Here is a 144179-nt window from a genome sequence, read left to right on the forward strand (position 1 = left end):
AGCACAGCGGCCATGCCAATCAGGCTCATGTCCCAGGCAAATCTGGGCTGAGTCCGACGGCAATCTTTGCCACGGCTGTTGAATACTCTTCAACAGAGAAACCAGCATCAAACACTGTCAGCAACATCGCATAGTGCTGGTGAAGCAGGACACCTAAAAGGTACGGCAGCAATGTACCCAGTACCCACTCATTAATTAATTTTCTTTTTCTGCCGTGGCTCCACCTTGAAAACAATTATATGATGTAGAACAATTAAAATGCTAATTCTCCTTCCAGTATCATGCATTTTTTAAATACTTAAAAAAAGAAATGGAAATCATAACTGACTTTTTAAACATGTTACCAGAAATCAAGAGGAATATAGTATAGAAGTTATACAGACTGACAAGCAATTCAGTTATTGGACAGCTTTAGTGATGTTCGTTATATCCTGTATCATTAGTGTATCATCAGGACCCACGTGAGGAAATCAAATGCAGGTGACTGACAGCACGTCATGTAGCACTTTAATGCTTCTAATGTGTATATTTACGTCGTCCTGTGTCACGAAGAGCTAATGAAGAAATAACTGATTATAAGCATTATTTGTATTATAGACTGCAAATCAGCCACATGCATCGAGGGAGATATACATTCAAATCCCTTACAAGTATTTATAGTAGATCTCATCTTGTTTTCCCTTGGCATTGGAGAGGCTTCATGTCTAATATGTTTGTGCAAGCAAGAGGTCGTTTGTACTTTAAAGTGCAACACTGTAATGCAGATTTGTTCTTGCTGTTAAGTATTCATCCCTCAGAAGGTCTGTTCTTTCACCTTCTACTGCAGCAGACTGAGAAAATAAGGTAGACGGAGAAACTGGAGGCAGAGTTTCATCCTGGTGGTGGTGAGAGCTTCTGTGTTTACTCTGACAACCTCATGTTGTCTCTTAATTAGGTCCTCAGCTTGAGCACCGTGAAGAGGGACAAGAAAAAAAAGGGAGTAAAAACAGGTGTTATTCACTTTACCTGATTTCTTTGTCATGCTTTGAGGCGAGCAGTTACGCTTGCTGCACCATGCTTTAACTCGCCTCGAGGAGCAGCAGCAGCACAGTTAAATTAAACTGTGCTGCAGCATTTAGTGTTTCGGTGGGAACAGATTACTTTCAGAATTGCTTTTTTGGGATAGGTGTGGCTTTAGGAATCCCTTATGATTCATATATAATTTAATTGCAAAATAATTACACATAAAACCTATAAATAAAGCCTGAAACCATTTCGAACTGTGTTAAACTGAGATAACACCACCAGTCACATTCAGACTTAAGATGGAGAAATGCCAGTCAATAGCACATTGAATGAAACTGAATGATTTATGTTGACATTTCCCATAATTGTCTTTGATATGCTCTACAGTACATCGATTTTTGTTTTTCATCATGAATATCACTCCTAGCCAGATGAAAATATCCATTTTACCATGAATTATGTAGAACTTAATCACTCAAACTGAAATGAAATAATGTTTTACTTTTTGTAATAACTTTATTAGAAGTATGGTGGAAAATGGGATATTACGATAATTAATTTACCCAAATGAGCCGGATGAGCCTCAAAAGCTTTTGGGGCTATTCTTTTTATCTGTGTTTTAATCAAAACTAAACTTTGTACAAATTAAAATGGGAACTGTTGGGCTTCTGTAAATGGCATCATAGAGTACGGTCTATTATGAAAAGCGCTGTGAGATAACTGTTGTTGTGATTTGGCGCTATATAAATAAAATTGAATAGAAAATGTTATGCTGGAAAAAAGCTATGAACAGCCTCTCAGAGGACTTTGGCATACTTTTAATCTTCTGTCTTGATATCTTGCTTATGATGTGATGATTGAATCGATTCATGTTAGTGTGAGTTTAAGTTGTTTTGTATGCGTTTGCTTTTCCAGAGCCCCAGGGCTTGCTTTTTCAGTTGGAGGTAATGGAGATGCGGTCGCACCATTTACACTTTAACAATGTTTTATAGTTCCTGAAAAATAATTGAGATTTAAAAATCAACTAAACCGTTTTTAATACAGGCTTGATCTACTGTATAAAGTGAACATTGTTGGATCTTCAAATAGTGCAGTGGTATGAATATAATAAGTTTTATATGAAGCTTGCTGAATGATTCATTGGGCCTGTATTGGGAAGTAAATGTATGATTAGCAAAACCTGTGTCAGCATCACTTGTCCTCCCTCACTGTACCTCCTGCCTGTCTTTCTGAGTGCCACTGTCACTGGTGATAAATAGACACCCCATTCCTAATCACTACCATCGTAGTGCCATTACTGAATGGGCCACTCATTTCAGTGTTGGCAAGACAGCTCAGCTCAGCTGCCCTGCCAGAGGCATCGGTGCTTTGTCTCAAGAAATGTCACCAGTGTGCTGACTTCAGGGAGGAAGCCAGCACCTTGGTTGTACAACAGCCCTGCTCCTGTTACCTGATTTATACAGTTACATAACAGATGACAAGGACAATGAATGCTAAAGGAATAGTTACTTTAGTTCATTTTGGGAAATATGCTTATTCGCTTTCTTGCCAGGTGTTACGTAAGAAGATTGAGGCCACTTTTACTTCTGTATGGTAAATATGAGGCTGTAGCCAGCAGATGGTTAGTTTAGCTTAGCTTAAAGACTAAAAAAAGGGGGAAAAGGCAAGCCTGGCTCTGTCCAAAGATAACAAAGTCCACCTACCAGCATGATAAAACTCACTAATTAACATGTTAAATCCAAACAGGTTTTATCCAAAGACTGAATGGAGTAAACTAAGCTAAGGGGCTGCTGGCTGCAGCTTAATATTTTCTGACCAGACATGAGAGAGGTATTGATTTTCTCATTAAACGCTTAAACTATTCCTAACACAATTTATCTTTAATTTATTTGCCAAGTTGGTCACACACGGAGAAATCTTTGTAGTAATATTTTGCTGACAGCATTGAATATGTAAATTAACACCCAAACACATTTGATGATTATTGATGCCAAGTATTGATTTATATTAAGTATAATACTACAAAATAGAATTAAGTATATACATTTTTAAAGACAAGAGATGTATATGGAGATAAATGATACCACTGAACAGATGCCAGTGACTCTCCATCTCTATGCTATTCCTCAGAGTGGAGCTAAATGCCCTCTCTGGCACCCAATTACAGTTTCCTTATCATCCACACTTGAGATAGCAATTTCCTTCTCAATGTGTCTCCAAGTCATTGAGTACCAGTCTGCTTCAACCTCCAGCTAGCGTAAGAGGTAATAATTATGGTAACATATTGAGACGCATGCATATTTCATTTAGAAAAGAAGTAGACCACCTGTATTTAATGTTGGCAAACAGAACAGCAACTTGTTCCTCTCCTCATAAGTTTTATAGTTGCAGCATGAAAATATTAGACATTTCTGTAAAATTTTAAAAACTACAGTTAATTAACTATTTATATAATTTGATGTAAGTGCAGGGCTCTCAATTAATACAAGTATTATGTGCATGTTTTTGCCTTTATTTGTATATGCACCCATGGACAACAAGTTGAGACCATTTTTATTGAAAAGGCCTGCTCTGTAATTAAATAAAATCATACAGTAAATGGAAAGCCCTAGTAGTTTAACAAAAGGTTAAGAAACTTGCGGTGAGGCTGGGTTAAAATCAATGAGGGTGGGTTAAAATGACCTGTGCTCTAGTAAATTCAGCATCATGTCAGATTCTTACCAATTAGCCATTTGACCAGAAAATTGGTAAGAGAAAATTGCTGTTTCCATCTACTGCTGTTAAGTGAATATCAGGAGTTGGCTGCATCAAGATAAAGAGTTGCTGGAATTACTGTCAGTCATTTATGTTTGTTTCAGTTATTAATTTGTTGATAACTTGTGCTTCATGTACGTCATGAAGTTCAGTAAGAACAGGTCTGAATGCAGAAGCACAACTCGGAGACCTGACTTCTCAGTAACATTTCATGGTTACTCAGAAGTCAGGGAAAGCAAAAAATATAATATATATATATATATATATATATATATATATATATAAACAGGCAGACAGAGAAGAACAGGCAAACCCAAAAGGTTAGGCAGAGGAGCAGAAGTCATAGGCAGGCAGGGGGTTTAACAGGCAGCTTGCAGGCAGATGGTAACAAAAGGCTAGACCGCTAAGGCCAAAGCACAATGGGTGAAAATGGGCCAATATATATACTGCAGGGATAATGGGGGAACAGGTGTGCATGTAGACGGAGAAGGTCAGGTGGTGGGGGAACGCCGGGAACAGGGGTTAGTGGATGACAGGAGACGGTAGTGCATGGCAGGAAAACAGTTGTCTGGCATTTTGTTTCTAAAGCTGTTTCTATTGCACTTAATTGCATTTCGTTATATTGATGCACCTCAGCCAAGCCCAATCATGCAACATGCATTTATTTTTAAGAATTTCTGGCATTTTTCCTCTGTTTATTCCTAAATTAAATATGCGCATAAAAACTGATGGATGGAAACACACACACATACCCACGAATCTGCTAATTTCAATTGTTCTTTTCAAGAGAATATGATTTTGTTCAGTTATTTCCAATTGTTTCTAATTGCAGTTTTTTCCATCATTGTTAAGCTACTGAGTTGTATAAGGCAATACTGGTCCAGCTCTCAACAGTTCAGATAAAGGTCTCAGCCACTAGTCATTTGAGATTTTATGAAATAAAAATCTGTCAAATTATTACTCTGTATACTGTATTAATAACAATGGATTTCACTGTAATCAGTCCAAACTAATCTTGGCCCTGTCTGATAGGGGACATTATTCAGTTTCAAATTCTAAATGACAAAAAGAAGAGGAGCAACAGATGACATTTAAAAAACGTACAGCAAAGGACGCTGAATAAAATTCTACTTGAGCCACTAATCGATATTGCCCTTCAGTAGTAGGAGACCCTCAGACTAAAGAGGAAACAAAGCACTGCGGAGCATTATAACATGACTTTGCGGCCTGACTCTTTGAGATTGGCCTGGCTCTAATTTCTTTGGAGAGAGAATCTCCATTAGGGCGAGCATCATGGGAGCTTGGTGGTTAGTAAGACTGCCTCATAAGCTCAGGTTCACCAGTCTTATTCTGACACTAATAAATAAATAAATAAAATAAAACTAATGAAAAGAGTAAAATGAGAGCAATTATGACTGTGGAATTTATACTGTATTGTAGTGATTTGGCAGTGAGGATGATGCTAATACATTAATATTGATGTTTTGATGTTGGCAATTAATGCTAATGCTAAACTTGCACTACTTTATTGACTTGTCATCATTCTTTTATTATATTGTCACAGACTTATGAATACACCACAATTTGCTAATGAGGGATAATAAGGTTAATCAGTCAGTCAATCAGCAGATGTTTGTAGTTCTGTCACATCCTCATCCAGTAACCACATCTGCTGTTGTCATGGGGATTCATACTGTAAAGTAAAAGTATGTAGAGAGTTGTCTGATCCCCCCTCAAAATTAGGTTGCTTAACACAGTTAAAAGATAAGTCTGGTGATATTCTATATTTTACTTACTGTCAACAAATCCTATGAAAAGACTAAAACAAACAAAGAAATCGATCCTACTGACGAGTATTGTCTGTAACCATTTAAGTATGATAAAGAATATTCACCTGTGCCACAATGAGCTACACTGGGTGACATGTTCATTCATAACGATGAACACAATATCAAAAACACCGTTATGCTCATTAGCACACCAAACTTGTGAATGGAGTCGCCAATAAATGCACTTTTTAATCCTGGGTGAAGAAAACCACAACCACCGGCTGTTAAAGGACATAATGCACTGTTTCTGCAATCTGTCTTTCTCTGTGCTCCACAATGAACAAAATTATTTTCCATATAACCACAAAAGTCATAGCATAATCATGTTACTTACTGTTTTATAAAACTTGAAGCTAACTGCCCCTGGACACCAAAAACACAACTTCTGTGTTGACTAGAAATCATGCTGAATGAAGAAATACATCAGTCGCACTGATCAGGTCAGGCCACAGTATTCCCCCAAACAGAAAGCAGCTAACAGGAAGTCAGTGTCAGGCTAGTCATGGTGTCTCAAATGTGTCACCTCTTACATTTATAAAATCTTTTAAACAAACATTCAAATCGGTACACTGGAATGTGTGGCCTGACTTTTTGAGATTGGTCTGGCTCTAGTTGATTTCTTTGGAGAGGGAATCTCCATAAGGGCAAGCATCATGGGAGTTTGATGGTTAGACAACAGCCAGACAACATATCATTGAATTTAAATTAAATAAACTGTCAGCTACAACATTCATATCGGCACACTGGGATGTGTGACATGTTCCACAGAGACTTCACAGCTTACTGTGTGCATTATGCCCAAAGGATTTCAAAGGGAATCAATCTACCAGCTATGCCAGTTATTATATATGTTACTATATTCACACTAAAAAAAAACCACAGCCTAAGTAAAAACACATGTTTCTGATGACTACAGTGCATTATTACTTTACATAAACACCACTGTGCTGCTTTACTGCTGACTGAGGCTTTTGCTGAATGTGACATTTGACAATTTGATCTCTTTCTCTTCAACAGAACGGTGAGGCATCACTCTTTGAGGTGAACATCCGTTACGTTGGCGGGTTGCTGTCGGCGTACTATTTGACAGGACAGGAGGTAAGATTAATAGATGTCTGTTGTCCCTCTACTCTAGCGAGATCTGCCGCTTCCTTTATCCCCAACCAGCCCTGCAGTTTGAATGATGAATAAGCTGCCTCTGAGCGTGACTGCATTTGTGTATATCTGTGTGTATTGTGTCACCACATTTCACATCACTGGTTTTCCAACCAAAACAATATTGCTTGCTTATACAGTATACATAAGGCTCATTGTTTTTGTACTTATTTTCACTTTTTAAAGGAGAAGTTGTTGTCTTTACTGCAGTTAACGGCAAACAAAACCTTGTTTTGACAACCAGATACGTTGCTGAATTCGTAATGTACAGTATAGTGTATAATATTTTATTTAGATTTCAGCATCTTAATCAGTGCTGCACAGTTTCAATAGAATTTCACATTTAAACAGTTTGTCTTTATCCAGTTGCCAGCTCCCTTAATTTTTTCAACCATATTAGCAAAACATATATAATACATCAAATAAAAATATTTTTTTTTAAGTAACCTTATGAGCTAAATTCTGTTACATGCTCTGCTAAATGCAGATGGAAATGGAAGATTACACTGTTGAAAACACAGATTACAATCTGCTGCTTAAATCTATTAACTTTTTGATTCTGGTATTTTAACTGCGATTTGATTTGTTGTTGCAATAACAAAGCATTGTTGAAATGCTCCACCGCTCTGATTCGGGTCTCTGACAGGATTTCTCTCCATAGCACTGGTGGCAATGGCTCAATGGTATAATAGTATTTTGAGCCATCCGCCCATGCCAAAATGACATTCCTCAGAAATGAAGTTAAAATAATTAAAACTAGTTCTCATAACGTGAAACTACAGGAAAGTTAAATTATCCGGGAGAGTCCTGTGTTTCTATAATAGGTAACATTAGGATATTAGTTAAACAAAACATTTGAAATGGGTATACATCATTTTGAAAAACACTCCCGGAACCAGCGACTCCTCCCACTTACGGCAACTCTATATGTAGCTAAAGAGATAAGAAGAGAGTCGGTTAAGTACGTCATGTAAGTAATTTAAGAGAGTATAGCATGGGTTTAATAACCTTATTGCATTAACATTGTCATTACAGGACTCCACTCTTTATAAATGTGGGCTTTTTCGGCCGCATGCTATTTGCTCCATCTTGTAGAAGTATTCTTTTAAAAAAATTCATACCGATCAGAACGGGAAGGTTAAATTTAGGAGGCAAAGCGAATGAGAATTGCTTTTCTCTGCTTGAAGGACTACCACAGTTCTGTCCTTGAAGAAGCCGCAGTCGCTCCAGTGAAGCTGCACAGTGTAAAGGCCTGTGGTTACGATGGACAGCTACCAGGTGTGAAGCTGTGAAACTTTATGAGTGTGTGAAGCACGGCCTTGCCAGAAAAGAAGTATGAGTTCTCTGTAAACCTTGGCTGGATAAATAAAGGTTTGAAAATTGCTTGTGACAACCACACAGCACAAATGGTCCAGTTCATTATCATTGCATAGTGAAGTCACTGGAGGTCAGCATGTCACCGTAATGAGCATCTGCCTGTAGCAGCCTCCTGGAGCGTACACTCACCATACACAGCAGTTATACTGTTTTGAACGCCGCTCTATCGAAGAGGCTAGAAGCCTGTGTGCAGAAGCTGCATTAATGGAGAGAGGATCCAGTGATATATGACATATGAACATTCAAGTCTGTTGAATAGACATTGATTTGCAGGCCGAGCGAGTTGAGGGGAGACCAGTATAAAATTGTCCACCACTACTGTATGAGTGAAATATGAATACATTCCTGGAGCAGGATATATTGTTGAATCCATTATTCCACATTTGTGTGCCATTGATGCCATGCAGAAAATGTTCTTCTATTTTATCCGCTGGTGACATATGGAAATTTCTATATATGACATTGATAATGACATTTTCTAATTGGAGTGTGTGTGCGAGTGTGCAAAGAGTGTATTATCTTTGAAGTTTGCTCTTGTCTCTCCATGTCACATAAGGACATAAGCCCCAACTAGTCTGGGTGGAGGAAAACCCTGTAAAATGAAAGAGACAACATACAGCAGCTAGCTTTTCAACACTTTTATATCTTTTTAGTGTGCCTTTAAGTTCTGGTCTGGCTCGTGTTCATACTGATTTACTCCAAACCAACCAAGAGGAGTAAAGTCATATGAACAGACAGGTAATTCATTCATTGGACGGCTTTGGGTGGAAGTCATCCTGCATCGTCATGCACAGGGCAATCTAATGAGTCTGACAGTAAGTCATTAAGGTCTTTGTGACACCTTATGAATGTGTGCATGATCGTTGGCGTTCAAAAAATGGTCATTAAGAAATAACTGATTATGAGCATTGTTAATCGTGACTGGATGGTGACAAACGGGTATCAAGAGGATGAAAAAGAGGCATTTTGTATTTTAATATCACAGGGATAGTTGTGTGGTTACAGATAGGGAGATAGCTTTCATAAGAGTGCACAATTACAGGATGGGGTTTATAGTAGTTTAGTATTTGAATTCATACCAGAGTTTGATTGACAGCTTTCACACCAATCCTAAATAAAACCAATGCACCAGCAGCTTCTTTTATTGCCCAAATTTCTTCCTCTCACCGCACTGAAGACATGATTGTCTTTGTGATTAGTGTATCCATCCATCTCTTGTTCAGGTTTTCCCCCACATGCTTTTCTTTGGTTTGGACGTTCTTGCTGTTTACAATACCCAATAGTCTTTCTTATGAGATGGAGCACACCATCTAAGTTTCCTGACGGACGTATCAATACCCTTTATGCCAGCAGCGTTATCCATCACATGGATCACTTGTGTGCTTTCTGTGAAGGGTCCCTGAGAGCGAGATTTATAGCTACCTGATCCCCCCTCCCCTCAGTTCCTCCATTAGGGACTTTTTCTAGGAGTCTGCTGTTCCATCCGAATGGTAAAACCGACAGATTGAAGGTCTGTCGCTGCTACAGAGCCTTAAATCACCTGCGATACAGTGTGGGACACTATTACGATATTGTGGGTCCAGCTTGACCAGAGGACATTGGGCAGCTGGCGCCGTTGTAAATGATTGCTGGGGAGCGGGTGATGGTTATGGCTCCTTGCAGGATGCAGTTTGCTGGTGAAGTGCTTGGGGCAAAACAGAAGCAACATCTGACCATTAATAACCTCCTGTTGTTTTGACTGCGTGTGTGTACTGTTTGTGTGTTTTCTTGGGGCCCCAGAAGTATTCTTGTTCGCCGTTATGGAAGGAGTCCCCAGGTTAAACATCTTGCTCAAATAGGTCCGGCCACGGCCGCCCCTGCTCTTTTTGCTGCTCTTTCATCATTCACGGTCACATACTCCTGGTCAGGCCAAATGGTTCCCACAGAAGTAGCAGTTATAGCACTGCAGGTGTTAGATGTGCGCGTCCTTCTGTGATGAGCCTACCTGCGTGGCCATTTGTCTATACCTTAGGGATGCATTACCAGTAATTCAACTCAATAATTTTTTGATAAATTGGATAAATGTTAAGTCTATAAAAAGGCAGGAAATGATAAAACATTTACAAGTTTCCCAGACCCCCACAACATAATCATTCTGCCTCCAGCAGTTGGTTTTATTTTGTAGTAGCAACCACTATTTGTACAGTTCAATAGCAGTTGCTGTTTAAAGATGCATTCAGAGAGTGAACATTTGTTGCGGCAGCAGGGCACAATACCATCACTGCAGCTCCCACTTTCCTCCAATCCTACCATCCTCACCACAGGCTGCTCCTATCCACCAACTGCAATCTCCTCACACAGCTAAAGAGTCAATTGTAGCTAAATAGAGGAAACAGATTGCAATATAATACTATTAATATATAAGTTTTGTGAAGGTTGTTTATTGTCTCAAATCACATAATTTCTCTTCATTGCTCTGTCTGCTGGTGAAGAGATAAGAGGTGTGTAGTTCACCTGGTGAGCTGCAGCGGTAAATTGAAAGAGATTATAAACTCCAAATGCATATAATTATGCATGTCCATGAGGATGGCTGCCACCCTCCTACTCCTTGCCGCTGATGCCGACTATTGAAAGCAATGGAAGCTGCAGATAGTCAGGTTTACTGGGTGAGAAACAGGATTTTGGGGCCCAAAATCAGGACACAGATGCAGGGCAGGATCAGTGCGTCAGAATTTATTAAACAAACACAAAGTGTACAACTTACGGTTGTAAAGTCCCAAAACCAACATGGTAATTCCGCAAAGCAGGGTATCCAAAAAACGACTGGAATATTACAAAACCCACAGGCAGGAAGCAATGATAATCCAACGTTCCAGGTAACAATATAAATCCAAAACCACACAGAAAGAACCAAACAGGCGAGAAGGCATGCAGACATACAGGAACTGATGACACACAGCACATACAAGACTGCACTGACGGAGAACAGAATCACAAGCAATAAATGCAATGGCAAAGGAGCAGGGCGGGACGCAAACAGGTGTAACACATTAGGATACTTAGACTAACTGGAAGAAAAACTAGACAGTGATAACAGACGCAGAGAACTTCAAACTAAAACCGGAAATAGGAACAACATGCAGAAACAAGGACTGGACAGAAAACTGTAAACGGACAAGAACACCACGAGACAAACCTCCAAACAGACTGTAATAAAAATAACCAGAGAACTGACAAGCACATGGACAGAACTGACAGACATGCAGACTAAAACCTAAACAAGCACACCTGACAGACTGTTTCAAAATAAAACAGGAAAATGGACGAACTGAAAGACAGATAAACCAGGATGTATTACTGTGTTGTACTTCTTATGGGAACATATTTCTTCACTGTTGATACTTTGTTTTTAAACAGTTAGTATACACTCGGGTGAATCCAATTTCCTTGTTACTGTACAAATTGTATTACTACTGCAGCTGCAGAGCTAAGCGCTAACAGGCCACCCAGCTGGGAACAGGCTAGCAAAGGTCAGTCACAATAGCTCTCCGGTGCTAACTGACTGTGAGTTCTTGCTTGTATGATTAAATAAGAATGTGATTGGCCAATTACAGAAAAATGATCAAAAATTAAAGACTATACTAATAGTGCTATTAGTAATTACTAATATTAGCTATTGTGATATTGTGTTTGTATCATAGGAACATCTGTTACATTTGAATCAGTTTGTGTGCAGTTCTGTGTCCCATATAATACATGTGGTGTCATACTGGTGTTTCTTTTTCAGAATCAGAAATACTTTATTGATCCCCGAGGGGAAATTCTTGTGTCACAGTTGCACACATTGCACGTCAAGGCATAAGGAATAGAAATAATAATAGATAGTAGGTAGTTAAAGAAATATATAAATATAAGAATATAAATATAAAATATAGAAAAAATATATATAAATGAGTGTGGATATGGATAATATTTACATCATTAAGAATTGTAATGTGAACAGTAATAGTGAATAAATAGCAGCAGAATTGCAGCAGAGAATATTGCACATTAATTATTAAACAGATAATATTGCACAAAAAGAGATAATAAGGTCCAGTTTAATAACTAAGGGCCCGTGTGTCAGACACTTAGAGGGAGGAGTTATAGAGTTTGATGGCCACAGGCCAGAATGACTTCCTCGGTGCATTTTAGGGGGAAGAGTCTTGCACTGGACTGGTTCTTGTGCATATTCTGTGTGCCCCTTTCTTCATCTCCATAACATGCATGCTTGTATGTCGGCTCAACCTCAATTTCTCCACTGCATGCCGACAAGCAGTCCTGTGCATACGTGGAGTGTGTTTTCATTTTTCATGTGTCCATCTATATGAATATAAATGTGTGTGGTGGGGAGACCTTGTTGCCTCACCCTCTTCTCTTAGCAAGGACAGAGAAGAGCGAAGGGGGTCTGGGAGGAAGGAATTCAATCAGCCTTGTGTGAAAATTGCCGGTGGGGCAGAGCTGAAGCAGCAGGTAGAGAGAGCAGCTGAGAGAAAGACAGAAAGAAAGTGTTCGTATGCTCATCAGCAGAGTGAAAGAGGAGATGAAGAGGGGATCAGGAGAGGTGAGGAAGAGAGAAGAGGTATATTTATGTGCTGATCAGCAAATGTGAGAGTGCATGAGAAGGTGATACAAGAGAGGCAGGAGGAGTGGATGGAGGGGAGAGGGGGGAGGACATACAGGCAGAGTTAGAGAGATTATAAAAGACAGAAAGAATAGGAAGATGCTATGAGTAGGATTCCTAGAAAAGGGACAAAGTGTTAACAAAACTAACTCATCCCCTTTTAATAATGTGCTATGTACTCCTACAATATAATTAGTGTGATAATCTAAGGTTAGTGTTTTACAGGGTACTATTGGAGATAGAGATGTTGAAAGTTTTGTGATATGACACCCAATAAAATGTTAATTTACCTAATTTTGTCATTGAATGCAATGGAAAGTGAAACAATCTATATTATCATATACTTGATATACACTTTTTGTTGTAGTTAAAGATGAGCCAAACATTTCAAGATTAACAGTAATACATTTTGCTGACTGTTCTTAACAGCTTGACTTCATAGTCCTCATAAAAGAGGGAATCCTCCTGACGAGACATCCTTTAGCCAGTCGGGACTGTATTTGTATGACAGAGCTGTAAAGATGCCACTCAACCTGCAAACTGTCGTTGAAAATTTGAGGGTCAGGGCCTCTTGCTTCCTCTTTGCTTCCCTTCACCCCAAAATCATGTTCCATCACATGGCCTGTCAACCATGGTTGGCAATTTCTAATATGATTGAACACCTGTGAGATTTTTCCTCAGTTTCATGATTATGATTTCTTAGGCGTTGGTATGATCAACAGTACCATGACGTGACGATGTTTAAAAAATATCTGAATGGAAGTCGACAAACTTAACACAAAGCTATTTTACATGAACACAACTGTGATTTGATAATGGATGGATTTATTTATTTATTTATTGTTAGAAAATACAACAATATAATTGCACAGTTCAACTATTCATCTGTGTTTCAGCAATGGGACTGCGCATTTACATGCTGGTCTTCCTGCACTAGCTGTACCACCTCCCCAATCCATTGTGCTTGTTCTCTAAAAAGAAGTTACTTTTGTCAATTGCTTGATCTTACAGTATAGTACAGACATGTCATCTACTAAAATGTAGCAAGGAACGAATAATATTTGCAGCTGGTAGAGCAGGTTATCCATTAATCGCTGGATCAACGGTTCGATCCTTGGGCAAAACTCTAAACTTCAGTTCCCTGCATGGTAGCTTTATTGTGTGTGTGAATGAGAGGCAAAATTGTAAAGCACTTTCGAAGACTGAATGTCCATTTAATAAAAGTGCAAGATAAGACTGCAAATACTGGATTTATAGTAAAAGTTGGTGATTGGTCTTTTTATAGTGGCAGAGTTTCCAGGTTCTGACTGCTCCCAGTGACATTCAGCCTGGTACAATTTTGAATATATTTTTCTCTACATCTCCTGGAGTTTTCAACTGCAGTTCTCCTGTTGTTTAGAGGAGTAGGATCCTGCAGCAGGCGATGATAGACAGCTGTCAGTCCCCCCGATTACAGCAGACAGGTGGGTGTACATGCACATGTTTTATTTATACATATAAACAGCCTGAGACTGACTCCAGCTGAAGAAGTTGACAGAATATGTAGCAAAAGTTAGTCTGTTGTTGGGTTATTTAGGATCATAGTTATATTTTAAATAAACACGTTCCATTAAGCTGTTAAAGTAAACAGCCTAAAACAAAATAGCTCGATAATATAGACACTAAACATGAAAAGTGACTTAGTCGCTTATATGTAACTAAAAATCCTACTGCAACAGTATGCTTGCATTGTTTAGACTGTCATCTGAGCCTAGAGGAAATGATAATTTTAGAATTTATATTTTTGTGGTCAAAAGAACAACAATGCCATGGCATATTAAATGCAATTGGGGGAATTATGTTTTTAAAACTCCAATTTGTCTGTGGAAGGGCTCCTGGACTCCCCATGTAATTGGTCCTCTCCCATGTGTGACGGACTATTTCTGCCCATGAAAGATGCACAGAGGCAGAGAAAAAGAAAGACAGACAGATGGGATGGAGAGTCAAGAGAAGAGAGGCAAATAGGCCGAGGGGGGGAAAGCAAGCAAGACAAAGTAAGGAGAAGAAAGAAAATGCAAAGCCAGAGAGGGAAGCAGGGGGGGAAATTATAGCATTAGCATGAAGGAAGTAGAGAGAGGGAGAGAAGGAGAGAGCGATGCATACAGAGAGATATATTTTCCTGCTGTAGACAGGTAAGGATTAAGAGTCATCATTACAATCCCTGGTAACAGCCATGTTATGAACCTCATTTTACTCTGCAAAATCTTATCAAGCCAACAAATAAAGCAAAGGTCATTCTAAAAATACAATTTCTGCTAGATTATACAAAGCTACCTGTCAAGGCATATGTTTTTTGAGAATTGAAATTCTGCTGTGGTTCTCCTTGGGTGGAAATAAACACTTTATTCTGTTACCTGCTTATTTCCATTCTGTTCACACAGTCACATTCATGCCTATAACCAGTCTGTGGGTTTCAACCTCTTCTACATCCCTCTGGGATGAGGGACGAACTGTTTGTGAACGTTGTGAGAAAAACCAAGGGCCACGAATCTAACCTTTTCTACCTTGGAGAACTAGAGCCGAACACTAAAGTACTGTGACATTCCAGGTTTGTTTGTTTTTTCTCCACTAAAGTTCATAAACTTTAATTTTTGTTTATGGCCTGTGGGTCTCTTTTTGTTTTTTTTGTTTTTTTATAAACCTGGTGGCATCATATTTTTAGATGCTTCTTTGTGAGGGAGTGCACTGGGTGAGGGGTATAGTGTTTGCACCAGGCCATGTTGTTTTCCTTCTAATTTGGGTGACCCACTTCTGTTTCCAAATATGGTTTTATTTTGGGTCAAAACACAGTAGAGCGCTCACACACAGACAACATGAATATCACACAAATCACACTGAAAAAAATGCAGTAAATTCCTCTGAGAAGTGACAGTTTCTTTATTTGTCTTTATTTGAATGTTTATTCTCTCTGTTGCAGCATCCTAAGTGCAGAGGGAAACTCAGTCGTCATGTTAGTTCGCAGTGTGTGCTGCATGCATTAACCCCCTCAAAGTTTGTTCTTAGACTGAATCATTTGACCTTTATTCGCCTGCTTAAGAAGATCATGCAGAGCAAATTGATATTCATAACACAGCCAGTGTCGACTAGTATGTCTTAAGACTCAATCACAACCTGATACGCAGGAAGAATATGAAAATGATCTGCCTGTGTACATGTGCCTGCACGTCTATTTTTCTCTCTGCGTCTCTCATTTCTCCAGAAGCGCCTCCAGAAACATTTCTGCAATGATAGAGCTGAATTCAAAATGTGTTATTCTGAGATTTTTCTGTCTCTAATTTATATGTTTATATTATGATAAATGCAACATGTTGTTGTACCCTAAAAAATATGAAATTGAAATTCATTTAAACATTCAACCTTCTGGGCTACATTTCATTATAGTGCATGGTGGGGCTTGTGTACCAGTGAAGTTGCATTTCTGTTGGGTGTACCCAAGCTTTTTTCATGGCTACACTGAAGTGGGAGGCGTGTCTCAGAGAGGCTGCAGTGGTGTTTTGATATTGACTATAACTATGTGTGCTTTTGCTGCCCACCTGCGATGGCACATTCATGGATCCAATTTTCAAAGATTAAGCAAAGAGTGTGTGCATGAGCAGCTTATGTCAAGAGTTCACAAACTGTTTGTTGAGGATATGTTGGCCAATTTGCATGCACATGTTGTGGTTTCGGTATGCACCATGATATACACCAAGAATTGTGTACCTGTTCTATGAATGTTTAACATGTCCTGTAGCCAACTAGCCCTGTGGTTGGTTGTGTGGTTGGAGTCTTTGCCTGAAGTCACTAAACTGTTTCTTTAAGGGGGCTTTCACACCTACCTCGTTTGGTCCGGACTTTCTGACTTTTCAGTTTGATCCGAACCAAAAGAATAGGTGTGAAACCTCCCCCGGAACAAGGTCCGGAGCAAACAGACGAAATTTGGTCCGACGAAAAGAGGTAGTCTCAGTCCGGATCAAACTAAACCATGGTCCGGTTTGTTTCTAGTGTGAAAGCATTTTTTGGATGGTTCAGACTTTCAGACTATTTACAGGAATCAAACACCGTTAATCCATTACCAGTACCAGCTCAATTCGCCTCTACTTGCCTCGGTTTTGGCCCGCTGTCCTCTGTTTTGGACCCAGAGATAGTAGCCCTAAATGTAACTGGTCATCATAGCAACGCCACACACAACTGCCACAACGTAATTTTCAATGGAACACACACACCAGCAACCAACATACAGCTGTCTCTTGATTTAAGTTAAAAAGTTGAGTGTAAAGACAGATAAGCGGTATGAAAACCTTACAGCTCTGTTTTCCTCTGCCGTTGTTGCTGCAGCGGTCTGTGTGACTATGGGAGTGGAGGGCTCTGTGAGCGGGCAGCTGGCCGGCCTCACGAGCTCCTCCCGCTGTTTGGCTCAGGCTTCCCCCACCGCCACCTGCACAGTTCCTCAACTTCGAAAATTTTCAAGCACATTTTTGTTCCGCCATCATTTTGTGTAAAACTGTCAATATTCTAAATCTACACAGTTGATTTCTCACCTCAAAACTTCTCAGAAGTGGATAATGAAATAACATATGAAAATTGTAAAATATAAAACTTCTGTTGCTGGCCTCTGTCTGGCGCATGCTATTATGATGCAGTGAATAGTGACGATTGTCTCTGACCAATCAGTAGACTGCTGTGTTTTCACATCACATTTTGGTATCGCCTCAGCTCGCTTGGAACCTCGACGGAGGTGATAAGAATAAAAAGTACCTGGTAGCAAGTACAGGTACAACTTTTCCCAAATGGAAAACCAAAAAAGTCGAGGCGAGCTGGTACCATGCAGTGGAAAAGGGGCTATCAAATATGCATCAAAACATGAACTTTGGTTCAGACCTTGGTGCAGACTTTCAGGTGTGAAAGCTCCCTAACATTTTACTGCCAGAACAACATCGGACATCTCCTATAAGCCAATTTAATTTATGGTACTCAGTGGTGATTCTGCACCTTGCTCTCAGGGACATCAGAGTGCTGTGAGACAAAGCACTCTGCTTTTAAAGAAACAGAAAGCTGGTAATTTGCTTAGTCATGACTCATGCCAGGCCCTGCCACACCTTATGGTAATATTGCCTCCTAATTTGACCTAATTTCCCACTGCGCTGCAGTTCCACCATCCGCCCCCGGCCTCAATATTATTCAAATGTCAGTTGCCAGGCCATATGCACCTGCATCATGCAGCACTGACTGTGTACTTTTTACTGTGTGCCACTGACTCAAAAACATAATGTGATCTGAATAAATTATTTGCAGAAGCACCTGGGTGCAGTTGCATCTTTTTCATCTGTTTTTACCAGCTTGGGGGAACTGTATTTTAAGATTTTTGCCTGTTCTTTCTTGCAGATTTATAGGTATCTCTTTGACTTTTTCTATAAAAACATTGTTCAAAATCATTAAAACTTTTTTTAAAATCTGGCCCATAAGTGAGCCTGCACAAGTTGTGGTTAACTTTCCCTGTGTTTGTGCAGCAAATGACGGCCCTTTGTGTCTGCCCGCTGCTACTCATCCCTCTCCCATCACCCAATGCAGCAGCCAGCAACAGAGAAATGAGAAATGCTGTGATCGTGTGTCCCAGTAGAAAGAGTTAGGCTGTAGTGGAGATAAATTTATGCCAGGTGGTGATTTTTTTTTTTTCTTCCACAGTACAATCCGTTACTGTATACGGGGAGCCAATTGAATAAATCTGATCCTCAGTGGTTCAGTGGGTGCTGATATTCATCAGTGTGTGCAAGGAGAGGATCGCTTTTCAGCCATCCTTTAGGGAGAGACAGGGATATACTCTCCTGCCAGTTGAAGGGTACAGTGCCTCTTCTGACACCCAATCCCCTATCACACTGGATGCCTCTTACATAAGCCGTGCAGAGAGGCAAAGAATAATGTGAATATGAAGTCTGGTTGCAGTGGGAGATATATGGTTAGCTGGTGCAGGTGAGGAAAATTGTAGATGGACATACTATGTTGTGTAAAGGATGCTAAGTGTGTCTGTATGGTGATTATGTAGAAGAAGAGTAGTGCTTATTGTAATTTAAAGGAATGTGAAACAACTGAGTTTACGGAAATAAAAACATCTACTAATTTGTGCTTGACCATGATCTTTGATATCATCGGAAAAACATAATAGCTTTACTTTAAATATTTAAAAGCTTTGTGTTTTATGTTAATTCACAAATGTTAGCATACTAAACTAAGATGCTGAACATGGAAAACATACCTGCTAATCATCAGCACATTAGCATTGTCATTGTGAGCATGCTAGCACACTGACATAAGTTTTTAGCTCAAAGTACAGCTGTGTCAGCCTCAAAGAGTGGCTAAAATGGCTGCAGTGTACACTCAGAGCTGGTTACTACAAGGTAAAATATGCGGTCTAGCATTTCCATTCAATTGCAACACCAGTTCATTTCATGTATACTCATGTTTCTTTTAATACCATGTAGCTACCCTTCTGCATGTGTTGGCTAATTAAGGCATTTTCTGCTTTCCAAAATGAAAACTGGAATTCATTTACACAAAGCCTGGTGCTTCATACTGTTATTCTGGCATCACAATAGCTTTAGCACTGGAGTTGGGGAAAATAAATTAGTACAGTAAGTGTAAATGAGCCTAAACTCTCTTGTGTGTTCTGCTGCCTCTGTGTGCGCAGTGGCTGCCTGTGTATTTTATCTGTTTTGTCTCTTTTTGCTGAAGAGCCGAAAAGTAGTCTTGGAAGAAATTTCATTTCTTCAGATCAAACTCGATCATCATAATCGCACAGTAACCTGCCGTACACCGTAGTCCCCACTGCAGGCTTAGCCATGAAAGCAAAGCTCCCTATCCCAAACCCTCATTCTGCTCTGTGTACAAACACCTAATCCCATTTGTGCAGAGTTAAAATAACTGTGCTCAGCTCCACTCTTACACCTTTCAGTTTTATTATGGAATTAAGAGGCACTGGGTAAGAACAACATCCCGTAACCAGCAGCTCACACATCTTGCATTATAGCTTGTTCAAATGTTGTTTGCATCAGAGCGTGCAGCTTATTTAATATTTGTTTGGGTCTTGTACAGTCTGTTAATAATAGCTCACTCACTGAATAAATCTGTCACTCAACAATAAACGAGGAGCTTGTTTGCCAGAGCTCCAGCCATGCCGGGCTTCTATGGATATGTTTCTGTGAGTGACATGATTAAGAACGTGTTTTCATACTGCGAGAAAAACACAGGTGCTTTTCTTTTCTGTATGTTGTCGCCCTTGATGTGTCCCTACATTCTCTTGATCAGTCTGTTAGTTCTTCCTGTAAAAATCTTTCGATTAGTTTTTTGTTTTGTTTTTTAAGCGGTACATAACAATTTTGCAGAAGTAATTGCTCTCAGCATGGAAGAGCTTTGGCACAAACCTCAGTAGAAGCTCTATTGAGAGACTGATGGAATTTGTGTGCTTCACAAGTCATGCCAGTCAGTGAGGACGCGACACAGACCAAACAAATCAAATCCAGGGGATCATTAGGCTCTTCTTAATGATGTCAGCCTTGTGGCATCCAGGCCTTTTCATTCAGGCTTTGCATAGCCTACAGCCTTATTTATAAGCTTCAGTGCTCCACTCTGTCCATCAGCAATTAAAGGAGAGAAAGAGCCTTTTCATGCTTCTGCGGATGAACGGAAGACATTTAAACAAAATAGAAGTATTCAGTATATACTTTTGATAGACAGCAGATGCAAAGATCTGTAGAGTAAAAATGCAATCATCTGAGGCAAGAAGTGCTTTTGGATGTTTCATCCCTGAAATAAGACAGTACAGCATTTGATTTAGTAAAAGAGGCACCATTATTGCCTCGGGACACTATACAACATTATTTAAGAGGTCAGCGAGCTGGCTTTTAACCGTGAAAGTATTGATCTGGATGGCTTTGGCTGCGATCAATGCCTTCCTGGAAATAGTCTGTGTGTGGTGAGACTGGTGGCTGATTTGTCACTGGAGAGGTTGAAAGACATAGTATTGTATACAAATCATGTAGTTCTGCAGTCACCGTAAAAGAAAAAACAAAAACTCCTTTGTTAGCAACCACAGTTTACATAGCAAAAGGCTACAGCATTTAAATGCATTCATCCCTACACCTCTTGTTTCCTTTGATTTGTATTTTTTCCAAAATGTCTGTATTGTTTAATTCAGAGTGGATTGATGAGTTGTGTAGAAGCCAGTATAATATCATGTGGGAAGTGATAGGATGTCAAAAGAGCCCACAGCCAAAATGAGAGTCAATTACAGTTTTGCCAGGAGTCTTGCCTATTTTTCTGTTGAAGCTGAAAAAAAGAACAAAAACATGGAAATTTGAATTGATAGTATTTGTTTTTCACACCGAAACACACACCATGGCTCATACTGCCAAGAGGGTATTTTGAATTCAGACAGTGTTTGCCATAACCACTCTTTATTCAAAACAAGACCCCATGGAATTGGTCTGGGTGGCGGCCTCTCTAAACATGAGCAAGAGAGATAAACGAGTGTGCTAGTGTGAGTCTGTACATCTTTGCATGTGTGTGTGTGTATGCGTGCGTGCATGCGCATGTATTGTTTGTATACAAAACAATAACTCTTCACCAAATATGAAAGGTGCAGCACATTGAATATGATGTCCCACTCTCCCGAAAAACATCAGTACAGTGTCACAAAGAGGAGGCAAGATGGTCGCAGCCTCAGAACAAACAAGCCGTAGCAGAACAGCTGAGATTGTTGACAGCTAAGTTGATTCAAAGTGAATTTGTCGGTCAAGAGGAAAACTTAAGCTGCGATATTGCCACTGAGGCAGCATGACAACAATATGAAAAATAGTCCAATTTGGTCTAGAAGACTAAGTCTGTCTTACTGAATTCCATTTTGGCTGATAAATGTCTCTGTGCCGTCCCCAGCTCAGCCATACAGCGCAAACTGCTGCCACTTTTCAAGTCCAGATGTAATTGAGTGTGTGTTTTTCATGGAGCTGCAGTGGCCATTAATTAAGCACATAAAAAGCAGTGCATTAATTGTGGGACAGGTTAGAAAGCCAACTTGCACTAATCAATTAGATGATAAATAATGAATGAAAGCTACCCATTCACCGCCTGAGGAAATTCAATTATTTATCATCCTCACTTTTTCCCTGGAGGAACCTCCACATCTGTGTAACAGCTCAGGTAAATTATTGGCTTAACATCTTCACCACAGGCGACTGCAGGTTTGTGTGTTGAACAGCAAACCACCAGCCACAAAGCAGACATTAACACATACATAGGTACATAATAGGGCTGAAAGATTTTGGGAAAAAATGTAATTGCGATTTTTCTGCCAGATATTACGATTCGATTTGCGATTTATTTATTTTTTATTTAGCTTAAGTTCAATATTCACTGCAGTGGTGGCCCAAAGGTTAGAGAAGCGAGCTTCAGACAGGCAGGATAAAATCTGGGTGTGGAAAGTAAACCAACCAGTGCCTCCCTCATTTACCACCACTGAGGTGCCCTTGAGCAAGGCCCATAACCCCATCATCTCCAGTGGAGCTGCTTAGTTGCCAGCAGACCAGGCTGCGGTTCAATCACTACTGGGCAGCTTCCAGGTGTGAATGCAAAAAAAAAAAAAAAAAGTATTTTTTGACAGAAGCAGCGTCAGAAGATGAGCAGATGAACCGGGCAGGAAGTCGGACACAGAAGGGCATAGAGAATCAAGTCGATTTTCAAAATAAAACACCCTGTGCAGACTCCCGATCGTATATATCAACAATAAACACAGTTAAAACAGACAAAAAAGAAACAATTTAACTATGTAGCCTACTTAACCATGGCAGAAGCAAAAAAATCAAGGACAGCTGAACAAATTTAAAAAATCTGAACAAGTCAGCAAAATTAGGCAGGCAAAACGCTCTTATTCTGAAATTCCCCATGTGTAATATGTAGCCTGCACAGAGTGGAACGGGACGGACTCACAGCTCTCTGTTAGCCATAGTTGAAGCACACAAAATGACAAATTAATAACACGTCAACAACAGTTGGGCAGGCTAAACGCTCCGATGCTGAAACACTTCATTGTGAGTTCACATTGGACAAAATCGCAGCACAGTCGCTGCCTGTTTTGTTTCGCCTGATGCCATTATCCCATGTTTTCCTTCAGTTTCGTTTGTTGTTGTAAAATGTTCACGCTCTGATTGGTGAGTAGGACCGTAACAGGAGAAGCATGGCGCTTGTGATTGGTGAGCAGGTCTGTCACAGAAGGATGACAACGGAATGAATTTATAACTACATGACTGTTTAAAACAGGTTAGATGCGCTGCATAATTAACCTACATTTTAATCTAGCGGTCTTCACGATTAGCTAATCGCAATTTCGATGTGAAAACGATTAATCGTTTAGCCCTAGTACATAAAGACAAAACCCCTTGCACACATTATCTTTGATCATAGGCAGAGGAGGTAATTGTTCCGTTTCTTCACATTTAGTGTAACACAACTAGCCAGTGGGCCGGCCCTTAGTAATGCGAGCAGAGATTTGGAAGCACTCCCCTCAGAGCTGATGATTGGGGAGGATGCACGGCTATCAGGGCCAGGCCAACTGCTCCTCGCTCTTCCTCACCAACAAATAGCCCCTACCTGACTTAAATGTATCATTACGGCTGCAGTGCATGTCCTTTTGCTCACTGTGTGGGTAATGGAGACCAGTCTCACTGCTGCTGACACGTCCTTCAGCTGTCGATCAAAAGGACATGTCCAGACACGGTTCCTGAGAGATGCAATGATGATATACTGGCTGGTGTAAAAAGTTATATTGAGTTTGTTCCAAAGTTGCAGTCATAACTTGCAACATTAAGTCATCTTTGCTCACTCTATTTTTACCTCCTTCTCCCCTTTTTCTGTCCCTTTTCTCTCTTCAGCATTATCTTCTTTATCTCGGTTGTAGCATTACTCCATGTCCCTGCCAGCTGGATGCACGGCTTCTTTCTTTTCCCCTCTTCTTTGTATTCTCCTGGAATGGTGCAACTCGAAGCTGCACACAAAGTCAGGTCACCCTGGGATAAAGGAGTCAGCTCACAGACTCCACCTGAGGTAGTTATGCTTCAGTGTGTGTCTGAGGAAAGAGGGGACGCAAACAGAGTGTCCCCTCGGGCCTGTGGGGGAGAGACTGTGTTCACAGCAGGCCTTCGGCTTGGGGACTTCATACATCTTAGTGTTGTGGTGACAGAGTTTGTTCTCTTGGTCTCTCACTCTTTTCTCTGTCTTTTTGTAGCCAATTGCAAACCACATACAGTACACCACTGATTAAAACTGTCTGGCGAACCGAGCAGCACAAATTTCTGCCCTCTTATATTTTTTTGAGCCCCTTTAGTCTTTTCAAGGACCTTTTTGTTCCCGTATGTCTTGAATTCGAGTTCATGATCCCTCGTGGCTACATGAGGCAGAACTGTCCACACACAAACTTTGCAAGGCTTTTTCAAAGAAAACTTCCATCTATACCCTGATGATAAATTATAATCCTGTTTACAGTATGTAAATGAAATATTGTTTCTTTCCAACTCTTGTTTTATCTGCTGTTTTGAATATCATTGGTATTTGTTTTTCACCTCAGTTAACTCCTGCAGTCCATTGGTATTAAGGGATGAGATTAAATATAGAGATTTCTACTGCGATTTCCTATTGTTGATTGCTCTCAGGCGAGTGGCAGTTAGAAATATGATTTCTACTGTGAATTCAAGGCTGAGTATGGCCATCTGTTGACTGATGGCTTGCTGCTGCTGTGGACATGCAGCTTGTGTCAAACAGCTCAAGCTCTACAGTCTGTACCACCACTGTGGGTGGTCTGATTGAAGTCCGAGGACACATTTAGTTATGGCAAGCACAGATCACACTTTGATGGTTGAAAAAAATAAAAAAAACCTCCCTAGGAAAAGCAAACGTTTGAAAAAAATCAATCCTGAGTGTTTTACAACTGTGCCTTGCAACAGTCAGTGCTGGGGTTTTGAAAGCTATTCGCCTATCAGTCACTACCCACGGTCTGGGCTTACAGTCTGCCTAGTCATGCAGGAAATACAATATCTGTGCGGTCACACTGTGCTTTATAATTCCAGGGAAAGTCTGTAGTGTACAGTACACAGGTTCTTTTAAAGCAATTTGCAGCTTCACAGTTAGAGTAACACACTCACAGAAGCTACAGCTTGTGGTGTTACACATGCTGCACATGTGAATAAGGCGTGAATAAGATCAAAACAACATCTGTACAGCGTGTTGAAGTCAGTATAAAAAACACATGGATTGTGAGACACAATGCTTCTAATATCAGAGGTTTTGATGCAACTTTCTGAATATATTTAAGGTAACGCTAAAACAATAAATGCATCATTTTCAATGTAATCTGCAGCTATTTATAGATGCAGCTGATTTGTTTAAGTCATTTATTTCTTGCAAAAAGTCCAAACACCAGTTTCAGCTTCTCAAGTGTGAAGATTTACTACATATCTTTGTAAACAAAATAGGTTTTAGGTTTTAGAGTGTAAGTCAGACAAAAGAAGTAATTTGGAGAAGTCACCTTAGGCTTAAGGAAACTGAAAGTTAGTTAGCTAGTTAAGCTTTTAAATTCCCATAGGAACATAGGCCATCGACGAAAGGAAACTGAAAGGCTTTTTAAAATTATTTTCTGATATTTTATAGATGACTTACATCAATTAATCCAGAAAATAATTGGCAGATTAATCAACAACGACGACAATAGTTTATTGCAGCTCTAATATATGGTACAGTGTCCCTGTTGTTAGTCCATACAGGAGATGGGTGTGTGTGTTGTTGAGCAGGAGGGCCTCCCCACAACATAATGCCACCCAATACGTAACCCAACATACAGCCTCAAAAGTTGAATCACCACCCCTCTGACACAATCTCAGCCAAAATCGAACAATGCAGGCTTACTTACAATGCTTACTAAGCTATTATTTGTTCCAGGGCTGTCCCGTTGAATTTCATCACCTTGTAACTGCTACTGCTGCTTTTGCACCTATACAAACATTTATCATACTCACCTTAATAGTTTTCGCCCAGTAAAGCAGTCCTTTCCTGTCCATGCTCAGACTATTTTAAGGCTGGTTTGGAAACCTTCCTGTTCATGCTTTCAAGAAAAGTGCTGCTGTATGTGCATGACATTCATATTAGGCTATGTTCTGCTTCCTTCTGTCCGCTGTAATGTACAGGTGAAGATGAACGCTGACTTTACAAAAAGGATTTTGTATTCACACTCTCCGGTGGCTCTGGGATAGTGAACCCATCACTCTGAGTAGGTTAGAAATAGGATTATAACGCATTCTGACAGTCGGGGGTGAAAGGAGTTTGATATATTGGTTAATATGCATGCAGGCTTAAGCCAACACTTCTGGGCCTGTTCCCAAGTGGAGAGGTGTGGAGATCAGGTATTAACTCTGCTGAAAGCCCAGGAATGGTCTTTTCTGGAAAGTAGGACAACTGCCATCTTTACGGGAAGGTATTTTATCACTAGGTGACAGTGGCCAGGTGGTAGACACCACACTGAGTGGGTACAAATACGGTACAAATGAATGGAACCCCAATGTGTGAGGGCTCAGATTTTGGAAACATAGATGTGCACAGTGGGTGTATATACAGTGTATATATAAACTAAAGACATACTGACAGAAGTACACAAAGCATACACACACACAAGCCCAGAAAAAGATGTGGATATGGAATACGGAAGACGAGCTACTGCATAAAAGTGCAGCTAAAATTTCACAATAAATTCAAATGTAATTGTTTTTCTATACAACAAAATAGTAAAAACTGCTTTCCTGTGTTACCTGTTTTGTGCAATTGTGTGCCTGTCATGAGCAGCCGGCCTTTTTTTTCAATTCCTCCCTGCGCAATTTCACACTTAACTGGTGCTTAAAAAAGTTCTTCTTCTCGTGTCAGTTCTTCTATAGCTGCTTCACAAACTTGACGTGTATTGAGACAGAACACAATTTTTGAGAATTGACACGATTTCATTGGAAACACGAGAAGGAAGAGGATGCAAATTTGTCTAGGCTGCACGAAATTTTAGAAGGCATGTACATGCACCTTAAAAATATTACACACACAAAAAGGAGAATAATGCAAGTAGAAAATTTGCTGCACATTCTGTCTGTACGCGATATGGTTTGCCGGTGGAAAGAGCAGAAAGGATGAGAAAACAGTTTGTTTCCCTTTTAATTCTGCCTGAATGGATAGCAATTAGTGGGGTCAAGATTTGTAAGGTGAAACACTAATCATAGATTATCGCTTCATCTATGACTGCTAAGAGAATAAACCCAAGAGAATAAAGTTAGTTTTTTCCATAACCATGTATTTTCTTCTTTTCTTCCTCCAATGATCTGAAACATATTAGAACCAGGAATGAATGAGAATCAAAATCGATAAGTAGAATAGGAATCGATCCAAACAATAATCAGTCCACTGGGCAGATTGTGCATGGCTTTGGTTTCCAGCTGGTGTGGGTCTGATTAACACAGGGAGATGATCCCTCTATTAGAGGCAGACAGAAGGCTGCTGAACGCAGCCACTCAGCCATTACATGCCGTCATAAGATTCCATTTTGCCCATTTTCTGCATCCCGTCGCCCCTCTACCCCAAATCACTTTCTTGTGGAGATGCAGTTGACTGGTCTGGCAGAAGCTTTCACCATCCTGCACTGTCTTGCTGTCTCTCCTTTACAGGAAAACACGTACAGAGCTACAGCTAATGCTTATTTTTAGTGCTGACCGATAAACCATATTTTCATCGTCATCGCAATATGAACATGTGCGATAAACATATGTTGCAAAAGACTGCCTGAAATGTGATGAATCCAAAAGTGTTTTTTATGGATGGGAACCGAAATGCGGTATTTTTGCGGGCCCCAGGGCTATAGACTGTCGGATTTATGATCAGTCTGCAGCCTCTTCCTGCTCTCTGTGTTGGCTCAAATACACAAACACACCGGCCAGCAGAGCAAAGCAGCCGTGGTGGAGACAGTGAAGTGAAGGTGAAGTCAACTCCAAGTTTGCGTCAGGAATATGATGTATTTTGACATTTTAGATGTGTTTCCACTGAGATATTATTGACCTTATATAGTGGCTTTGCTGTTGTAAACTTTACTGTTGCTGCTCTGGAAACAACAATTAGTTATATTTAAAATATTAAATTCTTATCATGTAGTGAATTAAAAAACAACCAGGTAGGTAATATGCATACTTCAATATTTGTGTATTTAGTCATATAATCGTTGCAGTATTGAACAATGTTTTCACACATTGCAGATTTTCCTCATATTGTGCAGGCCTACTTAAAAAATCAGGGAATGGATAAAACGATAGTATAAAAAGTCAGTCAGTGTGATGCAACCATTATAAGCAATTATCTTCTAAGGTAATTTAAAAGAAAAATACAAGATATGTTCACATTCCAGCTTCTAAATTGTGAGAATTTGCTTCTTTTATTCATTTCTTGTAATAATAAACTTAATGTCTTGAAGAGTTGGTCTGACAAAACAAGCAATCTGATGTCATCATCAGTGCTACTTTTTTTTGTACTATTTTTGAAGATTTTATGATCCAAACGATTAATGGAGAAAATCTGGATAATCATGAAGGTTTTCTTTCCTATCTCAGTCCATAACATCAGATACGTGTCTTGTGATTTGTGATAATGACTATCATTATTGCAAATTAACTTCATGCGGTTCATATAACGATTAATTGACCTACATACACGCTTAGTTGTTTACCCAGACACAAAGTTTGCACTCCTTTCCATCATCTTTCTCTGCCTCTTACAGACACACACACACACACACACACTCTGAAATGAACGCTGTGGTGCTTTCTGACATGAGCCAGCAACTCGAGATGGCAGCTGTCAGTCAAATGTTCCCATTAAGATGGAAATGATGAATTCACTAAACAGGAAGAAGTGTTTGACAGGTCAGAAGCTGGGTCAACTGCTAAACTCGGTCTAACGCTGACATTTTCAATCAGTAAACAACCCACATCATTCCACAGCGAACACCTGATTCATCTTTCAGTTGGAGATGCAGCCCGGCGCAGTAAGATGAGTAGATATATTTCTGTAATTTCTCTGCTTTGAGGCCATTATTGGACAATTTGCTTGTGCAGCTGTAGTAAAAAATAATTGAGAGTGTAGTCATTGTGACTGCATTTTCATAATTACTGCTGAAAAATAATTTTTTCATAATGGTCAGTGCTATTCCCAAAGTTACTGTACTTGTCTTAGAAACTTAAAATTACCTGATAATCAAAGTGGTAAAACATAAGTCCATGGTCGAGCCCCATTCCTCGCTTGGTAAAGCCCGTGTGCTCTACCTGTATCCATGGCAACCTGAAGGCAGAGCATCATACTAGATTAAGGGAACTGGAAGCCGAAAGACGGGGCATATTTTTTTTGAAGTCTTCACTTTGCATAAAAGAAGTTGGCAGCCATCGAATGTGTCTTACCATGATGCTGTGGGGCAGCTCTCTACCAGCGGCTACATTACTTTCCCTTCTCTCTCCCGCATCATGACATTTCAAAAAGCATCAGACAGCCCAAACGCGAATGCATCTGCTTCATCTTAGTACACCTCATTCAAGATCAGATTCTTCAAGCTCTTTTTTTTTTTCGTTTTTGTTTTTTTATTCCCTGAAATATGAGACTTGCTAGCTTCTTTAAAAGAAGATGTGTATGACCTTAATTCGCTCCAGGCAGTTATAGTTGGATCCAGTCAGCAGAATCTCACTGTGATATGTTCAAAAACAGTAGTTCCTGTTTCCTCTAAGGTGCTGCGAGATGGTTTCCTCGATAGGAAATAAATAAAACCAATGTCCTGCTGTAGGAACAAATATGTTCATTTTTTCTTTCTATCTTCTTTTTTTCCTTCTTGTGAAACAGTAGATAGATTTAAGGCTCTAGGAAGGGAAAAAAAATCAGAGGCCTGAAAGGAAAATCACTCTTTTGTGAAACTACTCCCAACCCCCACAAGAGGTCACAGATAAATCTGAGGGGGTGTGGGATGATGAATAGCTCATGAATGCTTCATAAAGTTAAGCTTTTCTTACTTTCCTCTTTATTATTTGTGAATTATAGGACTGGAAAAAAAAAATCTAATTAAGCAAGTACAGTCTTTCATACCAGTCTTTCATTGAACTGATCACAACCAGTGGGCATACTGTATGCAATGTTTGCCAAGGGGTTGCAAGTAGATTTTGCTTCATTTTCAGAGATTAAAATGAAGCTAACTTGTAACTCCTCATCACAGCTTAGGTGACACAGTTCTTTTCCTTCTCAAGATGTTGTTTTTATCATTTGTGGCCTGAGGAGGTTAAAGTATTCCGTATTTCACAAGATAAAACTTCAGTTGAACCAGTTCAGTTGATCATGGTACAACCATGAACTTCTACTGGTATTAAAGTATATGAGATAAACAGTATGTGGGATTCTTTGGTTCAGTCAAGGGTACTGCTGCAAGTAATAGTTTTTTTAGATTACTCTCCTGATTATTTTCTAAATTAATCATTTTGTAAATGCCCATCACAATGTCCCAGAACGCGAATTGAGCTTCAATTTGGGGATCTGTCCAACCACCAGTCAAGGATGGTACACAATTATTGTAAACCAAAAGACATATGGTTTACTATCATTGAAAATGATTAAATCTTAGCAATTAATATCAAGATTGGAAAAGTCAGAAAAAATAAACATAATTATTTGTAACAGGGATATTTTTTTTCTTTCTTATCCCTTCAGTCATCTTATCACCTCCCACATCCACCCCCCAGTGTCTGTCTGTTTGCGTGAGCATTGGATAATTATCAAAAGTCATGCTCAAAATTAAGTGTGAAATGGATGAGCATCACCTCAGACATGATCTTTTCATCAACCTGTAATTACATCCCAGGAGCCAACAGGAAGCATCACTGCTGTTCTGCCTGACTCCACCTGCTTCCTCCACATCATTGCCTCAAAGTAAATCCAGAACACGTCAGTTCTCCGCAACCATTTCCACCACTGTTTCTGCTCCCCTGGGGCATTTGAAACCATTTGGGCCAATTCCTGCTAGTACGATGTTCCCATATCAGGTCATGGCTTCCTTTCTCTTCCTGAGGAAGATTTCTGTTATTTTAAGTCTAAGAACTGTGGTTGCACAGTCAACACTCTGGCTCTGATTGATATCATTATCAATCAGGATGCTCCATTTTGAAGTTGCATGCTAATCTGGGCCTTAGTGAACCCCATCTTAGTATGATTTTGTGGCCAGCTCTGTGATTGCATTGATCAGGTTAACCTGTGTTGTAACTCAGTGGGGGAGGGATGTCTTGATTTGCCTGTCAGAAATTCATGGAGAGAAAATTGTACCCGGAGCTTCAAAGTGGAGAAGCTGGCTAAAACTGGCAAAGGCTAGCAGTAACTGGGCAGAGTGCCAGTGCAGTGGGGCTGGGAAGTGCTTTCTTTTTGTGCCAAACAGTGTTTTGGCACTGTCCATATCCTCACATTCTGCCAAAGGAGCACGGACATGGAGTCTGGCACTCGCTCAAGGTATCGCACCCTGTGGGGGAAAAAAACAAAAAAGCTCTCTCTCATGCTTCTCTAAGTCCCAAACTTTTGACCCCGCCCCTCAGTACTTCTGCAGCTTTTCTCAGGTGTGGTGAGCTGGCAGCAGTGATGAAAAAAGTGTGATCATTCACTCAAATAAAAGTAGCTGAGCCACAGTATAACAATACCACAACAGAAATCCTGCAGTCAGGATTTTACTGAAGTAAAAGTATATATGTATTATAATGTATAAAACATACAGGTAGTCATGTGCATGATGGCATCTTTTAGAGTGTTATATTATTACCTATGTTATACTATTGAATTAATATTATCTATGCATCAAAGTGTAGGTATTTTGCAGAAGTCTCACCCGCTCCCTTCTGGCCTCCCTCCAAAGCCACTCCCCCAAAACACATTTTCATGCACAATGAGTGTGCACAGGTAGGTAGGCCAGCTGTGCTTATTTCATTCCTGCGACAGCCACAGATACCAGATTTTGTTCTTTTTTGTATCAGAGCATTTGATTTATTGATTACGGTCGGGTTATAAAGACAATTTCAACATATGTAGCAAAAAATGCTTCTGAAATAAATTGCCTGCCCTATCTTTAAGATGTATTTTTAAAGCTGTGGCTGACAGACACTCTGGCCAATTTAATTGACATCCACTGGTGAAAACAGCCTTTCCTCTACACAAGACTGAATCCACACGTCTAATGGCCTCTCAGCTGTTAAGTTGTTTCAGTGTCTGTCTGCTAATTGGGATGGTTGAGGTGATGGCAAATTGGTGGATCAGTGGTCTAAGAAGTTGAACTGAAAGGGAAAAACAAAGAGAGAACGAGAAGGCAAGTGACATACAGAGAGGGGTAGTGAGACAGTTTGCAGCTGCCAAGCAGGTAGTTGCCCCTTACAATGTGACACATCTGCCACCTCAAACTGGGTGCACACAGGAGCTGCCAACTACCAGCGCTCCTGCTTTTTTCTCTCACACATACTGTACTCCTACAAAGACAGGTGAGCTCTTCTCATATGGCACTGCTGTTTGAAATAAGCCGTAGCAGTGCCAGGTGCTGCTGAAAAGAAAAGGGGAAAAAAAGAAATGTTAAGCCTTCTGCATGGACATTACTGTGGCAGGAGTGACAGCATGCCTTCCCAGGAGACACCTTGGCTCTGTTATTGTCACCACTATGGACACCGCAAGTCCCTGCAGCCCTCTGAAATTAATACAAGCTGACCAGCAGCCTGCTCTCTCAGCCTCAATGGGGACAGGACCTGTGACTTGTCCCAACAAAGCCTGGGTGTCCTCACACATTAACAAATGTCACTCTGCATGAAGCGCTCTCTTGATTACTGCTGATTTAGGCTTGAATAGGTGAAATAACCACACCAAGGTGACTTTCACAAAGCACTGACTTGTTCATATAAGTCACTTGGTGACGAATATACGCACATCTATTTTTTCCATTTATTACCCAGGCACTTTAAAGCATGGCCCACTTAGAGGGTGGCCTCACCAACACACATTTACACTGTTCTGTGTAGGATTTGCTCTGTTGTTACAGAAAGACAAATAATTGGTTATATGGCGCTGCGTTAAGCTGATTGTTCTCTACGCATCGATAAACATTTAAACAACTGACTCCCAAATCAAGGGCCAACCACTGATTCACATAACAGCACTGGCACTCATGTGACAAATCCAACCAAAGCACACACACAAGCAAACAAAAGCGCACACATACTTTTAAGAATACCAAAGTCAGAGCCCTTTTGCAGCTCAGATCGATTGAGGACCTCCTGGTGCGATCAGCAGCTGTCTCTCAGCCGAGTGGTGAGCTGATGGTGGCCTCAGTGTTGCCTGTCGGGATCAGCCCCCATCACAATCCCTCTTTATTGTGGACATTTCTGCACCAAGCTGAGTGACAGTAATGTTGCTCACAGACGGTGGTCTGCCTGTGAAAGGTAGCATGCTGGTGGGGGGTGTTAGCCAGGTAGCTATGAGTCCATGGCCTCTCTGTGCCAGTCCCAGGGACCTCAGTTCACATACTGTGTTGATTTTAAGTTTTTATTTTTAGTCAGCTCACCTTCAGAGAGAAAATGCATACTTGTATAATTTTATCTGCCCAGACTGACAATTATGTTCTTTTCTTGGTATGATATTGATTTAGTGCATCACACTCAAATATGGCTTTCTGAACAACTTGTCTGCCTTGCATTTGTTATGTCGAGCCACCCCACCCCTCTTCTCTCTGCGTCCTTTTCTGCTCTTCCTCTTTCTTTTAAAACCTGGGGCCTGATGCATACAACTATGTGCAACCACAATTAAAACTCATGACACAGCAATAAGAATTCCCATTCTTTACATCAGATTTACAAAGGTATGCATAAGCAAGGTTCAGTTTTCTAAATCTCATTCATAGTGGAACTCGTACTTCAGCCTCACCATTATGTCTACAAGACAAGGTTAGGCAAGGTTCTCCAACAATATCTGCTTTCGTTATGCATGGCTGTGGCTACATTAGCCTCGTTATTACCATTTATTATTATTACCAACACAGACTGCTTCACAATAGTGGATAAATTGAAAAGAACGTTAACACAGGGAAATAAAATCACACAAAAAAATCACACAAACTGTGAAATTGGCTAACAATCTAAATAAACATTTTTTTAAATTATTTTGATTCCATTTCTGAACTTATTTTTCATATCCATAGTAGCGTGCCACTACAGCTGGCCTGAGAAAGCCTTGTGTACGCATGGTTTTAAGTAGGTGTGAGGTGCACACACTGTCACTACATGTTCTTTTTAAAAAATCAGTTTTTGTTTGGGCAATGGTGTATGCATGGTTTCTGTGATTAATTTATACATCTGGTCTTTTCTCTTTATCATGCAAACATTTCCTCTCTACATTTTCCTTTTCCCTCCCTTCCTCCATCTTTGCTTGCTCACTGCCTTTCCTCTTTTCTCATGGCACTTGGTGAGCAGTAACATTTAATTAGCATCAAAAGGCCAAGTCCCATGCAATATCTATGAGTTGTGACATTTATGGCAAGACAAGGATCCCCCAGATGACCCCGGGGGCCTCGCACTTTGAGGGGCCCGGGGAATATCAGACACCATTACTCACCATCTTGTAAGAATATTGAGCCCTGCGACTTCAGCCCAAAGATATTCCAGTTCTTGTAATAGGTCAAAACTCCAAGCACTCCTCTTGTGAAGAAATGTGTCAGAATGATTCATGGTTATTTATGTTGTTGGTCATGCCAGTTGCCATCTTTTTTTCAGCTGGTGCGAGCAATTTCTTTTTCTAGTTAGTGGTCTGAGTACAGCTTCCTAGGCGTGTCTATTTTTCTTGGTATGTCCAAAATGTGAATTCCCATGCAACACAAGTTTGTACAAAATCAACAACACCGAAAGGAAACACCGAGGAAAAACTGAATTGGGCCGAACCTTATTGGTATGTTCCAGGAGAAATGGCTAAGGGCCAGTAACCACAGTTTCACTGGTGCTAATCTCAGGTGGAAAAGCTACAAGCCAGATGCCCTCAAGCATGGCTCTGCTCTGGCATTGCCTCAGTGGGCACACAGTCAATACTGCACCATTGTTACCAGGGCGGTCCATGTTGCCCCCTGCTATTTTCTGATATAGTCAAATTTATAAGATTCAGACACAGACTTCCCAATTTTCCCTATGAAAAGATGTAGAATGTATGTAGGGATGGAAGAATATTGGGGATTTGCATGTGGATAAAAGAAAACTGGGAGATAGATTATGAAATACAGTAGCTTTGCATAGTATTAAATTATGAAACTGAAGCCGGTTTAACGTTTGCTAATATGAGGCCATGACATTTTTCTCTTTGGGCTCAGAATAGCTCTACTGTATTTGTTTGTGTTTCTCACTCCCAGTGCTTGAATCCTGCACCTGGGTCTTTTGGCATGATTAAAGCAAATCTGTCCAGCTTTCCTTACATTACTTTGCCTTCAAAGTGATGAAGCATGTCTGACCCCAAAACAACAATCCTCTTTACTGTGGAGCCGTGTGTCTGAACTTGAGGCGGGAAGTGTGCTGATGGTGTTGCCAGCGTGGAGACACCGGAGTGGCAGCAGGATGGATGCCACCCCCCTGGTGAGAAAATGAGTGGAATCACAGCATTTTCCACCCAGCTGACACCAAGACAGATGGAGCTAACGAACACTGCCCAGCCAAAACCATGGCAACAGCGTGTACGCAGCAACAGGAAGCTGCCAGGCCAATCAGAGAGGAGAACGCATTGCCATCTAAGTAGGTCCCAGAGGTAGGCTCAGAGAGGATGGTAGCCTAACGGATGGAGGTTGGTGCTCATAGAATCAAGAGGATCCATCATAACGTGTATAACCATATGCTTCATATCCCAAGGGGATGATTTGATATACTGTAGGCTGAAACAGCTAGCATTTGAGAAATGCCTCTGTATCGCTGTTAAACAGAAGCTTACTAAAGCCTCAAGGCATGTCTATGGTTGATGTGGTTTTAGAGAGTTTACATAGTGTGTTGTGTGAAAGGGCTGCCTCTCTAGAATCTGAATTCATTTACCCTTCTACGGTGTGTAATGTTTTTTATTTTTACTGTTGCCTGCAGGGAATTTGTCATTGCACTCAGAGATCAGTTGTACAACAGTAACCTTACAGCTGCTAGAGATTCAGAATCTTTATCAAGGGCACTTGAGTGCGCTTGACCTCAGGCCCTGTAGCAGAGTGAAAGTTCCCTGCACTCAGTAAACCACCTTGTTGACCAAGCAGCTTGTTGTGAAAGGTGATTTTATGGTAAGGGATTTATCTCAGATCACTAAAAGATTCTCCATCTAGAAATGTACCTGCTAGCAGGTTTGCAGTAGGCAGTTGTCACATTTTATCTGCTGTGGTGAAAACCAAACACTCACAGGATTATCACACCATGGATGTCAGATGGAAAGTGGTTTAATATGAGAAGTCAAGGTAAATAAAACATGTTCTCATTGCACAGCACATTTACTAGAGTGGACGTCAAAACGGCTATTTGAAAAAATGGAATTTGTGTTTATTGAAAACTCCTGTCAATTCAAGTCTTACATCATTCCTGTCTGCGACACTTTCTGAAACTCCTGCCTTGTCTGCAAGAGTGCAGGAAGTGCTTCATTTGCGTGTGCACCACTGTCAAACAACCATCTCTGCATTTCCAGATGAGCTCGGCAGCACTGTAACACCTTTTGTTATGAATCCCACTCTTAGATTTAGCAGTATATGTGACAGCTAAAATGTGCATTGACAAAGGTACCGTATAATTATATATATTACCATCTCGACTAATCTTTCCACTTCATCATATCCCAATTTTTAAATTAAGCATCCTGTTTGATCTTGTATGAAAGTTCATTCTTTTAAAATATGACATTGACTGATGAAATGTCTATCATTATAACAAGTGTGCTGCTGCCTTCGCTCTCACCCCTTTTGAAGAACTTGTGAAATGGAGTTTTTGGAGTGTCTTACTCGTTTCAATTTTCTAGGAAAAGCAGTGAAATGCTGTGGGTCTGAATGGCGGTTATCTACGCTACGCAGCCTGTGCACTGGGTTAAGCTGAATTGCCTTTTCTTCACAGACTCTATGGACGCTTGGTGATTATGTAGACTTTTTTATTTTTTTTAAGGAGGATAGATTACATAGAGTTAGTCACTCATGGGCAGCAACTTCACTCCAACGACTGCATCTGCTGCTTCGGCTGACATGCATTACAGCATCTCAAGCTTCCCAAGTGCACTCTGCCTACACCGCTATACCTCTTACCACCTTCCTATTCATTGTCAGCCACTCTAACCTCCCTCAGCAGCACCAATGAAGGATTCATATCATGAACATAATAATAAAAATCTCTGAAAGCACATTATCTGGCGTCTTAATTAACAGTGGACGCAAACACATTCTCACGCAAACATTGGTCTGTCTCACTTCCACACACTCACAGTCGCTCCCCCACGTACATGGCATCTCAGTGGCCGTTGAGTGTGCGATGAGGCAGCCAATGCTTTGAAGCCTGACTCTGCCATCAGGAGCTTTTAAAGAAGCCCCACTTCTTTCTCGCTATCTCACTCTCTTACTTCTCTTTCACTCCACAAACACACAAGCTCCTATCACCAACTGAGCCGCAGATACACACTAGGCCACACCGATAACCCAAATCTGATCTTCCTCATCTTGCCTTGCCTCCTCTCATCCCAGTCAAAGATTCAAACGCTAACCACCCCCATCCTCTCCCTGCGAGGCTGTGACTGCTTTATCTTATACACTTCATCCTCACCCCCTCATCGCATTGTGTTCCTCCAATCTTATTACCACCCTTGAGCAATCCACTGACTCTTTTCTCGCAAATTATTTATTTATGTTTTGGAGAAGGAACAACAAGGTATTTTGCAGTATTGTCCAGATATATTGGAGGAGGGAAGTATAAAACAAGATATTCATTCAAAGACATTCCTTTTCTGTGCACTTCTGTTTGTACCAAGACCATTTGCACTAAGAAATGGTATTGATACATTTGTGATTGATTGATTTTTTTCTCTGCTACAAGCATCTTGAGAATGATTATGTTGGTTGGCCTGTCTTTGATCCAGAGCAACATATCTTACATCTTAATTTTTAGCACGGCTCCGAGGATGACAATGTCAGTCTGTTGTTTGGTCCACCACTTTGACTGAGACTGAAATATCTCGACAAGTAAGACCCCCCACCCCAAAGGTTCCTAATGAATTTAATCTTCTGACTTTTCGTCCAGCACCACCAGCAGATCCAGTACTTCAGTTATTCAGTAATATATCTCAACATCTACTGGATCAATTGGCAGAATATTTTGGGCAGGATTTCAGGATGAAGATAAACATTGGTAAACATTATACCTGCTAAACATCACCATATTAGCATTGTCATTGAAAGCATGTTAGCATGCTGATGTTAGCATTAAGGTGAAAGCACTTCTGTCCAAGTATATTCATGTATAGCCTCACAGAGTCGGAAGCAGGGCTGTAGTAGCAAAGATCCCAGGCTAAAATCAAACCAGGGATGTTGTGGGTCTGTGCCATGTGCCTTAACCATGAGGCTACCATGGTGCCCCTGGTGTACATCTTAATTTTTTGACGAAATTCGCTGTACCCATTCCAAGACAACCAAGAATCGAGCCGGGCCGAAACAAAAATCTAAATCTTAACAGGCAAATATACCATAACATTTACTACATTTTTCCATTTCAGACACTCCATTGAGATGGGGCCACTCTAAAGCTAAAATCTCTGTATTGCACAAAAGATATCTTCGGATTCCCATGAATTTTGTTATGTACTGTCATGGTCTCAATGGTGGCTTAGATTTTAATGACCACTTGGCCTGCCCTCTACTTCCCTAAGGACAAACTTAATGCACTACTAGTACAGTACCTCTGTATAGAGGAGTATAATGAACAGTGCAGCCTCTGGGTAAATCTAGCAGGGCTTTAAAGTTTTAGATTTTGTTGCTGATTGCAAGTTGCTGACAGTACATAAAAGAAATATGTGTGAAAACTTTAATCCATCACCCACACAGTCTTGCAGTGTCTCTGCCAAACTGACAGACAGTCTCAGACAGTTTTTCTCTCTTACACTTTAACAAGATCTCTCAGATTTCCTGCAGTTTCTCCAGGTGTATTGTTTGTCATTGCCCACACAGGCAGGTACCTGTTAGCTCTTCTGTCTGGCTGAGTGGGCCAATAGGTGAAATGTTGTCTTTCTACACCAGGCCTGGGAAACTGTCATGGCCCTAATGAGAAGTGGACCTGACATCCTCTCCAACCACTGCTCCCCTCTGCATCCCATCAGCCCTGACTTCTTCCTGTTCTTTTCCCCCAGTAATGATGGCAGAGAGGTTGTGGCACCAGGCAAATTGTAGGTTGAATTATTGATGGGTCACTGGGTCTGTGTGGTCTGTTGCTACGAGGAGGTCTGATCTTGTATGACATCCATCAATGCGTAAACAGGTATGAAAGTGTTGCTATGTGACAGGAAATCTTTTTATTTTTCCTGTGTGTGGCACAAGGGGTAGCTGATGAGGTCCGGTGTGCCAACATTGTTATCTCTCAAGGTGTGAAGACAATGGCTCACAGTGATGTGCTATGACAGGTAGCTCAGCAATGGCTCCACAAACAGGATTTCCGGGAGTCTCCATATATTTATGTTAACAGTGGAACATGGGTGGGATTAACTCCTCCCCTTTGGATTTCTCCCTCTGTCATTTCATGCAGGCATTGTATTGCAATAACATTGCACACAACAATCTGCTTTAGATGAAAAGCAGCACTGTCAGAAAAACTGAAGCATGCAGTGCCACTCAGTGGCTACCCTTTAATATAGAAAGATTATCTCGAAGTGGAAACATCCCAATAATGACCAGTTATGTTTACTACAGTCAATCAACCACATTTTCATCAGCACCCGTAATCCTGTGCAGCAGGAATTTTTTTTTCTTCTTAGAATTCACACAACACAGGCAGATATAATGGTGTGCTTTCATACTCCTAGTAATTAGTCTGTTTAACGTCAAGAGTTGAAGTACAAGGCAGAGTATATCTGCACAGTAATTGCATCATTGAATTGAGAGAAATAAGTGTAACTGTGACTGCTGCTACTGTATAATACAACAGTTAACAAACTGAATGATTTGTATAAGCCCAGTTTAGTGGGTCAAAGAGAGGGGTAGAAAGTAGGTGGGTGGCTCATGTACTTAAGAGAAGAACATTTAAGCTGATGAACATTGCTTAACAATATAGCCATAATGTGGACTAATTTAGAGCTGCTCCTTTCCAGCGGGGGCTTGATTGAGCAGCCGCCACTTGTTTGTTTTCCAATTTGGGCTTTGGTGGTTACTTCCGTTGTACGGCTGCGTTTGTTTTCTGAGAAGTCCTCATGTCTAATTTATTGGATCTGCTTTAACATGTTCGCCTACTCGCTCTCAGGCGATGCCGTGCTGCATAAATTATCCAGAGTACTTTTTGTTTTTTGACAAAAGGGGTGAGTGGCTAATGTGGGACTGCATGCTGTCAGTTAACAGTTTTTAAGACATGTTTTATCAGCTTTGCCAACCGAGACGTTTAGACTTGTTTTGCAGGCACAAAAGTAAAGCTTTGTGGAATGAAATAGAATAGATTTGCAAAGAAATCACTGGTGTGGCTGTAATAAAATGTAGGTTTTTAAAAAATGACCCGTCACTAGCCTTCCTTTGGTAATGCTGAGGGTTTGCAGAGAGCCTTCAGTACATAGACACCACAGGCTTTTTTGCTATCCTGCACCTGTTAACCTTGAATATTAAATCATACTGAGATTTAGACTTCTCAAACCATAGTCGAGTGAAGGTGCTGCGACCTGTGGACTCCTCTGCTTCACAGTCAGCTGGCACAAGCAGCTTGTGAAATGAAGAACAAAATCAATGTGCAAGAAAAGGTCTCCCCCTGTCAGTCTTGTCAGATCCAGCTGAAAGGGTAGAAATGTTGGGGGAAGATGATTGAAGCCGGGACTTGTAATATTCCTTTCAATCAGTGATGAGTACACTCAGTGACTGAGATACCTGTATCTATTTCTTTAGGAATATTCCCCGTGTTCCTCCACCATGCCCGTGAAGATACAGAGAAAACAAAAGGATTCTAATAATGATCAGTGCCGCTGGGAGAGAAACTAAACAAACCAGGTGCTGCTGATAAAGAATCGACTTTTTGTTTCAGTCACCGCGCACTGAGAAAATGAGCGTCTCATTACGGCCTCAGCAGAATTAAATCTCAGATATCTTTCAGCCAGCAACAGTCATTGAACCATGTTTTGATCTAAATGTGTGTGTTCGTGGGTGTGGGCACAGATTTCTAACTACCAACTATTTAAAATTATATTTTGTAGAAATAACAATGTCGTTACTCTCTCTCACTCACTCACTCACACAGCAGACATACACCCACAGGTTTACAGTTTATTTCATTTCCATTTGGAAGTTTGAAGAGCGAGCTTCTTTTTAGTATGAGTTTCTACACTGCGTTTCTTACTTAAGGCCATTCTATGATTGATCGAGTCTGACAACGTTGAATTTTTCCCTCACTTGAGCACCAGTTATTCATCAGACAGACATCACTAGATGTGTGGAATAGGAACATGCTTCCTGACTTAATACCCTGATCATGTTCAGACTACTGTTCAAACGGTGTGCTCACAATAAGGCACTTGTTCATTGCTTGTGAATGAATTATCGTATTTGTTGAATTGTTTTAGAGTTCTAGGATGCATGTGTAGAGGAAGAAGGGAGAAAAGAGAGTGAAATTAAATGGCTTGCAGTTTAAAGAACAATGTCTTGTCACTTTTTAAAACTAAAAAAACAATGTAACACTTCAGCTTTGACTTGTAAATTAGTATTTGTTCTCACCTCTTATTGTGATTGAAATAGATTTGAGTTTGAAAGGTTTACCACATCTAAGTAGAGCTGTAGCAACTAATCAACTGACAGAAAATGAATGCAACTCTTGATTATGTATTAGCTGTTGAAGTGATTTTCCATCGTCTTTGTCTTGTAAACTGGTATTTCTGGCTTTTGCGACAAACAAGACATTTGAAGACGTCACCTTGAGCGTTTATTTCCACTGTTTTCTGACATTTTATAGAACAAAGGAGAAAAAAGAGTTTGCAGATTAATCATTAATTGTTATGCTAAAGTTGCAAATGTGACCCTCTGTCCACAGAGTACAGAGTGATGGCACAAATATAAATGACGCCAACATAGCCCCCATGAGACACTCATTATTTTTCGTCTTTTTCTCTGACTCATCCACAGGTGATCACTGTTGTCACAAGTTTTCTAAGGGCCATTAGGTGCAGCTCAGTGTTAGTCATAAGATGTTTTTTTCCCTTTGTGGACTGACAGACTCTGCTGCCTTTTAGCTGCTTTATAGATTTGTTTTTGATCAAGAGTAAAAGCTTTCCTCTGACATTCAGGACAAAGGGAAGAAGATGATGAGAAAAATTACTGTGGACTTGCATGTCAGCGTGAGATCGGAAGGGAGGCAGAAGAGGTTAGTTTGCAGATCTATGTTCATAAGCTGCCAAATAGGACTTATTTATCTGTGGCCTAAAGAAAATGCCTTTTTTTTCTCAGCCACGCGACATCAGAAGATTCTCAAAATGTCACCCACTGTGTTTTTAGATGTAGTCCTTATTTCTGGAGCACAGGAAACCTGAAGTGATATCAAACCAAGCGGTTGCATGAAAATAACTGTCTGTGCCGGACTTGTATCAAGACAACATTATGCATGCTCTCTGCATGCGCTTTGGACGGGACAGAATCAAGGAAACCACAAGCAGTCCTCTGAAGCAGAGATGAAATTTGCTTTCAAACTGCAGATTTGTCTTTTCCATGACACACACATCATTCATTTCTCATCTTCAGCAGATCAGGTTTTTGGCCTGCTTTGTCTCCTACATCTCAGTAACATGAATAAAGAGGAGGTGCAAAAACGACAGGGCTTTGTTCTCGCATTAAAGGCCCACATTTTTTATCAGAATCAGTGGCACTGTGAGTAAGGGACTTGTGTGGCAGATGTAGCTCTTTGCTGGCTGCTTAAACACGTTAGCAACCAGTCACAGTTACTCATTTTATTTTTACATAATATATTTACCCTGTCCATCACCTGTCTAATCAGACTTAAGAATGTGTCCCAAATGTGAAGAAGAAAGGAAAACATCTCTTTGGTTTTAGTCTTCTTATTGTTCCTCTGTGCCTTAGACCTCCATTGTTGTCCAAAAACAAATAAAAACAAACCAAAGAGCCACACTATTGCAGTGGGTCACGTGTTTCTTCATTGTCATTATCATATTTTGTGTTGATACCATTTACGTCATCCTGGTGCCGTAAATACTCACTCGAACACCATATCTGCAGCCACTTCCCAAAAATTGCACTGTTTATGCCTGTTTGAGTAACGGTTAGTGCCAGTATACTGATGGTAACAACACTGTCAACAAATTACTATTTCCACCATGATTACTGTAAATTTTACCGATGCATAAAATTAACAGACGCTGTACTGCATTTAATGTAGCCCACAGTCAATTGTCCTAAACCTTTAACAGCCAACCTGCTCATGTTTGTGGTGTTTTAAAGTGTATTTTATATCAATACTTTTGCAGAGACCAACAAAGTTGCATATACAGTTAACATGGTGTTTGTTAGGTTTGAAAAATCCCAGCTATGGTGCTAAGTGATTTCATTACATTTCTGCTCCAGTAGAAGTATTTCATGAAAGCTTGAGGCACCCCCGTAATGATACTGTGCCACATAAGTTATAGCATGAAAATGTCACCGTTACCTCCCTAGTGAAGCTAAAAACCACAGTGCACAGCTGTATGTATTTGCTACCTCTTTTTAAAGATTTATGTGTTCTATAGGAACCAGTGGGCTGCGGGCTGAGAGCAACAGGCAGGGCAGGATAGAATATTGCCAGTCTTATCATTTAAAAGTAGGCTCAGCGATTCTGGAGAAATCCAATACCATGACAAATACCATATTATAGAACGAACAACAACACAGCAAGTAATGTAACAAGCTTTAGCTAGGTTTTTGGTTAGCAAACTGTGGCTACAATTGCTGCTGCAAAGCTAACATGCAGAGAGGATGAGAAGGTCCCAGAGCCAGCACACCAGCTCCAGTCAGCAATACTCACAACTCTCCTGCTACTATAGCTAACATCACGACAACAGCATATGTTGGTGAAGTAGAAAGTAAGCTGAATGTTAATTCAGAAGAGCAGCTCCTCAAAGAACACAAACTATTTACCCTACAAGCATTTTACCCTGCTTAACACAGTAAGTCTTTTTCAACGTTATTTTACGCAGTCATCAGTTGGACGAATGGAGAGCAGGAAATGGTAACACACACAGTAGCTGGTATGGAAAAGTGCATAGGCCTATTTTTAGTGTCTTTTGTTCCCGAGGGGGAGATGGAGAGGTTTTACTAGTAAACAGAAGTGGCAGACCTAGAAATATTGCTTGAAGTGTCTGTCCACTGGGCTCTGACAATGTTTGCTGTGGGAGAGATAGCTGCATGGCTGATGCGTGTTTTCAGCGGTTAAGAGCTGATAGAAAAGCCTTTTGCGTCCAGCCTCCTCTCCGACAATCCTACAGGGAATTCCAACTGAAAGGGAAGAAAGCGACCTGTCGGCTGTCACATCGGATCAATGTTGGTCTTTGCTGAGTTCCACAATTCTGCCATCTTATCAGAGAGGCAGGGGAAAATTTAAATTGTGAACATAACAGAGTTTGTTGTTAGCTTTGTATTTTTGGATGGATGTGAAGGCCGTGCAAAGTAGCACTTCAGTAATGAAGTTCACGTGCTGGCGGAGGCTGTCTGTGTGGCACATGAGACCAGCAGTGTGTCAGGGAAGACAAATTTATGAACACGGCCCATAATTTAGCTTGTGTTCTGCGTACAGTAAATCACAGGGCAGATGCCAGCCAATGGGGTTTTACTGTAATTAATCAAGTAATCTATAAACAAGCAAACAAGAATAAATGACTGCTGTATAATCAGCTGCCCCTGCTTCTTGCCAGTTACTTGAGTGTGTGTACATGTGTTTACTGTGCATGACTACACGAACAAAAGTATATTTCTGTAGTGAAATTCAAAAATGATGCAAGCGCAACACACAAATGAGAAAGAAGTTTGTGGGTGTGGGTGTGCGCCTGATGGCTTCTGTTTTGCTCGAGCTGCAGTGGTGGTATAAAGGGCCAATGAGGAAAGATGGCACCAGGCGGAGGGTCATTAGTGCTCTCTTTGATAAAATAGAGAGCCTTGGGACTGGAGAGGGAGCGTAGCACACACAAACACAGACTAGGCAGAGACTGTTCTGTATTATTCTGCCAGAATTAACAAGTAACAAAGCCCCTCTGGTCCCATCCCATTACTTTTTGAAATACAGAGTACATAGCGTCAGTACTAGAGCTCTAGATAGACGGGAAAAAAATGTATTGTCATTTTCTCAAATTTCACAAAACAAATACCTAATACCCAAGTTTCAATACAATACATTTTCACCACCTTACATTATTTAAGAACCTGTTGTTTTTTGGCCCTGAAATTAGAATAGTGTAAATTTTTTCAATTGAAAGATTCCTGTATTTTTCTCTGTGCTCTTCTTATTGGTTTAAAAGGGGCGGCAGTCAGTTGGAAAAAGGTGGTGTCACATATTTTCGTGCCCCAATCAGGATTTTAGTATAATTTTAGTATTTTTTAATGAGTATCTGATGACAATTGGAGTGTTTTTCCATGTTTCTAGGTGTGTCAGTCATTCATTCACTGCTCCCAATATTTTATATATATATATATATATATATATACTCAGTAGATTTCTGACACTTGTTGATTATCATCATCATTTCACTGGCAGGTGTATTATTTTGTGGGGTTGTGAGCAGAGAGCAGCACATCTGCCACAGGCACTGTGGGAGCCAAGTTACGTTCATATGTTTAAGTTTGATAAATAAGCGCAGCCTGTTCTTTAATAGTTTATGTGGTTTGAGGTTAATAAGTGAATTGAATACATAAATTGATTGTATTTTGTGAAAAGTCAGCGAATCATTTGATTTAATTCATGTTGATGTAAGCTGATTTAAAATTATATTTTGTAACTATTCAGTGTGCTGGTCTTAGCCTTGATCTGGACCTGACGTACCAGCCCAAACTTGCCTGGATTGGTGCTGGGTCGTCAACAATCAACATAATGTCTCTACTGGCGAAGCTGTGAGATTGATGGGATCCCTTGGGAGTTGGGACCGCACAAAACACACCCGTAAAGTCCTGATAAAGCAGAGTGGCTTTTCTGATAAATAGCTGGATGTGTTTTCCAAACTTTGATTTTTGCATATGTAGTATTTGCTGCTTTAATGCATTAACTGCTTTAACATTTGAATGCAATGAATGATCTCGTTCTGCTTTATTAGTGGGTCAAGCGTTCGGCATGTACAGCAGAAAACATCTTCTTACAGCATCTGTAAGAATATCGTATTTACCATTCAATTCAATATGTAGTCTGTTTGTTCACTGATTCAGTCATGTATGTATTACTTTATTTACTTTCTGACTATTTTGTGAGGCCGTTAAACAGTGTTTTTGTAAAGATCCCACGGGTGGGTCGCTCGGAACACCAATAACATGCATGAGTGAGTAATGCAAAGGCTCGTGGGTAGGTTTTAAGAGGACACTGCAGCTGCTGTGAAACTGGTGCATTGAGACCAATAGTGGGTGCGCTAGACTTCTGAATATATATATATATATATGGCTGAGATGTATGTAGATTTGTTTTGAGGTACAAAAATATGGGAAATAGATGATAAATTCTAAAAAGCTGTGTAATACTGCGAACAGTGGGCAGTAATATTCACAAAGTGAAAGTAGGGCAGCAATTGCTTTATTTAGTTTCATTTAATACATTTAGTTGCAAGAGTCCATGATGCGCCTCATGCTCATCCACCTCATGCCACTCATGCCCATGTCCCTGAAGCTCCTGTACTCTCCGGGCCTCATGTACATCATCCTGCCTCTGTAGTGGGCCTGCTCATACATCAGCCAGTGACCGTCCATCACGTTGCAGGACATGCAGTCAGACATACGGTAGCGGTCCATGATGTTGTCGCAGTCATCCATCAGCTCATGCATCTGACCACCAAAGTTCTCCCTCTCGTAGATCCTCATCCTGAACTGGCCTCTGTGCTGTAAATTGAAAAGCAGAGAGCTTAAAGCAACAGTCTTGTATAATATTAGAGGTCAGTGTAGCTTGAACGCAAGAAAAATCCCAATATTATGCTTACCAGTGGGATCATACGGCAAGACCTGATGCAGTCTCTCATTCCCATCATGCTCATGTAGTCAGCGTACTCGCCCCTCTTCATGAAGTACTGGTTGCCCATGTAGTTGGGGCGGTCGTAGACCATGAAGCAGCCACTCTCCACCCTGCAGGAGTGGCACCTGTTCAGGTAGGAGGTCATGTCAGAGCAGTCGCTCATGCACTCATAGGAGCGACCCTGGAAGTTCCTCTCCTCATATAAGATGATCTGGAAAAAAAGGTGAATGGTTGTGGGGGGGTGAATATGGGGATCTCATTTTATGAACAGTAATTTCTAGTTTGATTTTTAAAGTACCTTGCCCTTCATGTTCATGTTGCTCATGTTGACTGCAGATGTGTTGTCGCTCTTGCTCTTGCTCTTGAATTGCCTTGCTATCTGGTTTAACCCTTTCCTTTTATACTTGACTAAACATAAAGAATCAGTGCCCCCCCCGAGAGAATCCCTTACTCAGCAACGGACTATTGAAGCCTATAGAATGCAGATGTCTATTTTTCCAGCGACTGGGTATGTCACAGTATTTAAAAAGGCCTTTTCTCTCATAACAGAAAGCATTCCTAACAGCGCTCGTCACATGTAGATATGTTGGCCCATGTGACTGTTAAAAACAGTGTAGACCTGTACTGTGCACATCTATTCTGTATCTGGTTATTTGAGCTTTGGTGTAATGATGCTGTGACACAACACATGGCTCTGTTAAGTGTTAAATTGATGGTAGTGACAGATTGAAGAAAAAATTAATGTAGCTCCACACATGAAATCCAGTATCTTATTTCTATTTTCTATCTTTTAATAGTATTTAAATGTCTTTTTATATTGCCCTATGTTGCTTTTATGTAAAGCACTTTGATTCAACTTGTTCTTGAAATGCGCTACACAAATAAATTTCCCTTGCCTTTGTTTTTTAATGAGAAATTCAGAGGCAGAACAAACACCTTGGACTTCACAATGTACATTTTGAGATTTGTAAGCCTTTGTCTGTTGGCTTTAACAGTAATGTTGTTACTTACACAACGTCAATAAGATATTCTAACAGTAAATATTTAATTCACTTTGCTAATGTAAAAGCCAATTATTATTTTTCAGACTACAAAGACTACTTATACAATAATAATAATGCTGAAAGTGAAGGCCACCGGTTTTGTTTTCCTCTTCCTAAATATTTCTGCTGAGTCACTGCTTCACATCTCTTTCTGACGGTCTCATGTGTCTAGAATCTGTTTTCCCTCCATATATCATGTCTGTCTCTTCTCAATCACTTTCTCTACTCTCTCCTGTCCTCCTCTCCTCTCACCTCTGCTCTGCTATCTTGACCCTTTTTACCTCGTCAGGCGCCTCTCTCCGTCAGGACTTCAATATCTTACTCCACGGTCTTCATTTTTTCTTTCCAAACATTGTTCCCACTAGCTAATGGAGATATAGTGACTGATGATCCATTAACTTTGGCCTCAGAGAGTCTGGTTGGTGGAGATTGGGAGGACATGTGGTTTTAAATGGACTGTTTTAGATTACATGGATGAGATTGCTTTTAATCTTGCTGGAGTTCTGTTGTAGTAGGCCTTATGTTTCACATAATTAGCTTCAGAGGAAGAACTGAAGGGAAATGTGTGCATGCCTGTGATTCCGGGAAGTTTTTCTTTTTGTAGAATATATATTTCTAATTATCTTTATAAACAGACAAAAAGAACGATAAAGCATGCACGCACATGATGTATGTGTATTGTTTGTCTATTTACTTAAGTTGCCTTCTTTTCTTTCCAGTTGTTCAAGAATAAAGTACTGGAGCTGGGAGAGAAGCTGCTGCCTGCCTTCAACACGCCAACAGGAATCCCCCGAGGAGTCATCAACCTGGGGAGGTGAGTCTCAGCACAGCCTTCACCTCCAACTGTCCTTCTTCCCTGATAAAAGACCATATCCAGTTGTCATGCTGGCTGGCATTAATCAGCGCTCATGCGGTTTGTTCATCTCGGCAACCGGAGGCAGAGGATTCAAAATCGTGAGCCAACATGCAAGTTGTCAACAAATAGGAAATATGCTAATGTTGTATTGAACCCTCCTCTAATCCACAGTTAGCTTACAACACTGAATTTTAACTTTCAGATGCCTCGGGACTGCTTGGCACATACAAATAAATGTTCTAAATGTCCTACAGAACCCATGAATAGGAAAGTAGATACAAATATGTAATTGATATAGTAGCAATACTTAGGTCTGTGTGAATTTGCAGAAACGAAGAAAATAGTTTAAACAGACGGACCCACAGTCTCTGTTTATTGACAGTGGAGCAGGCTGAGCTTTACAATGAAGATGACATTTGGATAAGAATTAATCTGTGTTCATAAACACTTTGGAAGATCATATGAATAATATTTGCATGTTTTTAAATGAGTTGTGTTAATTTTTAATCAGTTCTGAACCATTACCTTTCTAATCTAAAATCTTTATTGACACGATCTTGTTAATGCCACGGTCACGCCACACAAATTCCAGCCATTTTTATTTTCAGAGCAATTTCACAATGAAATTCAACTTCTCTGTGCATGTTTGGATTTGGGTTCAAGGGGGGTGGGGGGTAAAGAGTGTGCCTCTTGTTTTTTTTATTTAACAATTTCTAAAAAAAAATAGTTGGAAAAGATGAGTGGAAAAATAGGTCTGACCAACTGATGAGTGCTGATAGCGGAGTCAGTCAAATTTTCATCGCTAGCCTACATACCCACTAGTATTTTAATCGAGACCAAGTCAAGATCAAGACCAGAGTTTATCAAGGCCGAGACAAGACCAAGACTATTAGGGGCTGAGACCAATCGAGACCAAGACCGACATGACACACAATAAAATGTGGATCGAGATCATTGGTACTTCTCAAATTGATCTCAAAGATCCACATTTCCATTAAAACATCCACATACAAACACGAAGAGCTGAAATCAACATAAGCATCTTTTTTCAGCTCTCCTTTTCCATGCTTACCATCACGGGGAGGGGGGGCAGTCGTTAACAGTAACAGCAGATATTTAATTAGGGTTAATAAGTTTTACATCCAATCAAAGTTAAGATGTCAAATAAATCAGACAATTCAGTGGATCGAAAATATGACGATCACACAACCATATTTGATCATTGGAAGTTATTTAGCCAAATGTTAATTATCAAACTCCCCATTTTTAAGATTTTGGTAAATACACTACTCCTTCCTCTCACTTCCTAATCTTATTTTATAAGACACTTCCTGGCACTTCTGTTATCTGCCTTCTACCAATTAACCCACCAGCCAAGCTGGACAGCTGCTGGCAGATTTAATTACCTTTTTCTACAGTTAATTTCTGCTACATCACCAACATGGGTCTGGAGTACAGATGGACAGGAGGAACCAGGCTGCCTATAGTGTGGTCATGTGGGGTGTGTGAAGGCACACAAACAAGCGTACCCACACGTCATTTTAGAAGAGAACATATGCATTGTGTAACAGAACACAAACAGGCAGTCAGCAATCTGCACACAGCGTAGTTCAGTCCTGCGGCAGCACAGCCTCTGGCTCCGACAGTGTGTAGGAAGTATTTTCTCATATGCTATATGTGAATTACTGTCGTGCATTACTTGGTGTCCTTTCCTGAATGTTTAGTGTTATTTTGATCTGCCAAACAGTTGTTAGCTCAAAGCTAACTCTGGTGCACCTCAAATGTCAACATTTAGGGAGATCTCAAACATGATTTTTTAACATACATTGGGAGGTCACACAGTTTTATTCATGTGTGTATGTGTTCCTCGTCAATCAGAAATACTTTATTGATCCAAGGGGAAATTGTTGTGGTACAGTTACACACATTACACAACAAAGAGAAGAAATAATAATCGAAGTTGGTAGGTAAAGAAATATATAAATATTAAATATAAAGAAAAAAATATTTACAATATTTCCATTTTTAACAGAATTGTGATGAACAGTGAGTAAACAGAACAAGAATTGCAACAGACAATATAGCACAGAATCATCAATCAGAATCAACATCAAAGACGAGAGTCATTTTAGTCCCTCTGTTAAAATGCCCACATGTGATTTTTGCTTTTTTTTTTTTTATCACTTTTTCCAACTGATTATATTTCTGTGGACAAGAGTGAGGCAGGGTTTGTTGTTGAATGGCGTGGAAAGATTAATGAATGAGTGCCAGTGTTGTTGCTTACCAGGCAGCAGTAATGTCCCTTACCTCTCTCCAAACCCGTCAGCTGCCACCTTGCACCTCTGCTTTGATTCTTAGATTGATTCTCCTTAAAGGAGGAATCAAATGTGACTCGAGCCAGAGCTTCTAATGATGTAGCCCCCAAACTTTTAATGGATGCATTCATCAGAGCAGCAAACTCTCCGAGTTCTCTCTGTCCTCACACACCAGATCCCCTCCTCCATTTTCTTCCCTTCTGACAAATTCTATTCAGTTCATTACTGGCATCTATTAGAGGATATGTTAAGTCCTTTCGGTAGTAAATTCTGCCTCAAATATTCACAGGCCTGTATTCAAGCACCGTCTCTGAATCTAAAGATATAGAGAGATGATAATAAGCCCACACTGACTTGGATGAAATAAAACTGAAGGGTGTCATGTGTTTCTAGGTAACTTTTTCATGGTCATTACACAGTGAAAACACAAAATCACAACAGGCAACAATAAATGTACTTAATTGTATATGATGGAAACAACTGTCAGATTAACTCTATATGTTACTGTTTAACTAATCAGTTTAAAACATCCGCACACTTAGTTCCATTGCAAACACCAAATTTCTTATCTTGGCTTTCACCCAGCATGCACTTAGCTGCAGAAAGTTAAAGCTGTTTCAACTTAATTCAGCTTCTGAAGCCTTTGGTAGTGCTGCAACCGAAGACTATTTTCATTAAATTGATGATTATTTTCCTGATTCATTTATTAATTGTTTAGTTGTTTAGTTGATGAAATGATGAATGAATTGTTGCAAATTTTCTGTCAAATGATATATATATAGATATATATATATATATATATATATATATTTATTATTGATTACCGTAAAACTTCAATTAATAGCTGAGTCCCAAACAGCCGCCTACCTCCTTTACTGGCCTGGTGTGGGAACACATTTTGACCAATAAATGCCTGGTCTGGTTTTTATAAGTTCTTTGGATGTATAAAACCTCTTAAATCCCGCGGGGTCGCCCGCTTTAGCTGCTTCTAAGCTGCTCGTATGATCAATATGTCAATATGGACATGCTGAACATCATTAGATTGGTTACATTCTCCACAATACCACTGTTAAGTTCATTTAACGGAAACAACAAGATCCAAAGTCTAATTCTTCTAGATTTACCGGTGTAACCTGCATGACTACAAGAGAGGAAAAAAGTGCTTACTCACGTTAACTTTGAAGCGCTCGTTAAGTCCGAATGTGTCCGTTCCTTGATTATTTATATTCCTTTAGTCTGTAAGGGTCCACCGATCAAAAGAATCAAAACAAGCTTTTCAGAAAATTTTATCCAAGTTGTAAATCCTGTCATGTGAAGTCCATCGCTCTCTGTCTGCTAACTTCTCTCATCCTGCACAGTGTTGTTGTTGTTTTCATTAGGTTGCTGCCTTCAAAATAAAAGTGCATAAGCCGTCTGTCGGAGCTAGATCGAATGAATGACGTGTATTTAATATTATTTGATAATTTTTACATACAAGTAGTATTCTGTTTTGTGCAAAAATAATTAAAGGCCTGTACCGTATGGTCACCTGTCCCAAATATAGGCAGGGTCAATTCAGTGATTTTAGCAAATAAAAGCCCGGGCTATTATTCAAAGTTTTACGGTAATTGACTAATTGCTTCAGCTCTGGTGTTGCTTCATAGTTAAGAAAGAGTGAGCATTGTGCAAAACCACAAATAAAAGCTAAATGTTCTAAATAGAAAGTCTGGATGGAATGCATCGTTACAGATCTCTGGAGACAAACAGTAGATGTTTATTGATTTAGATTGTATTGATTGATCTGAAAAGGGAATAAAAAGTAAGACAAGTCCATCTGTTATGATGCATTAAACACAGTCTGGGTACAGAAGGCCAAGAGGTCCACTAGGCACTCAGTTACTTTCAATTACTTTGTTCAGCTGCAGCATGTGAAATATTGACAGAGAATCTGGAGTTTTTAGTAATGCTGCTGCTGATACAGGAGGATAATATGATGCCGGAATTGCCTGTAAAACTTTTATCTCACTAGAACTTTACATCGAAACAGGATGAAATTCAGAAGATTGTGCTGTAATCTATGGACCCGTATTCATCTACCACTGTTACTTTTATTCAAAGTTTTACTTTGTTTTTTGTCATCAGTTGTTGATGAAAAAAACAAACAACATTCTTGTTGTTTGTTTGTTTTTTGCTTAAACTTCAGTAAATTTATATCTACTTACGATCACGTCACTCTTCTGATTTTCAACTCAACAACAGCCCAATGGATTGTTTATTTTTAAGTTGAAATTGTAGTGATAAATCAGTTTAAAATACATACAGGAAACGCATTGACATGTAACAGTTTCAATGGGTTAACACATTTGGAAGAAGAGACAGTGTTGTATTAATCAGTAATAAACAAAACAAAAGCAGAGCAGCTGTGTTCAGTCCGGCTGTGCATTTTACTCTTGAAATGAATATACTCCTGCTTATTTGTAGGGATGAAACGGTATGAAAATTTCATATCACGATTACAGTGACCAAAATTATCACGGTTATCAGTATCATCACGGTATTGTAAAAATGTGCCAATAGATTAAAATGTACTGATACACACACTGAAACCTTTTCAACAAGTTTTATATTGAAAACTACAAATACAATTGCCATTATGTTTGCATAAAAAATAAAATAACAGCTGTTTTATAAACGTGAATCATCAGTGTGCATTATCAAGATTTAATATTTTATAGTATATAGGTAATACAATGACCCCGTGGACAATTACATGAAAACAAATAAGTCTTTAGAAGACGGTGATAGTAACTGCAATGAGCCCAACAACCAACATAAATACAGAGGAGTCTGTAGCGTTTCTAGATATGCTGGTTGGTTGACTAAACTGCGTAACGTGTTATCATGTGCAGTGGGCGAATAGACTCTGCCGACACACGATGCACACAGCAACAGAACAACGTGTAGCGTTTTTTTCAAGAGCAGCAACACTGAGAGCTTCAGTTTACAAGCTGTTAGCAAGTCAGAGTGACAAACCAAAGCTAAAAGTTCACCCTGCGTTCACTATTAGGTTATTTTCAAGTTCCCCTCAGCACTCTCATAAAAACTAAAATACGACCGGACTTCAGAGTGACTGAAATCTCCGCAGCGCTGTCTTCCGCCGTGTTGTCATTGACCCAAACAAACCCATGTTGCCGTCTTCTGGGAGACGCTGGACAGTGTTTGCTGTGAGATTATAATAGCGTACCCGGTTACAATGGTAATTAAAATGTGTACGGTAATAATAATAACTGTGGGTAATTTTACCATGGTTTACCGTTAAACCGGTAATCTTTCATCCCTACTTATTTGTTGATTGTACTTTTCACAATCACTTACACCTACAGAGTGAAAAGAAAGATTTTTTTCAAACTAATATATAACTATGAAATGTTAGAGGGGTCATGCTTTGAGAAGTTTAAGTAATATGAAATTGTAGTAGAAACTCATAGTAGCAGTAGTAGACCTACTTCTACAATGAAATATCAAAACCTAACATTCTTTTAAATGTTGTTTTTATGATTATGCATATATATTTATGTACTGTATATGTAAACATGTATTAATGTGTGGATATATACTAGGATCAGTAACATCTATACTGTTAATGTTTATGTATGCACTGTGTTTCCTGAGTGAAGGATAACAAAAAGGTCCAAAATTATGTCAAGAGGTTTACACAGGAAATGAAATTTTACGCTGTATATACAGTGAAATAATGAAAGTGTTTAGACGTGTAGATGACTGTGTGTAACAGCCATGATACTTAGTCTTCTTGTTTGGATGTTGTCTCTGTTGCAGTGGCACCAGTTGGAGCTGGGGGTGGGCCTCAGCCGGGAGCAGCATCCTGGCTGAGTTCGGGACCCTTCACTTGGAATTTGTCCATCTGACAGAGCTCTCTAACAATCCCATCTACACAGAGAAGGTGCGATATTTAGATCACAGTTCCAGTTCTACTTTACAGGAAGATTTTACTACTTTGTTACCAACGTTTTGAAAATGTGTGGGATGTATCATGAGCATGGATTTCTGAAGACGCTTTCACCCTTGAAGCAATATTACAGTACAAGTTGGATGTGTGAAACCATGGCAGTGCAGTATTCTGATGTCTTTGCAGGTGATGAACATCAGAAAACTACTGAACAAGATTGAAAAACCCCATGGCCTGTACCCTAACTTCCTCAGTCCAGTCAGCGGCAACTGGGTCCAACGTAAGTACTGTGTTATTTTGCTTAATCATGAAATCACTGTGCAATTATTATGGGCGTGACGAGATTTTGCGCCACTAGATCTTGCGAGATTGAATTGTGACAATATTTCATCAGGCAAAAAGCTGTCTCAAATGGTATTTTTCACATGCTGTCAAGCCACACATTAATTTTCTCACGCAGTGAAATACAAATGTAGTATAACTTATAAGATGGACTCGCAGAGCTAATCAACTCCGTCCAGCTGATTGCCACCGGTGCACACCCTGATAGTAATCAGCTGGCGTTATGGTCCAGACAGCTGTGATGAGTGGTAACGAATAGCTGGTAGAGTTTTGAAACAAAAATCTAAAAACTGAAGCGCAACTTGCTCTGTTTGTGAGCTGCACTTTATCTGAGCTGCCGAAGTTAACGTGTGTGCGGATTTGTGGTGAGATTTCTGCCTTATTAAAAGTGTTTCATTTACTTTCGGTTTCACATGCAACATGCAGTCCCAAGCGGTGTCGGTCAAACGGTCTGAAGGGATGACATTACTACCAGCTTTTCAATCACGTAATGCACAGCAGAGTAAAGGGCAGGTTGACTTCTAACCAAATGACGGCGTTATTCTGGTAATATTATGACTTTATTCTAGACATGTCAGAGAACACAGATATGTGAGAGATTCTGAATGTGCAGAAGGTTTTGACCACAAGCAGAAAATCTGCTGAAAAACAGGAGCTATTAAAGTCCAGAGGCTATAGCCTAGATTTTGAATCATCACCCGCCACCTGCATTCTCTCTCTCTCTCTCACCATAAACTGGAAATTAATCATAATTTTCATATAATTCAGCATTAAAGATTTCTTAAAAATAGTGAAAAAAATCTGGTCTCGTAGGTTAAGTGTCACACTCCTAGCAATTATGGTCAACTTTGGGTTATACAGAAACATGTTGAACAGCGGGGTGAATGGCTGTCAACATTACAAGAATCAAATCATAAAAAAATCGTATGTTTTACACGAGACCTGGGTGACACATCCATCTCTGAGTTGCCCCGGGAATGCCATTCTGGTTACCTACGAAGTGTTACAGTAATTGTGTTTTCCCAGTGTAGATCAAGATTATAGGAGTTCATTGACGGTCATTTCACATTTTTACCTTCCCTGCCACTGACAGACCTTGAGTCACCTCACGTGTCAAAGCTCTTTCAGCCGCTCGTCTGCAACATCCACGCATCCGTCTACTTTCCTTTCATTTTTAATATCAGCCTCGTAGCAATAGCAATATGACTCCCATTGCTCTAGGTTATTAAAATGATAATGAATTCAATTACTTCAGGAAATTGGATCTTTCCGATTTACCTGAAAGGAAGTGGAGGGAAAAAGTATGGGATAAACGATGATGGGGCTAAAAAGGTGGTAATCTGGATGATTACAAAGGCTAATTGTTGTGGGTGAGCATGTAGAGAAGCAAAACTGTATATATTTATTGCCACAAAGGAGCACCCACAGCTCCCTCTCATCTGTCTGTGTCAAGGACAAACAGCAGCAGCACTGTGATAACCTTGCGAGGGACTCAGAAAATGTGTGTGTGCATGCAATGAGCATGAGTGGATAGATTTAGACTCATGCACTGCAATATCATCTTCATGAATTTGAATGTGGACTTAGAGAGGGCATGAGGAAAATCAACAGCCACTTGTTTCAATTTCCACTGAGAAGCCTGAAGTGTGTTACATAATTTAGGTTATAACTTTTAAATAAACTATTTTCTCTAATCAGTGAGCAGAGAGCGTGTGGGTTCGCAGTACATGAACATGCATACCAGGAATTACCCAGAAAAGAATGTAGTTGAATATTTTTGGTGTTCTACCACAAGACTCAAAAGCTTTTGTAACACTGTGATTCCAGCACACCAGACAAGAGGTGAAAATACATATATGGTGGCCTGTAAGACTTGAACTGTAACGGAATAAGGGTTTCTACAAGTGTGATGGCAGACTAGAAATTATATTTAAGACTTTTGTAAATTAATATAAGACTTTTTTTCATGACACTGGTTTCTTTTCAAGACTTGCATATACCCTGAATAAAGACCTGTATGTGTGTGTGTGAGACCCTACTCGATATTATCATACAACCCTGTTTCCCTCCTATTCCCCTTCTTAGATCATGTTTCCATCGGTGGCCTCGGGGATAGCTTCTACGAGTATCTGATCAAATCATTTCTGATGTCAGACAAGACAGACGACGATGCGAAGAAGATGTACTACAGCGCGCTGGAGGTATGGAAATTATAATCTTACATTCATACAGAGCGATGGGTCCACTGCATAAGCCCTTGATCAAAATAAGTATACAAAATGCACCCAAGACACACAAAAGACAAACAGACAGTATTCCACAAAACAGTGAGGGGACAGCAGGTACGTTGCTGAAAGTTTTAGGAGACAGTTGAAGGCTTTTTTCAGACAAATTCAGACATAGGCATCTTTTACGTAAATGTTCCTTAATGACTTTATTCAGACATGACGGCAGTTTTATGGAAAGAGCCACAATGCTCGCATGATCTTTGGCACAGAGAGGGAGCGTTGAGTAAAAAAAAGAAATGGAGTGTTCTGTCTTTACACAGGCTCCATAAGAGATGGCATTTTGCCGCTGAAGCCTTAATGATTTTCATCATTTAAGGTACACTGAACAAAATTATAAACGTGACACTTTTGTTTTTGCCCCCATTAATAATGAGCTGAACTCAAAGATCTAAGACTTTCTCTATGTACACAAAAGGCCTATTTCTCTCAAATATTGTTCCCAAATCTGTCAAAATCTATGTTAGTGAGCACTTCTCCTTTGCCGAGATAATCCATCCACCTCACAGGTGTGGCATATCAAGATGCTGATCAGACAGCATGGGGATTGCACAGGTGTGCCTTAGGCTGGCCACAATAAAAGGCCACTCGAAAATTAATCGTGCATTAATCTCGTGCTGCTGTGGACTACGTTCATCTGCCATGTTGGAGGTTTTACAGAAATCTCAAACCTAGTATTATTGCTGAAATTCCTTTTTAAGTGAAAGTGACTTAGGCACTTACTTGGACATTAGACTGATAGGTTAAATTGCCATCACATTTACATAACAAGGTGCATGTCAGAAAGTGGCTATACTGTAGGAAAAAAAATGGAGCGCAAAACCAGGGCTCTTATGCATAGAGGTTTCTTGCTCCTATTTAAATTCAGTGGATCATTTTCAGAAGCTGGTGTAGAGCTGTAATGGATGCTTTTATTCAAAGCACCAGACAGATGTTCTCAGTGAAATGGTCATAGGGGAGGGGAAGGAAGATAATACCGAAAAGGAAAGATTCCTGGTATTGAGTAATGTGATTAAATGGAACTGACTTTTGTGTAAATTTACGCTGTAATGTAAAATATGAGCACTCCCACTATCTGCAGAAAAATGTTTGTGCATATGAACCTGCTGCACAGTATACACATGCAAAGCTGTCTGTTTTCCTCTTTAATGGAGATAATGTCAGAGTAAAGTATATTTCCTCTGGCTACAATTACAGTATCACAGACAATAACTTAAGATTGCCATTGAGATTTCCTTGGTTCTCATCAGAGGGTCGAGCCAGAGGCACAACTACTAATAACAGACTCTCCTTCTCCCCTGTGACTTTGTGACTCCCCTGTATTTAAATGGCCACCGGACCCCTGCGCTATCAGATTAAGTTAAATATTGTACGTGCATACAGAGATCTAAGGTGAAGGCGCAGAACAACTCATTATGTTTAGCATTCAAATTAAAGTAGATAACTAATTAAAACAGTGTTGAATGAGAAAACATTTTCCAATTAAACTATACCGTGATTACTGCTAACAACATCTAATTAGCTGGAAAATCACCAGTTTCAACCCTCAAGAAAAATGTTTCTTCGGAGAACATGGTCTTTTTAAGCTTTCATATTATACACATTACTTTGTTTTGTCCTGTTCCAGCAGGTTGCATGAAAGGTTTCTCAGACAGTATACAGCAATGATTGGAGGGTTTTATTATATGAAGGGAAAATGTACTAACTGCAGTACTGGTTGTCTCCGTCTCTAAGTAATTTGGAATTAAAATAACCCATCCCACAAACCAAATGTTCTTCACATTTCCCATTAATTTCCTGTTCTTTTTTTTTCAAGTTCATTCTGAAAGGGCTGTTAAAAATTTTATGAATGATTGGACCTGAGATTGAAGAGGGAGTTTACACTTTTAATTATCAGCACTTTGCTGATAATGCTGAATATCACGGACCTGTATTCAAATGTAAAATGAGCAGCAAGCCTGACAGAATGGGTGAAAGATGTCCTTCTAACTGTTCTATTCTGTCTTATAAAACATAAAGCACTGACAAGAAACCCAGTTGCAAAGAGGCAGAAATGCACAAAAGCTCGATTTGCAGAGTTCACTGAAAAAGAAAAGCTGAGATTTCTTTCTTTATTAAAGTCTTTCTTAGATAAAGAAATCTCCCTCTCCTTTTCTCTGCTTCTTCACTGTCCTCTGATCATTTAGTAGAGGATTTGTACTGGATGTCTTTTTCACAGGGTATCAGATGGAATCCCTGATAGGTTTGCCTTCCTGTTAGACAATACATACATAATTTAATAGATGAACACTAGGGATCGACCGATATGTTTTTTTTTCCCGGGCCAATCCCGATACTGATTATTAGTAACCAATTAGACTGATGACTGATACGTGGAACCGACATACATTTGCTGTAAAAAATTCCTTGTCAAAATTTTGAATAAAACATACTCCAACACAAGTTAATTGTTATGTTTAATCTTTATAAATAGTAAATTAAATGAATTAGAGATCCATCCCAGAGATGATCATAAACTTTGTCTTTACCTGCTGACATTTATATTGTATTTATTTTATAATGTTAGGATTTTATTGATACATTTTTTGGTTCTGTTCTTTATCTATACTACTACTTTTCTTTATTAGTAAAGTAACTATGAAATCAGTATCACACTGGAAACAAATGTAAGACACCAGTCAGTTTGAGTCCTCCTCCTCGTCCCCCCGTTGCTGCTGCGTTTTCAAGGATTTGATAAATTTTAAGGTACGTGGTATCTTAGCTAAATGGGTTACAGACAGAGAGATTTAGCTTGTTTATAACTAGCTATTAGCCAAGCTAGCACATGTGTTTGTGTAAAACCAAAACACATCTGCGGTGGATGAGAGAGCAGATTAAAATATCACTTGGTGCATGTTCCTGCTTGTTGTACTTATGCAGTATCAGCCTTGTACTAGTATTGCCGTTTTTGCTGCACTTACTTACAGTAACGGGCGTAGTTATGGTCAACTTGTGTAATCTACACTCCGCTACGCTGCTCCACGTGTGTGTGCATGGCGAGCTCTGCTGAGAGAGGAGGAGCTGCAGTGTGGTGGCTCATTTGTTCTATTGGCTACTTCTGCACAATAGTCAGTGTTAATAGGCTTGTGACTTGTAACCAATCAGCTAGTACTGTGGGCGGGACATTCTACTCAACACTCTGTGGGGTCGTGCAGACCGAGAGGCGGCTATATCAGAGCCAAAGGAGCACTTTTTTATTAATTATACCAGCTACCTGTTTTTAAAATGACCGGTGCAGATTATTGGAAAAATCCTGAATACCGGCGCCAATAATCGGCCAGACCGATTATTGGTCGACCCCTAGTGAGCACAGACATTTACAGTGTAGCAGCCATGTTCGACTCATCCATTATGTGTGTAAGATTGTCCTCTTAGACAGGCATTAACAGAAAACAAGGTGTATACTGTAGATACCCTAATTGGGAATTTAGGAAGTTAAGTCTTTGGTGGTTCAACCTCCAATTATACCTGAATGCTCGAGCTATTTTCTTACATTGACAACTTACAGATTGAGATGTTACATCTCAGTCTGGTTTGTATGTTACCTGGCTTCATTGCAGCATATTTAGGTTTTGGTAGGTGGTGGTCATAGTTTTCAGTCACGTGACATGCGTGGTGACCTGGAGGGCAAAACAACAGACCAACATAGCGGCTCACACAGCGACTCCCCTACAGAGACGCCACAAAAGCAGTCAAATTTTATTTGGATCACCTTTCAACTCAAGAAAAAGAAAGATATGAACCAAACTGCTAGTGTTGGGCATATCCGATCCATATAACGTTACAGCATCCACTGCAGCATTTCTACCGTTAAAAACCGCCAAGTCCCTGCCGCTGCTCAACTGTGGTAATATTTGTTTACCTTCTGGGGAATCCCTCACCTAAGACAGCCCAGGCTTGTCTCCTCCTCGATTAGTGTATCCGGAAGCACAACAACCATCCAGCATTTTGGCAACGCAAAAGTAACAAATTCAAAGTAACAGTGTATAACTTTCTTCCTGGTTGGCAGGCAGCGAAAAATAACGTCTTTTTGCCCTCCAAGGGAGCGTTTTCTTTGGAATGTGATGTCACCTGAAAACTGAGTAGCCCAAATACGGTAGCCCTCAGAAACTCCATGTTGCTATGGTTATTTTAATTTGTGTATGATACATAGTGATCTCAAGAGTGACACTAAAGAGCTCGTTTTAAGTAGTTTTGAGAGCACCATGACTACACTGACCTTGAACAAAACTAATTTGTGTATTATTACCTAGCCAAGTCTTGATTATCTCTTTGGATACAGCTGTGATGTAACAATGTGTTGTCATTGTGACACAAGTTTGGAGACAGCTGTAGATTGCATAGCGGATGAGGGCATCAAAACATTATCTGCAAATAGTGGCCTTAACAGAGAAGATCTGTACAGATAGTATATATGGACTTCTCAGGGAGCAATTTACTTAAACACAAAAAATTAAGTACAAAACAATCAATGTTTGAGTGCTGAGATTTACTGATTTTCCTTTTCCCTTTTAATATGTTTGGGTACATCAAGGCCTGGAGAGATTTGTAAACATATTAATGGACAATACATATAATCAGGTTTAAATATTCCTGACCGTGTGTGTTGCTTCAGGCAATTGAAGCTAACCTGGTCCAGAAGTCACCTGGTGGTCTTACCTACATGGCCGAGTGGAGGGGAGGGATCCTGGATCACAAGATGGGCCACCTGGCCTGCTTCTCTGGGGGAATGATTGGCATCGGGGCTGATGATGGAGCGCCGGAGAAGAGGCAACACTACCTGGACCTGGCTGCTGAGATCACGCACACATGCCACGAGAGCTACACTCGCTCAGGTGAGTGGAAATGTCAGGGCTGAAGAGTGTGCAAAGACTATTTGCTTTGGGAGGTCTGTTCAGGAGGCTCGATGACATGCAGGCGGAGAGCTCCTGCTCATTTAGTTCAGAATATAAATGTATCATGTCAAATTGAAAGAACCATTTTTTTACTCTTTCACATGAACAGGCCCTTTTTGCCCAAGGTTTGCTAGGTCAGGAATTTTTTAGCACTAGAGGCTGAGTTTCAGGACTTGAACCCAGTGCCTTTCATACCCAACCCGACTTTGTTATTTCTTCTTCAAAGTCAAAGTGCTAGCTATAGAAAGCAGTGTTTCCCATACATAGGCTTTACTTGGGCGGGCCGCCCAGGTAGATTAACAGCCGCCCAAGTAAATTTGGCGACCCATTTTAAAATTGTTCTTGATTGCTGCGCAGCGCATATTCACTCGGCACATCGTCTCTCTCTCTCTGCAAACACGGACAACATAAACACCGCTGCACAAATCTGTCCAACACAACGCTGTCAGTGTCGGAGACCCTTCTTCAAAACAGTTATTAGCAAGCATGTAAGGAGCGCTATGTTAACTTTGGAAAACAGCTGTCGAAGTTAGCCCGCTGTGTAACTGGTAGTCAACAGGTGCGTTCGAGATAACTGGCTGACTTTCGCTGACTTAATTGATAGGGGAATAATAACAGCGCCGTCAAGTCAGACACAATCTGCCTCCGGTAGACTTTGTGAGGCAGATTGCAGGCGTCTTATCCATTGCACCATCACCACCTCAATGCACACATTGCAGTCAATCAGTAGCATATAACACTATAACATCTCAAAATATAAAATTATCTCCCTTACCGGTTAGAAGATTTGCTTCGCCAGGTGAGCTGGTAAACTCAGAAGTTTGTATCTGTTGTCACAACCAGGTCATAATGTTTTCACAATGAAACGGCATTCCCCAAATGAATGGGGATTTTAAGAAGCTCTCCTTTTGCAAGTTTTTGCTAAATTCCTCCAGTACTGACCGCTAGCTCACCAGGCTAATGCCATGCCTTGGTTATGCGGTCTGTCTTCCCACCTCACAGTTGGCATTGCATATCCATTTGCAACACATGAAACCCATTGACGCAGACTTGGCAGTCAGAAGAGAGAATAGAAATAGAATTTGCAGTAAATGATTGTTTAATTAGATTATGCCATTTTACAGTTTTTTATTTTATAAAACTAGTCTTGCTTGCCGTCATCCAAAATCTGAATTCATAAGTCGTCTCTCTTGGGTGTTCATAGTCTTTGGATCCAAATAATTCAGTATTTTCTTCTCAAAAAGCCAGTGAAATTTTATGGTTCCATTACTGTTGTGGTACATTATATCTGTCTTAAGAGAGGTTATGATGGCCTTCAAAGCAAGAAAATTAAGAGTCTAGCCGCGCCATATTTTAAATTAAGAGCCTCGGGCGTTTTAATTTTGCTCCGACTCAAAAAGGGAATCGCTCTTGGTGGCTACACCTCAACAGAAAGACGACAGGCCTAATAAGGAGCAGCGAGGATTTAACATCCCGATTATTCTCACAGCGGTAGGCAACAGACATGGAGGTGCCTCTAAGTGTGTTCAATACTGATAATCACACTTTGTTGTAATTCAAGAGAAAGAATGAAGAGAAAATTGACATGGACAGGAAATGGACGCCAAGTATGGAAGAGTAAACACTGTGATTGAGTCCACAGGCAAATTCACTCCGGCTCAAATCTAAAATGAGGGAGAGTAGAAGAGTTCTGACATGGTCACATTCACAGACTTAACATGTGCCCAGGAGAAAAATGCAAGGAGGAGTTGCCAGCAACAAGCCTGCCCACATTTCAGAAAGACCCTTATTTGATTTCTTCTGTTCCCTGGCATCTGTCTGGGCCCTGACAATAATCTCCTCAGCTAATTTCAAGCTTTTTTGCCCCCTCCAATGTTGGGTGGGCTGCTCAGATTCATGAAGTGTTCATTCGCCTTTGCTTCTCCAGTAAGCTAATGTGACTCATCATATAACAGGTTCCTTGATACGCTTGGAATACTTTTGATCTGCAGGCCCAAAAGGCTTCTCTGGCTTTCTCTTTCATAGTCATCCACCAGGTTCTCTTCACTCATTAAAGGAAATGGATGGTGCTTAGCAGCTCTTGGATTAGCTGTCTGCAGCAAAGAGAGTGTGTGTGAGATTTGCTCTTGCATGTGCGTAAAGTGGCTGCAATTTAGCTGTCTTAAATACGATACCATGAAGACTCTCCTTCTGCTGCTCCTCTGGATCGCTGCCACCTTCACAGCAACAGACTGATGCTGGAAAATGTGGAAGCAGCAGGAAGAGGACAAGGTTATTGGCTTAAGAGAAAGAGTGGTAATAGACTTTTAATGCTTAGCTTTGTGCATTTTAACTATTAAAATGTATGAACTGATGTACAATAGAGCAACTTGAAACTGACTGCATGTTTCACTTAGGGCTGTCACTTCTTATTCTAACTACAGTTCAAATTAGAGCTGGCCAATAAAACAATAACGATCGCAATATATTTTTCCTCCGTAACAAATGTTCAAATAATTGTCAATAAATGTTTGATTTAATTAATTTGAATCACAAACTAATTAGCACTTCTATTTATATTAAGGTAATTATTTTGTTGATGAAAGGGGACTTGAAAAAAGATTTGATTTTAATTGTTTTGAATGCTGTTCTTCAGATTGCTGAAGCAAGTGTTTATCATGTTCTGACCATAAAGAAAAGTTTAACCACACAATTAACCATCTGGTTTATTCAGTTTTCACTCAGGAGCAAGATTCAGCCTTTATACTTGAAAGAAATAATGATTTGACATTTATCGTGATAGTTATCGATATTGAATGGTATTAACTTCTTTAACATTTTTGGCCATATCGCCTAGCCCTAGTTCAAATGTAGGGGAAAAATTCATTTGATCTGTAACTTTAATTTTCAACTGGGAATTAACAGAAAACAGTACGACCAGATTCTGCCTGACAAAATTTACTGGGGCAGGAAAAAAACATGGTCATTACCATAAACTGAGGTAGAAACCGTGGCTACCGAGCTAGCAACAGCACTTTATCCAAAACATCATTTCCCTAATGCACTCAATGCAGGCAAGTAGCTTCCCATTCAATATTGAACTCTGTGTGAAGCAAACATGCTGGGCTCAACCAGTAACGCATAACCTGCCCCACTTGTCATAGAAATTAACAGGAGGAGCATCCGGTGTGACCACAGCCACGTCTTTCAGGATAGGCTACATCAGTCCCTTTTAAAATTAATTACATGTTAGTTCCAATTCATTCTTGAACTTGGTTTCTTTTTAAAAGTGATGGCCATATGATACCACCACCAAGAAAAAATATGCGGTATTATCTTGGGAGCGAGACCTGTCTGAAGCTCACAGGTCAGTTTCTGGAAAGGTGCACATTAACCTTGCAGCCAATCAGGCCTTATTATCCGAATGTTTTATCTAATTTCTTCTACACCTCTTTGAACTTGATGACATTGAGGCTTATGCATAATTACTGTTAATAAGCCCAGGTTGTTAAAAAGACAAGATAGTTGAGACCAAAATGTATAAAAGCTTGCTATTCAATTTCCAAAGTAAGTAAAAAACAATCCTAGGACTAACTTCTAAATTGTGTTTGACACAGGCATGCTATTCATCTGATGAACTTGTGGAAAAATCAATTGTGTTGTCTGCGCCGTGAGTTACTGATGATTCTCTGTTGAATTAGCATTCTAATCACAAGCATCAACAGCCCTGAGAATTACTTAGTTCAAAACAGGCAGTTGAAAGCAGGAAACAGAGAGCGGAACGAGCTCAGTAGTGGTTTAAGAATGAGACAGATGTAATGAGAAGTGTTTCAGTGGGAGAGCTGTGGTGTGACACGGTTATGTTGGTGCTATGGAGGTGTAAACTGTGCTGAATTTGTTAAGACAATAGTTAAAAAGGTACGCTGTGGAGTGTTTGACCTCTAGTAGCTCTATGGAGCAGTTATTTTGTGTGGGTCACTGTTTTGCTGTCAATGCACTACGCATTCCTGCAAATGGTTTCACACTACTGTATTCCACTGACGTGAAAGTAATTCGCCCACAAAGGCAGAGAAGAAGAATGAAAGCAAGTGAACATGGATGTAACCAATGCAGGATTTAAAAATGTAAACTAATCATAACTAAACTAGGAATATCATGATATATGAACAAACCCATCTGTAAAAACCTTTAGGATATACATAGGAATAACACTGGAAAATATATATGCAAGTTCTGCTGATGTGGAGATTTCTGGCTAAAAAAAATTATTTTGCAAAAATGGCCTTTAAAGACACTACAGGTGAATAGGGTAACATTTCACCATTGAACTTTCCCAGTTGATCACTTACATTAAGACAATAATTTTTTGTACTTCAAGTTTTCTGGAATTGCATGTTTAAACATGCAAAACAGGCATTACCTACTGGGAACTTTTGGTGAATTTAAGAGAAATCTACAGACTCAAATAGACCAAATTTACCAGTACATAAAAAAATTATGTTGTTGCCTGTAGTGTATCACTAAAGTACTAAAACAGGTTTTGCAGGTTTATAATGGACTTGCAAATGTTTTATGAGGAAGGAAAAGCATTCAACATCTTCAAACATGGAGGACATTTTGAGTACCCTTTAACTGCTGACGGCATCAACACCACATTGAAATAGGAGCAGGTCTGAAAAACAAGCGCGCTTCTTACTAAAATATGATGAAATGTACTTACAACAAAGGGGAAATTATAAATAAAGGTATGTCTTTAGATAGGCATATTTGAAATGAAGGCTTGTTTTTTTATGCAGTTCAGGTACTGTAAATAAATAGGTACCAGGAACTGTTTTAGAATTTACAGCATGAAAAACCATAGGCTCCATACTTTAATTTTGCTACTGCTGCTTTTGTCTCCTCTGCATAACGCCTACATATTGTAGGTCTGGAAGAGGGATTCCTACTCTTTTGCTTTTCTTTTAATTTCTTAACCTTTTCCCCCAGTTTTTCCCTATCCTGTGTCTAAGCAGGATTGGTGCCCTATGTTGGACAGATTGTAAAGCCCCCTTTTTTTAGCTATGAATAAAATGTATTTAAAGCCACTGGCCCACTTAATCCATCTTCCTGTCTTAATGGTTTTTCAGCCACAATACACTAACTGGTGGTGACGTATTTCTCCTAATTTCCTCCCAGTCTTTGCACAGTGATGTGTGTGTATAGTAAAGTCTGTGGGTGTGTGTTGAACTGTAAACACTTTGTTTCCATGTTTCCTCTTGTCTTGCTTGCACACCATCACTCACTCACTCACACACACTCTATAATGGACTAGCTGACCGGGTGGCCCTGCTGTCTATCACACTGGCTTTTTGTTTCGAGATGATTGTCAGGTCCAATCAGATGCAGCTAACTCGTAAACCCTCAGTGACCTTAACGAACCTGCTTCCTCTAAACATGGTCCAATTTTCCAAGCAGCTACACAGTGGGTGGCTAAAATCAGAGGATGAGCCAAATAGAAAAAGAAATGTAAAAACTAGATTTTATAATCATAATAATAACTTCCACTCCAAGCATGTTCCTAAATTCAAGATGTTGCTATGCCGATGCTCCTGTCCTGACCTTGGCAAAAATAGATTGCTTTGTGCATTACCATGAAAAGAATCTATTTGCTGTGCAGTGTTGAATCGTGGTAGAAAAATAATGGAGGGAAGGAGAAGAATAAGGACAATGACAGAAAAAGAGAAGCCCACAGACCATCTGGGCAGCCGGGAGGTCTTAATTGTTTCACTTTTGCTTCTAGCCTTTTTTATTAAAAACCACCAGCAATTGGATGGCTTCTGTACACTGATAGATCAGATCTGTTGGAAAAAGTGCTTGTGTCTATGGCCCAAAATAAAATATGTTATATGTTGTGTCTTTTATATTTCTCTCTCTCAGCCACCAAGCTGGGACCTGAGGCGTTCAGATTTGACGGCGGAAGTGAAGCCACAGCTACCAGGCTGAGCGACAGATATTACATCCTACGACCAGAAGTAATCGAGAGCTACATGTACATGTGGAGACTGACCCATGACCCCAAGTACAGAGAGTGGGGCTGGGAGGCTGTTGAGGTGAGATATGCCAATACAGTGTTAACATTTACTGTACTAGCCCAAATATAAGAGGACCCAGCTTTTTCCAAGACCTGTCTTTGGGAAAAGAAAATCTGTAAAAGCATTTGTCTTTTCTACACTATAACATTTTATCACACTAGTCCTGTGGGGAAAGCTAGGAAAAAGTGAAAAATGACATGAAAACATAAACCTTGGTCTTGGTTGTCCAAGTGAGTTTTCAAGTTAAGTCAATTCCTCATCTTGTGTATCCTGTCATATAAGATATTGACATCATCAGATATTCTTTTTTAATGGAGATAATACTGGTGTAACCCAGACAGCTACAGAGTGTGTTTCAATATGGGTTTGTTTTTAGCCTTAACGTGGCTAGGCTAGCAAGTTACTTCAATTGCATTTATAGTCCGTCTTTTAAGCTGTTAGTTTGAAAGCTTCACACCCACCTTCATGCTGTGTTTGGTCGGCTGTGTGGATGTGAAAAAGGAGCCATGGTTTTAACTTTTTGCTCAGGCCATCTTTTTCATTGTTACTTTTCAGACAAAATCAACTGAAATACAAAAGACAAACTATAAACAGACTACAGCTAGCCTACCAACATGAAGTCTACAATCTAATGTAATGTCCTGAACAGTACTCACTCCTTTCAAACAGGAAGGTAGAGCCGAATCATGTTGTTGTAGTCTTATATTTAGGTCGGTGTGGTACAAAGAAAAATTTTAAGTTATATTTCAGTGGGTGATACAGAACCATATTTGTACCCTATATTTCTCTCTTAGGAGTGGCTTGGACTCTGATTTCATAAATTGTACTCACCTATTATGTCAAGCACCTATAACACCCTCAATTACCCTCAACCAGCTTCCTCGATATTGTGTGGCACCATACATTAGCTTGTAGATCAAGCAATCCCACAAGCAGGAGGTGAAGGTTCTGTAGGGAGCCGCACTATTATTAATGTGGCAACAGACAGGACATTAGCTATGGTAAACTGTAGAGGACTGGCATAATACATTTAGCATTAATTTAGTGGGCACAGAAGTGGAGAGATGGCTGACGAGTTTGACGGGCCTTTAATTATCCGGCACAAAGGTTGAATGCAGTGCACAACACTTCTCCTCATGAGCATCAAGCTTTAACACGTCGGGGTCTTTGTTAATTAGCACATATAAGCCAGCCCTTTGTAGCAGGGGTAATAATGTGCTAATCCGCTTGGCTAGCTCAGCTACTCTCCATTAGCCCTCAGATTTAGCATTGCTTGGGCTTCAATTCTGTAACCGGCTGAAGGGCTCGACTTGTTCCATGATTTATTTACCCTTTTAGGTGTAAATGGACACATTGTTGTTGCGGAAAGCATTTTCTCTTTATCCACTGTAATGCATCAGAAGAATAGGCAACAGCCTTTTACTCATACGCAGTGTGATTTTCTCTGTGCAGTATGTAAAATACTTGGTCCTCTCACAATGGCCACTCTGAGAGCTTATAAAATGGATAAATAAAAATATACATGAATAAATGAATTACATATGATTGATTCAGTTTGTACAATGAAGCTGGCAAGAAACGGTCTGTATTTACTTTCACCAGAAAAGGTACATGTTCATGTTTAAATGGATCCTCCGTTTCCTGTCAGGCCCTGGAGCAGCACTGCAGAGTGGAGTCTGGGTTCTCTGGGATCCGTGATGTTTACACCATGACAGTCAGCCACGATAACATGCAGCAGAGCTTCTTCCTCTCAGAGACACTCAAGTAAGACCTATTTCCTCACCACATCTCCCCATAGCAAATGCCATTTTACAATTTGCATGCGTAAGCCATATTAGATATAGAAAAGTAATATAGGGTCCAATACTAAATGCTGAGGATTCATCTCTATCCATTATCTGTCCTGTCCGTGAAGCAAGCTCGTGATGTGAATGAGACACTCTCTACTCCAGTGTTCAGGAGTCATCTAAGGCGATTCCAATCACACTTTGAATGTGATTTTCTTAATTTCACTCGTTAAAAAACAACGTGAATGGCAATGGATTTTACCTCCCCTAATTCTTGGGTCACTAAGCAACACACACCATTCAGAGTGCTAAAATAGTAGATGGTAAAGACAGGAATCAGGAATCATATTCAGGTCAGCTGTCACCAGGCAACGCTTAAAAACGACTGTGCTGCCACCTCACTCAGCGCTACACTATCCCTAATGTGCATTCACTTTAAAGTTGCAGTGACAAATCATGACAAGAAGTCCTTGCATGTGAATAATTTAGTAATACTGTATTGAGCTTGCAAAGTGTTCTTGCATGCCAGATTATTAAAGGAGACCTATTCTGCTGCATTTCCAGCCCAATATTGTAGTTCTCTTTGAATCATGCAAAACTGCCTTCCAAGTAAAAAAAAATAATAATAATAATTCTATCTTATACTGGCACATCATGCAGGCCCTTATTTCAGTATCTGTCTGAAACAAGCTGTAGATGCTCCTGTCTCTCAGCCCAGGTTGACGCAGGGATGGAGCTGCATGTTCCTTTGTGGGTGTGGCCAGTATTCTCTGCCTGGAGCAAATGACCATATATGGAAATCCATCTTGGAATGACATCATACCCAGCAGTTAGTAGAGAAAACTAATTAAAACAGAGCATTAAGAACAGGGGGGATATCTGAGGTTTTGGCTCACAGGGATTTCTTTTAAATACTTTTACCTCATTATTTGAAGCTTGGGTCATGTTGTAACATTATAGATGTGCCAGAAAATACGAAAAAGCATTAAAAGGTCCCCTTTAAATGTGGTCAAATGGTTTAGTGGTTAAAGAATATTTTGTCAAAACATCCCATGGAGAAAAAAACAAAACCTGCAAGTCCCTCCCTTAATACTTTCAGACTTCCCTACTGTGTCTGTGGCACTAGGCAACGTCAATCTTTTAAAAAGGCTCAATAATATATAACAGCTGTGCACTGTAGTTTTTGCAATGTTACTCCAACATGAGTAAATACTGTATTTGGACTATTTTCAGCAGCGAATTAATACACATCTACTAATAAACTAATGCCCATCTTCATGGTCATGAAGGAACATGTCACCCAGTGCAACAGTGTGGCTCATTGATGTTATTTTAATAGTTGTTGGACAACAGTGGAGCTCTATCAGGCTTTAGCTACACAGACAATACTTGTTAGTAGAATCAATTAATTGTTGGTTTTGTTTTTTTCTTGGGATTTATTGGCTAAAAGAAATAATGCAAAATGTGTCCGTCTTATCCTTCTTATGTCAAGACACAGAAAGACAGCTGTAATGGAGAAATAAGAAGGCCTTACTTCTTGAGGAAAATGCTTGGTCTCTTTGAAGAATAACATCTTTGAACCATAAATGTACTGTTGACAAGGAAAAAGTCTAACATTTTTTTTTATATAGAACAATATGTTAAACCGTTAATATGCCAGTACTATCAGTATGTTACTTACACATCAAAAAGACAGATTAGTCAGGAAAACCAGGTTACACAGCATAATGATTTGTGTGCACTTAATATGAAGCTACAGCCAGCCACGGGCATCTTTACACCAGGAGTGGTTAAAAAAAAAAAAAAGGGAAATGGCTAGCCTGTTTCTGTCAGAAATAAACAAAATCCACCTACCAGCACCACTAAAGTGCACTAATTTACATGTTATCTCTTATTTGATTAATTCATACAAAAACCAAAGTGGTAAAAATGACACTGCGCCCGGACACAGTGACAACATTCATTCAGATTCTGGTTTTCAAGTACAAGTCACTGATTTCTATTTTGACGAGTTTGTGGATTTCAAATTTTTTTGTAGACTGTTCAGAAATTGAAATATTTATTTGTGACTCATAGTGCATTTACAATGATCTTAACATTGATTAACCCCCATATTGAACTCTTGCAAAGAGTTCAATATGGGGGTGGATAAGTGTATGTAATTACACTGAATGTGTAGAAACAGACAGCAGTAAAGTGACCAATTAGTCTAGCTTTTAATTAAATGGATGTTGTTCCTGTTTGCTCAGGTATCTGTACCTGCTCTTCTCTGATGACGACCTTCTCCCCCTGGAGGACTGGGTCTTCAATACAGAAGCCCATCCACTGCCCATCATCCGCAAGAGCTGCATGCAGGACAAAGCAACACAGGATAAGACAGTCTCCGAATAAACTACCACCAGAGACAGTTACAGACACCGATTTGCACAGATCTTGTGCACACATAGTCACAAATATTGCAAACACCAATTTAATGCAGGTTCAAAGTCTTTTCAGGAGCGTGTTATGGACTCTGAATTCCTTTCCAGTAAAGGATGTTGTCGTTTTACGCTGTGATTGTACATCCTTTAGCCGGGGTTATTTCCTGCTGGCACTTATTTTTTGTGGACAATCAAGACAAACATGACTTTCATGAAAAGAGCACCTTTTTCTTTCCTTCTTTCCTCTGTGAGGAAACCAGTATAACTTGCAGACCCAAATGTATTGGAGGAGGGTTGAACTATGGGCCACATCGAGAATGAATAGAGAGAAACATATAGAAAACCACTCGAGTTTTGCTTTTTAATTTTGTTGTTTAGTTAATCTTCAGTGATGAATGATTTCTTTATATCTCGTCATTGCATTTTTTCCCCTTGTGAATACACTCTTTGACCAAAGGTTTCTTTGCATTTCAATTTCTCTCATTTTCCAGCAATGTGTTTTTGGTGAGATTTGGCAGAAACTAAAATTTACTCAAGGGTTGAACTGTAATGAATATTGATTAATGTACAGACAAATGTGATTCTCGAATCCACCTCCAAACTAATGTTGATGTCATGTTTCTTACTGAAACAAGCTTGAATGATGATGATTTTTTTCAAGTGAGGAGGTGTCAAGAATGTGGCAGTGTCTTATGCATCCAGGGACCATTTATTAAAAAAAAAACCTTATGTTGGGTTGTGTTTTCACTGTATGTTTGGGTTGTTTTCTGAACAGGACTATGCTTTCTCAGTCCTCTCAGCCTTTCAAATGAAAGTAACAAATGGAGTACTCTCAGTTCTGTGGCTGTAATACACGCATAAAAAGGAAAATGAACGCATTTGCTCGCAAGCTCCAAATGGGTTTTCTCATTTCTGTTGTCGTTTTTCTGCTTTCACCCTGCCTTTACATGGGAATCCATACAGCTGCCAATACTGACGTAAAAGGCAGTAAACCTGAGAGCCAACTGCGGAAAGAAGTTGTCATTTTCATCACTGTTTTGTTGTTTCCCCCCCCCCCCCCATTTTCACTGCTGTCTTGCACAGTTGTGGAGCGAATGTGCTGTACATACAGATGAAGTGACTGACCCCTGTATGAGCTTGTCTTGACTTTATTTTGTGATCTTTTATTTTTATTTTCTAAACTTCAGTGGGTTATTTCTCTTTTTATTTGCTTCCCTCAGGTGTTTCAGTAAAAAAAACTAAAAAGTTCTGATTTGAAGTCTAGTTATTGCTGATATTGTTATTACTTATTCTTACTGTTTGATTTAACTTTCATTGTTGAATATTTTCAAATACTGATAAAAGACCTGTGCAACTTTGTACATTTAAAACAGTTGTTGTGTGGTTTTTATTAGCCTTGTTTATTTACAAAGTCAAAAAGAAATACCACAGAAAGTAGGACATTCGTATTTGGTTTTCACTACTACTGTGACTATTTGATTTGTATAGCAGCTACATAAGGTTTGAAGGAAACAATCTGCAGTGACTAACAAAAAGGAAAGAAACTCAACTCATTTGCTGCTTACATTTGCGTCGGTATTTGCTTCCAGGAAGTTCATTACAGATTTAATTGAAGAGGGATGTCTCAGGGTTGTGGAAAGTTTTAGCAATCACAATCAGAAAATGACTAATGGGGTTTAGCCATTGCACCTCTCTCACGGTGTCAGGCCAACAAAGCAAGATTTAATACCTTCCTCCTCAGATGATTCGGCTCTACGTGCTGTCGTCTGAATCCTAATTTCTGTGTGATAGCTTGAAGTGATCTTTCACGGGCTTTAAACAGAATCCGCAAACATTATTGACACGATTGACATTTAATAGTAATTTTTTATTTATTTTTTTAAGTATGCTTAAATGTCATGGAACTAGTGACATTAATCCTAGCATCACCTTAAAAAGAGAACAAATGCAAAGGTGTGCGAGTTAAAATACTAAGTGTAAATGTTATCTCTGTTGGGGCTTGCAGCCCTCTGCTACAGTGCAGCACTATTCTTCCCTTCAGCTAAGGCATGATTATGAAAAGAAGGGCAAAAGTGAAGAGCACAGTTTTTACATGTGATCTCGCCCGTGGACATAAATGGGAGGATCGCTATCCATTAGAATGCACCTGAGAGTGATAGTGAAGGACGAACACTAGAGATAATACCCTCTCCTCCCATTTTTTCCCCCCTGCTCCCAAAGTCCCCGACAAGCCAAGCAGGGCGACAGAAACGCTGCCTGACTTGGCAAGACCTTGCGTCAATGTATAACAAAGGAGGAAGAGCTTCAAGGGTTCAAATATTACTATATTTTAATACATTTTCAATACGGCAATAAAACATTGCTTTCAAGTTAGCCAAAGAAAACAGAAAAGCACTATGCGTGTCTTTAAAGGACAATGCCCTGATACATTATGCTGTGAAAATGTGTCTATGATTTGCATTAATTAAAAGCTACTGATGACAGAGGTACTGTAGACAAAAGTTAGACCGTAGCCATAATGCTCATTTAATAAAAAATACATTGTAAAAGGAAAATGCCAGTGTGACAAGAGATTCACACCGAGTAGCTTTGCTTACTATTCTTCATTTCAACTGTCAATTTCACCGTCTTCAGCTCTTTTACTTCAACATTTTCCTATTTCCACCACTTCCATATCAACCAACATTTCAACTGCTTTCTTATCATACTCTTTATATACTCTATTTCACTTCAACTGACACATCACCTCATTTCAGTGATAACATCATACATTCAACCCTTTCAGTGATTCAGCTGACACCTTAACCACTTAAGTCCTTCACCGGGAGCTCTTATACATATCTATACAACATTTGTTAAGTAAAGGATTAACATTTTAACTTGTTCCATAAGTAGTAAGACTCAATACATTAAGCTAAAGTTGGAGAAAACATATTTCAGTTGCACATTTTCAGAAGTGAGCATACAAACATGTAGCCTGCACTATGGGGAAATAAATAAATAAAAATATCTCTCTCTCTCTCTCTCTCTCTCATATACACTCATTAGTAATTTCATTAGGTACAGCTGTAGTCTAATGCAATCCAATTTACAGCTCGTCCATTAAGCTGATCCATTTTCAGTTTTTGTTGACATTGTCAGAAATACATTCTACTTTATGTGTATTATTGAGGTCATAGTGGGTGGGTGACCTCTCAGCAGTATTGTACTGGAGCGCATTATTGAAAGGGATCCAAGGAAGGTTAAACTCAAGAAGACGTTTTGTCCATCATCCGACTGATTACCATTATTAAAAGGTGTTTCTAATATTTGCCCCCCCCCCCCCCCCCCCCCCATGTATGTAAATCGGGGGGGGGGCATTAAGAAAGGACAACACCAGTGTGACATCAGAGAAAGATACAAACCAGCTTTGCTTACTTACCAACTGACATTTCACCCCTACAGTGCACACACTTGAACTGTCTTCAGCTCTACTACTTTAAGTGAAATGTAAACTGCATCCAAGACTTACACACCAACTGATATTTCAACTGCATCTCTTACTCTTAAACTTACAGTTCAGCTACTTTCATTGTTTACACTTCATCTGCTACCTATTATGTGTCAAATAATATTTCAACTGCTTTCGTCTTTTACTTTTTTTTCTCAGTTTCAAAACTTTCAGTCAACCTCTGGGTCTGAAAAGCAATATTATATAGCTGCAGTACCGGGACCACAGTTCTAGGACCGTAGTTCTTTTGCGACAGCGCCATCTAGTGGATTGGTAGGGGTAATGCACAGCAACGCGACAGTCATGACAGCTGAAAATAGCCACTTAGGTTTAGGCACACACCCTGTGATGGTTAGGGTAAGGGTAATTGGCTTCGGGGGCTGTCAAGAGTAACATAGTTAGCTGGCAGTATCACAGAAAACAAGGGCCCTACAAATGCAGTTCCGGTCCTGAAACGTGAAGCCAATGTGCCTTAAACCTGCATTCTTCTAATGGCCAGCAGGGGGCGACTATTCTGGTTGCAAAAAGAAGCCTGATTGCTAGGGCTGGGCGGCATATCGGTATAAAGTACATACCGATATAATTTCAAAAGAGATTTAAAATTAGACAATACAGTTTATACCGATATAGTTTGTTGTCGAGTTACTTAATGTTTCGTAAAGTCCTGCCAGTGTTTGCTCCTCTCTCTTCCTCACCGCACAGCCCCGCCCCTCCCTGTGCATCTGCACGCAGCAGTCTACTTACAAAGTCTCTAACAAGAATGGAAGGAAAGACTGCTGAAGACCTGGCTTGTGAAAAACAACGGTTCGGTCAGTGTTTCCCACACATGCACTTTACTTCGGCGGGCCGCCCAGGTATATTTGGCGACACATTGTAGCATTTTTCAGAGAAACATGGAGTCGTTACGTTACAAGTCGCAACTTTTAACAACTTAACCTACTACTGATGGAGAAAGTTACCAGGGAGAGACGGAAAAAGGCGGGGCACGCTGACTTGTTTGCAGCAGAGGTACATTAGGTCTGTGAGTGTGAAGAGAACTGAAGGAGGCAGATTCAATTAGTGAGTGACACTTAAATAAGGAGGAGAATGACGTATAATTAAAATGGTGAAATAACAAACCGGCCTTGTGCAGAGTTGTGCATGTCCACCAACTTGCCAACAATTGCATGCACAGCGTGGTTCCTCTCAGGTCTATTCCAAGTACTGTTTAAAAACAATATAATATTCTCTGTGTGGTTCGTCATTGGTGATTTATGATTCCCGCAAAGTTCACGGCACAACACCGGAGCTGCTGGCCCTCTGTCTCTCTCCCTATTCTACCACACACGCATTTACAGCATTATATGTTGATATTTATATCATAATACGCTTTATATTAACTTATTGCGAGAAACCAGCAGTTCTATGTAAAATCAGACACTGAGCCCCCATATAGCCAAAATGGCATGATTCTCGTTTCATAACGGCTCTGTGAAGATTCGACCGTGAGAATGGGAGTCAAATCAGGCTCCTTCTAGCAAATCATCGAATCTTTAACTATTCACATCACCCGTAGTGTTTTCAGTTCATGAAAGTTAACATTTTCGAAGCCTAAATATTTATTGTTCAGTTGAACTAAAAGACACTCTTAAGAAGTCTGCTGTTTATTTTTTACTGTGAGCATATTTTGTTTTGAACCAGTTATTGCAAGCCAAAATTAGTATCACAATTAATATCACAGTTAACGTGAATTAAAGTTGCATCTTTGTTAACCCAACTAGCTAGCTCAACCCTCTCGTCCAAATAGAGTCACCTCTGGCTCCAAAAAAAACCCAAAATGGCAACCAAACTCAAGGCTTCAAAACGGTAGTCCACAAAACAATGAATGATGTGACGATGGCTAGGTCCACTTCTTTTATACAGTATATGCCTTCAGTTCAGTTTCATCTCATTTTCAGTAAATGTGACCTTAACTGCTTTCAGTACTTATAAATCAACAAATATGTCAGCTGTTCTAAGCGATAATTACACATCAGCTTGTTTCAAGGCTTACATTTCAACTCAGTAACACAACAATGCAAATAATTAACAAATAATTAATTAAATAATTAAAAGTTTAAACTATTTCAAATATTTCAGTTGCACATTTTCAGTTTTAAGTATAATGCATTGTTAACCTAGACATTATCTTGTCACTTGACTCTTCTGTCGAGTTCAGTTATAAAGCATACAGTGAGAATGTGACTATGATTTATATTAATTAGGGGCTACAGTTGATTGATGGGTACTAAACTAGGTATGAACACAGGATATCTAAATCTACCTTTAAAATGTACATTTTCTGTGACATACAACATATCTGACATTGGGAAAGGAAAAAAACGGAACGGAGATAATAAAGATAGAAGCCAACTTTTCTTTGTCTTCTCTGATGAAAAAAAAAAACAGTGAAGTGGCAGGTTCAGTCTACTTATCCTCTATCCTAAACCCACCTATCACCACCTTTGGGTAAAATCAAGGAGTTTGCTTCAAAATCCCTTAGATGTATTCTGGGACAACAATGTCATCTCACGCAGTTCTTCAAATAAAGAAAACAAACAAATCTCACCTGAAATGTCACTATCTGACAAGGAAAAGTTTTGAGTTAGTGAATGATTTAGCAAGTTGGACATCTCATGCCTGAAGCAATTTTGTAATTTTTTTTGGGTACTGAACTTCTCATTTTGTGGAATGAGGCCCTTCAAATTAAGACTTAATTTTAAACTCCTGTCTCCCCCCTGCTTCTGTTCTTTTCCTCCCTCTCAGGTCTTGTCAGCGCACTTTCATGGTTTGTTAAACATAGTTATTTTCTCTCAGGGTTGCTGGTAAAAAGGAAGGAAAGGGAGACAATAAGGGAGGATTTGCAGGATAGTTCTTGCCTTGTTACTCTGTATAACTGATGGTGAGGTACCTGAGTAATTGGGCACAGAAACATATCTTGTAGAATAAATGCACTTTTCTTGGTCAGTTTTCGATAGGAAAGAAACGGAATTTTTACTGCATACTTTCTGAACTATGACTGGATTACCAAAAACTAATGAAGGAATAGTTTGACATTTTGGGAAATACTCTTATACACTGTCTTGAGTTAGAATAATGATATCACTCATGTCTGTACATTAAAGCCCCCCTCCAGTGTATTTTGACATTTCTATGATATTTCATATTTGTCTGAGTCATTTCCTTACAATGTTGATTACCCACATAGTTCGCCAAATATTTTTTGACAACTAGCTTAATTTTCTGCTCAAAGTTGCAAAAGTTGCTTAGTTGCTAAAGCGGGGTGGTGACGTATGATATAGTAATTCCATTAGTTATACGTCATTTAAGTCTCATCAAGCCACATCAAAAAAGGTTTCCAGACCTTCAATAAGTACTTTTGTGAGTTAAAACGAATCTGTTCCATCTTAGCCATCGAAAGCATTTCATTATGCCACTTCCTGAAACATGGGGACAGTGGAGACTTTCAGTCCAGTAATATTAATTTCTTTGCTGAAACCATACCTGTTCTAATAATCTGCTTTTGATGGGAAGGAAGGGCCCTTGTATTGTCAGAACAACCAAAAATAGCCAATTTACAATCTGGCTGAATATTCAACTCCACATAGTTTGGAGAGACAGTCAAAAATGTCTCTCCAGAAGTCACTTAAAGGTTCAGTGTGTAATATTTCTGAGGCTCTATTGACAGAAATGCAATATAAGATTCATAACTATGTTTTCAGTGGTGTATAAAGACCTTACATAATGAACCATTATATTTTTATTACCTTAGAATGACACATTTATATCTACATAACCGTGGGCAACCCTGCTGTGGAGATCGATGTATTTAGTCGTCATGTTTCTACCGGAGGGCGGCACGGTTGTGGAGTTTGCATGTTCTCCCCGTGTCTGCGTGGGTTCTCTCCGGGTGCCGGGTGCTCCGGCTTCCTCCTACCGTCCAAAGACATGCGGACTAGGTTGGTTGATCCTAAATTGTCCTTTGGTGTGAGCGTGAGTGGTTGTTTGTCTATGTGTGGCCCTGCGATGGACTGGCGACTTGTCCAGGGTGTACCCCACCTTGCGCTCGATGACAGCTGGGATTGGCTCCACCCGCGACCCTGTACGCAGGATAAGCGGTTGACGATGGATGGATGGATGGTTTCTACCGGAGCCGTCAATGAACAAACAGCGCTACAGAGTGCGTTTCTTTATCACGGCGTTCTTCTTCTGCTTGTGTAATTCCGGTAGTGTCGACGATTGAATACGTACAAAGATGATATATACAGTCTCCGAGTAACTATTCTTCAGGTATATTAGAAGTAAGAAGAGAAGTGACATTTGGACAACTGAAGGACCACACACACGTGTTATTTAGCACGAGAGCCGACAGACAGACGGAGTCGGGACAGACAGCTCACAGATGTTGTGGGTTTTCCCAGATGGAAGGCTGCCGGTTACTTAGCGAGACAATCAGCTGATCAGTAACATTAATTGGCAATAAAACTGTAATGTTAGCTTAGAGCATGGAATCTTCAGCCAGCTAAACTTTTACTGACTGGTAGAAAAACATTTATTGTTAGTTGGATTAGTTTATTCTCCAGCGCTCTGTTTTTGGCTTAGTAAGTTACATTGGTGAGAATCACCTGATCGCTAATTGGCAATTAAACGGCAGCTTCCAGCATCAAAGCTCAGATCAGCCAGCTAAACTTTGAAAAAATATATAGTTGGATTGTAACTTCATGTAATTCTTCTCCAGCATTCTGTTATGGCTTTGTTAGGTGGACAGAAATGCGCTGTTACCTTCCTGAGCCAAACAGCTGATGAATATTATTGGTAATGAAACGGTAACAGCAGGGAAGCTCAGATCAGCAGCTAAACTTCACATTTTACTGCCCTGGTGGAAAACATGCATTTCTTTTTACTGCTAATGGTGAGATATAACAAGACCGTGTGCCTATCAAGTGACAAATAATAAATACTTTCCGAATTTGCTTTAAAAAATGTTATTGGATATTGCGTCCCACTGTGCACACAAATATGTAATTTGCTAAATGCCCATTAAAACGTTGCACCGTTTTACCACAAGCTGAAATTATGGCTGTCAGTACTTCTTTGTGTTTCTGTTGTATTTCAAAAAATTCAAAAGACATTTTGGTAATATTTGCAGATTGCTTATCTAATTAAGCAAAGTGAGAGGAGCCTTGATTCTCACCAGCCAATGCCTTCATAAACTTCATGTTTTATGTGGTTTATAATGGACTGTGGTGCAGAAACAGTGAGGCTTACATTGTCCTGTCATCCGTCAGTGGTCATACTTGATGCACTAGATGTGATAGTGTTTTAGAATTCCTTCATTTACTGTTAGTCCAGATGAGCCAACCCTCCCAAGACTTAAAATAATGTATTACAGGAGTATGAGACATCATGTAGCACTTCATTTCTTCATGTGTCTGTTGTTTATTAATGAAAAAGTAACAATAATATTCAAAAAAACATTTGGTTTTACATAATTTATATAATTTCTTAACACATCTATCTAAAGATTTCTTGAATGCCAATCTCTTTTATCTCATAGATGACATCTTTGTCCTGTCTCAGGCACTGTAGCTATACTAATATTTTAAATAGTTCCAGTCTTGTGTTTGTGTTTTTGGTAATTGCAATATATAAATATTAGAATACATTAATAGTTTAATAGCCTATATTTATGATTGCAACCGCATAAAATGTGATTAATTTTATTGTCAGGCAAATGAGGCCATATAAAATGTGTAAATACCCCATTCTTCAGGACACAACACCTAAGGTATGGACTTCATAATGTGCCTGCCTTAGGCCCAGCAGACAACCTGCCTGTAAGTTGTATGGTTTGTAGGACCATCGACTCTGATTGACAGCAGCTGATACTCGCACATTAGTTTCTATCATGGGTAAGTAATACTCCTGCCAGTACAGTGTACTAAACCTTAGAGTGTAGTGATGTTTATGCAGCATATAATTAGCGAACATTCAGAAACAGGTCAGTTTCCGGTTGCCCTGGTAATTGATTACATCTGACTATTATCCACACCCCCATTCTCTGTTTGAGAAAGAACGTAAACAAAAAACAGCAGTTAAAACTGGCTGAAGGGGGGCTTTAAATATCAAGCTACCTCCATCCATAAAAGCCCAAATTTGCTCAGCGCCATTTTTCAAAGCTCAAGGTGAAATTAATTATTTTGTCCAACTAACCGTTCAAGACCTTAAAACATTCAATTTCAGACAGTATCAAAACAGAGAAAAGCAGCAAATTGTCACATTTCAGTCTGGAAACAGCAAAAGTGTGCTGTTTTTCCTCAATAGGTGACTTAAATTAAATAAATAAATCAAAATTGTGGTTCACATCTACTACTGTGTTCTACTATGATTCACCAGACTACAGACAAGGCAGATGATGCTATTCAAACTCCACCCAAGTATGTCAATGTTAAAACTGCATGTCAACACTGAACTTAACTTGGAAAAAGGATGCTGAAGGAAACATAGCAAAAGTTAATTGTTGCACAATTTCCAACCTCTCTCATTGTGATTTCTCTATTGTCTCCTGTCTGCACACTGTAGCTTTACACTGAACTAAAGCCAAGGACAAAGAGATATGAATGAATTTGTTCTGCGCACTGAACTGAAAATGGAATTTACTTTCATTAATCTCTATTCAGGGACTCATTCATGAATTCCATTTTTATGTTTTCAGGGAAATGACAGCCTGAGGGTAGCTTTGGAACAAACTAAAATAGCTCTCATGGATGCAGACAAATAGTTTTGAACACATGAAATGCATTTGTTAGTGGAGAGATACATATATATTCAGAATGACATACCTTTCTACACTGGAAAGTGAATTACTTGGCTGTAATATTCTAACTATGACAGACTGTTTGAGAAAATAATGTTTAATAGGGGTCGACTGACATGTTTTTCAATAGCCGATGCCGATACAGTATATAGAGAGCAGGCCAGCCAATGGCTGATATCAAAACAATGAAAAAAACATGTATAATTCCATACAATCTAAAACACATGGTTATCTCGGCTAGTAACGTCCTGTTTAAGATGGATTTTTTTATGAATGAATGAAATAGAAAAATATATTGGGTTATGCTATAGACTTCAGAACGTGACTGGTGTTTAAGGGAAAACAGGGTACGGTTGGTCAGAAGTGACATAATTCAACTGCATTATTCCCTACAAAAATATATATTTAATGCTAGCCAGTAATGGTTTTAGACTAGATATGTTAACACTGTGTTAACAATTTAAAAAAAGACTATGGTGACTGTGTAAAATTTAGGGCTCAAAACTAACTCTTTTTAACCACCTTTCCCAAAACTCACAAGGGGGAGCGCTAACCTGGTTCCACAGCAGCCACACTGATAAGGCTGCTTGCAGATGTGTCCACAGACATTTTTTCCCCATTGGCCTCATAAGGGCAGGCATACCAATTAATTGGTCTATTGCTAGTGGTTAATATATTTGATTAGCACAGACTGATGATTGGATAGCGCTACATTTGCAAAATTCATGCGATATTGAAAGCAATGCTGCATTGTCCCCTGCCATTATCGAATTTTCTGATTATCAAAACTATTGTGATTATTAACTACACTGAACAAAATTATAAACACAACACTCTTGTTTTTGCCCCCATTCATCAGGAGCTGAACTCAAAGATCTGAGACTTTCTCTATGTACACAGAAGGCCTATTTCTCTCAAATATTGTTCACAAATCTGTGTTAGTGAGCATTTCTCCTTTGCCGAGATAATCCATCCACCTCACAGGTTTGGTATATCAAGATGCTGATCAGACAGCTTGGTTATTACAGAGGTGTGCCTTACAGGGCTGGCCACTCGAAAATGTGCACTTTGATCACACAGCACAATGCCACAGATGTTGCAATTGGCCTGCTGACTACAGGAATGCCCACCAGAGCTTTTGACCATGAATTGAATGTTCATTTCTCTACCATAAGCCGTCTCCAAAGGCGTTTCAGAGAATTGGGTGGTACATCCTCACAACCACAGACCACGTGTAACCACACCAGCCCAGGATCTCCACATGTAGCATCTTCACCTCCAAGATCGTCTGAGACCAGCCACCCGGACAGCTGCTGCAACAATCGGTTTGCATAACCAAAGAATTTCTGCACAAACTGTCAGGAACCGTCTCAGGGAAGCTCATCTGCATGCTCATCGTCCTCATCGGGGTCTCAACCTGACTGCAACTTCGCACAGCCAATGAAGAGTAGTGTACCAACATTTCACAGGCCACAATCAACAGCCTGATCAGCTCTATGCGAAGGAGATGTGTTGCACTGCGTGAGGCAAATGGTGATCTCACCAGATACTGACTGGTTTCTGGACCCCCCCGTACTACCCCAATACAGTGAAACCACACATTTTCGAGTGGCCTTTTATTGTGGCCAGCCTAAGGCACACCTGTGCAATCCCCATGCTGTCTGATTAGCATCTTAATATGCCACACCTGTGAGGTGGATGGATTATCTCGGCAAAGGAGAAGTGCTCACTAAAACAGATTGGCAGATTTGTGAAAAATATGAGAGAAAAAGGCCTTGTGTACATAGAGAAAGTCTAAGATCTTTGAGTTCAGCTCAAGATGAATGTGAGCAATATAATTTTGGTCAGTGTAGATTCTGATTTAAGGGAATTATACTATTTAGTTCAGCCATACGATTATTTAATAATCAGATTCAATTGTGCATTCAAATTTTAATTAATAGTAATGCTAGAAGCCCATCTTTCTAGTCATGAATCTTGGTGGTGGATATTTTATCAAATTGTTCTATAATGCTGAGTGACTACGTGAGAGAATGATTCTACACATTATGTTCATGGCGTGACTGGCTGTGTGCTGTTATGTCAAGTCTTCGAGTGTGTGTTTATGTACATATATTCACCCATGTGTGCACTGAACAGATGCCTCAGCCCTCAAACAGAGCACTGTGTAGCTCCAGTATGTGCTTGTCAGAACATCCTGTGTTACTCCGCACTGCCAACACTTGAAGGTCCGCCAGGCTGGCCTCATCTGCTTCCCCAACACCTTGTTAGCACCCAGAGGGGAACACAACTGCATAATCAGCTGCTAATACTTCTAAAAATAACACAGGCAGCTCAGGGGTCAGAAGTAGGAGGGTTGAGAATCGACAGGTAGACAGCATACATAGTATTATATCCATAAACACATCATACTGTGATGCAGCTTCATGCTTGAGGCTTTTTTCATGAAGGTCACACCAGAGGTTTCTACACAAAGCAAGATGGAGCAGCGTTATAGGCTCAGCTTTAATGTTGTAAAAAGTCAAGCCGTGCTAGCGGGACTCTGTAAGCCTCTACTTTGAGGTGACTGCAGGTACAGTGTTACTATGTCCACATCTTAGTTTAGCATGTCAGCATCCTCTCATCATGTAATTCACACTAAACACAAAGACCATAAACCAAAGGATTGGAGAAATTAATATTTTGACTAGGTGATGGCATTCAATAACAAGCCATGGGATTACCAAACTTATTACAATTCACCTGAGGGGGTTATGAATGTCTGTACCAAATAACATGGTAATCCATCCAATATGTATTGAGACCTTTCATTCAAAAGAAAAAAATGTGAATCTCATGGTGGTGCTAGAGGAAAAGTCAGAGCGTCACATAAGTCATAAGGATTTATCCATTTGGAAAGATAAAAATTGATGGCAATCTAATACTTAGTTACAATTACACATTTGTGCTACAATAATAGACTCACAAAAAAGGAGATTTGCTTTTTGTAGCCTAAATTAATTACACAGGCTAGGAAACAGCCACGGACGAGACATCAGGTGTGACAGCTAACAAGCTCCAGCTGTAGTCAATTGCATCCTTAATTCTTTCCCCCTTTGAAATGTATTTTTGATTCTAAGGGGGGGGGGATTAAGTAGGATTGTGTTCCAGATTTCCACCCCTACCACTTAAATATGTTAGTTTGGCTTGAGTTTTGAGCGTGATGAAATGCACAAACAGAGGAGCAACTTACAGCTAGGATAAGAAAAAAAAGAAAACAGCAGATGGTGATTAGACAGCCTCAGAAAATTCTTGGAAATCAAAAACTAAACATTTTGGGGAAAACATTTTTCTCAGTCTGTCACATTTAATTGGCAGTACCTTTCCAAAGTTGTAGTCTGAACTCTCAGAATACACCTTAAACCATTTCCTTTTAGTATGAAACAATAAAATACAATAATTTCTTGCCAAAACGGTATACTTTGAGATAGCTTTTTTACAGGCTGGGTACCTGGAGTTAATGTTTCTACAGTATGTGACTAATGTAAAGTGGGTTGGCTGTTATTATTTTAGTTTGACAACATGTGTGATACTCTGTGATAAATAGTTTTATTTTAAAGCACCCTGCTGATTGTGTCGTCTCTACAGTGTGATTGTTCTGTAGTGGCCCATCCTCGTTGTCAATTAAGTGTTTTAATGTTCAAAGGCTTTGAGGTGCCTCATAAGTGGAGTAATTTAACCCAGAATCCTGATGAAAGCTAATGCTAATTGTTATGGTTCCCACTGTCATAAATATTCATTTGTCAACATGGTCTAGCGTCTGTGACACACCACTTAATGCTCTCTGCGGAGACTTACAGCTGTGAAGATGCCAGGATTTGTTTGGAGCTCTACAGCAGGTGAAACATTGAGATGTATACTTTCATCTTTTTGCTGCCGTACTGTATTAATATAAATTTATTAAATAACCATTTTACTTTGGATTTGCCAATCTTACACATTGCCTTTATTTCCATTTGTTCATTTCAGTGGAGGTTAAAAAGTAAAAAAAATAGTGGACAGTATTCACAGTCAGGACTGTGGATTATTCTGAGTATGTGGTACATTGTACTGGCATAAAGGCACTGTTGAGTTGTTCAGTTTAATTTTTTGATCCTTTGAGCTCCATGAATGAAATGCCATTCTTTCTAAATTGTATGGAGGTGACACCAAAGAGGGGCTCAGTGACAGAAATCTCAATACCTCTGACTATAAAACCAAAACAATCGGCATGGCTTGATATCATTGAGCGTACATTTTTGTGATTTCCGACACACACCTTATACACACCTAAACACAAACACATTTCCACTGTAGGCTTCTTGCTTGCTTGTGCTGGCCTCTGAATTGCTAGGACTTGGCACATCCCGCTTACATGCCATTTCCGTAGGCTACAGGTACACAAAACATTGGGTACTACCGCTACTGCAGATACTGGAGATCCTAGGAATTTGATGCTAGAAAGAATACAAAAGCTGTTTACATAGACAAGCCGTAGTTTGTCGTAGTAGTAGTCTACCCAGGCAATGTCAGACCATATACACTAAATACACACAATTCAAGCGAGAGCTCCTGGAAAAAAATCCCCCAATCCTTTCATCTCTGCTCCAAACAATAGTCGGCCCTCCTCGACCGATGAAGCCAACACCATTCAGGAGTGTGGTCCTCTTCGCACATTAGAAACCTCCTCCAAATGTTGTCTCTTCCTCTGTGTTCCATGTTTTTAGATTTACAAAAAGTGTTTTTTCTCTTATTTACTGCATTACTTCACAGTCAGACACATTCACACTGGAACAGCTGCATCCCCCACGGTGGTTCATAAAGGCATGGAAAGGAGAACTCTCAGTTTTTGAAGACATATTTTGTGGAGGGTAAACATTCTCATGTCTGTCCTTTTTCCTCTGTGTGTCTTTACCACTACAGGGGGCCCAAATTCCTCCAGGAAGTGTGAGGCCTGGTTGGCAGTGCCAGGACTACACTGAGTATGCCCAGTGTGGGACACAGGCAGTGGGCATCACGCCAACCCATGCTGAGCCTCCAAGCTGTCTGCACTCCCTCACTGCTGTGGCAGTATGATGAAAGAAATACATTTACATTAATCATGTCGCCATGCTTCTCCAAGGACTCTCCATTCCTGTTGTCCCTCTCTCCATAAAAAAAACACACCAGAGAAATGGCTAATTAGGTGTGTGTTGTTTTTTTTAACCAGGGAACAGACTGACCATGAGCTATTTTAAAGTTTGTGGCTGTTAATAGGCAATTCTCCCCAGAAAAACAACAACTGTAGGTGATTAGTTGCAGTCACAAAAAGGAGTTTTAATAGTATGCTACTACAGTAGTGGCAGTGGTCCTGTAGCAGTGCTACTGTATTTGTCCTCAAGTCAGAAGTGCTTCAGTTAATCTGCAGATAATTTATTCAATGATTTTTTTGGTCTACAAATCTGGTTTGGTCCATTGTCCAACCAATATCCCCCAAAAAATGTTCATTGTGCAATAATTTAAGAGAACAAAAAGAGGTTGCAACCATGACATATTTGGCATATTTGCTTTTAATCTGACTAACAATAGATACATTATAAAATAAATATTAAAATACTTACTAGTTGATTAATCAACTAATTGTTTTAGCCTAATATATTACAATGTGCAAGTGCTGCAAGGATGTTAACAGAGGATTATATTATATAGTAGTTCTCCCCCCTAATTGTTTCTTCTTTATACTCAAGTTGTAACAATACATTTGGAGAAAGATTACTGTATTAGAAGTGGAGCAATACATTCAACTTGAATTGATTGCTTGTCTGCTTTGTAGCTTTGGCAATGTAATATAATTTATTAATTAGAGCTACCAAATTACTGGGGTGTGCTTCCATTTCACACACTGCTATGGTGGGCTGAGGATTCTCAGAGGGACCATCAGCACTGCAAAATACAGAAACATTATGAACTTGTCTTGGGCATCCACCAAACAGGCATTATAGGTTTTTAATGTTGGCGTAATCACTTGATCGTTATCATAACAGCCCGAGTGTAACAGGGAGTTTATCCTATTTCAGATCTGCAATCACAGCTGTGGTGTGATTTTTTCCCCCAATGCTTCTTAAATGATTATGGCTGACCTCTGGATTTAGATGGCTTTAGATGGCTTTAGCAGACCATACAACTTGTGGAGGACGAAGCTTAAGTTGCTCGTTTTTGTTTTTCACATTTATTTCACATAGGCCTCTTTGCTTTGCTGTGGAGAAATCAGAAATACTTGATTGATCCCCGAGGGGAAATTCTTTTGTCACAGTTGCACTTGTCAAAGGTAGATAGATAAAGAGTATATAAATATAATAGTATAAATATAAAAAATAAAGACAAATATAAAGGTGTATGGGTATGTACAATATTTACATTAAGAATTATTGACAAGTGAATAAATAGCAGCAGGGAAATATTGCACATTAATTATTAAACAGGTAATATTGGACAGAAAATAGGTAATGAGGTCTAGTTTAATAACTGACTAAGTGTCAGACACTTAAAGGGAGGAGTTATAAAGTTTGATGACTTCCTGTGGCGCTCTGTGGTGCATTTTGGGGGAATTTTGGGGAAATTTTGTGGGAGCCTTGCACTGAAAGTGCTCCTGTGTTTGAGCAGCAAGCACTAGCTTTACATCTTAAGATTTCGCAAACATAACACCCCACCCCAGCCTCCTTTGTGTGGCACTCTTGCCCTCCTTTGTACTATATTAAGTGGCATATAAGTTTGAAACATATTGTGCATACGGATGGACAGAGGTTAGGTGGATTATGCTGAAGAAGTGGTTTGAGATGTTTCAATGTATATTTTTAATCCAGCAATTAGTTGATTGACTCAAAATTACTCAACTATTTTAAAACTCAATTCATAATTCATAATAATCAAGCAAAAATATCAGACATCCAGCACAGCTCACATGTAAGGCAACTTTGTTCTGTTTTATATTGTTGTAAATTAAATATCATTGGGCTTTGAACTGTTTGGACAAAAAACTATATTTGAAGATGTCACCTTGGATGGTAGAGGGAATTTTTTCACAATTTTCTGATATTTCATAGACTAAATGTATCTATTTAACATTTACATAATTGGCAGATATATGAATGCAAATTACTCTTAGTTAATTGTACTTTTTTCTCCACAAAAACTGGTCACCCATTATAACTGACTGAAGTCAAGATGACCAAGGCTGCTGTATACTACCCAGGGTGAAACTACATTATAAACCCTTGAAAGCCTACAAGGAGCGAATGTCTGATAAACAAAAGAGTATTGAATAAAAAATTTGGTTTAAAATAGTTAGAAAAAAAGAATTTCAAACTAGGCAGTAAATTGCAAGTAGGCATATCCTAATCTTAGCCAAACTCCATTAGCAAAAGCAGATGGTAATTATAAGACTTACACTGCAGTTGACTGACAACTTGGCTCTGTTAGTCTCCACACTAGATGCGATTGAAGTCCTCAGTATGTTTAAAACATGTTCTCACTTAGACTGACAGGCTACCAGCTGGCTGCGTCTCTCCAAACAAATGTTCTCCTCACAAACGAGGTTTATAACGCTACACAGATTTAATTATTGATATGACTAGTCAAAGCAGATGAATGATCAACGCTGTGTCCACTTGCACTAAAGCACATTTAGAAAGAAATGACATGCCAGCGGAGGAACAACGACACATGCCTCACTGACTTGTGATGACATTACAATACTATGTAGATTCTGATGTCCAGCTGTTTTCGCAATATTGCTTTTGTGCAGCAGTTTGCTGTCTTTTGGATCTATTACAGGAACAATGACATGTTGGATTCAAAGATGAAATCTGAGCACAGTCAGCAGACATGTGTCAATGTTTTCCTAAGATACAATACTGAAAACTCGACATTGAAATTGAGATTTTCATGCTGATCATCGAACCACATTTTCTCAGAACCTACCAGTGACCATGAAATATTTATTTCAACTGGATATCCAGAGAAGACATAAGCTGGACTTTACAGCCAAAAGCAAATTATCATCAAATCCTTCTCTATTATAATTTTTAATGTTCCAATTTTCCTTTATCTGTTGAAATGCCCACCCCTTTAGCCTACATCTACGTCTTGATAAGCTGTGAAGTACCTGAATAATATTCCAGGCCTTTGGGTCAGAAATGGATGTGCAGTTGGACATAATATCTACAGAGAACTTGAAATACATAGTCACCAACAATATACAAGTCTGATTATGCATGATGTCTGCATAGAGCCTGCAATGACACTTCAAGTTCACGTCTTTCTTGGAGGAAGGCAAAAAACATTATTGTTTACTCTGAATCAGAAAATAAAATTATTTTGATGACTATCAGCCCACGCTCACATCTTGCTAATTGCCCGTGAAGTCATTTCCATAAATAATAGCTCCTGTTTATTACAGAAGCCCCATCTGTCACACAGGAGTAATCAAATGAGCACAGTGACTTTGACTAATAGCACGTATGGATTTATATTGGAATACTCAACCAAAAAACAAATTAAGCGCAATTCTACAGCTCATAATGCTCCTTTTATTTCAGGTAAGTTAAAATATTCCCTTCAGCTCAGGCTCATATTAAACATCAAGGTAAAAAATATGATTTTTAGCCAATTTATCATATTCAAGTTACTTAAAGAATCTACTGAATTTGGTGATCCCCTGGCTTTTCTTCTAGGGCTATCATCTTGTCAAAATGGTTACTTGTCTGGTGAAACATCTCGTTATCCACAGAATGGATTGTAACAAAATGTTGAAAAGACTTGGTTCACAGAGGACATATCATAATGATGTAAGTGTTCCCCTGACTTTTCCCTCTAGTGCCTCCATGTGTTTTGACTAAAATGTCTCAATAACTACTAGATGGATTGTCATGAAATTTGGTACCGACATTTATGTTCCCCTTGGGATGAATTGTAAAAACTTAAGTGATAACTTAACTTTTCATCTAGCGCCATCATCAGGTCAAAGTGCATCATAAAGTAATGAGGTGTCTACCATCCTCAGCGGTACTTGGTATATAGTGCTAATTAGCAAATGTTAATATGCTAAAACACTAAACTAAGAAGGTGACAATGTTGAAATGTTGATGTTAGCATTTAGCTCAAAGATCCACTCCTGCAGACTCTTGACTAGAGATGTCTCGAGCCACTCATAAGGATCGGTACCAGGCACAATGTGGGCATATTTTAGTGGATCAGTAGCAGCTAAAATAAAGGCTACTCTACTGTGTTTGTCCACCTCACCCTGTTAGTGTTGCAGCACTGCTCTCCTTTGCCACAGTTGGCTCTACAGTGCAGAGTTTTGCTGCATATCAAAGTGAAAATTATGTAAATGTGAAAAATGATTTGGGCGCACCACTGAGTTCAGACACGAAACTTAGAAATATACAACGCTAAACTCAGATGCTGTTAAGCAAGTCCAAACCATTCAGGTGGCGGCATCCCATGTTTATCTGCTGCTGACTGTTGCTTTCACAGATTAAAACGACAAACGTTGCTGGCGGCAGGTCAGGTCACATCAGCTTATTAACTTTATTAACTAAGCTTATTATTCCATGAGTAACTTGATGACATGCCAAAATTAACCATGTCTGGTTAAAGTGGTATATGCAAGCCGGTGTCTATACTAAAGATCATTTGTGAGGGAAGAACCTACACTCTGTAAAAACACTGTACAATCGCAAGTCCACAGAGCGTTTCTCAAGTTCCCATAACTCAAGTAGAAGATTGTGTCAACTCAGTTTCAGGGGTCACGTTCATCATATCATATGAATAATTTACCCTAATAAACATAATGTGTTTGAATCAGGACCGCACTGAGAAATGATCTAGTTTAACTAGTATGATTAACTAATTATAGATTTCAACTACCTCTAATTACACAGACCTAAACCGACAAAGAAAGGCAGGACGTTAAGATAAATATACCAGTATTCTGCAGGTGTCTCATATCAAAATAAAACTGCACATTAGAAAGGTAGAACACTGTCATGTACATACACCACTACTAAGTATTAGCACAGTGGTTCCCAAAATACAGTTTCTAGGATGGCTTTATCTGGACAGTCTGAAATTATATTTAACAGAGTCAATTAAGCAATTATATGCTCCATTTGACTGCTGACCATAATGTCGACCACTGTTTTCTGCTTCAGTACCCGCTGTGTCTCTGTAATCTTTATAGAGTGTTTGATTTAATATTGGTGTACCAGCAATTGACTGTTCTTAATATTGCAGACTCCAATAAACGTTCAAGTTGAGATAACGGTCTATTTGAACTTCTTTAGACTGAAGAAAACATTTTAAATGGAAGAAAAAGAAAAATCTTAAGTGTGCTGAAGTACTGTAATTACATAAACTATGATTAAAAATTAAATTCATTGTTCTGTTTACAATAACCCTTGATGTTACCCTCATTAAGTAGAATTAAAAATTCCTGCATCCAATTGATAGACATAAGTGTCAGTGGTTTGTCCCACAAGTCCCTTGTTAACATTTTAGGGTATCTATTTACAGCTGAGCTTCTATGCCTTGATAATTGATTTCTTTCTATCTTGGGTGTAATATAGTAGACTCTTGACTATTGTAGTATCATCTTGTGGTCATGGTTCTACGTTTGACAGGCAGAGGAGTGGGGGTTATGTGCCTTTTCTGTATGTGTTTGCTAAAACCACCATATTGTACAGATATTATTTTTATTTATCGATAAATTAACTGGATTGTATGTGTGTGTAGATATTAATTTGGCCAAATACAGTGTTTATATGTGGGTAGTGACCTCTCCCACTGATGGTGTAGTCCACCCTAATTAGTGCTGGGAGAGTATTTAATGGGTGGTTGGGCTAAGTGTTAGTTGGCTGTTGTGCTTCTATCACTTTGTTGCACATGGTACTTCAAGAAATGCCCACAACAGTGCAGATCTCTCCCTGAGCTTCCTCACTCACCCACATTTAAAGGCCATCTTCACACTCACCATGTACATTACAGCACAGTGTGCACACTTTTGTTGCTGGTGGGGATTCATGACACTGCTAGCTGCCTAATTGAGCTTAAGACATGACATGAGTCTTTTACTTTTGATGAAATGCTGCCTTGGGCTGAGAGACACTTAATTATACCGGGATAAACAAATCAAATTCTAATACTGTTCCCTGATGATAAGCACTTACCAATTTATCTACTGAAGTGACTCGTAGAGTGACAACAGGTATGAGAATCTGTGATTGTTAGTCAGTTACATAGCAAGTAGCTCCTAGGCACGGTTGGCTTCACATGCATTGTTTCTTAAGCAGTCTGTATGTAATCTTAAGTGATGGATAATTATTTTTCAGATTCCCATCAATCATGTGGGTCTGAAGTACAGTGTTGAGATGTGTATGCCTGCAGAGTTGGAAATTAACTTTTTGGCTCACCTGCTAATGGTACTGGTAAATGAAAAAAATCCACCGGCCAAAGATTTTTTACCGTAATCAAATGAGATAATAACTTGCCTTTTTATGTAACGTAAACATATTGAGATAATAAGGTATTCTGTCAAATACAAACTTAAAGAAGACACCAGATTGAAATTTGAAGCAAAATAATTTATTGCTATTAAATGTACTTAAGACATAGCAGTAAATTCTTTTATAAACTTACAAGATGCTTATTAATCATTCAATTAAATCTTATCACTGTTCCCTTTTAATCATGCTTTATCATTCAACTTAAAGCTCCTCATTAATTAATATTTTTTTATATAGTGCTTCAGCCTCATTTTTGTGATTAATTTCAAGCCCTGCATGCATGCCTTAATTGACCCTTCGCTAAGCCACGCCCTGCACATGGGGCTGGCCAATCACAGCACAGTATAGGCCTCGCTCTAACTGAGGTCCGACACTTTCATGGCTGCGCTCCACTGACTCTAATGCAAAAGGAGTCTAGCTTTCTTTTGCCGTATTTTTCCAAGATATGGTCAAACACTGCTCCTGGGTCACTTGCAATAATTACAATCACTACCCAGAGGTAGAAAGGAGAAGTACAATTTATTCTCTTTCCAAAACCTAAAACAAATAGAGAATAATGTAGGCTGTGGATTGTTCCTAATGAAATGTTAGTTAGTTAACTAGCTAGCTAACTTACTACTGAATGTAATGTTATAAAGCCCGACTGTTCTGCTTTTTAATAACTGTAATAGTGAATAGAAACCGGCCAAGCTGTACAGGAACAATGTTGATCCTTAATATCGTTTTCCTCTTTCTCAGTAGTCAGGTAATACAGTGGTTCACTTTTACTCTTTGATCGGTAGACTTTAGCTTCTATCATCATTTTTTTCATGTCAGTTTGAGTCTGTTTGACAGCCTGAATACAACCTTCAAATGTATGTCTTAACTGTCTGCGTCTTTCTGAGATCGTTTTTTCCAAAAAAATAGACAATATTTCTCTGGGAGTGCAGTAACAAACAGTGGCAGCGCCATGCTAAAAGCCCGTCAGGTCCGAAACTTTGCCAGACTTAGCAACTGTAACTAAGGGGGGCGTGGGGGGCGAAGGGTCAATTATGTGGCAGAAGCAATTTAACCTTAGCTTAATTTCCTATTTCTAGCAGTGTTCAAGAATAAAACGTGCGTGACACATGCTCAATGATATTATTAGTGTCTGTCATCAATGGACACAAATTTAAACACATTTTCTGAAAGTCTGCACAAGAAAATACAAATTAATGTGTTTCAATCCATTTCTGTTATGTGAATATTAGGATTTCATATAAAGATAAACATTTGGTGACATGATTAAAAGAACATTTATGTCTGTGTTATGTGTTTTTTTGAGGTCCACACAGGTTTTTGAACCCCACGGGAACATTTTAAATACTGTTATATTTGTGAAAGCCCTTCTATAGCATTTACATTTACTCATTTAGGTGACGCTTTTATCCAAAGCGACTTACAATTGAAATGTATGTCAGAGGTCTGGAGCAACTAGAGGTTAAGATTCTTGCTCAGAGACACACTGGTGGATGTGTCACAGTTAAATTAGATCAAGCACATGTGTTGTATTTTGAGTGTAACTATGTAAAATATATTGTAATTGTTTAAATTCCATGTGTCCTAAGTCTGAGAAATTGATGAACAAGTGTGTGATTAAACACAGACACACAAACAAGAGGATACAGACTTATTAGTCATTAGACTTATCAGAGTCCCGCCTGAACATGTGGATGAACTGTGAGGCAGTTTGGTTTGGAAGACAGAAGGGTATGACTGGGCAATTGAATTGAAAGTTAATGTTCGTGTTGATAATGTTTTCTTCTTGGCTGTTGCAGATTGATAGCAGTTTTAACCTTGACATGTCATCAATCACCTATGATAATGTGGAGATTGCTGGGGTGTGAGTACTGGCTCAGAAGAGAGAGCGAAGGCAACAACACTCCATCACAATAATGATACAGACCTAACTTACTAATATGAAAATAGAACAGGAATGAGGTATTGAGTCTACGCTATCCACCTTGTAACCATTCCAAAGGGTGTTTACCTTCACCACAAGGATCAATGTTTCAATCCCCACTGGTCTTTGTAAGGATGAAATGAAGATTAATGGTGTCATTTGAAAACATTAGTGTCCAGTGCAGGTAGACTGGGTTTCCCCCCTTGGTACATTCCTTAATTAATCTCCTGCCTCCACTATTTCCTTTCCTGTTGCTGTCCTTACTTCATTTACTTGTCCCATGTGAGTGTTATTTTTATATTTTCATAGCTAATCTGTAACTGGCCAAATCTATGAGAATTACATAAAGAGATATAAATGTGCCAAGATTAATACTGGTGACAAACATGGCTTAGTGTTTATATTTTATATAAATATAGGTTTTCTAGCAATTTCCCTGCTTGGTTTTGTTTATTAGTTGCTGTTATTTGTTGTTAGTCGGTTGCTATTGTTTGCTATTGGTTTTAATGCAGGTTTTCTACCTTTTCTACCCTACATTTCAGATAGGGCCATTTTTAAAATACAAATATTCAAGTATGAAATCTCTATTAAAGTGTTTCAGTGTTTTGGAGTCTATTTTCCAAAATGTCACATCAGACGAAGAAATAAACAATGCCAGACTTAAACCCAAAGGTCAGTACCACAAATACAACACAAGTTAGCAATTTGTAATCAGAGCGCTCATTGAGTATAAATATCGAGGTCGCAAAAAGACTTGTTATATACATACTGTAGAATAGGAATAAAAAAAAAAAAAAAAAAAGGAGGGTAATACATGGGTAATCTGCAATCAGATACTTTTGACAAAGCTATAATTTCCTCTGGACATGTGACTTCAAAACTGTAAGCTGAAAGAGGAAATCCAACGCCACAACTTCAGCATCAAGGGACAAGATGAAAGAGGCCCAGCTGGATTGTGCTTTTGCTTTTTGATTTTTTGCCTCCATCTTTCTGTTAGACTTCCCCTTTCTCATTTCTTCTCATCTTTTTGCTCCCTCCTCCCTTGCCTTCCCGTTAGTCCCACATTAATCTTTGTTTAGGACTTTTTTTTGACACTGAGGTTGTACTGAATAGACATTAGGGCACAAACATTTCTTTTCATTAAAAATGTATCAATTTGTTATCCATTTGTTTAATAGTCTATAAATCATAAAATACTGTAAAATGCTTAACACAATTAGCCCAAGGTGCCGTCTTCTAATTACTTGTTCTGTTCGACCAACACTACGAAACCAAAAACACATCTTCACGTTAAAGAAGCTGCGGTCAGCAAATGTTTGGCATTTTTGCCCAACAAATTACTTGAGTAAAGATTTATCGATTATAAAAAATGTTTAATTTATTTTATGTTAACTGACTAATTGATTAATCAAATATCATTGTAGCTCTAACAGACACATTAACCACACGCTACAGCACGCTCTCTCATTTAAGGAAGGTAGGTGGTTACAGTCAGGGCTGCTTCTATACCTTTGCATTAAGGAAATGGGTATGACAGACGGTACACAAAGTGGATTTTAGAGAAAGCACAATTGCATACTGTATAAAATCAATGGAAAGATGAACAGTAAATGCATTACGACAAATGATCGCCATCTGAGTTTTATGGAAAATAAGATCATACATTGGACTATTGGAGTTCCAGGTCCATTTTTAGATTGTCCGAGGCACAATCAGCACCCACACGTGGTCAGCTAGCTACAGCTGAGGTCTGTGCAGTTAGTGCATTGACTGTTTGCAGTCTATGAATATTTGCCACAAAGACAATGCAGGGGTCAAACGCTCGTGAATAAAGCAAGAACAATTTTTGTGACAGACGCTAGAAGAATGGTCTATCAACATTAAAATGCAATAGGCAGCAAGTCTGATAGTGTAATTAGCAAGGTAAGCTGTCATAACAGATGGATTGTGAATGCCTCCCGGAGACGATGCTCTGCAGATTAATGTATCTGCTCCTCTGATGGTTAATATTTGTTTGTTTTTTGGAAACAGTCTCGCGGCTTTAAGACACCCGGTGAGAACAAGGATGGTACAAGCTCAGTGTGTTGTTTAATGATATCAGTGCACAAGATCTGTACCTCACCTTTTTTCCAGGTATCAAACTGTGAATAAAGGTGGAAGCAATTTAAAGAGAATCGATTTTCAAGGTAAAACACTTTAGAGTGTGGAGAATGTAGTCTTAACACTGATCCACAAATAAGTAAATATCATAACATGATGATTTCTGTTTTACTTAAAGGTCCAGTGTGTAAGACGTAGGGGGATCTAATATGGCAAAAATGTAATATAATAGTGTATGTATGTATGTATGTATTCATTAGTGTATCCCATGAAAATAAGAATTGTTGTGATTTACCTTAGAGTAAGCCATTTATATCTACAGGGGGAGTGGGTCCTCTTCCATGGAGTCCACCATGTTTCTACAGCAGCCCAGAATGGACAAACCAAACGCTGGTTCTAGGGAGGGCTTTTAGCATTCTTTCACTTGGAAGGGGAGGGTGAGGCGAGGTATTTTCACTTGACTGCAATCTGCAACCACTAGATGCCACTAAACCCTACACGCTGGTCCTTTAAACCATGACTTGGACATGGTTGGGGACATTTTTCAACTTATTTACATATTTATATAAATGCTAACATACTGTTTTGTTACAGCAATTTCTTTGACTTTGATTACACCTTTTTTGGTGAACACTGCATGACAGATTCTCAATATTTTAAAGTCTGTCAACTTTGCAGCTTTGTCACCACATCATCAATTATAATAAAAACGGGAGAATATCAGTTTTCACAAAGTTCACTGATCTGTCTTTGCTAATCCGTACAATGTGTGCACCTTTCAAAGTAGCTGCTGTTTTATCTAGTCTACAACAGGAGTGCAGAAGCTGCACTATGCCAGCGAGTTAGTAGATGAGCTGCCAGCTTCCATTAAACAGGCTGCGTCACTAGCTATTTGAAGTGTCATTCAGAATATACAGCATACACAGTCAGCTGCGACATCTCAACAGAAGACAGCTTGTCGGATTAAAAACTGCATTCCTTCCAATTAAGAGGCGACTAAAGAATGCGTGATTGAGTGGTGGCGTCTCTGTGAGTAATACCCTGACATGAATTTGAAGGTCTGCACAGGACTTAATCATCTTTTTGAGTGCTTATCTCAGGTATTTGCCTCATTCTTCAAACTGTCATTAAATACGATAAATTATGTTAGACTGTATGTCACAGGTTGCAGAAACCTCAGTCAATGGAATGTAATAATCTTACGATATACAGTACATTGGGAAATAGTTTTACTATCTTTTTACTGGAGTAGAGCTGCAACTAATGAACATTTAATTGTTGATTAATTGTTTTTGTTTCAATTATTCAAACAATCATTTTCTTGTCTATCAACGGTAACAAATTGAGTAAAATAGTCCATACTATAATATGATGGTGATACCTACAAATACATTGTTTTGTCTGACCAATAGTCTAAAATGCAAAAGTAATGAATTTACTGTGTTTTAAAACAGAAAAACAGCAAAGTGTTTATTTTCACTGATAAATTACTTCAACAACTGATTGATTAATAGACTTCAGCATCATGCATACTAGCCTTACAGTAGTAACCCTCGCAATAAGCACAATTCACATCATGGTTGAAACTATAAAGCAAAAGACGCGTTCAACATGGAATATTTGAAGCATTACAGTAGTTATTTACTTTCTTGGTGAACCAGTTTTCTCTCAATCTGCCTTGCTGGATCATACTGAGTTAGTGATAAAATGTGCTTTCCAGAAAGACTTTCAACAATGCACAGAGAGGGACACATCCTAGGTGCATCGCATTTCTCTTATTTCATATCTCCCACAACCTCCGGTCTCATGTGACCTGGAAATCGATTGAGGTCTTCCATCATTGGGGTCATTTCAGTTCTTAGTGCTGCTTGGAGGAGCGAGGAATATATTCAAGTCGGAGTAGTGAGGACATAAATAAGTAGGGATGGGTAGTATGGTTGAAATCAATATCAAGATATTAACAAGAGTGAGAAAGACCTTACTGTGGATCTATAGTTTACTATAATGCTGCAATTGGCAAATTGGTAATAGCATTCATCATAATTCATTCATTTGTATTACTGTGTTATAAATTTATATAAATTTTTTCAGAATCAACTTTATTGGCGAAGAATGCGTACACTTAGATTTCCATTGCTCTCAATGAACTAAAATACAGAAATAGACGTAACAGCTAACAACAACAAAGCTGAACAAATAGAGGTAAAGGATAGAAAGCACTATTATGTACACGTTTGTAAAAAACAGGTTGAAAAAAAATGCCTATATACAAGTGATGTGTTTCTGTAATGAAATACTGAATGACAAGATTGCATGTATATTTTAATTGAATGTACAATAGGCATACAATAACTTGTCTCAGCTTTACTTTGTGTCTGTCTCTGTGTGCAGCTGAAGTTCTGTGTGAAAGCACATGTCATAGGTGAGTTCATTATTCATTCAGGAGATTCAGGCAATACAACAAGATGTTGTTTTCTCTTTTCACATGAATGGTCTCTTCACTCTTCCATGAAAGGTTCATACATCAATACACACTGTGTATGCACATGCATGCGCACAAAAACAGACACCACAAGTTTTTTTATGAGCAAAAGAATGTTTCCACTGTTACCTACAGAGCTCACTGGCAGGTTTCCCCATCATCTACTGTACAGCTTCAAAGGTGGCTTTGCAGTCTTCCAATCAAGCTCATGCAACAAAATCAATGTCTGGTCATGGGCTCTCTGTTGACAAAAACAAGACCATCTAAACCATCCAAAGAAAACTTTCTTTGCAATGACTGATCAAGGTTGATCCCAATATTATAAATTTTGCACCTTTTCTTCTTCAAGGAAGAACGTTTGTATTTGTGTACTGATTATTAATTGTCAGCTTGATATCAGTAAATTAAAAAAGACAAAACAATAAAAATTATTATGCTTAGGCACAAACAAAAAAACAAAACAAACCACCCCGAGCTAATCAAGTACACCAAGATGAACCAGACAAATGTAATCAACACCAGAGTTTGAGTTAATGCTACAGATTTAAAATTATGATCTTTAAATACAGCCCTATTTAGTCCAGTTAGTGTAATTTTTAAAGCAATAACACAGTGCCAAAATTAGTGCTGCTCCTTATATGTAGATGAAGATGTATGATGAAGACCTGTGGCTTAGGTAGTAAAGCAGCTCATCTATTAATCACAGGGTTGGTGGTTTAATTCCTGCCTCCTCCTGTCCACATGTCAGATGATCTGCTGTGAAGAAAGAAGATCGTACACAAAGAAACACAGAATGGCATATTGTGAAGTTTGCTTGAAATCTAACTCTAATGGAAATAGGGACATGGGTGGAGGAATATAAAAGCAGAGCAGGACAATTCACACTTTATTTTTTCTGTGATACTTTCAGCTCTGGTGCTAAATTAAGAGGCTCAAGGATTTTCTTTAAACACAATGCTTTTTGTATGCCACACGAAGCTATTGTGTACAGAATCAGTGAAAACTACATCTGAAATTTTGTAATAAATTTCACTCTGTGTCTAAAGTTATTCCCCATATGCCTGAAAAGGTCTGTGACTAAGCTTGTATGTATTTTGAAATTGTATGTTTGCATCTTGCATGTAGCATGCAAGTTCTTTTTTGTATTTACAGTTATGACAGAAGCTGATGAGAGACACAAGGTTAAGCAACACTAAAATAAGGACTCACATTTTCCATTTCCCGAGGACATAAACCATGTGGATCAAACAAACAAATGACCTTTTGATGCAAGCCCAATAAGAGAAATCACCTCAAAAGCATTCATGAGACAAAATTCTCTAAAAAAAAGGTTAAAACAAAAGACAGACTATCTTCCTCAGGTCAGGAAAAACTGCTGCAGTATCTGACTAATTCTTTTACACAACATAAAAAATGAAGATGCAGCAGCAGTCGGATATAATTGGAATGTGATCCCAGTGAAACCGAAGTAATGCGCTGTTTCCAGGAATTATTCAGTATTAGGGGTGTGACGAGACACTTATCCCACAAGATCGAAACGAGACGAGATTTTAACACTATTTAAAAACAATCTTTATTGCTGAATTTTATGAAAATTTTAAGCATTAAACACTATTTCCTGCATTATAATGAATTTTTCTGCACCAGTTTATGGTGATTTTTTCATTTATATAAAGAAAAACTCAGAATTCAGGTGGCTTTGGTTTTTAGATGTTTATGTTGCAAAAGCAGCTGTCTGGACTCACAGCACGTTGATTCACTCCACGAGTCTCTTATCAGTTATACATTTGTATTTCACTGCGTGAGGAAAATTAATGTGTGGCTTGACAGCGTGTGAAAAATGTAATTTGCGTGAGTCTAGCGAGACAGTTTTTACCTGATGAGAAATATTGTCACAATTTAATCTCGCGAGATCCCGTCACACCCCTATTTAGTATGCATTGCAGCTGTAAAATGTTTCTATAATTAATTTGTGGTCGATATTTGGAACATGTTTATATGGATGAATTATTACTTTACAGAGGGATAAATCCTATTTAAAGGTGTTTCTAGATGTAGCATCTGATATGTTCACATGCTGATCTGTGTGTCACATGCTTCATCATCTTCTAAATAAGTGTAATTTGTAATAATTAAGAACACTTTGCCTTGTTCATCCTGTATGTAATAAATTTTCACCCTATGGTGTTAAATCCCAATGAAAGTTTTGATTATTTTAATATTTCCAAATCCACTAAGAAAAACAGCCCTGTTTTCTGTATTGTATCTCAAAAGTCTTGAATTCTAGGTGACTTCTTGAGTACAGATGTGTGGGGAGATGCATGCAACGAAAATGACATGTGAAGGACTCATTGATTGATATCAAGGAATTCAGTAAAATTTCACTGTAGTTTTACCATTTCTCAGAAAACTGTTGACAGAAAGTTCTGACACCAAATTTTTATTTACTGTATTTTCCTAATCTGCTGTATAATAACATTTTCATCAACAACATCAGCTGGACTGATCAATATTTTACACCAACAATGTATCGAGAGGCAATTGTTTGCTAATACTTTTGGATATAATAACTTTATATGGCGAGGATTCATGTTTTCAGCTTGCATCTCTGGTCCCAAGAAATAAAAATCAATTAAAGCAGCTTTAAGGAAAAATAATTAAACAAACAAGCATATGAAATACAAACAAATGAAAAATACTTGCATATTACTTGATAAAAATATTCCTCATCTCTTTGCACAGACTTTCTGATTTGATTAAAGTTTGAAAAGTTATGCATTGGCAAATTTTTGTTTTAACTCAACCAGTTATTACAGTAATGTCAATTAACTTCAAAACAAAATGTTATATTAACTGTATAAATAACACATACAACTGTACGTTGTTTATTTATATACTATTTATAAATACAACATCTCATTTATTGTTAGGTTTTTGGATAGATGAGCAGGAGATATTGTTCAATGTTATGCTTTGATGTGATTGAAGGAGCAATGAGTATGTGTGCCCCCTAGAGGCCATGGGGCCCTAGTGCATTTGTACAACTGGCACCATCGATAGTTGCGCTAGCGGTAGAGTGGTAAGCCTTCAGTAATGCACAAAGCAGAAATCCTTGTATTTTCATGTGATTGATTAAATTTGTCTGTAAGAAACAAATTTCCTCTGGGTATCGGAGTCCATTAAAAACTGCTATAGTGCCAGTGTGGAATGGTGATATAGTGAGATGCAAAAAATGGACGCACTGACACATCTAAAGCCTGGCAAATATAAACTAATCACAGCAGCAGGGCCCACAGCTCTATTCTTCATCCTATTACTCATAAACCTCTCTGTTTCCCCCAGCTGTCTGCCTGCCTCAGATAATAAGGAAGCCAAACATTTTTCTCTCTGCTTTATGAGTCTCTCCTGTACCCAAAGTAGGTGCTGCTCTTCAGACGTCTTTGTATTCCCGTCATGAAAAGGGCTCAAATTGTCTTTTGTTTCGAACTGTGATGAGCTGGATAAATTTAAAAAACAGGACTTTGCTAATGAGCTTTTGCTCAGAGTTAAAATCATTTCTTACTAAATGTAGCTTTGATGTGCTGATTAAACTGTGTGATGGAGACAAATGTCAAGGATGAGTGACTGTTTTGGGGATGTTTTTATTTGTATTCTTTAAATATTTATATAATAATTTAAATATTCTTTGTTCAGCCATGTTCATAGAGTTGTTCTCAATCGATGGAGCATAGACTATTATTTGTTCCATGTGAGGGTGGTGTTAAGTGGGAGGTGAGTTAGGCTGTGAGAAACAGCAGGGTTTTTGGATGATATTTTGTGCCTGCCAGGGCCATCTGCACTTTTGGAGCAGCTCTCCTCTCTAAGCAGTCAGACTGGTCGCTACATCTGTTTGCGAATTCTCTCACACTATTGACACGTGTGTGTGTTTCTTCTTCTATCTCTGTGATGGCCATTTAGGCTGCGTTCAGACTGCAGGCCAATGTAACCCAAATCCGATTTTTTTGCTCATATGTGACTCAGATCTGATCTTTTTATGACAGTGTGAACAGGCCAAGTCACATGGAATCTGATCTTTTCCAGTTCGGAGTGTCTTTGACGTCACTCTTGAGCAGCTGTTGTCACAGTTCTGCTGTAGACAGAGAATGAAAAAGCTCCACAAAAGCCACAAAATTATGTGGCTCTACCTTGCTATCATTTGCTCACAGATTTCTTACACATGAAATCCACCGGACCGCCAGCTCTCTTCTGAGTTATGTGCATGCTGCGGACACAGTTGTGAGCGCTTGTCATAATTCAGGAATGTGACACGTGAGAGGAAATGAAATACAGAAGTGTACCGTGAAAATTGCAAGTATGAACTAAGCTAGAGCTAACCTCCGTTGCTCCTTGTTTACTTCTGTACCACAGCATGCTGTGTGTGACGTCGTGTTATTCTTCTGCGCATGCCGGTCACTTTCAATTCACAATGAAGTCTGATATGGGCCACATTTAAGCAATAATGTGCTTAAACAAACGAAACTGTCAAACAAAAAAAAATCTGATCTGGGAAGAAAAATTGAGGATTAAGACCTGCAGTCTGAACGTAGCCTTAGAGTTTTCCACTTTCAAAGTAAGGACATTTGTGTATCGTATGAAGTCAATATGGCAGATCCCCACCGTGAGGAGAACAATTGGATTTATGGTTAAAATGAGATTTACGATTAAGTTAGAACAATGGCTGAGGCCAGGCATGTGGTGCTGAGTCTATTTGTGAGGATTTATTTATTGCTTAATTAATCAAGCAGCTGCATACATGCTGATGCTGCCAAGAGTTATATTTCCAAGTACTTGTTTCCTGCAGTATATTGCTTGTGGAGGTAAGTACAAAAGTATCCTTCTCACCTGGTAGAAAATTTTACTTGTCATTAATTCATAGCACCTTGGTTTCCTTTGATTGTTTAGGATTTGTATATAGTTGTTTTGACTGCCTGAGTTGTTGGGTTTATACTTGACACAAGGGGGTCAACAACAGTCCCACCGCCGATAACACCGCTGTAGATTTTCTGATTTCTAGTTCTGCATTGGTTGATGCACCACGTCAACCTTAGATGCTTCATGTGTTATCAGGCCGTATCATAGTGGCTGTGTTAACATTATTTTATTCACTTTGTGATTTAGAATGTTTAGCAATGCAGGTACTTTTATATAGGAGTTACACCCAGGTAACACCTTAACTAACAACTATAAATACCCCCTTAAGTGACTTCAACCCGCTGCTGAGGATGTAATAGTGATGCAAATAGGTGTGATTTGATTTGGTTGCATCAATTGCCAAAGTGGTTAAAATCTGCAAGCCTGTTACCACCAACAACCTGATTTTCTTCCCCATATATGAATATTGTAAAACCATCCTTATCGTCTTGGTTGTACAGAACACCACATTGCACACCCTACACTTCAAAATTAAAATGTTGCTTTTTGTCTCCTCATAGCAGAAAAGAGCTTATCCAGTGAGACATACCATTTAGCAGATGAGCTCACAGTTAGAAGTGGTTCGACGTGGTTTGGTGGTCCTGAGCCAGATCAGGACACCATTTGGTCCATAGCTCACCCTGCTGGGTAATAATACTATTCATGCTGCTGCTCCTGTGCCCTAGCCATCTGGGGATTTAATGAGCCCAGACCGACCTTGTTGATGCCAACCAATAGCAGAGCTCGCACCAAGTCCCCCGGTTAGTCAAACCCTAGCATGAGTCAGTAGCTTCATGGAAGCAGAGATACATGTCCCATACAACGAGTTCAAGCGAGGCCCTGCATGACACGCATACAGAGTCGTATACACACATACAGGCACATATACTCTTATACATACATACATACATACACATACACACACACACTCTCTCTCTCTCTCTCTCTCTCTCTCTCATGTATCTGTATACTGTACATCATTAGTCTTTGATGCTTCAAAAATGATGAAGGAAATCCAAGGTGACAGAAAACTGTCACACACGGCTGAGCAGCAGGCTTAAAAGCGTTGCATTATCTTAAACATCTGTAATTAGCAGGTCACACTGTTTAACTTTTCATTAACCCCTCAAAGTTCTCATTCCATACTCGCCGTAACTGAGCCAAGTTTGTTTTTCTCAAAACTCCCATCTCCACACAAGGACATCTGATAAGACTCCGACCAGGGGGGGAGGTGCACTTTGGAGGCAGTTTACAGCTCCAAGTCTAGTTGCATTACTTTGTCTCGCAGTGTGTGGCAAAAAGATCAATACTGTGTGTTGCTCATGTTGTGCCCTGGTGTCGTCTTGACATAGTAGCAGCCCCAGCTGCTGATTCAGAGTGCATTGATGGTGGTGAAATCCTCCCTATGATCGAGGACTTTAAAGCGGCAGAGCTCTCCCAAAAGGCCTGAGCTGGGCTCTGTCAAAGCACTCTGATGCTGTTCTTCAGGCTAGGAGAGCCAAGAGGAATTTCAAGCTGTATGCATTTAGTTATGGAAAAAACACAATGCAGTAAAGAAGACCACTGCTGTTCCTTTTTTATCGTGCTTATGTAATGCCAGACCCTGTTGACTTTTTAAAGTAGGTTTTATCCTTTCAGCATAGGGACTGGTTGATTGCTAAAGCACTGCTGAAAAGTATTTCTGAATGCTGTTTTACTGCAAAGATTCCAAATACTTGTACTACCATATACTTATGCTTAGATGTTAGAGATTTGAAACAAATGTACACATTAAAGTGTGCATAATTTCAGCATCTGGATGCCACAGAAATATAAAGTGACATTTTCCAGTTCAATTGAATTTCCCAGAGTTAACAATTGTAAAGATTAAATAATATAATATTGCATTAAGCTTGCCATTGGTGAATTGAAATGACATGAGTTTTTAGTGTTGTGTGCATTTACTCACACATTTGGAGGACAATTCTATGGGATAAAAACAGTTTTTCTGCTTTACTATGCTAATAAAACCAAATATACAAGAATATGTTGGTGCCAATACAACTGTACTAAGTCCCTATATCACATTGTAAACAGAGGGGAGCCTCGACAGGCTCTTAAATTATAGAACCATCTGGTGCTCCTATTAATTTCTATATGCTGATACTAGCATTCTTTTGGGCCAACATTGGTTTAATCGGATATCATCAAACTCGTATGAATGCCAGATTTTTTTTGAAGCCCGTCCAAAACATCACACTGGGGCTTGTCCTCAGTGGAAAGTGACAGGAGAAACACACCATACTCTTGTGTGTAGAATAGTGCAGCCAATTAAGAGCAGTTAAGAGTTTTACAAATCTAAATGTTAAAGTTAAATAGCTGGTCATTTTCCCCAAATAGCAGCACCCAAGAGGAGTCTAAATGAAACCTGCCTTTTATGAATTCAGACACTTTTTTCATACAGTTGAGCTAAGGCTTTGTGTTGTTTGTTTCAAACCTTTTTTTTTGCTCTCATGAGAAGGTCCCTGCTCCTTTGAGCCATGAAGAAACTGAGCACAAATATGAGAGGGGAATCAAAGACGCTTTTTCAGAAATGTACAGCACAATGGCACAGCCAAAGAAGAACTAATTAACCATATTTTCTGCGCTTCTCTTCACTGACACCATACAGATAAAAGCTTTGCTGGCTTCTCAGTCATTTCTTTGACCAGGCAGACTTTGTCAACACAATTTAATTAATTCTTCTTTGGTCATACAGAGGGCTTGTTTATTGATGTTCCCCATTTTATGTGCCTTTGATTCTGTGTTTTCACTTTGTGCGACTTGCCAGTTGTGCCCCGCAGTTGCAAATAGCTAATGAGGAGCTTTGTTTGTGCCTGCTGCTTTTTTTTTCCAACACCCCATCACTGCCACAAAGTCGTGTTCCTCCCTCCTTCTCACATAATGTGCCCTTCAGGAGACCTTAACACTGTGCTCCACAATCTGCACTAAGGTGATCTTCTCTGTCTGCGTCTCTTCCCGGCTGAGACTGTAATTAACTTGCACTGATTGAGCCATCAAGCCCACTCGACGTGTGCTCCCGCTCATTTGAATCCCACAGACAAATCAACGTGAAATACAAGGCGTACTGCTGTTTGGTTGATGATGGCTGTATGGTGTTCTTCTTCCTTTTAAGTTATATCGTGTTTCTATTTCAGGCATTACATCGACACTCTAATGTAAATTCCACCAAAGGTGAATGAAAATAAATTATGTCGAGGATTAGATGAGAAATCAGTCACACAAACATGCATGGTTTAATCAAGAGAGTTTTATTAGCAATAATTATGAGTTATCTCTCAAAAGCCTCAAGCCCTGGCTCAGTGTGAGGCATACCATTCAATCCACATGGAGGCCTTCTTACAGGGCCAAATTATTAGAGCTCAAAAAAAGACTCATCAAAGGCATCCAAACTTACTCCCACAACCCACAAAAGATCATTTCCAGCCACGGGATTTGTCTGGGGTCAGACGGGGATTGTAAGAATTGTTTCTGGGCCAATTATGCAAAGAAAATAAGCCGTGTTTATTGCCCTACAGGGACTAAACTACAGCTCACTGATTTTATCATCAGTTTGATGAAGTTTAGATGCACTTGATGGCGTTTCTCAGAGGTTTCAGAACTTGACAGTTTTGTTTTTTTATTAGAGCAGTCACACTGGCTTAACTCTTTCAGAGAGGCATTGCTTTGGAACTGGAGATAATCAGGACTGTCTGAGATGTCAACTTTATGTTGTTTAGATATCTGAAATGACATATGAAATCATTCACAGATGGACTTCTCACCATCACTGTGCTTTACTAGCAGTCATTATGTGAAAGCAAGGAAGCTCTCAAAGGGCTTTTAACTTACTCAACACATCCCACTGGCTTAAAATATTTGTGCCTCAAATGACTTTTGTTGTTATTAACTGAAACTGATTTTAATCTTAGGGCTGGGTGATAAACTATATAACCACTAACTACAATTGAAATTTCTTCAATGGTAAAATTAGAAACCATGATGGACTGTCCATAAACTATAATGCTTGTACTGTACTACAACCAATTACCTTTACAAAAACAAAGCTATTTCTAACCAAATATATGGCAGTCTTTAGAAACAACTTAAACTTAAAATAAACACAGCAGGTTTGATTAAATAATCTAAAAAAATAACATGCTATTGCTGTCATATCACACAGTTTAACAGAAGAGACGAGCGATGCCTCTGAGGAAACGTTACGTGTCTGCACAGAAGAGAGACAGCAGACAAAGCCTTGTTTGGTCAGAAAGTGGATGATCGAGTCCCTAATGGGATCAGGCCACTTAAAATCCAACTTGAAATGTAATGATTATTGTCATCGTATATTGTCAACTATGCCAAAAACCTGCACCAAGAAAGATGAGAAACACCACACAAAAAAGTTAATTATTTAAAGCATCACCACCCAATTGAATCACATAACACCACATATGCCAGCAATTAGACCCCTTTGCTGGAGCAAGCAGTGAGGCACATTCCCTAGTACTTGCAAATATAAGTATACATTTATGGATATTTGCAAGCTTAAGAGAAAATGTAACTTAAATGAAATTGCAATATACTATATATAGACATATAGACTATATCGACTGCTATCACACCGCCTAAGTCTTGATTCATTATTTATTCATGTGACCAACTAGTCATATTTCTGTAGCTGAAATATTTTGAAAATAAAACACTGGTATTGTGAAGTTAAATTAAAATGCACTGCCAGTTGTAGCTGCATGTCCAACACAGTGCATAAGCTGAAGGGTACAGATATTGGATCTCATGCTTCTGCGGTGTTAACAGAAGACGTATGAGGAGAAGCTTACGATTCTAGGCATTGTTTGTGAAACAGCCTGGAATGAAATTAGGAGAGACAGCAGTGAAATGAATCCTGGTTGGTCTCTCGCTCCAACTAATCAGATAACAACAAAAGGCAGCAGAGCACGGGGAATCTGTCAGAGAGAAGTTATGGTCTTGAAACTCCAGGAGAAGGCCATGGAGCGAGTACACAGCAAATGTATTTGATTGGGGATGAAAGAGTGCCAGAGTTTCCTTGGAGGAGCATGCATTAAAAAGCTTTTGTTATGGATGCACCAGCAGGTGTCAGTAAAGCAAATGCTAACTAGGACACACACCAAACCGCCCCTTAAGATGAATTATTCACCCTGAGCCTGATGATTCGCTAGGCAAAACTGGAGTATGGGAAAGAAACCGTTAGGGCAACCTACTGATGACAGGGATTCATAAGCAGTTTCAGCACTTTGAACTTGAAAGAGCTAGGAGCAAGAAGACTTGCTCAGTGTGGCACAAAAACACACACACTCATGCTTATATCACAACTGGAGATGATAATGTCATTTGCATTTTCCTCAAGTTGAAAGACCTGATGTTTCGGTGTCTTATCTACCCCGAGAAATAAAACAAATGACACACATGACCATGTCAGGATGACTCACTGCCTCTCAGAAATGTAACAGCAGGGGTCCCAACTCTAACACTGCTTTTGAAATCTCTGTCTCACAGAGGGAAGAGCACTAAAAGTCTTAGACAGCTGTTTGAACATGGCATCAACACAGCCTCCCATGTCTGAAATACTGTGTAATAAACATGTCAAATCACACATCAAATAAGGAGATGATAATGTTTAGAAATGCAACTGTCTGCAAGTTTCATACAGTAAATCTTGTAGAGATGTGTTGACACTGACTGGAGTCACCTTTGTCTCACATAAACAGATCTGACTTATTTGAAACCTGATACAGCAAGCTGTTTTGATTGCAGGATTCAGTGCAGTTGGTGTTGTTAATAATGCTTATTAACTTCGCTCATTTAGGGTTTCAGCATGTTTGATTTTACTAAAAATGCAATGATTAGTTGATTAATAAGGAAATAATCAACAGGGAATAATCAGGCAACTATTTTGATAATTGATTAATTGTAAACATCGTAAACTGTATATTTTGGTGTTTTATATCCTTGGTCGAACAAAATAAGACATTTTAATTCACTATTTTATGACAATATATAGACTAAACAATCAATTATTTGAGAAAATAATCAGCAAGACTAGGCCTACTTTATAATGAAAATAATTGTTACTTGAAGCCCTAGATTTTACCATTTCGTAAAAATCATCTTTCTTTTGACATCTGGGCAATCTGCTGATGAAGGTCATGTGATGTGATGGAAAGCTCCATAACAGCTACTACACAGACCTTTTTCCAACATCAGAAATGAACTTTGAAACTCAGATAATTGTGAACTCTGAACCATTACGCAGAATTAAAACATAGATATGGTGACTTTCTGTTTGGTGATAGTGTGTGGCGGCAGAATGGATGGAGAATAGTAAAGGAAAGTTGCACCGTAAGAAATACTGTAAAAACAGGGTGCAACCTGGAAACTTCCAGTCATTCTTGCAGTTTTGATTTAGAATATTTTCTAATTAATTGTCCAGCCCTACTCCGGTGAGAGATACCCAGGTACTTTATTTCCAGAAAAGTACAACATGCGAGAACAAACATTTAACATTAAGTAGCTTTCACCATCTTCTTCCGTCTGAGTGTTTGGCAGCTGGCTGGAAAGCTGCTCTGGTGGAACTGTAATTCAATTCAAATCAGCTTTATTGGCATGAATGTTTAAAGGATGTATGCTGAAACTGACTTCAAGGGCTGACACCTAGCCAGTCGGTTGGTTGATTACAGGGCAATATCCAAATTGCAGAAGCTGCAATTCTTTGGTAAAAATGTGTGTCAAAACAGCAAAAGTGGACCAATGATTTCACAGTGATACATACTGTATGTATGAGTTACTTGCATGTCTGTATTACAGCATGATAGTTCGGTAATACCACCTGACAAAAAGTGGCATACGACAAGTGAGTACCTGAGGGTACCTACTGCCATCAATGCTGTAGAGCCTCATGAACTAGCCTAATTTATAATAGGCTCCTGTAGATGGTAATTATGGATCGTCTGACAGAGACTGGATGATGTGTCGGATGGATTGGCAGCCGTGTCCCGTGTAGTGTCAGGTCTATTTGCATCTCCATACTGCCTCAGTGCTGCTTTTAGCGAACGACTGTCTGTCTCATGTCAGGCAGATCCTGTAGTCTCTCAATTTCCTTGCCACTTTCCTGTCTGTTTTACAGTCTCACTCCCATGTGTACTCACTCTTCCTCATTTTTCCTTCTTTTTCCAAATTCTCAATCTCTGTCTACCTTAACTGTCTCTTTCTCCCTCCTCCAATGCTTAGGATGAGGGATGATGAGATTTATGCCAGAAAGTATGACTGACATGAGCCCAACTAACCATATATATACACACACATAAAATTAATAAAATATTGAAGCGGTACAGATTATGGTCCTCAGCTCATTCATTTTTGCCTTAAAGGTGCTGTAGAATGGAAAACTGAATTTCACTTGGCATTGTTGAATAAAGAGAGTTCAGTACATGTGACTAACATACAGTGAGCCTCAATCTCTATTGTTTCCTCCTTCATATGTAAATCTCGCACACCCAGAATACCCCCGAAAAACAGGCAAATGCCAACAAGCGCTTTGGGATGTTTACGTCCCCAAAGTTACATAGACCAGCCCATGTTCCAGAGTTAGCTGTCATACGATCTCATGGAGCCACAGATGTAGGTTGTACAGTGCAGTGTATCTCACAGAAAGTGCTTTTACAGTTATGAAGATAAATAATCTCTGGTTTTACCTATAATGTCCTGTTGCTGCTCTGCTTCTACTCTACTTCACTTCAATTTATGAAGTTTCCTGATGGACAGATAGCTTTACTTGTTGCTAATGCTACGGATAGCTAACCACTAGCTCTTGCTAACAGAGGGTCCCCTTATCAACTGGCTCTGAACCAGCGGTCCAAGCTTCTGTAGTAATGTTACAGGTGTAAACACCAACACAACCTCGGACCACCAAGCTTCTGGTCCAGGCAGAATCAGTAATAGGCCGGCTAGCTGCTCGGCTAACTCGGTAGCTAACTTAGTAGCAGTTGCTGTTAGCAGTTAGCTGCTAAAGTGACCAGTAACATATAAACTCCGTAAATCGGCAAAAGTGAAGGCAGAGCAGCTGGAGGACATCAGAGGGAAAACCGGACAATATTTTCACCATCAACTCTGATCCAATTTGAGTAAAAAAAGTTGTGTTTTTGTACAGTAATCAGTGAGGCCTAGTCTCGCACGGCAAGCCTTAATTGACCCTTCACTAAGCCACGCCCCGAATACACAGCTGGCCAATGACAACGCAGTATAGGACTCGCTCTAACTGAGGTCCGACATTTTCGTGGCTGCGCTCCATTGACTCTAATGTAAAAAGAGTCGTTTTCTAGCGTTTTTTGGCTGTATTTTTCTTAGATATGGTCAAACGCTCTTCCTGGGGCACTTACAGTAGTAGTTACAGTCACTACCCAGAGAGGTTGAAAGGAGAAGTACGATTTATTCTCTTTCCAAAACCTGAAATAAATCCAGATCGACTGTGGATCGTATCGTATGTCGATCGATAGCTAACGCTAGCTAACTTCATACTGACTATAACGTAATAAAGCCCTACTGTTCTGCTTTTTAATGACTGTAATAATGAAAAGAGGCCTACCCAGCTTTACAAGAACAGTGTTGATCCTTAATATCGTTGTCTTTTGTCTCAATCGTTTAGCTTCTATCTTTCATTTTTTTCACGTCAAGAGACAGGAGCTAAAACTAAGCTTCCAGTCAGCGATCTGATGTGAACGCGCAAGTCCCTGAAACCTGCATTCTGTTGAACAACCAGCAGGGGGCGACTTCTCTGGTTGCAAAAAGAAGTCCGGCTCCATTAGAAATAATGGCTAAATGACCTTACTTCTCATCTGAATAATTAATACAGTTTCCTGTATACAGTCTATGGCTAAAACAGAGTATTCAGAAGGAGGGTGAAAAGAGGTGCTGAAGCAGTGGACAGTATGAGAAATCTAATGTGTTTTTTGAACATTTTCTAGCACAATCCCTAAATACAAGTATGAACCTGAAAATGAGCATTCTACAGCACCTTTAACCTCTTCCCTACTTCCTTTCCCCATTCATCCCTCTGTAAAGTCATGTATTTTTCATGGTCGACAGATCCTAAAAAGGGTTTCAAATCATTGTCAGCCCTGACCTTTCCTTTCAAAATTGACCTGCATGAACAGCATGTATTGGTAGAGTGTGCATGTGTTTCAGTGCATATTTATGTGTGTGCATATGTGTGTGCTCCGTCTCCACAAATAAAAAAATAAAAACACGCACACTAATCAAAATGCCATGGTCATTACCCTTCATTTCTCTGAAAAAAAGGAGAGTTTACAAAAATCTATTTGCAAAAGGTCACATCAGACAGTCCAACATTTTGCCGTTTTATTTTCATTTTGTATCTCCCTCCTTCTTTCCCACCTCACTCTCTCCCCTCACTATCTCCCAGCCCTGTCTGTCTTCCTCCAGAGCATTTCTCATCAGACAAACAGAACCTTGCTTTCTAAAGCAGCCGCAGCGAGCAGCTATCAGCCTGTCACATCTTATCTGAGTTTTCGCCTTCGATCCGGGGAGAGGAGACAGAGCTCGAATGGAATCATGGCCCTCTAGACTCTCAACCATTAAATAATAATCATTTTTTAAAAGTCTGGCAAGTTCTCCTGCCGACCTTCCACCATTTCCAAGTAGTTGGGGAGTATTTTGATTGCTGTTGGAGTCCATAAATAATAATTTGAGAAGTTTACAGAAAAACCGCACAAATTTACAAGAAAAGACTTGAATATTGTCTTGAATATTCCCAGCTACGTAATGTATTAAATATTATTTTTATACCAACAATGGCTGTAATACGCTGCAGAATCTGGCTAAGTGTGGATCACAAAAATCCACTCTTTTTTTTCCATGTTGCATATTTTGCTGGATACTCAGACGGGTAGATTTTGTGCTTTCTGACATGTTAACAGACAAAATCTCATTTTGTTTTTCACAGTTTTGCAGGATAATGTTAGCCTATATGTTGTTATTGTAAAACCACTTGAATGTGTTTGTTCCACAATCTGGTGAATAACCTGCAGATAATGTCACGTAAACATTTCGTATTCATTAACATGCTGGATATTTTGAGTGTAAGACTGTTTTAATAGAATGGGAGGGAATGGCTATGTGAAAAGTGGCAGATAACCTTGAGTCGTCTCAAATTTGCATGGCTTAAAGCTCTCGTGAAAGATGCATTTGCATAGAAATGTTCACCATTTAACTGACACTCCTACTGTACTCTGAGTGACTAAGTTCAACAACAGAAAAAGCTTTAAATCCTCAGGGTGACAACATTTTCAACCCCTATTTGTGGCAAGGTCACAAAGACATTTGTATTCACTTATTATCCCTAAAATGCTACATTGAATTCAATTAAGTTGCATTGTTATGGTAAAAAATAAATGGAAAACCTTGTCAGTAAAGAGAAGACTAAAAAGTTAACTTATTTCATAAACCAAGAGAAAGCTTGGAAAATGATGCCCTTTTCTGTATCCAGAAGGTTAATAGGCATTGGGTCTTATTTAGAGTCTTCTAATCAGAACTATGAAATGGGGCAAATGGAGGCAGATACTGTAAATCTTTGATATCTGTGAGTTTCATTTATTTCTCCAGCTCTCTCTCAGTCTCTCTCTCTCTCTCTTAATTAGCTGATTAAAAGAGAGGATATGAAAAAACGTTCAGAGCTCATTTGAATTCTAGATTCATTTATATTTCCAAAAACTTTCGTATTCTTAAAACTTAAGCCATTTGTTATCAAAACTTTCTCCTACGGTTTTAGGTCACTATTATCTGCTCATAAGGCTCTTTTATCCATTTTTTCTCTTCATCTCTTTGTCAGTCTGTCATACATTACCTTTATCTGTTGGTCCGTCTGCCTAACCCATGCTTGTTTTGTTTTTATGTTGTTTTTATGTTTTATTTCCAGGGTTGATGAGGCCACAGTTGGAGACTTAAATCACAATTTGGAAATTAATTTATGTACAAATAAAGCCTCTCTGTGGCCTAAAAATGTTGAATCGGAGTCAAACGGAGAGGAAAAAAAAGACTGATTAAATGTTAAAACCACCCTGCCTTCCACTGGTTTCCTCCATGTGAGTGATAGGAGTTTGATTATCCTAGATTAATTATCATGGGGAATAAAAACATGTAGCACTCGGGAAAGCATTTACCTGAGGATTATACGTTTCTTTTTTTTGCTAGGGAATTTACCATGCCATTTCTTGGTTTATTGTTCAGCAGCTTTTACCAATTTTCCTCTGGTGAGAGAGGACATTTCAATAAACAATATCAAAATACACATTACGGTGTAAAATATACTTTTATACTTCTGAATTTGGTGGTTACACTAACACTCATTACTAAAGGAAAACAAGACAGAACAAAGCTCCCAATAGGAAGTCTGGTCAACTGTGCGCAAAATACTTACATTCAGGGGCATTTTAAAGTAATAGACATTTTGATCCCTACAGTACATTTCTTAGGGAAACAGATAATCTATGAAAATTTTATGGGGATGGTTTATACATTTTTTTCTAAGATTTCTAGATCAGACAAATGAAAATAAAACCCAAAGATACCCATTTACAGACTGGGTCATGCCAAAGCATCTACAGATCATTGTTGGAGGTCATGGATTTATGTCTCTTCAAAGTGAACTCCCAATGAATCCTCTGCTAATGTGTGCTCTGAGTCTCTCTCCTCTCACCCATGAATTAATCAAATCTTTAGAGAAGGGCAAAACAGAGAAGATGCGAAAAGAGGAGGGAGGCGAGGAGCTAAGGATGCCTAAAGATGAAAACTGAGTGAGAAAATTGTATGTTTGTGTGCTGGTGTGTGCATGTGTGTGTGAGAAAGAAAGGGAGATGAAAGAAAAAATAAAACACAGAATCAGGGATCTGAATCCAACTGAGGTTAACGATCGGCTAAAATGTAAGATAATTAAAAGAAACAGACGTATATTATTAAAACATTTTATGAATGACTATTCTGGGAACACTTAGTCAGCGCTCGCAGTAACATTAAGATTAAATTAACTCCATTGATCTATGGTGAAAAAACATGGAAAATGCAGCAGAAGTAATTTGATCTAAGTGGATAGTATAATATATACTAGGCTAGTTCAAAGTTTCTTTTTACAAATTAATGGAAGTTTTTTGTATTGAGTCAAGTCAAAGTGAGTGAAGATTAAGACATCTGCCATTTTATAACATATAACCAGATGTTTCACAGAAAGATTAGTGGAGTGGCAGTTAGTAATAAGCCACAACTGCTATTAGTGACATTTTAAAGGAAATATAATGATCTTTTATTATTAAGGAAGATTAACTTTTCCCTAAATGATCAACAACTGTGAAACCACACCATAAATAGTCAAACAAAACACACATTATGACTTGACTATCTGGCATTAGAAAGATGATTTAATAAACATAGTCAGTGAGTTTTTAAGATTGTTGTGCGTCTGTGTACAACAAACAATCCAGTGTACTCTGTGGTGCATGAAATCTATGGCCTGATATAGATTAATTGTTACCATGTGGAGTAAACAATATTCAAAGACCATGCAATGCAGTGAACTGACTCATTATTTCACTTTACTATTTGAAGTCCATTGTCAGCCGACAGTTCATTACACCATATAAAACATAGTTTTGCAGTCAAAAACAGCGGGTCAACACCAGGAACTTATTATACACCAATACAGACTTTGACATTTACTGTGGATTTATGGACCAATATATTTCCATAGAGGGAGTTCTTAAAGGAAAAAATACTCCACTCCCGAGGTAGTTGCATAATGGTTCATAACCACACAGATCAAAAAAATATTAATGAAATGAGTAAATTCTCACTTTGTTGTGATTTGCCACATGTTTCACATATGCAGTTAGGCAACTAATAAGTCCCCACACAGCAAAATAGTCATGGATTTAAATCACACTGTTTTTTGGATTTTACATCTGGATATACATTACAATAAACGCACCTGTAAATGCCAATTAAAATGGTTTATTCCCCCAAGAACTTGTACCTCCTTTATAAATTGAATTTAATTATTATGTCTTTAAGAAATCAGATTTCATTTTGGTATTTAAAAGTTCATCCACAAACACTTGAACAGAATATTACTTAATCTTATTACTTATCTTGTGGCTTAAAAAAAAGAAATTCCTCAATAATGGTATGTATGTTATTTTCCCAATAATAACCTCACCTCAAAAGTTTTTACAGTAGGTGGAAATTTTGATAAGAGAAACTACCAGAATAGCTTCATATTTTTTTCTGTCTGCCACAAAATGCCTTTCTGTCTAATAAAAGGTATAGTGCCAAAAAACAAAGTTATTTTAGACTATGAATAAATCTTGTCAATAAAATAAATCATATGTCAAGATTGACATGAGCATTTTTTTATGATCGGCCATCAGACTGCTCCTAAACAAGCAAGATACCAAAATCTTAAGGTAATTCCTTTGCGCTTTTATTTATTTTACTACTATTACAGATGTTCCTTTCCAAATTTGTTTCTTTTTATCCTTATTGTATTACTGATGGTATTTACAAAACATTCTTTTTTGAATACTTGTTTCACTTGTATATTCCTTTATTCACATTTTCTCTACATTTCTCTTTACCTTTCTGTATGTCTTTGCACCTCAGTCTATTTTTCTTAATCCCAGTTTAAAAGAGAGGCCACTGTCACTGGTTCAGAAAAGGAATACTCTCTTTTAACCATCTTCTCTCACCAGACAGTTGGAACCTTTTGTTCTATTCTGTATCTTTCGTTTAATTTCATTTCAATGTTGACTGATTTTGAAGGGTGGTGTTGTGTGCTTTGGCTTAAAGTCTCCCATGCTGTCAGAATGGGTAAGCAGCTTTCTAAATGTGAGAGAAACCCATGGGAGTATAGCCACACACAAAATGTCACTACCATGCAGAATAATCCTGGTGCTGAACGGCTTAGTGAGTGTAGTTTAATTGAGGATACGATGCTCTGCGAACAAGGACATGCAAGCTCTCTGCCAAACAACAAAAAGTTGAAATGAGGACTCTCAAGGCTGTTGTTGAAGGGAGGAAACAAACCGCAATTTTCCTATAGTCTGTCACTGATGTGAAAACCTCCCAGATTTCAAGTGATTTAGTAGACAAACTACCCACAATCACAAAGCTGATATTGTTTGTTGCGTGACTCAGCATTGTACAATTTGTTTTGGTCACAGCTGTAAACCTAGCTTGAAGATGGGAAATAGAAAAGGGAGGCACTGTACAGTAACAGTCAATTTATTTGTGTTAGTAAATTTCCATTGTATTGACTTCTTCCCTTTTTTTAAATGAAGATGGTAAAAAGGTCAATGCTGTCAACATGCTGAGAGAAAACTGTACCTGTCCTCAAAAACCAAAGATTTACTCAAGGCTGTAGACATTACAACACTGACTGACTAGCCAGACTAACACTGTTTATATTTTAGGCACGTCATTGATGCTTTTATCCACACTGATTCACAGTGAGTAAGCAAGCTCAATGTTTGGAGCACAGATAATGTTAGATTGTTTTCTAGCACTAAAAAAAAAAGTCAACATTGGAGCTGTACAGAGTGGTCTATGTAACACGACACAACCTTATACAGATTGGGGGGGGGGGGGGGGGGGGGGGGGTCCTTTGGGAATGTTGTGATTCAATTTCTATTCAAAATGTAATCTTGATTCAAGAAATAAAAAAGTGGCCTATTTTTAACTCTTAGTGTTCCAGACTATTCACTCGTGTCTTTAGTTTAGTGAATGGCAATAAGAAATTTTAACTGGCAGTTAAGCTAAATATTTTTGATCACTGTCTGACCAAACCAGAAAAAGCAGAGAAAGGTGTGTAGGGGTTTTTTTTAGTCGAAAAAGTTTACTGCAATCATTAGGAGACTAAACCCAGTTACAGTCTCTTGCCTAAATTGTGAAATCTTACGTGGAAAAATAAATGGCGCTAAACTAAGCAGTAAAAAAAGTGCACTGCTGTGCTGTTACTAACATTATGCCCACACTAGCACTGCTGTATACAGGTATTTTGATATGGTTATTTTCTTCACCTGATCAGAGTTGGCTAGAAGGTTTGTGGGGTGATGAGCGTTGGTTAGCGGACCTGTTTGGCAATGTATGGTGCTCCACTTCACTAATGTTTGTTTTTGGGTGATGGTGTACCAAAATCTCTCTTTTGTCTTGCAAAGTTAATTACTAAGTTATTAAATCTAATATTTGCCTAGATGCTTTTCCTCTGTATGACTTATTGTGTGTGCACTATGCCCTTGTGACAAAGTTACACCTTCTCTGTTCTGCCAACATCAAATCAATTTTTTAAATCTCTGAATCGATTAATCTCTGAATCATAGAAGACAAAACTCATTAAACCTCCTTTTAATTACTGAACAAAATAAGTACTAAATCAGATGATTTATTTTGTACAAAGTAAATAAATTTCAGCCTTGTTATTTTTGCAAATATGAAGAATGGTAATACATTGTACTTATAAGTGTTAGGGATGTTATTTTATATGATTTTTATGCTGTGTTACACTGCACCATTAGCAGTACTAGCTTGTCTAACAGCCGCCATATTTCCACAAGCAGTGTTTGCTCAGAAGGATTGTGATTAAAGACATGTTCCTTAGGATCAGGTTTCCAGCTGTTTTGAGAAATAGGTCCCTATACACTGCAAATCTAGACAAGAATCCACCATAACCAACGATGTTGACTTTTTAAAAAAAAAGAGAAAAATCCAGCCATGTGAATCCAGTGTCCCCTTTTAAAAATGCAATTATAGGGACAAATGGTCTTGTGACTTAGAGGACACCTTATTCTTTTTGGAGGACATATTTCTGACTCCTTTATAATTCAATTCCCAAGGTAAGGCGCAGATCAGTAAAATATTACACAGGCTACAGGCTGGTTTGTCCCTTTCAATTGTCACGTTTTGATTTGTGAATCCTTAGAGAAGCCCAGAGGGGACTGGCATTCATTTACGCATTATTCTGTTGTGATGTATTTTGTCTTGTATCCGCGTATGAAATGTCCAATATGCCTGCTTCCCTGGGAAGAATGATGGATAGCGGTTGTCAACCCAGGATGACACATGAGGCCTGCGGTAAGCTCTGTCACAAGCCTGTATCATCCTTAGCTCTCCAAGGTGCCAGCTGCAGATCCACATCACTCACTAATGTTGAGTTTAAAAATGACAAGACTAACATTAAAATCCTCACAGCTAAGTCTGGTGGATATGGACTCAGGCATAGATATACAGTACATTTACATTTAGCTGAGCCAGAGCAATTTACAATGAGAAAACAGGTTTGGTCTCATTTCAGTAGGAGGAACATTGTTATTGAACACATGCATTTGACAAGTCCACATGTCACGTGCAAATAGTGATGCTGGCATCTTTCGGGTCAGTCAGTAGTATCATTTAAATACATTTCAGTAAAAAAAGAAAAATTCTGTCATTGTTTCATTGCTCTTTAAAGAGGTCATATTATGCTCGTTTTTGTCATGCTGCACATTGCTTCAGCTCCTCTTTTCACCCTGTGTGTTGAACGCTTCATTTTAGCTATGGAGTGATGCACCTTACCTCTACAAGATTTTTGTTGGGAGTTGAACATGCGCAGTTCCTAGGTAAGGACTACTAGCCAATCAGAAGCAGAGTAGGGCAGGTCGTGAGAAGCCGGCAAACACTGCTTCGGTTCAGCTGTATATCCCCTTACCAGCTTAGCAACATGGACTGGAGCAGAGTGGTGAGTTATTAATTTGTAACAAATGTATCTTTCATCCATAAAGTATAACTGAGCTCTGTCTCTACATAACAGTAACAATTTTATGTCCATTGACTGCCTGGAGGATAGCTAATGTTTGAAAGGGAGAGGAGAGGCAGCAGATTGATGTCTTGTCACTGTGTGCTGCACCTCAGTGTGTTTTTCCACCAGTGTTTTTGAAGGCATGTCTGACTAGTCGCAAGGCAAGCATTATAATGCACATTTTGCTGTGACATCACAGAGAACAAAAGGAGAAGGCTGGACTACAAACGAGCTGTAACAGGCAGTTCAGAGCAGTGTTTTCTGTGGGAGATGGGAACTCCCTTTGGGGTGGGTCAGCTTTTGCTTTCAACAGCCGACATTCATTGAGTGTGTTTTTGCATTGCTTTGACCTTTCCCTTTAGGTCCTGCCTTCTCGCACGCCACGGTTGGTCAAACCACATGTCAAATCAATCACTTTCAGCACCACAGCAACAGCCAAGACAAGCCAATGCAGTGCCAGAAGTGGGCTGGTACTCACCGGTACGTTTACCAGCACTATTACATTTAACTTTTTTCTTGCGTATCTGCATTTATCACAAGCTGCCGGTGATGTTACTCTTCGCTGCTCTCTCCGCTGGCAGAGACAGAGTAGGAAGAGGATCAGATGTTTTTTTTCCCCCAAACGTGTGCACAAAGTTGCTCATCAATGTCACCTGGATGTGGCAGGACATTAAAATAATAAATAAATATAATGCTGACATGTTGCTACAACAGACTTTCACATGTTGAACTTGCATGAATTGAATTTTGCATGAATGGTTATAATTATTGACAAGTTAGCGCTTAGCAACAAATTAAAAACTAACCACTATGTAGACACTTCTTCCTGCACGAGAATTTAATGAATGAGAACAGGCCTACAGTAATTAAACTGCCATGGAAATAATATTAGGTAGGCAGGAAGGTAGGTACATTTATTGTTACAATATAACAGGTTATATAATGAAATCAAGGTTTGTAACTCACTTCTGCTAATTAGCATATCATACTATTATAGTAGTAAATCTTAAAGGATATTATCTGAAATTATAATGAATACAATAATATTACACCTAATCAAACCTTAACAAGACAGAAAATGGTTTTATTTATGAATCAGTTGTTGAATATCAACCAATAAGCTGTTAAAACTTTACAGATAGGCCAGCTATAAACAATTGGTAGGCAGACAGAAGTCAAATTAAGAATGAATGAATATATCAGTTTTATTAAACTTTTTATTTAATGTTATAATATTGTAATAATACACTAATTTATGATATGCCTACTAGTTACTCCTCCAGGCAGAGCACATTGCCACAGTGCCACCATTACTTGAATCCCCTCCTAGCCCTGACTCTGGTGTTAGGGTTGCCAACTTTTCTAAATGGAAATAACGGACAGGGGACAGGGAGCACAGGCATATGCTCATTTAACAAATTACACAACAACAAATATAACATTTTTACACCTGCATGACTGCCTTATTATTACATTATCTAAATATACAATATACTTGGTTGTAAGAAGTCCTGTTCATACGATATTTCTATTTGTAGTTTTGGCCCTATATTATTGCATTCTAAAGATCTAACTCCTATATATTGTAGTTGTTATAGTTAGTTCTTCCTTTAACAGTGGAGGTGACACTTATAGTGGCTGTCTAGGGGTTACTCCCCAGAAGGTTTTGAGCATTAAACATTTAATTTGAACATTTAAACTCTAATTTCTGCCTTTTTGGCATCAATTATGGTGTAAATGTTTTTTAATTTAGGTTATGTAAAGGGAAACACAAAACTCACTTGGCAGGTGATAGTTCAAAATATAAAAATATAACAGAATATAATGCAATAGGCCTACTTCTTTCTTTCTCTCATGATTTAGTCGTCCCTCTTTTGTGTCTTTGTTTGGAGAAGTAACCTTTAAATGTGCATTAGCGCAACTATTCACATCATGATACATTTTTTCAGTTATAAACTCCTGGACTTATAGTTCTTGTGTTTCAGCAAATGTTCTACTCTTGTTCAAAACTTGATTCAAAATGTATCCCATGTAAGATCTGTGTTCTCTGACATGTCAAGAAAAAAGTTATATCATTTTTCCTACCTGCCCTATACTCTGTGCATTACGTTATTGCTCCGCTGGAAGTAGGCTGTGCCCTTCAAACCATCTGACCGACATAGAACCATCATGTTGAACAGCGGTGTTACTTTAGTTTGGTGGAGTTTATTCGCACCGATATATTATTTATTAGTTTTTCCAATGCATGATAAAATTGACGTGTGACATGAGAGCATGTGAAAGTATCAATGTGTGAGAGTTGGCAGCTCTGCATTAGTTTTCTTTTTGCCATTCTGCTCTGTAAATGTTTTGTCTTTTTCGCCGGCAGAGCATCAGCCGTATTTACTAAAATTCGAGCTGTCATTGGAGCAACACTGACAGCGCTTGGCATTGGTTCCGGACAGAGAGAGACAGCAGCAGCAGCAGTCAAAGCTGCACTGTTTCATTACTCAGACCTTTATTCTCAGAATACGTAACAAAATGCGTCCCTTATGAGTTCAATAAGGGACACGTCTTTTAGTTTCTAAATACGGGACGGTTGGCAACCTTATCTGGGGTTGTCCAACTACGCTTGTCTATTAGACGCGAGAGGTGTCACTTTGTTTTTATTTTCGTTGGCCAACTTTATATTGAACCTCAAACTGCATATTCTTTTGTTTGCTTGCTGGGATCCACAAAATTAGTTTTTTGTTGAGATATGAACTCTTGTGGAGATTTAAACTGAGATAAGGACTCATTAATTGGTGGTTGAACTGTGGGTTTTGTATTGAGTGCTTAGGCCTACCTGATGATTATATTATTTAATGCCATGACTTGACTCTGAAATTATTGTAATTTCTCCACAATTGCTCATAATAATAATAATTAATGCATCACCTAATTTCATCATAACATAGGCCTGCCTACAAGAAAGAACAGCGTATGCTTATCTACCTAATCTTTCAAATATTGTTTTGGTTATACTATAGACTGATTTATTGCTTGTCTGTTTTTAATAATACAGAAGATAAAGAGTTTAAAAATAATCACATATTAAATCGCAATTGCAATATTGGTTAAAAAAACGCAATTAGATCATTTTCCAATATTATTCAGCCCTACTGGCAACATGGTAGTGTAAGCATATGCAATGCATTGAAAAGACAGGCTGTCATGGAGACAGCAACTCTGTCCTCTTCTTCTCTGCTTGTAGTTCCTCTCAGTTATCCAAACCCCTCAAATTGTTCCAGACCTGTTATTCCACACCTGTCCACCAGCTGTCACTGGTGAGTTTTTCTGATTCTGGTCATTTGCTTACCTCATCAGCAATTTAGTCCTCCTAGTATAGAGGATGACTTACAGCTGTTGCCTTAGTGTTCATAGTGACTTCATTGTCTTGTGCCTCATTGTATCTGTTTATACGGTCATCTACCTTCAATTCAATTTTATTTCTATAGCGCCAATTCACAACAAAAGTCATCTCATTGCACCTGCCTTTGGTGACTACTTCTTGACTGACTTAGACTAAAATAAAATTCTTCGAATTGAATACTGTGATCCAGTGTCACACAGGTTTCGTTTTTCATCTTTGATGGAATTCGAATTCAAACACAGGACTTAAGCACATCATTTAAGAATTCTAGCACTAATGTAATAATGCTATCCAGCACATGAGTGGACAGAAGGTATTAGTTGGTCCTCCAGAGGCCCAATTCCTCTGTGTAGTCAGCAAACTGTGCATTGCTGATAGACACACCACTGGGCAGAAAGCTCATCTACTAGTTGTGAGTTGCCCTTTTCATCTCTGTATTTTTGTTACAATGAACAAAAATATAGTCACTTTGGCAAGTCAAGCACAGCCAGGAAGGGTTCTGTCAGGGCATTGTTTAATTTTGGCAGCAGCATGCTCTAGTGACATGGACTTAACCAGCATGGCTACAGTCTGACCTCAGCACACCTTCTGTGAGACCAGTTCAGCAAATGTGTTTTTGTTTTGCAAGAGGTAAAAATAGCTAGAAAGACACAGGTGGTTATGAAGATGTACCAATGAACAAATTGTTTTGTTAATCTGTCTGCTCTCTGGGACCAAATTTTTTGAAAACATGTCATTGTGTGATTTGAAAAAAAAAAAATTTCATCAGTCATCAGTTTCTTTCAACCTTCTGACTAATGTGTACTCTTTGTGTGCTGGGGGAAAAAATAATACACTTTTGGTTAAAAAAAAAGGTCTGAACTAGTACATGCAAACCAGCCACATGCTACAAACAAATAGAGGGCAGCATTATACCTTTTGCAAGAATTGCATCATTTACTAATAGCAGCAGACACTGTTCAAGATTGTGTACTGTTAAACACCTTGCAATGTCCTCAAAAAACTACAGTGAACAAAACTGCTAAGCTGAGTCTAAACGAGTCACGTTTAAGATGAAATAACAAGTGGATTACCCATGCTGTTGCAAACAGCAAGACTAATAGAAAACCTGTATTTTACTACTTTTCCTGGCAAAGGGATGGATTATATGCATCATGGCCAGGCACAGGGGAGGAAGGCTACTAAAGTTACATTAGGTAAGACACTAAGTTTTGTTTTGACAACGTGTAAATTAATGTTAACTTGTTATCTATTTCATGTGTGTTTTATTGTCTTTGCACTTGTGGAAACACTTTGTAACATAGTTTATTGTTAATTATAACATATATATATAGCTGTACCTAGTTCTGGGTGGTACATTTCTGGGTGTTTTTTGGTTTAGACCAAAATCTTTTTTGGACCCATAAAGACCTCAACCTGGGGCTAGCTGGTTAGCATGTTCATTTTAGTAGAACACAATACATAGACCTCTTTAACATAATGTCAGAACTATTACTTTTTTACATTCTATTGATGATGTTAGTTCATTTTGTGAATGTTATAATCTAAAATTGTGGTCATATCTTACATATTGCACCTTTAATATTTCTTGATATAATTGTTAATCAACACATTGCCAACTTATCAAAACAAGTATTTTTCATGGCTCAGTCATGACTAATGGTGATCAGATGTGTGGTGATGTGTAGTTGTAATGTTTTATTCAACAGATGACTCGGGTAGCCTATACATCACTAAGCAGGGACATTTAAAAGGCAGAATGTATTGGTGTGCTATATAAAGCAGTCATAGCCTATACATTTCATTGATCCATTTCCTCCTCATCAAAGTATGAATGCCGTTTCATTTGTCAGTTACCCCTTTTCAGTCACTGCCCTCACAAACACCTCCACTCCCTGCAAAAACTATAATGATCCAGTGTTAATTGATGGGTTTGGATAATGTCATGGCATAAGGCCAGGCATCCACCGCACAAATCACATTAGTGATCAAACCAAGGGTCTTCGCCTCAGGACACATTGTAGATGAGTTTTACGTAAAAAAAAAAAATAAATCCTCATTAATTTCTGAAAAGGGCACATCTCACAACACCATTATGTTGCCGTCAGTAAGCGTATTGTTCAGAATAATCTATTTTGAACTATACTTGTTCAGAACACATGCATTCTTGCCTTACTCTAAATACCCCCTTACCTCACTCTTGCAGTTTATTAAATGCTGTAGGAGCTTTATGTATTTAAATGGCCATTAATGCAGAAGCAAAAAGCAAATGCAATTGTATTCCGTTTTGTTTAGGATAAGTATCAGGTGTGCTTGTAATGAGAACATATCAATATCCATGCTGTCAGGGAGTATCACCTTGATTTAAATTCCCTGGCTTGTCTTTAAGAGAGTGATCTGTTTACCTGTCGGTGTAGGGCAGCCAGTCTGTTTTCTGCCTATCTTTAGAACTGTATTTTTATCTCGTTCTCATTCTGCCTGTCCGTAAACTAAGCAGCTCATCTGTTTACCCGTCTCTGTTTGTCTACATGTCAGTTTGTGACCCATCAGCCTCTCAGCGATGACTTCCCTTAAACACTGCATGAAACACAGCTTTTCTTTGTTGCTCAAAAGAATGCTCATCTGTCAGGTTTTCATGAACTTTTATTAACGTCACTTGAGGGACAGTTGAGGGAAAGTGATGGTTGTTGGTGGTTGTAGTAGCAGCAAGGGGTTTCAATGGGGAGACAAGACTCATAGCAGGCAGTATAGGCTCTGTAATAGTCATCCTGCCCATCAACCCCTTTGATGAGCACACCTTCAGGTCCCAGTTTCCCAGAGGAAAACTTGGACTCTTCTGTCTTTTTGCCTGTTTTTCTATATTTGACTGAAAGCAATGCCTATGGTGAATTTGTTTAGCATCTGTTTATGTAATTTATTTATCATTTTTCATTTTAATAAAAAAGCCAGTAGAGAACACTGGGAAGAAACACAGGAAAAACCTGAATAAATAGTCAAATGCTAGCACTGTCCCGAATAGTATGGAGCCTCGAAGCTTCAGATAAAGATTAGGTTATACAAGTATTAGAATCATTTGCAGAATTAGATCCCAGTGGTGGCTGCGTAAGATTTTATTTTAGGTTTTATTTCTCTGATTCACTGCTTTGTTCTAACCAGCGCCTCTCCCTCTCTCACAGCTGGGGCCAACTTTGAATCATTTACAAACAGCAAGCAACAAATCCTACTCATTATGCCTTTACTTAACCTAAGAAATACTAACCTCATTTAATGCGATTAATCACTTTATTCAAATTGAGAATTTTGTTTGAGTTTGTTTTTTTTAGTTTTTTTTTTTTTTTTAGAATGTTCTCATAAACTATGACGACAGACATTTAAAGTAGAGTCCGACCGATATGGGATTTTTAAGTACGATACAGATTTCGATATTTCAGATTTTTAAAATCAGATAGCTGATATATTGGAATATATTCCGTTTTTTCCCTTTATTTTAAGAAATGCATTGCATAAACAAAGATTATGCCTAAAATGTTGTTGAGACCATACCTAGATACTATGACATAATTCATTATAAAAATAAACTTTTTTATTGTTATAAATAGTACTTTGAACAAAAATACAAAACAAAAGTACAACAAAATATATCAAGAATAAGAGTCAAATAAAACTACATAAAAAAATTTTAAATATCTTTATTTTAAATTCGGAGTACTACTACTAATGAACATTAAAGTAAATAGTGTATGTATTGTGGGGGCCAGGAAAACAGAAACTATAAAAAAAAAAATTACCCATATACTACTACTGCTATTACTACTATGAATAATACCATATATCATATCCAATGTCTATAATAATGATAAACAGGGCTCTCCTACATAAGCATTTATATGCAGATATATCTTCAAGTATCTTATAACGGCCGATAATATCTGCAAAACAATAAATCAGTTGTGCTCTAATTCAATGCTTCCAATGTAAAAAATGACATTTGGTATACAACCCTATCTAATGCACATGCCTCCATGCACCAGGGTTCACTGAATGTTTTGATGGGTATTATGTGCATAAAATGCTACAGCCTACAGTTACCAAATCTCAACCCAGTCTTACACACAGGAATCTTGAAGTAAAATTCAATACCTTTTTAAGACGTTTTCAACATATTTTAAGACGGCCGCGCCACTTTGAGCTGTAACCGATTAAATCAGCCAAACACCTTTAAAATAGACATTTTTGTGTTTTTAAAAAGGTATTTAAATATATTTATAACATATTTATTGCCTATATGTCACCAGGTTGTAACGCCACCTAAAAATGAAGGCATTCACCAACTTTCTCAGTTGCCTTTAACAACTGTTTTCTAGCATTGAGGGTCCGGCGGGGTGGGAGATTACGGTCAGTTGTAGTCATAAATCATTTTCCGGTTCGCACGGATCTATTTTTTGGAGCATTTATGAGTGAAATACGTTACAGAAACGAATCACACCGTCGCTACTCACTGCCTGTCTAGTATTTTTGGCTATGCATTATAAATAAATACATTCACCTACACTTTTAGCAAACAAACTTTTGGACAAACAGGATTTTCACATTGAAAAAAAAATCTTCAAAGTTTAATTACTTTGTTAAATGGCGATTAATACTTTTAATGGCCTTAATTTTCACAAAATTGATTTATCACCTTTTAAGACTATAAGGCCCTGTAAAAGACAATGCTCTTCACCACCATCTCCATTTTCTTCATATCTACTGTACTAAGGTTAAAAAAAGGTGCTAAAGATATTCTGATCTCAGTAATATTACTTGATTATATGAGGGTTGTGAATGAGGGGATAGAGTTTAACAGACTTGGTAAGGAGCACTGAAGCTGTTCTGGAGGCTTGTGATCGCCTGACTGCATACTACGACACTTGATTTGGTTTTTCCCTTTAATGTGTCACCCTCATCTGTATGTGTTCTACAGAAATTTAAACAAAAATGTAAAGTTGGAAAAATGTGTTAGCAGAGATTCTGCAAAATGTTTCTGCTCACTAAGAGGCCTGATCCAGAGCCAGAGACCTGATCCAGAATGTGCCCAGTCTAATCTGTGTTGACTACTGAATGAGATCAAAGGTTTTGCTCAGTCTTTGTGACTCAAACAAGCTGGCGAGGTGAGAGACGCAAGATAGATTTGACTTCCAGTGACAGCGTGTAGGATTATTCATTGATGATGTTCTTCAAGTGCAACAGCCCACAGATGTACATCACATCTCCTCAGTTTATGTCCAACAACATCAAAGCCTTTTCTCCTCTCAGGGAAGCCTACACTATGAATTAATTTGGCGAAGAGGGGAAAAAGGAAAGGTTCTCGCACAGTAAAAATTTATTGAAGCATCACGTGAAAACAAGGTGTAATGAAACAGTGACAAACTGTTACACGTTACATTGAGCTTCAACAGTAATTGGTAAACTTTGAGGACTGACAAGTCATGCTGAGAGGACATTTGGTTACAGGCTGTTCACCATTAACAAAACAGAGGAAATGTTTATGTTATCAATATCTCATAAATAACACACCTGGGACATCTGATGAGACAATAGGGTCAGATGATATTCTGTACTTTGCTTTGAACAGAGACAAAGACTGGATCAAAAGGTGTTCATGTGCTCAGTTGTGCTTGGTGCCCCTTAAATTTTAAGCAATCTGATGGTGCCTCCAAAGGGAGCCATGATCATAGTGTTAACAAGTCCAAATGAATTTTAAATTCTCTAAAAATCTACAAATGCAGAAAACATAAAATCATTCACTACTATTCAGAAGACAATAAAGTGGACTCTCACGGTGTCCACTTGAAGGCCAAGCTCATCGTGTACTCAGCTTCATGTCAACAGTTCAACAAGTTTATTTAAAGCCAGTATGATCTCTAATGTTTGTAAGTGAGGCATGGCGTTTATTATTTTGTAGCCAGGTGGCATATTGTAATGACAGTGGCTACAGGAGAGTAGTCAAACAGCAACCTAATTAAAATAAATCGTTGAAGCAAATCACTGCCAGGATGCTGTTGTTTAAAATAAGGTGTCACTGACCATAACCCACTGAAAACAGATAACACCTCATGATAGACAGATTGTGTACACAAAGAGTAGTACATGCAATATTAGGAAATCAATAAGGATTTAAATGAGATTAGTAGTTAGCAAAAGTAGATTTCTTCCACCAAACCAAAAGACAATCATTATGTGCTTTACATGTTATTCTTGTAGAGATAATTGCAGTAAAGGTCTTTCAGACATATTTAACCAGACCTTTGTCAAATCAAAGTCAGTCTGTCTGAGCTTCTTTTGTGTTCTTAATGGTTTGAATCTGAGAATGTTTAAATTATCTCACTGTAGAGGGGGAATTATGTTCACAACGTGTTCATCTGCACTGGAATAGCAGCAGTAGTAGTATGATGACATACAGCTAACTGCTTAATACCACTTTTCTTTAGGTTTGAACACTGAACTAAAAGGAAGCAAAATCAGTTTCAACTGTATAACGTGACTTCTTATTTATGCAAGAAGGGAAATCACTTTAGTTGAATACACATTATGTAAATGCTCCGTACTTGTATAGCGCCTTTCTAGTCTTTTCGACCACTCAAAGCGCTTTTACACTACATCTGCATTCACCAGTCACACACATTCATACACTGAGCCTAAGTGCTCAAACAGAAACTAACATTCACACTCATTCATACACTGGCGGAATAGCCGCCAGGGGCAAATCGGGGTTCAGTATCTTGCCCAAGGACACTTCGACACAGCCGCCCCATTATAGACTAGGCTACACCTATACTACTACGTTTCCATATTAAAATGCTGTACTTTTGGTACGTTGACTTCCGTCCACACTAAAACAGCAATGTAGAAGGTTGAAAATGCTGCTGACCCCGTTTTTGTTTTAAAACATCGGGGTAGCATATTACCCTGCGATGGACTGGCGACCTGTCCTGGGTGTACCCCGGCTTTCACCCGATGTCAGCTGGGATTGGCTCCAGCCCCTGGCGACCCTGTATGCAGGATAAGCGGTTGACGATGGATGGATGGATGGATTGGGTAGCATATTAGTGATGACAGGCAAAAACGGAGGACTTCGAAAACTATGCCACAGACACTCACATTTGGCTTCCTGATTGGGTCTTAACAGTCATGGTGTATCCTTCCCTGATTCGCCAGTCTAACAGTAGTGAATGCAACATGGATAACGAATTACAAGCTTAACTGACCTTGATGTCTGTGCTAGCAGCTCTTCTATCGTTGAATCTTCTGCAACTGCTGAGTAGACGATGTCCTGTGGGCGTGAATGGTCACATGATCTGTATGAATGTCATGTGATGTGCGCATTCAGTCAGTTTAGACTGGTACAAAAAGGAAGAACAAATTCCTACTGCTGCCCTAACAAAATATAATTTGTCTAATTGTATTATTGTCTTGTATTTTTGTGCATGTTATAGGTTTGCAGGGTGAAAAAGCCCAAAGTCCACCTCAAAGGGAGTTCCCATCTCGCACAGGGTTTGGCCGATAGACAAAGCCATCCTCCATTGGCGATGGCTGACAGACATCACGACGTTGAGCTGTCATTGTGATTGTAACCCCCTGCCGCAAAAAATTATCTCAATTTATCACATTATACCACCCTGTGAAAGCAGGTTTTAATCACAACGAACATTATTACTACTATTTTTAAATGTACCTGCTTTCCACCTGCCTCGGACTTCTCTTCTCCCTACACATCTACACCTCTGGTCGCTCACTCTGTCTCTCTCCCCCCGTCTGCTCTAGTTTCTCCATCAACAGCAGACCTATGTTTTATAAAGTTAAAAAGGCACAGAACTCGTCTTTTTGGCAGAGTTTTCCACCCGCGAACCGCTATCAAACAACACCTGCACCCTATGTGTTCACAGCTGCTTTACCTGGTCCTTGCTTGTAAAATATCCACCGCGACTTGCAACATAATAGGCTTTCAAGTTTTTTACCGAGTCTATGCGAGTGAATATATGCACATAACATGACAGCTACCCCCCACCCCTCAACCAACCCCTCCCGATCATGATGTTTTATAGTAGCCAGTGTCCGATGGAAATTTTGTAGACCTTGTCCAACCCTAATCTCCCCGAGAAAACACTGCCTTGAACTGCTTTACAGTTTACCGGCTTCTCACAACTTGCCCTACTCTGCTTCCGAAGACTCTGCGTCCTTACCTAGGAACTGCACGTGTGCAACTCCCAAAAAATATCTTGTAGAGGTGAGATGCATCACTCCATAGCTAAAACAAAGCATTCAACACGTACGGTGAAAAGAGGAGCTGCAGCAATGTGCAGCATGACCAAAAATATGATGTTTGTGGAAAATTGATTCAATCTTTGTGAACATTGTTTTGTTAAATTTGATTTGATCTGCTCTTTGCCACATAAGTAAGCAATTAGTGATGGTCTTATAACTCCAAGACTATAAAAAGACACAAAATATGTTAATAGCATTAGTTTGTTTACTCATGGGAGAGTCACAGCGTTCTGGGTTAATTTCAGGGATTTACTAAGCTTTACTTTACTTATCCAAAACGGCATGCAGCAATTCAAGGATGTCCCCCGGCCAACCATGTCAGGAGCTTTTTATTCTCACATAATTTTAGATCTTTATGCTATGAAACATACATTTCTATAACCAACAATGTATAACCAACTTGTCTACACATGTGTTAAACATGTATGAATGTATTAAATGTGTAGGTTTTTTTTACATTTATTCATTTAGCTTACACGTTTATCCAAAGAGACTTACAATTGCAATTTATGTCAGAGGTTGCGTGCCTCTGGAGCAACTAGGGGTTAAGTATTGTGCCACAGTGGGGAGTTGAACCCGGGTCTCTCACACCAAATGCATGTGTCTTATCTTATATCTTATTTTATGGGTATAACATTTGTGTGTCCACATACATTTGGCCAAACAGTGTGTTTATATAGATTCCCTGCTGTTACCAAAAGTGCAAAATCATGAACTGCGTCACATCATGAAGATGCAAATCCACTCTTTAAACAGTGTATTTGTTCATATAATACACTTTTCTCATGGCTGTGAGAGTTGTTGATACCTGACAAAGGTGTATCTTACAACATTAACAATTGCTGCATTCCATTTACAGTAGTTTCCACAGTGCCAGAGGTCAGGGATGTATGCTAACCTATTTACTTAATTTCAACCTAGTGCATTTCATTTTATGATTTTTACTATACAGGCTCCTGAATTGACACAAGGTTGTTACATTGGAGAATACAAGTTAATTTTAACAACAAATAAAATCAACTTTGTACTTCCCGAAAGTAGTCATGTTCAATTTGTCTGCATATGTGATTTACATCAAGGAAAAACAAGGCAGCTTGTTTTAAATCATTTACCTAATACTATAATAACTGCAATAGGAACATCAATATATTCACTCTGTTCATTTCCTCATTACCTGAACTCTGTGATAACAATGCCTCAAATGCTAGCATGCTGTCAATAACAAAAATCAGAAATGCTCCAGCACAAACTCTGACCCGTTAATAATTCCTGATCTGCAGTTAGCGCTTTTTTTATACAGGGCAGACAATGGACGGTCAAACTGCACACGTTGTAGCAGAGGTTTACGGACCTAATGCTTAAATTTGGTATTCTTTACGACGTACAGTATACACAATAACATTATTACTGTGGCACTGCCTGAATCTGCAGTGGGAGGCTGCCTGGTGGGATAAGGACTCATTTCCGATTATTAACATAATCTTCCAAGCAAGAATTACAATGAATATCTAATATAGGATTACATTTTTTCCCCCACCTGTAAAGACAACATCAGTTTGTTTCAGCCTCTACTGTATGTACACATTGGTTTGTAAACCAGATATGCACACCTTGGACCTTGTGATTGTATAGTAGTGTTCTTTCACATTCCACTTTTTGAAGTTGAACGTCTTGGTCATTACCAGTCGTCTTGTTGAATGTCATTTCCAGTAAACTAAGAACAAGAAATAACCGGAAAGACGAGAGAGAGAGAGAGAGAGAGAGAGAGAGAGAGAGAGAGAGAGAGAGAGAGAGAGAGAGAGAGAGAGAGAGAGAGAGAGAGAGAGAGAGAGAGACTGACTCAAGGTGTAAAAGGGTGGAGGAGGGAGGAAAGGGGAAGTAGAGAGTCTGGAGAGAGAATGTAAGTGGGTGGTGCATACAGTAAGCAGAAAAACAGGAACAAAGTGATAACACATGCCAAAGTACACCTGCACACCTGAGTAAAGCCACTCCTTTCCCAGCACACATGAGAGATGGCTGAGTAATGGAGGCAGGGAAATGCAGTGAAACCCAATTCAACTTTAATATCTGACAGACCTTTCGACATCGACTCTGGTTTTGTTTGGAAGAATATTGAGAATAGAATAATGGAGATTAGGGACGTGTTGCTTTTGTTTAGAACCCAAAACACCGCGGCAGCAATTTCAGAGTAGGACTTTGGTTTTTTCTTTGACCCAAATACCCAGTGAAGATGTGGTCTATGAAGGTCATCATCCTCCTCCTGTTCTGCTATGGTGAGTACAGACGAGCTAACATGGATCTCTGTTTTGACTGCCTGTAATCAACATCTGTAAATCAAACATTTAACGGGCCATTTTGTCAACAAAGTAGTCCTAATAGCAGAAATAAATAATACCACCAATGCAATAAAGCCTAGTAATATATTTTACAGAGTGATTCCCTTTCATCTGAAATGAAGGAGAGTCCCAGAACACAATGAGGACTTTGGTCATTTTAAATGATAGTGATCGATGGAAAATGCAATTTCATTTGGGAGTCTAACTGATGCAGTATTGACTATATCATTGTACAGCTTATAAAAATGCTAATATTCGGAATGGACTACTGTGGGTATAATTGTCTTTCACATCTTCAATAAACTACATGGGCTATAACATTAAAACAGTAATATGCCCTGGTTTGGTAATCACTAACTAGGGAGATATGACTCAACAGCATGAAAATGTGATCCGTGTATGAATGAGTGATTGAAAACTTGGGGGGGGGGGGGGGGTCAGAGATAAATAAGAGATGTAAGAGTCTTTACCTACTTGTAATTTAGCACAAAATGTAAAAGCTACAAAAATATTAAAATGTACTAAGCTATATTATCAAATTGACATTTATTTAGGATTTATTAATTTTCTGGTTGAATGAGAACAAGAACACAGCATTAGCATCTGCCATAAAATGATGATTTACATAGACTTTACTCTTTTTCCCTTTTTTCCCTGCAGCATGTCTTTCAAGTGACAATGGAGGAGTGCATTTTGTCTCCAGGAACTTTAACAACACACTCCACTGGGACGCTGTGAAGCCTGCCTTCCCTGGGGAAGAGGTCCTCTATAGCGTCCAGTACAGGAGGTAAGACCCAGGAAGACAAATGAGTGATAATTATTACAACTTTACTTCCATTGGCCTTTTGCACCTTTGAGCCTCCATGTACAGATCCGTATGGAGAGGTGGGTCAAAGTAGAAATAGCAGTTGGTTAGCTTCACAGTGTCAGTCTACAGTTCAAGGAACTCTAAAATGAGTAATTTGTAGACTGGACACCAGACGGTCTGTGCTTATCTATGGGGTGAATATACTTTATATGTTTACAGTGGATCTAACTCAAACGTAGCACATCTTGTATTGTTTGACATTATAGTGTCATCTCATGCTGACAAAGACTATTGTTTTCATTAAGAATAAGTCGTTAAGAGAGTTTTTTTTATTCACAATGATTCCTATGAAAAGACCAAAAGCAACAATGTATTGATCATACTAACAAGTACAAGCTTACTCTGCGCCATAAATCTCCATTGTTACCCAAAATCTATATAAAAAAAACAAAAAAAACATCAATAAGCCACACTGTCGTGTTATTTGATATGTTCCTTAATTATGATGAACATCAACACCGAAGTTAATTACACTGTCCTGCTGCTGTAAATACTCAACTTTCAACATGTTTAAAATAACAAAAATATATCTTATTTGCAGTGCTATCTATCCATCTAAATTGTTTTGGTGCGATTTGCCGTGTTTTGGAGATATCAGCCGTAGAGATGTCTGCTTTTTCTCCAATACAATGGAACTAGATGGCAAAGCGCCCAAAAATGCGCCTAAAAAAACACAACAGCAATGTCTCTTTCCAGAATTCGTGACCTGGTTCCTCAAGATGAGATCTTGTGGGAACTATTTTCTCTTACTACCAAACTACACTCACCAACCTTATCACCACTTAGCAGGAAACATTCAACAATAGCCAATAGCAACAATAATATTCTAACCAATAGTTTGCTATTGCTGCTAGCTAATACAGCTGAGCTAGCTACAGCTAAGTCGAGGACACCATATAAACAGCACTAAAAGTTAAGAGAAAGAAAACAAAAACTACCATGCAGCTATTGAAGTGTACCACAGTGTTTGGTTTAACTAAACTGCCAATTGCTTACAAGTGACACTAAAGAATAGCCATAGCTATTAGTACGGACTGCACCCTGCTGTCTTCTTTGAAACCACAGTGCGCTTTTGTGCCTTCCAAGTAGAATTTTGTGCTTTCTTCTTTTCACTGTCTCAACAAATGGTCTCAACAAAGTGGAAATGTCATCTTGTCTAATTACTCATGACGCAGTCGCCCAGACAAATGTCAAGTGCCACCCCTATCCTATTGACTTTTCTCCCAGCCACTGTCACCTTTGCTGGAGTGACTACCAGCATCAAATCAGCTGCAGAGGACGACTGGTTTAACTATGTCCGCTCAATATCAGTTCCTCGTTAAAACAAAAAGGGCACTGTGTGTTCAAATGATAAATGGGTGATTTGATATAGTCAGGGTGATCTTTGTATGGCTATTTTACTGCCGCCATGTACTTCACAGAAGTGCTTCAGTGCCTGACTGTACAGAAGGTTGTCAGAATTTCATATCTTGGTGTTTACCTAATAATACTTATTTTTTTTTAAATGTCTGTGGCTCAAACTAGACAATAGACAACTGTATCAAATGGTAAATATCTTCAGGGAAATAAAGTCCACACAGCACATTTTGGTTTTCATGGGGTACCAGTGAAACTACAGTAATACACCATGCCATGTTCACGTTCATCCGGTATCACAGTCTGATCACATTGTACTGCATGTTTTACAGTGATGCTATGGAACAGCAATTCCAGATAAAAGAGGACTGTCAGAACATTACTGTTCTGTTCTGTGACCTGACTACAGAAACCCCATCAGTTCCTGATGTTCACTATCAGGCTCAGGTGTATGTTAATGGTAACATCCACGGCAGCACCATCAGGTTTAAACCTATAGCAGACAGTAAGGATCTCCATGAACATTAATGCATATTTTTGTTTCTTCCAAGCCGGGTGTATTTTACTGCAACTTTTATTCATCTTTCTTTGTCTCCATAGCTATGCTTGGTCCGCCCACCTTGTCTATAAACACAACAGTGTCATCCTTAAATGTTAATGTCACCCTGCCCTTGGGGCCAAACGGAGTCTCCATTGCGGACATCTTCAACACAAGCAAAAATGGGCCCTCCACAATTGTAACCCTTTATAGATTATACATCACTCACCCAAAGTGGGCTGCACAGGTGAGTCACAAATTCAAACAATACAATATACTTTAAACTTATTTATTCAGTCATAGAATTATGCAACCAAAGTCAAACCAAAGATACAGTACAAGAAATTATTGTACTACCACATTGTATTTTTACACTGCGGTAAAAACAGGCCTATATTATAATTAAATAATCACAATTATAAGTTGACAAACATACCAACTACTGTTTTTTTAATTATAAAGACAAACTAAATTAGCTGTGTTATTCAAGTTGCTTTAAAACTTAGATTTGGCCTTTAAACTGTGATGTTTCTTTCGGTTATCCATCTGCCCTGTCAGGTTGTTGTCTTAAAGTTTTTTGGTTGTTCCTACTGAGTTGAAAAGTTTCTTGAGTTTAACAGACCTGTGCAACCAGCAATGGACTAAAATGCTATCCATATGACCCACTGTGTCTCCAGGACAATCAATCCTCAACTGGCCAGTTCGTCATTAATTTGAAGAACAACCAAACAAAGTACTGTGGCTATGTGGTCTATATGCCTAATTTTGAATGGGGTCGTTCAAAGAGTGAGAAGGCCTCCTTCTGTGTCACATTGCCAGGTGAGGACAACGCTGAATCCAACATCTTCTCTGTATTGATCAGCACATTAATTTTGGGCAATAATTGCTAAGAAGTGCATTACCAGCAAATGATATGCCCAGTATTTCATACAAATATCAGGTGTAGATGATTTTATTTGTTATTGTGTGTTTTCACATATTTTAGCCACACTAGGCTATTTCTGCATAATGTAAAAATCACTTGCCAAAGTTAATGAATAACTTCATGTGCATTTCTAAAAACTTGACTGAAGGGAGTAGATACCCTTATATTTACAAAAACTTTATTTCACTTGAGGCAACAGTGTGGCACTCAACATCGCACTGGGAAGCTTTCATGGACCTACAAGCTGTGGAGAAAATGAAAATCATGATACTTGAAATGTTTGCGTCTTTCTTTTACTTGAAGTAGTTTGCACTCATCTCCTCAAGTGATTGCAGCCTCTTGGAAACAATGTAGTGTTTAGTAATAAATCAAGACAGTTTGCTATAAATCACTTTCTTTTTTCGGCACTGTATCTGCACCAAGCTTCACTGTCACAGTGACACAGGTAAACTCCACTTGTTAAAACTAAGCAGAAGCTGTTTTTTTGCAAGGAAATGGGAAATGTTGGTATTGGCCACATTGTTCATACTGTGAATCCATGAGTCTTCTAATGATACTCTTACTAACTCTTGAATCATAGTAAAAAGAAATTAAATGCTTTTCCAAGACAAAAGATCTCATAAGTGTTTGGGCAGTGACCACACCATCCTCTTTTATTATGGTACTAATGAGAAAGGAGATGACATTCCTTCTCGCCTTAGCTTGCCTTATTGCTAATTCTCTACTGCTAAAATGGACAATAACCAATGTGGACGACTACAGGCAATTCAAACTTGCACTCAAAGCCACAGTTATCCTATTCCTGAAGGGTGGAATATCCACTGTTGAAGTTCCTGTTAACCAGCATTCCATTGCTTCTGAGAAGTACTTGTATGTATTGTACATCCTGGAATATATGTATTCAACAGCCCTACGTCAGAGGCATGTTACAAAGCTACTCCCTGACAACATGCCTAAGCTTGTGCGTCAAAAAGGGTAATTTTTTTAAATCACTGTTTTTAAGCAGTTGGAGATATCTGATTTTACAGATTGGTTGTTTTTTCCCCAGATAAGTATATGACACCAACTCTCTCCCCCCTCAGATGATCCTGTGACGGTTGTGCCATGGCTTCTCGTGAGTGTTGCTCTTCTGGTGGCCATAGTCATAATGTCAGTTGTGTGTATGTGCAACTATGTGAAGGGCGGAAAGGAAAAGAGCATGCCACAACAACTGGTAAGACAATTCTTTCTGCTGGTGTCCTTTGGTGTGTATGGGTTACGACAAGGAAATGTTTCCTTATTGGAAAATCAAGCCCTCTGGCACTTTATTTATGGTACACATATTCAGGTTGGTTACGTTGTGCAGCAACCTAAAAGTAACTAAAGGAACTCAAACATTGTGGATGGTGTTTTAGTACAGTCAAAGATGTTTCAGTGACTCATGGTGCTTTCGGTAATGACAAAATATAGCGTGTTGGAAGTCTTGTGTTTTGTTATTTGTCTTGTATGTTTATTGTGGCTATTAAATGTATTAAACGTACAAAAACTCACTATGATCTTTGCATGTTTTAACAGATCTTCTACACAGCTACCATATTTACTTTATCCATTTTAAGTTTTTTATCGTGGTATAGTCTCACTTCTCAATTTTCTTTTCTTCTTTTTTCTAATCAAATGAAAAGTTGTTGATTAATCTACAAAAAAAAATAAAAAATCAATCTCATATTTGACTTTGATGGGGCTGTTTTCTTTATCTTCAAAGCAGGCACCCATATCCAGCACTTCAGTCAGAATAATGCAGTCTCCGGATGGGAATATCAACATTTCCAAACCAAAGGTCTGTGTTCAAAGTGACCACACAGTTTACGCAACGATCCAGGTGAAGCCAAATGTGCGACCAAACGGGGTTGGAGGTTATTCTCCCCAGGATGTCCCCTGCCAATCCTGGCAGGGCAGCATTGGCTCCTATGTGGGTAAAGGTGCACGCAGTCCGGTCCCAAATCCAGAGGACACAAGCGCCCAGTCCTCAGAAATCTACAGTGTAGTGGCTGTTCATGTCCCTGCTGAAGAGAATGAAAATTTTCACCAGACTACCATTGAAGACAGAGAAACCAGTAACCTACCATTGTCTTCCAGGGGAGAAAGCTGGGATAAAGCTGGAATGGGTCCAAAGCAAGACTCACATGAACTACGACCATTACTCAATCTGAAGACTTGTGAGAGCAATCCAGACAGCCCACTGCTATTAAAAACAGTGCGCAATACCAACGGACAACTCATGTTGCCTTTATTCACCTTTCAGTTACAGAGCAGCACAGGTGACACAGTATCACCCCTTAACTCAGAGAGAAAGCTCCTTTTATCTGACCTCATAGACTCCAACGAGGGGCCATCGTTGGCATCCTTGCAGAGCTTAGACAGCTCAGAGTGGTCAGACTCAGGGTGTGATGATAGCACTGTAAACACACCAACCCAGCCGTACTGCAAAACGCATTATTTCCCTTCTCAACCAGCTGTTCCTGATTTCCACCTGGGATGTCAGAACACACCATCCAATAATGCAGTATTTGAATCAGGTTACAAACAAAACTGGATCCCTGAAACCCTTCTTGGAACTACATACAAGGACAGTTGTGAATACAGAAAGACAACCTTACCTTGGATCATGACTGGTCCTAGAAAGGAGGAGGAAGGTGAGGACGAGGAAAACAGAGGAGGAGAGGAGAGATCAAGCCAAATTCATCTGGGAGGTTGGGTGGTACAAATTCAAGAATAATTCTCCTCTCTCTAGCATTAAAGACGTTTCATTGCAGTACCCTTTTTCATAAAACAGGGAGGAGCAAGCTGACGGGAGCACTGACAGGTGTTTTAGTGACAATGCAGATGAATGGTGTTGCTGCGTGCTTTGTGCCTGATGATGCAGGAGCCTGTCCTTTAGAGAAAAAAAACATAGGTTGTTTTCGCCACAAAATGTTACAACTCATGTTCACATTTATTGTGG

General features: G+C 39.0%; 3 protein-coding genes and 1 long non-coding RNA gene across 5 annotated transcripts; 3 read left to right on the plus strand and 1 right to left on the minus strand.

The window, feature by feature from the left end:
- Positions 1-5998: 5998 nt before the first annotated feature.
- On the plus strand, positions 5999-74626 carry LOC123968031 (mannosyl-oligosaccharide 1,2-alpha-mannosidase IC). Its single transcript, XM_046044501.1, has 10 exons — positions 5999-6028; positions 6606-6686; positions 49039-49133; positions 55307-55430; positions 55623-55716; positions 57864-57979; positions 62718-62937; positions 68893-69065; positions 70696-70811; positions 73084-74626. The coding sequence occupies exons 1-10, from the start codon at positions 5999-6001 to the stop codon at positions 73223-73225; spliced, it is 1191 nt and encodes a 396-aa protein (XP_045900457.1). The 3' UTR covers positions 73226-74626.
- On the minus strand, positions 46828-49370 carry LOC123967921 (gamma-crystallin M3-like). 2 transcript variants are annotated; one of them, XM_046044285.1, is made up of 3 exons: positions 49014-49370; positions 47245-47487; positions 46828-47146 (listed from the first exon to the last, which is right to left on the minus strand). In XM_046044285.1, the coding sequence occupies exons 2-3, from the start codon at positions 47437-47439 to the stop codon at positions 46868-46870; spliced, it is 474 nt and encodes a 157-aa protein (XP_045900241.1). In that variant the 5' UTR covers positions 47440-47487; positions 49014-49370; the 3' UTR covers positions 46828-46867. The 2 variants fall into 2 exon arrangements, with proteins under 2 accessions (XP_045900241.1, XP_045900240.1); XM_046044284.1 differs by lacking the exon at positions 49014-49370 and adding an exon at positions 47575-47694.
- Positions 74627-87411: 12785 nt separating the features above from the next.
- Positions 87412-88778, plus strand: LOC123967779. Its single transcript, XR_006824340.1, has 2 exons — positions 87412-87457; positions 88521-88778. It is a non-coding gene; the product is annotated as an uncharacterized LOC123967779 (long non-coding RNA).
- A 48628-nt stretch (positions 88779-137406) lies between these two features.
- On the plus strand, positions 137407-143990 carry ifnlr1 (interferon lambda receptor 1). Its single transcript, XM_046044502.1, has 7 exons — positions 137407-137449; positions 138173-138299; positions 140069-140241; positions 140337-140521; positions 140952-141093; positions 142282-142412; positions 142941-143990. The coding sequence occupies exons 1-7, from the start codon at positions 137407-137409 to the stop codon at positions 143952-143954; spliced, it is 1815 nt and encodes a 604-aa protein (XP_045900458.1). The 3' UTR covers positions 143955-143990.
- Positions 143991-144179: the final 189 nt, after the last annotated feature.

This window comes from Micropterus dolomieu, linkage group LG03 (genome assembly GCF_021292245.1).
Source record: "Micropterus dolomieu isolate WLL.071019.BEF.003 ecotype Adirondacks linkage group LG03, ASM2129224v1, whole genome shotgun sequence".
Lineage (NCBI taxonomy): Eukaryota > Metazoa > Chordata > Actinopteri > Centrarchiformes > Centrarchidae > Micropterus > Micropterus dolomieu.

Coding starts and splice junctions, on each gene's coding strand:
- LOC123968031 (XM_046044501.1), top strand. CDS start 5,999: ATGAAGAAATACATCAGTCGCACTGATCAG. Junction 6,687..49,038: donor ACTATTTGACAGGACAGGAG/GTAAGATTAATA, acceptor TTTTCTTTCCAG/TTGTTCAAGAATAAAGTACT. Junction 57,980..62,717: donor TGTACTACAGCGCGCTGGAG/GTATGGAAATTA, acceptor GTGTTGCTTCAG/GCAATTGAAGCTAACCTGGT.
- ifnlr1 (XM_046044502.1), top strand. CDS start 137,407: ATGTGGTCTATGAAGGTCATCATCCTCCTCCTGTTCTGCTATG. Junction 140,242..140,336: donor GTTTAAACCTATAGCAGACA/GTAAGGATCTCC, acceptor TTGTCTCCATAG/CTATGCTTGGTCCGCCCACC. Junction 142,413..142,940: donor AGAGCATGCCACAACAACTG/GTAAGACAATTC, acceptor TTATCTTCAAAG/CAGGCACCCATATCCAGCAC.
- LOC123967921 (XM_046044284.1), bottom strand. CDS start 47,601: ATGAGCAACATGAACATGAAGGGCAAG. Junction 47,488..47,574: donor ACATGAACATGAAGGGCAAG/GTACTTTAAAAA, acceptor CTTTTTTTCCAG/ATCATCTTATATGAGGAGAG. Junction 47,147..47,244: donor CTTGCCGTATGATCCCACTG/GTAAGCATAATA, acceptor TTCAATTTACAG/CACAGAGGCCAGTTCAGGAT.